The sequence below is a fragment of the Hylobates moloch genome, unplaced genomic scaffold, assembly GCF_009828535.3.
Source record: "Hylobates moloch isolate HMO894 unplaced genomic scaffold, HMol_V3 SCAFFOLD_1, whole genome shotgun sequence".
Classification (NCBI taxonomy): domain Eukaryota; kingdom Metazoa; phylum Chordata; class Mammalia; order Primates; family Hylobatidae; genus Hylobates; species Hylobates moloch.
The window spans coordinates 204064570-204193287 of record NW_026652276.1 but is presented as its reverse complement, the minus strand read 5'-3'; the positions used below and the strand labels follow the sequence as shown (position 1 = coordinate 204193287).

Sequence of the window (128718 nt, the reverse complement as noted above, 5' to 3'; positions counted from 1 at the left end):
GAGAGTTTATTATTAACTCACATAATCACAAGATAACACAACAGGCCGTGTGCAGGCTGAGGAGCAACGAGAGCCAGTCTGAGTTCCAAAACTGAAGAACTTGGAGTCCAATGTTCCAGGGCAGGAAACATCAAGCATAGGAGAAAGATGTAGGCTGGGAGGCTAGGCCAGTCTCTCTTTTCACATTTTTCTGCCTGCTTTTTATTCTAGCCATGCTGGCAGCTGATTAGATTGTGCTCACTCAGATTAAGTGTGAGTCTGCCTTTCCCAGCTCATTGACTCAAATGTTAATCTCTTTTGGTGACACCCTCACAGACACACCCAGGATCAATACTTTGTGTCCTTCAATCCAGTCAAGTGGACACTCAGTACTATCCATCACACCACTGTAGTAGTCTGGATATCTGATTGAATGCTTAATTAAATAAAATCAATCAATTACATTCTTACCTTATCTTATTCCTAAAAATATCTAAGAGCATTCAAAGGGTACACACAATGCAGAATAAAATAAATAAAAACAAGTTGGGAGAATGAAGGTAAAGGGCAAAAAGGGTAGAAAGACAAAGTCAGAAGTGAAATCAGCACTCAGATGCAGCCCACAGGACCCTTCAAATGAACAGAGATGGACAAAATCTCTTAGCTCTCAGTTCCAGGCAGCCAGTTTGAGAAGAGAATTCACCCATGTCGTGATTCACAAGGTACCCAGCAAAACCCCTAGTAGCCATATAGGGAACCTTATCTCTGTGGATCTTCAGAGAGGGGACTTTGTAACAGAGTGAATGGTCTCCTCAACAACACCCACATAGCAAACCCAGAGCCTTGTTCCGTACAGCTGTTTTGAAAGTCACCATTGCAAAAACTTTATGTGTATTTTCCCACTCAGATTCAAACAACCTGTGAACTAGGTCAATTTTTATCTCCATTTGAAGGGAAGAAAATCTGGACACAGTGTATTAGTCCGTTTTCACACTGCTATAAAGGTACTACCCGAGATAGGGTAATTTATAAACAAAAGAGGTTTAACTGACTCACAGTTCTGCATAGTTCGGAGGCCTCAGGAAACTTACAATCATGGCAGAAGGGGAAGCAGGCACCTTCTTCACAAAGTGGCTGGAGAGAGAAGAGTGAATAGGGAAGAGCCCCTTGTAAAACCAACAGCTCTTTCGAGAACTCACTATCACGAAAATAGCAAGGGAGAAAACCACTCCCATGATCTAATTACCTCCCACTGAGTTTCTCCCTCAACACGTGGGGATTATGGGGATTACAATTCAAATAAGATCTAGGTGGGGACGCAGATACAAACCATACCAGAGAGGTTAGATGACTGGCACCAGCTACCACATTCAGTAAATGATGAAGGTGGAATTCAAACACAGGCATTCCAGTTTCAGAGCTTATCCTTCAAAGTGAGTCAAATTATTCAGGAAAAACTATTTCATAAGACAGTCATGCAAGACTGTCCATGGAAGTAGCTCTGTAGTGCTGTGGCTTAATTCCTGAATATAACAGAGATTCTCAAACGTCAACACACACAGGAATCTCTTTCATAGTTAACAAAGCTGCACAGGGGATGTTAATTATGGTAGACCATTTGAAAACCTCAACTAGAGCAGTGATTTTTCTAACATTAGAATGAATTGGAGTCACCTGGAAGGCTTGTTAAATCAGCGATTCCTGCCCTCCTGACCCTCCTCGAAGTTTCTGATTCAATACACCTCGTGGGGCCTGAGATTTACATTTCTGACAGATCCCCAGGTGATGTTCATGCTGTTGATGTTCATGTTGGTAGGACCACAGCCTTCGGGCAATCATCATTAGTGATATTCTAAACAGGGTTAAGTATTGGTTGATAAACAGTGAATATAAAATTTTAAATTAAATTAAAATTTTATTTTCTGAGAAACATATGGTTCCATCTTTTGTTATTGGGACAAATGCTAAAAAACAGACTCAGTCCTGATGCACACTATGTGGCTTGTAGACATACGTAGGTATTTTGCTTTTATAAGATTGGTGCAAAAGTAATTGCATTTTTGCCATTACTTTTAATGGCAAAGACTGCAATTACTTTTGCACCAACCTAATATAAGCTAAAAATAAAATCCTAAGCCCTGCAGCCAACTGAATGGACACCTCTCTTGGCCAAGGGGACTCCAGAGAAACCTTAAATACTGAGTTTCTGGCCATGCCTGGACAGGAGGTCAGGCACACCTCATTATACCCACTCCCTTTTGCAATTTAGACACAAAACTGACCAGCATTAACATTAAAATAAAGATCATAAGACTAGAAGAATAGATTCTTTGTGGCAATAAGATACCGAATCATAAACACGACCTAAAGCCATGCCATGCAAGAGTTAAGTCATACACCCCTGCACTTAAAGAATAAACTGTGTTCTAACTGCTACATGGTTTTTCTTTTGCTTTATCAGTGCTAAACAAGCACTGACCTTGAGATAAGCAATATTGAAAGAATTGCAGCTCACTGCCAGATGATGACTAACCGACCCCCTGTTCCACAACTCATAACAACAGCTTTGATCGAACAAGGTACTGATTCCTGCAACTTTCCCGTGATAAGAGACAGCAAACCAAGGACTGGTTCTGGCCAGTTTACACACTTGAGTGTCTTCATGTCTCTACTTCATCTTTTGACCTATAGGGCCTACTTTTAATACATTTAAATGTTAAGTCTCCTAATGGGTCCTACGTAACATGCATGTTTATTCAATACATATGCATTAGGACCACCTTCATGAATATTCATAGCTCCTCCTGTAACCTGTTGAATATGTATACTTGGCCAAGATATTTAACATAAATCCCTGTTCCACCCTTCCTTCCCTTGAAGTGCCTGCTAATGGCTTTGACTGGAGGTTGTGCTTCTTAGCCTATAAGAGTGTCCAACTTGCAGGCTGTAACCCTTTATAAGAAATAAAGTCTCCTTTCCAAATTTATAAATTGTATGATTTTTAAGTGAACACTTTCAAGATATTGGATTATACTATCTGACATAAAGTCTTATTCAACTGTTACACAGCATGGCCTTTTGGAAGTCACTTCCCACTCCAGGCAGTTTATCAACATATTCTTTTCAGCCACAGAGAAGACTCTCCCTAAAGACATTTTCATTAGTATTTATTTCTACACATTGCAAAATATTTTGAATGGTGAATAGGAATTTTATACATGAACAAAGCTTGGAAGAATGTCTCAGGCAGAAGGCAGAGGCTTGGAAGTATGAGAACACATGTTTTGTTTAGGATTGGTTTGGTTTTTTTGGGTAGGGTCTGCTTTATGGACAAGCATGAAGTGTGATGCAGGCTGGTGTAGGGAAAAGAGGCTGATGATATAGGCTGGCATTAGAGTCTGTAGGGTCTTTTAAATTATGTAGAAAGATTGGACTCTCTCCTTTCCCAAGTGGAGAGCTCTTGATATGTCTGAACAGGAGTGACACATTCTGTTTCATCTGAGAAGAGCCCTCTGGTGGCATTGTCGAGCATTCAGCATTGTGCAAGTTGTCAGGAATGGATACAGAGACCAGTTAGGAGACTCGCGAAATAGTGAGAGATGGTGAGAGCCTGAACAAAAACAGTGGTCATGGGGATGAAGGAGATGACAGACATTCAAAGGCAAGTAAAGTCGAGAGCGCTTAGGGATGGAAGGAGGGAGGGGTGTGAGCGAGAGGAAAGAACCAATGTAATGTTCACATCTCTGGTTGATGGCGGCTGGGTACCTTCTTGGTGCTATGACCAGGTGATCATATATTCCAGTTTGCCTAGGACTTTCCTAATTTTAACACTGAAAGTCCGGTGTCCCAGAAAACTCACAGTCCTGGGTAAATTAGCACAGTCTGCCACGCTAGTGATGAAACTGATATCCTGGTCCTTCCATGGCCACTAAACTGCCCTCTACGCCCTTCTCTGCCAAGTTTTCTAAATTAATGCATTTGTACCCTAGACTCAGTTCCTGATCCAAGAACAGTTCACCCACTGGTCAGGACAGCTGCTTGACTCTAGTACAATCATCTAGGGTGCAGTATCTCTACATAGCTCCCTCCTCTCAGTGTCTGCGCCCTCTCTCTCACATTCTGGCCAGAAATATCCAACAAGACAAGCTTCTCAGAAGTATCTCTAGCCCCTCTGACTTTAAATATCCTCTGGAGTCTTGTGCTCTGTGTCCTCCTCATTAGTTGGCAACAAATTATGGTGCATATATGAAGCCAGAATTAGTAGAGTTAGAGGAAGAAGAACACTGGCTTTGGAGTCAAACAGATCTGAATCTGGACTTCGAGTGAGTGAACTCAAGCAAGGTACTTAACCTCTTGAAGCCTCGTCTATAAACATGAGATTGTTGTTGGAAATCAATAATATGACGGATACAGAATGCTAGCCATTCATCATTTGATTTTTTCTTTCTTAGGTCTTTATAATTTTAGATGTTGCCTTTTTCCCCTCAGGAAAGAGTCTGAGATTAATTCATTGTCTCAGTCTTAGTCCTTCCAAATCCACACTCCTTCTTTTCTCAGCAGCTTCTACTGAGACTCCTGGATGGCTGTTGCTGCATCTGCCCAGGACATAACATTCCTGTAGGAGAAAGAAGAGTGATTGGGAGGAAATATATTAGTAGTTTCCAATACTACTATGGTCACACTAACTCCATATATGTTTTGCTGAGTGTCTAATTATGGAATCATACATGCATTCACCCGTATTTTGTTCTGATGCCATTTCCTTTCTGGAAAATATAGTTCTAATTTTTGAATAAATTATTGAAGGATAATTCTTCTTTCTTTGGAGAAATCAATGATACAGTAACTATAATTGCTAATTCTTCTTACTCAGACAAATTCATATTTCAAAGTAGAGAGGAAGAATTGGTTGGTGAAGCTGAAAGTAACTTATGCCTTAAAAAACTGTTTATGTCCTTTTTAGTATTTATGCTAGTCAAGGAGTAGAAGGCTTCATATAATCAGCTGAATAACCTAAACTTCTGGAAGGTAGACCTTAAATATTTTATTGGAAATGTGGTTTTGTGTTCCAAGACAGGAGATGGGTAAATAGCATCTTGGCAGTCAACACCATAAGTGTTGGTACTATTAACTCTGTATCAGTGAGTTAGATGTCAATCTTGGGGCAGATTCTAGAATGGACTACTGAAAGGAGACAATTCTGTAGACCCAAGTGTGAAAGGAAAATACCTTGGGTCCCCAAAATCATTAAGCAGAACTGAAGCTGGAAATTGCTTAGGGAAAACCTGCCTCCCATTCTATTCCAAGTTATCCCTCTGCTTCCTGAGATAGATGCATATCTGATTGCCTCCTTTGGAAAGCGTAGTCAGAAACTCAAAAGAATGTGATAGTTTGTGTCTCACCTACCCGTGACCTGGAAGCTCTCTCCCTGTTTAGCATCTTCCTGCCTTTGCTTCAAGTTGTCCAGCCTTTCCAGACTGAACCAATGTCCTTCTTATATATGTTGATTGATGTCCCATGTTTCCCTAAAATGCATAAAACCAAGCTGTGTGTTGACCACCTCGGGTACATGACATCAGGACTTCCTGAGGCTGTGTCATGGGCACAACCTCAACCTTGGCAAAATAAACTTTCTAAATTAACTGAGACCTGTCACAGACTTTTTTGGGTTCACACAAGTTAATAGTAGTACCCAAAAGCTTTCTAGTAAAAGAATTTCAACTTGAAAGAACATACTTGAAGAAGGGAACCTGTTGAGTATAATATCAATGATTTTAGATTAAAATGTAGAGGACACTATTACTAAATATGTGCATAGCATACATGTGATAAATAAGTCATGGCAATTCAAAGCATATGTACAAATCTCACGAGATGAAAACAAGAAAAATATGCCACATTTATCATTATGACAATGTAGAAATTACTTAGCTTTAATACATAAAACATATTTTTGAATGTTTATTGAATAATAAGCTCAATATGTTTCTGCAATGTAAAAATGCTCATGCAATTTTGCCTGCATTGTTATAAGAATCATGTCCAGAACCAAGGAGGTGTCAGTCTACTCCTGCTTTTTGCTGCCAAACAGAATCTGAAATAGAACATTCAACTCAGGAAATCAGCCAGAGTCAGAGATATGAGTGCCCAGGATAGTGAAGAGACTTAAAATTTGAGACATGAGGAATAGTTGAAGCAAATGAAAATAGGAAGACTTCAAGTATATAAAGGCTGTCACATGGAAGAGAAGTTGAAGTTCTCCCTCTCATGGTCCCAAGAAGCAGAATTAGAACAGTAGATGAAGCTACAAGAAGATAAATTTTATCTCAATGGCAGAGGGAAAGTAAGTCTAACAGAGAGGAAAGGAGGTATTTAAATATGAAATGAGGAGAAATAAGTCATCCATCAGCAGAGGTATTGAGAAAGAATGGGCTCTTTGGCATGGATATTACATGGAGGTCTAGATCAATTTTCCAAACCAAAGTTACAGTGGTTCTCAGAAAGTCACCCCAGGCCAAGACTCTTGCCGTGAGAACTTGAAATTATTTTAGGGACTATGAAAATGGAGATTGTTATGCAAAATAACAGAGCATTCACAATTAATTGCCTCCCATTGAATTTGTCTTATGCTCTACTAAGTCGCTTGGAGTTCTTTGCTGTGAACAGGCTCTCTTCCCCTTGTCGAGGCACAGTATTTTATTCATATCAATTCATTCACTAGAAAAATCTGTATTGGGGTCCATTTTAGTAACCTCATTTCTTTTAAAACCTCCCGGAGATCAAACTACTCACTATCATTTGTTTATCTGGGACAAAAGTATAAATCAAGCTGTGTCCTCATGGCCTATCTGCCAATTAATGTGGTTTAATTGTACAATGATATAAGTTGAGAAGAAAATATTGTTCTGAAAAGTGTATCTTTTAGAATCAATGATAAGGAAAATGGATAAAAATGTAAGTATAAATGTCAGAGTAAATGTTGGTGTGTTTCTTCATGAGGTTGTAGGCACATATTTTCTTTAAATACTGAATTTTCTTCATAAGCAACCAGTTTGAACCAAAAGTCACCAACCTCATATAATAAAAGAAGCCAAGTGGTGAAGAACAGTGAATGCTGTAGCTGTGCCAAAGAAAATTACTGTGAGAGGGCAGCCTGGCTAACTTCCTATATTCATGTTAATAACATATTGTCAGCTAGTCTATGTTTAGGTAAAAAAAAATTCCAAAGATGGGTCAGCCTGACAGGAAGCTGGATTGTGTCAATGTCATTTACTACACTTAAAATAAATTCACCATTAGAATTATGTTAACGCTTTATCTTTTCATTGTTATCAGGGATGGGAGATGCTCCAAAGAGACAATATTTTTGGTGGTAAAAATGGTAGGAGAAATATCAGGGTTTTTTTTTCTGAAAGAGAAAAATTAACACATTTGGACATGAGCAACAGTGAATTTGTAGCAGAACTGAGATGACTGGGGAAAACGTTTCCCTCATTAATTTCTTTAAACTTGTTTTTTTCTAGCTATACTGAAAAGCAGTTTCTGATTAGCTAGTCTGAGTTCCATGGAAGCCTTCTGACTTGACAGGAGTGGACACTTGGATCAGCTGGGATTATAAGGTATTTCTCCATGATCCATTTCTATGGATTTCCATTTCTAAGAGTCCTAGAATCACAGCAGTCACCACCCAAGTGCTGACTTAATAAACGCCATATCCAGGGGTCCTGGATTCACCTCTGAATACACTAAACATTTTCACAAGGATTACAATACAGTTGCCTGTGTCAAGACATGACTGTGACACCAGGTGGCTGTGCAGGGGAGGGGGACAGAAGTAGGAAGAGGAGTGGAGCAACAGTGTTCTAGATATCTGAGAGTACTTTTACTCAACTTCCCTTTTCTAATAGTATGGTAAGTGTCCTGGAGTGTCCTTTCTCTTCCCTTCTCTACATTCCCAGCTCCCTGAATTTTCCTCTTTCACCTCCCAGAGAACCCAAGATTAAAATGTGATAAGGCTCAGCAAAGAGAAAATTATTCCTCCCCACCCTGATGGAGGTTGTGGCCAGTGGTGTCTTGGCTTCAGAGCTGACATATTCTGGCAGGTGCTGTTATTGCTAGAGGGAGGTCTCCCTGTTTAGGAATTTGCTTTCCTTCTCAGTTCATGAGCATTCAGGTCTTCACCTTGTAGGACACAGTTCAATCTTCATCTATTCAGTTAGTCATTTACTTCATTACACTGGAAGAATAATTATTGAAATTGTGGTTAATAATAAATGATGTTACTATAAGTTTTTAGAGACTTGTGTATAAATCTACAGTCTCTAGGGTAGATTATTCTACCCTAGCTAATTATTTTATCCTTTATCTTAGGAAATGAAAGTAAAAATTGATATAGTTAACTGACATCAGCCTGGGAATTTTACTATATACACAATCTACATGCTTTTCTTTCATCAAGAAGACTCAACATCTTAAGGAATAGAGAGGTGAGCAGAAAAAGAAATAAAAATCTAAAAAGTGCTAATGTAAATGACTACAGAATACTACTCAGGAAAAAAGATCATCTTAGTTTTAACAGTATCTAAAATGTTTGGGGATTCAGATCACATATGGCACTCAAAGAGTATACCCTTCACAGCGCAGTGCTTGTAAGTTATGCAATTTATGAAGGTAACCAGAGTATATAATTAAGGGTACACTATGAGTGAGTTTTTGAATTAAGGGCTAGTCAAAGCTTAAGAACAAATTAATGTTGGGAGAAAATCTGGCTTACATTTTTTGACCAATAATCTCAACAATAGCAATTGAATAAACCTGGCATGCACTTTGAACTCTAAAAACCCTAAGAGTGAAAATAGAAACACATAATTGAAGCAAATGCACTGTCTTTTTATATAGAAATGCACCTGGCTGTTTTCACCAGCACAGTAAAAGTGTATACTGAGTATATGCACTTTTTCATCTAAGTGTATATATGTATGAGAACATTTGCAATGGGGCAAATATTTTCCGTTGAAAAGCCATATCTCATTGCAAACCTATATATTCTATTGACAAACTGCTTGAGTAAACCATACTATATAAACAAGGAAGCTAATTAGTTTCCATTTATCGATACTCATAGGTAAGTTTACAGAAAGTATTCTTTGAGTATTTACTTGTACCCAACACTTTACTAGGGACATAAGTGATGCAAAGGAAGTAGTCTGTACTTCCTTATACTCAAAGAATTAACAATCTTACAGAAGATGTAAGATTTACATGCATTATTAAAACAGTAAATAAGTTCAGTCTACTCATAGGCCACAATGTGTCTTACAGATATTATCTATGATTTTCAAACTTTACTGTGCATTAAAAATTACGCAGGGTGCCGACAAAACATGAAGGTTTCAAAGTCACATTTAGATCCAAAAGGGCAGGGAATCTGCATTTTTGTCAAGCACCCGATATTATTTGAATACAGTTGGCTCAAGGACCACCGTGGGTGTGTGCATGGAAAATCAAGGATTGGGGATTTGGGCAAGGACTGGGATTGTTAGGATGGTTTTGAGATGAATCTACAAGGTCAAACTTCAACAATGGGTAGCATTTAAAACAGAGATGGAAACCACATTCTTGGAAGAAGGAAAGGCTTGAAGAACACAAATTTGGGAGTTAACATTATAAACATAAGCATAAGAAACAGACAACCAGAAGGTAGGCCTGAGAGAAGCATGTGAGACAACTGGATAAAAACTAGTTGCCACTCCTCTCAGTTGGTTAGACAACTCAAGCATCTTGGACAATCTAACTTCTTTACTACCAATAAGAAACCCTTCATTTCCTTTGTGCTTGAACCTGAGTTTCATATAATTTATGACCATCCAGAAGTCTCAATGGCAAACCCCAGAACTACAGTCCCTAAACTAACCAAACCAGGTATCTCCATACAAATTCTAGACTTGAAGATTTAGTGCTTAGTGCCAAATGAATATTCATGATGGTAGACCTCAAACATAGCACAAGGAGCATTGCCTTAGGTGCCAGAAAGAACTGGATTCAGATGGGTTGTTTTGCCACTTAGTACCTGGGATATTTTACTTCACCTCTTTGAATCTTAGTTTTCAAATCTACAAAATATAAATAATAATAACAATACATACATATAACTTGTATGAAGTTTTGAAGATTAAATGAGGTGCTAAATGTAAACTCTCTGGGACACAGGATATAACTATAACAATGAATGAATGGACAATATTTGTGATTTTTTTGGTAAACATGTTTTTTAATTAAGGGCTAGGCAAAGCTTAAGAACAAATGAATGAACATAATCATGAACTGATTCATGATTATGTAATGGTGGGATTCAGTTTAGATAAAACATAACACAATTATGATGTAGTGAGATTTATGATTTTCTGTACAAAGAAGAGGTGAAATTTGACAACTGTGACTAATTTGTCCTAGGCATGGAACTAGTTAAAGCATGATGTGATTTGAAGGGTACCTTGAGATATGTATCCAAGGGGCCCCGAAGTCTCCCTTAGAGTTTCGTTCCCCAGTGACTCTTGCAGAGACATTCAGCTCACATCAATCATTCATGTTTAGTGCAAATTATTTTATTAGATTTTTTCTCTCTATGACAGTGAAGAGAAAACCACCGAGGAATAAGAGGTTGGCTGAAGGTAAGGAGAAGGTGAGGCTGTTTTGTAATAATAAACACCCACAGCAGATTCAGCTACCTAGAGCCCAGGCCATAAGAATAGGGTCCTGGAGCCGTCCTCTGGTGAGAAATGAGGACCCAAAGAGAGAAAATAGGGCACAGAAAGGAGGGACTGACAAATGTCAAGTCTTTTCCCTTAGCCTCTGTCTGGTTCCAGTTCCCTACACATAGGCTCTCATTTCCTTTAAATGTCACACAAATGCCTTTTCATTTTTTGGTGTCATCTCACAAAGTAGAATCCTCTAAGATGAAAAAGTGAGGCTCAAATCATCTCACCAGGTAGCTGAAGGAAATCTGAGAGCAAAAATGGTTTCTTCAAAAAGTAGTAGTTTAAAAAAAAAGCATGCAATGAACTATAGAACTGTACAGGGTGTTAATGGAAAAAAATAAGTACTACAACTGGTTTGAGTAAATCAGTTCATAAATTAATTTTAACACTATATACTATTGTTACCTATTTATTATCACTTACTATTTTATTACTAATATCATTTGTAATTATCCTTTCATCTAAGAAATTCAAGATATAATAAGACTTTCTGGTTTGGAAACTTTTTTTTCTGTTTACCATTCTGATTTTCCTGAATAACTGTCCATAATAAATGTTTAGGAATTTAAATTTTTTACAGGAAAAAAATGCTTTCTCATTTACATTAATATGGTGAGTACTGGTGAGAGAATTGTTTTTCTTGATAGAAAGAGAATGCAGAGTTATATTAGTATGAAATTAGAAACAAGACCTAAATGCTAACTATAGATTACATAAGAGTAAGGCTATCTATGTCAAGAGAAATTGACTATAAATTCTACTAGGGCTGGGAATGTGTTTCATTTATATCTAAAGCTAAGTAGTAGTTGCTAACTTGAGGTTTACTGGATCATCAATTTACAACACAACGTGAAACAAACCAGGTCCTTATCCCTGAAGATTGTCAAAATACATCTTCCATATCACTGTTGGAACAGTCTCCGTCTTCCCACGTGCTCGTGTGCACACACCATACACACACACACACACCACACACCACTTGAATGTCCCTAATCACTCATCTCTATGCAGATTCCCTGATAATTATGTAGTCTACATCAGCACAACAATATCAAGTCAAGCCTTCAAAGGTCTTAAAATAGAGGGTTTATATAACACTTTATGGTTATTTTGGTTTCCTATCAAAAGAGACAATAGGGTCCAAGAAATACACAATATTTTGCTTTTAAACAACAGGGACATTTGCTATAAATTTTGTAGAATGCCCTTGCAATACATTGTCCAAGAAGTCCCTTAAAAATCCATCTCTAAACAAAAAAGTTTCCCTTTCACTGTCATACACTGAAATTCCAACTATTAGTTGCTGTTTCAATTTACACACTAAAAACATACTTTCTTAGAAAGGGCTATGGAGGCTGCCTGTGGAGACTCACTCATGGCACCATGACAATGTGGTAACTATTCCAGTTAGGGAGTCTGGAAGTCAGAGGACATCAAAAGGGTTGGAGGTGCCTCATTGTGAACAAACGACCAGCTTCATGGTTTTGCCTTCTCCTAGGCTTGTCCAGTCTGCATTTCAGTGAATATGATCAAAAAAAGCAGGGAAAGAACAGTTTTTCCGTGAAAAACCAGAGGAGCAAATGGTCTTTGATTTCTCATGAAAACTCTTGGGCTTATCTCTTCATGTTAATTGTGATAGTAAAACAATAAAAAATGAGATTTAATTTTAACTTGTGTTGGTCAGTCTAGGGCAGTGAGTGAAGGTGACGGGCTGGAAAAATATTAATCCAAGTTGGTTATTTAACATCTGCTTTATTTGGAGGAGGACACTATTGAAGCCACCTGCTCAGGACAATGAAATTCTTCAGTTACATTCTGGTTTATCGCCGATTTCTCCTCGTGGTTTTCACTGTGTTGGTTTTACTGCCTCTGCCAATCGTCCTCCGCACCAAGGTGAGTGAACCTGGAGAACAGACTGGTAGATTTCCTGACTTATTTAATTGTCCTTTACTAAAACTGTTTGCTGTTTAACTGCCTGGCTCAGAGCTGAATGAACGTTGACACTTCATGCCTAAAGTCAGGATGGTTGTACCTGATGTTTTGTCCATTTTCTCCCTTTTTAATAATTAACATTGGTTCTTAGTATGATTAAAGATAATTAAATAGAATATTCAATCAGAATTGTTCTCTGCCTATCAACTAGATGAGAGGAAGAACAAAAGAAGCACAACCTTTGAGATTTTGCAGTTCAAGTTGTCATTCTCCAGGGAGCATGCACGGCTAGTGCAATCCCTTCCCCTGAGAATAGGCAGCAAAGCAATTGCTGGGGACAGAGGTGGAAGAACAAGGGAAATCCTAGGTCCAGCACAGACTGATTTACGTCTCAGCTCTGTGGCTTGGTCACAGAACTTCCTGGAAATTTAGTTTCCTTGTGGGAAAAGAAGACATTGAAAGCATAGAGTAATTTCCCTTGGTCAATCAGAAAATCTAACAAAGCGTTGTCCCGTGTTCTGATAATTCCAGGTTTTATTTCATTGTGGTGTACTTGTAAGCATTTTTCTGTTTGCTTTTTAAGAGTAGTCAGAGCATTAAGTCCAGAACAATAAGCTCAAGAATGTTTAATTTCTTGGTAAAATGATTTGAATCAGCAAACATTTAATGAGCACCTTCTCTGTGCCAGGCACAAACATCACTTGGTAGTAAGAGGACAGGCTTTGGAGCCAGATTCTCTGCTTCAGGTCCCAGATTTACCACTTACAAACTGTGTCACCTGGGCACGCTACTTAATGTCTTTGTGCTTCTGTTTTCTCATATGAAAGATGTGTATAGTAGCAGGCTTGTAGTGAGAATGAAATGAAGAAACACTCATCAAACACTTATTTGGAGCAGTGCCTGGCACACAGTAAGTGTGCAGTGCCAGTCTCCCTGGGTGTGTTGACTCCACAGGTGGGGCAATTCCCAGCACTCCATTATGCACATTCCCTCCTCTTAGTGGGCAAGAACTCTGCTGATGCTCTCCTCTAACAAGTACTAATCGGGGTTACACCAGTCTGGGTTATAATAGAATCATATTAACTATAATATGGTGGTCCCTCCAGCCTCTGCCAGAAGTCTTTGCCAGTGATCTTGGGACCTCTGAAGGGAATTCATGTGAGCTAATAAAGTCCTTTTGGACACTGTCAAGGCCTCTTCTACCTGCAAAGCTGAAGAAGGGACTGGCCCCTGCTGTGGCATCTGTGGGTTGTCTCCCACCAGGTGCAATCTTCCAGCTGCAGCATTCTTGGCTGGGTCTCTCCTCATGCTGAGGTCTCACAGAGCTACATGGAGGGAAGGGAAAAACTCCCCACCCCTTTTGGTCCAAATTTCTTCTAAGCCCTCAAATTCTTACAGAATTTGTAAATAATAATAATAACTAAAAGACCTAGTCAGCTGTTTTGGGCTTTGTTGGTTTTGTTTTTCAAATTCTGTGTGACTAACCCTTTCCCTCCCACCCTGCCACTCCCACCCTGGCTCCTTGTGAGGTCTCCTATATGAATCTCCGGCAGCCCCATCAGATGACAAATTCCAGCACAGAAATAGTGCTCTATTCTGAATTCTCACCCCATCTCCTTGCCAAGAACTTCATCTAAGACACATTATGATCTTCACTTCGCAACTCTCCTGGTCCCATGAGTCCTCTAGATTTGGCTGAATCCTATCATGACCATATCCTGGTTCATACCTGGAGCCCTGCTATATTTTAATATTTTTGAGTTAGTCTCAGCATAGGTTCTTACTTATGGCAGAGAAAGTAGGAAATTGAACTAGTCAAGACAAATTTAGGTCATGACTACATATCATCTGTGCTGCTCTTTTGACATATAAATGCATGACAATTTGATTATCCTCCATAATTTTCTGAGAAATGAATATAAACTCTTTGAAAAACAAAATGAGTAAATAAGTCAAAAGCAATCATTTCAGTACATGATTCATTAACTGGGAAGTGTATTATTTTTAAGAAATGCAGCCACTGATTATTTTTTCCAAGGTGCTATGACAAAAGAACATTAGGTCCATGCAGGAACCAGGTGTCTGGCACCAAGTTGCATCTGGTGCGCTGGGTTCCTCTTTCCTTTCCTCCTAATCAACTCATTTGTTAAAACTCAATTAATGTTAATGGAGGATTTATTCCTAGTACAATAACATGATTTTATTTTTTGGCCACTTTAAACATATATTTAATCATTCAATAAACTGCTAATTAAACTGAAAGACTATTATTTTAACTGTTGCTTACAATGAAAGCAAATTTTTTTTTAAAGAATGTAGGCCTTTGGAGGGCATAAAATTTAAGGAGAAGTTTACTTTAACATAAATGCAAGTCAATTTACTGTTAACTTTTAGGTTACCAAACTGGAGAAGTCTATGCTTCTAAAGACACAATAGTAGATTAATTAAAACATTCAATGGAAACAAAAATCCAAGTTTCTCTTTCAAAACCACAATTATAAAAAATAATTCCATGTGGGACTATAATCTACAGGATGTACAGCCAACAGACAATGAATTATTGACTGATTTCTTTCCTTCGTTTTCCTACTGGTTATTGAGTTGTTCAATAGACTGGCCTTAACTTATGTCTTAATTCCATCTAAAGTGAAAAAAGTGTCATGAATGAAGAAAGACCCTAACTGGTTTTTCAACGTACTATTAACAGGGAAGGAGAATAGACTGATTTGCAGAGTACTCTTCTGTTTCAGGCATTCTGCCAACTGCTTTCCCCAAATTATCTTATTTAACCTCCATCACAAACCAGTAAACAAGTACAAATGTGCTTCTCGTTTTACATTTGAGGGAACTGATGCGTAGAGACGTGTAACTCACCAAAGGCCACCTACATGCTCTAGAAAGTAAATTTGAGCTTGGGTCCTGTCAGAACTCAGAATTCATGCTTTAAAAGTGATTTCATTTTAGTCTTTTGTATGTTTTTGAAGACTTACTGTCTCATGGCTTGTTAATCATTTATCAACAACACAGGCATTTCTGTTCATGAAAATGCTTTAGGCAGGCCAAATGGAAGAGTTCTGTTTCAACCATTTCCTCAATTGACCTCATGGTACGCAATGTCATTAAGGTAGAAAGTTGCAGTGATTCTAACCACTGAAGATAGGCTTATGAGAACTGAAGCTATAAGGATGTCATTTGCTGAGTGTCCCAGAGCTCCAGTTTTTTAAGCTGATCAGTCAGCTTGTCAGGATATGGTGCCCCTTTTCTCCATTCTTGGGTCCGAATTAGAAATAGAGACAAAAGCAGGTGAGCAGCTTGCAAAAATCTGGCTACATAGATTTTTCCAACCAACTTCTGTCTGACTCTAGAGCCAATTATGTTAATCACAACTGAGTATCTGTGTCTTTATAGCTTCCATGGTTATAATAAATATATTCCTAATACATTGGTGTGAATCTCACTTTGCTAATGAAATTCCATTTTGTTATTGATTTACACTGAGCATCAGAAATTCTTTTTGTCTCTTAAACATAATGGTAATCTCAGTCCTTACCCAATTAGTAGTTAATGATCAGTAAACAAGTCTGGAGTGTAATTGCTTTTTATTTGAATGAAATAATCACACTGAGTTTTTCTCATTTTGGAGAGAAATTTCTTTAAATATTTCCAGTTAAAATCTTGGTAAAACTGGCCTAGTATATACTGACATAGTTTCAGTAATAGTCAATGTGCAACTTTGTTCTTTTTTGACTATTTTGTTAATGTTTACTCTTTTCAGCAGTCAATACTATTTCCTTACTTATTTTTCCAGTTATTGGATTTTCTTTGTAGTTTTATTCATGAAACAAAAAGAAGGCCAGATTTGTTAGAAAAGGGGAAAATCGAACAACAATATATTATATTTGTAGAGTGCAGTTCTTCCAGGTATAGCTATTCTATCTAGCTTACTCATTAATCAGGACCCCTTTTTAAGATGAGGAGACAAGGAAACAACCACACACGTACTGAGCAGCATTTCTTAGCTGATGGGTTGTAAAACCGATACCAAATTTTAATTCTTTCTTCAGAAAATATTTTGGATTTCTCTAGAAAATATTTTATATTCTAACTTTAAAACTCACGATATATTCACTTGAAGCATCATGACTTTCAAAGTGAGAATAGAAATAATAAATAAACAAAATGATACATAATGAGAGACTTATGGTGCTAGATATAAAAATAAAATAAACAGATGGGAGAAATATAATGATTGTAAGGAAATATAAACTTTAAAAAGTGAAGTATCCCCTAGAAGGAGGAAGTGGTAGGTTGAGAAGTTGGTCAAAGAAAATGAAAACGAATGGGAGATAATTTAAAAAGACTATAAGTGAAAGAAGAGGGAGGAGAGAAATTCCAAGAAAACAAATAAGTTTTAAAGAGCCAAATAAAATAATTAAATATATTAACGGAAATAATTGATACTGTTTTAAATGTTGGCATAAAAATATTGTAGGGATTTAAGATAAAGAAGAAAATGCTATAAAGTCCAAGGAAGTGAATATTTTGGACACCAAAGAGTGCAGAAATGATGAAGAACAAGGAAAAAAATAGAAATAATGCTAATAGCAATGTGGTAGTTCGACAAAACCAGAAAATCCAATTTTGATGATATGTTTTTATTTCACAAATATTTTACAAGGACTTTCCCAGCCCAAAGTGTTGTGCCAGGTGAACTGTGTGATCTAAGCAGAAGTTTAAATTGATGTTTCTGTCTTTATGTAGCTTACAGAATTGCTGGAAAGTCATTATATAGTATGACAACCATTAATGGCAAAAGAAGGCTGTACGTAAACACATGCCAAATAATTTAAAGAAATCATTTGTCCTATGAAGGCGTAATTAAAAAGTGGATAAACCAGTAAGGATTCATCATCCTCCAGCCCCTCTGTTCCCCTAACCACATGCAGTCCCACTTGCCCACAACCTGCTGCTCCTTCTGTTTTCTTTATGTCAGAGAATGCCACTACCCTTCACTCCATTCACAGGCTTGAAAGCTGTGTGTCATCTCAGACGAGCCCCCATCACTAATATGGTGTTGCATCTCCTTAATCTAAATCCTCCTAAATCTCCCCTCTCAACCTCATCTTCTCCTCTCTTTCCTTTCCTGCTGGCACTGCTTTCCTCGAAGCTGTCTTTCTCTTTCTTTCATAGGCCGTTTGTTTTTTACACACTTTCCCCTACAGTCTCTGGCCAGAGTACTGTTTTTTAAATGCCAACTCAGTCCTGTTGTGAAAAATCAAAATTCTTCAATGGTTCCCTTTTGCCTATAATGGAAAAATATCTAAATAAAAGATGGTTATGCTGATGGATATTTATGACTTTTCATTTATTTGTCCTAAAAGCCTCCACCACACAGCCCCCAATATCTATCTCCCACATTTGCATTTTCCTCTTTAACAATACTTCACTATTTGCAATTTCTAGAATGCCTGTGATTATTCTTGTCTGTCTGCCTTCACACATGCTATATCCCCCTCCTAGAATGCCCTCTCCTCTTGCCCCACCCTTCTTGGGAAGGAAGGCTCAGGCTGTGATGTAAACAGAGGATCATCCTCGATGCTCTCATTGCATCATGGATACATTGGCCTCCATTACAGTATGTCTTCCATTCTGCTTTATCTTTGTCTCTCCCTCCAGACTGTAAATATCTCAAGAACATGGAGCATAGTGTTTAAATTTCTGTCTCCTCCAGCACCAAACCCAGTGCCTGTCACATAGTAGATAGTTAATAACTGCGTTGAGTGAAAGATGATCTTGCATAGCAGAAGGATGTAAGGCTTTGGACCTGGTAGGAAGGAGAGAATGCAGGAGAAAGAGGTTGATGAAAGGAAGGAACTTCAATAGAGTGAAAATAATGATGAAAGGACAGAACAAGAAGAATGTAGGTGTAACCAGAGGCTGTCCCTTCCACAAAGCTCTTTCTTCCTCCCATAATATGTTTTATACCTTGTTTGGCAACAATAATAATGTGAATGCCCACTGTGAGCCTCATAGCGACAACTAGAAATAGTCTATATCATCCCAATTTTACAGAAGAACAGGAACTCAGAGAGGTCAAGAAATGTGCTCAAAGTCACACAGTCCACAAAGGGAGCAAGAGGATTTAAATACAAATCTGTCTGACTTCCAAGCCCATGATGTCATTGCTTATTTAATGATATTTATATCAGATCTTTAAAAGCTGTGCTCAGATTGCCTTACGTCATTGTTCCTGCATTTGCAGTCACGAAAGCACATGTTGAGGTGATGCCTCTCTCAGCCTGGATCACGTAGTAACCTCTACCCATGATGGACAAATAGTATGAGTAAGAAAAAATTGGTTGTTTTAGACTGCTGAGATTTTGGAACTTTTGCCACAGCATAGCTTATCCTGTCCTGATTAACATAGCATATTCTGAAACATTCCCCAAGTGACTCAGACATGCTACCCTTGGCTGATTTTTTTTATTTATAAAATGAGCAAGGCTCTTTTTAAAAAGTTCCAAATGTTGTCCATGGATAAGCTTCCCCAGATTCACCTGAGATACTTGTGTAAAATCATAAACTCTTAATGTGAAGTGTAGGATGCTGCACATTGAACAAACTCCTCAGGTGATTCTGGAGCAGGTAGTTCATGGATTGCATTTTGATCATATCCAAATGTATAGTCAGGTTGGAGTACTGATTATTTCTGTACCTGTTTCCAGTTCCACTGTGTACAGCGTATGAAAACAATGCATCTCAGGTGCTGGTTAGGTGTGGAGGTTGAGTGGAAAGGAGTAACTAAAAATTTCCCAATAACTGGTGTAGTGGGCCATCAATTGCTTTTCTCTACTATTCATTTTAGCTAAAAACTAACAAAAAAAAAGAAAAGAAAAAACAGCTAGTTATTTCTCCTTGACTTTGTAGTTGAGCTTATTTTTACTCTCTATCTTCCAAAATGAGGATATTTTAAAGCACTTTAAATTTTGCAATTAATATAAATTGAGTCTTAAGAAATCACTGCTGCAGTAGGGGTAGGAATACCAAGAACCATACAAAGCCCTTCAGAGGCTCTGTCAAATAATAATGGTGTTTTTCTTGTAGCACAGAGATTTAGAATGCATGACTTTTCTTCTTTTTTAATTGCTTTGTGTTCTCTTTAGAAAATCAATTGTAGTGATTGAGGTCTGTGATTGGCTCTGCTTTTCTCACGCTGTGCTGAGAAGAGATCGTACCCACATACGTACTAATTCATCAGCCAAATTACTCCCTAATATCAGTAAGTATGCCATTTAAAAAAGGAGAAGAGATGAAAAAACTATATTTTAAAGCCAAACATATTCTAATTCCATGTGGGCCTATAATTTAGAAGAGAACCAAGGTGATTTTTAAATATAATCAGCCACATTTCCTAAGATAACTTGACAGTCAGAACTTTGTGAGGAGGAAAAAGTCATTATCCAAATTGCCTAGTCATAGCTTTCTTTGCCTTTTTCACCCCTTCAGCAAGTGCTCTAGCTGTGCACTTGAGGTGGTTAAGACAAGATATGACTATGATATTGTTAATTGGGGGCTGGGTAAGTGGGAATGTCTGTGATGGAGGAATTCACCTATGCAGGTGGACATTTTAGTTCCAATGCTGTTTGTTGGCAAGAGAGATGAGGGCTGCAGGAAAATTGTAAACGCATTCGCCCACTGGGGCAGGAGTCAAAATATCCAGTTCCAGGCAAGGAGGAGAGAACAGAGAAAAAGGAACAAGGCAAAGAGAAAGACGTTTCTATGCTAAGGAAACTTATGCCTAAGATAAAGATTCAGTGTTTTATAAGATATACAAATACAAACAATATTAGAAAGAACAGAAAGAAGAACCTTACTCACTCAAATATATTACTAACCGTATACTGTATGCCAAGTACTGCTTTAAATGTTGGGAACAGGGTAGTAAATTTTAAAAATATATACTATGATAGAGTTTATACGTGGACAAATCTCAACTCTACTACATGCTAGCAATGTGATCGTTGAAACTTAGTTCAGCATCGAATTACAATATCTGCCCCAAAGAATCTTGGTGAGGGTTAAATAAAATGTCATGTGGAGTGCCAAGTGTTGTATCTGGCACATGATAAGCATTCATGAGTATTACTTGCCCATCCTATAGTCATAAGTCAGAAAACAGATTTATCTGTCTACTTGGCAAATATTTTCACATCTTAAATAAGTTTTTCTATACATAAAGTCTATGATCAACAGTCTAGATGAGGTTTTAGACAATTAGGATCCTCCTTTCCCAAGCTCATTCTCCACTGGAGACACAAAGCAAATAAAGATCTCTGTAGATCAGAATGAGACAGAAAAGCAAACAAGTGGCATGAAGGTGGAAACCTGTGGTTGAAAGCACTCCCATGCCATTCAGGGGCCAGAGTCAGGTTAAATGCCAGAAACTAAGGGCTGGAAAATGGTTTTCTCAAACCTATGAAAGACAGAAAGAGCTGGATTGATCGCTGGCTGTGGTGGCTCAAGGAAGCAAACACTGCCTAGCTTCCCAGCCGAGACCTCACCCATACTATCCAACTCAGCTAGATGACTGGATCCATGTTACGCTGGCAAGAAAAGAACTCTAGGGTGTCAAGATAAGACCCATCTGAACCAGGAACTAGGAACTGGCTGGAAGCAACTGTAAAAGTGCTAGATCAGAAACAAGGAGTGCAGAAAAAGAAAACACAAGAATAAAGCTACCATTCAGAATAAATTGAAAATAAAATTTCAAAATACAATAAGACACTAGAGAAAGACTAACAAAATCCGCTCAGAAGAAATGAAAATAATCGGGGAAATCAACAAGTTAGGAAAGGAAAAACCCAAAAAAAGAGAAACAAATTATTTTTCAAAATATAAAGCAAGAGCAGGAGAGTATAAAATAAAACTAGTTAGATATCCTGGAATCTTGTCACTGAGATTAAAAAAACAAACAAAACCCTCAATAGATGTGTCATGTTTGAGGCTCCTGGGTGGTCCTAGTTAACCAGCTTCCCCAGGGACAACTTCTCCTTTTTCATTTGATTCGTGTCAAAGATGAGTCTTAGACACTCTAATGCTCAACAGCTTATTCTCAACAGCTTCTCCTTTTTCATTTGGTTAATGTCAAATATGAGTCTTAGACAGCTTATTCTAATGCTCAACAACTTATTCTGACTTTTCCAAGGCGAAGATGAAGAGCAGGCCAGTGGCATGGGCCAGATGCAGTCAGATGACTGACTGACCAGGAGGGCCTCTGTCCGGTGACCAATCTCAGAATTTAAAGGACCCTTCCCCCTTACTTATGCTTGTACTCAGCCCAGGTGAGTTACCAGGCATTTCTCTCATAAAGGGAGTTTAAACAATTCTTGAAAGAGTAAGCCTTTTTTGTTTATGAAAGTTGCATCCGAGGTAGCCTTGTCTCCTGGAAATCCCCAGGTCAAGGTTGGAAATCCCCAAGCCAGTTTGCATCACATTGCTAAGTGACACTTAGTGTCAACCCTACTATGTGACATACTGCTAAGTGACATGTAGTATCAGCAAGATGCCTGAATAAGCCTTATGGCTATCATTAATCTTCTAACCAGGGTATGTCTCTTATAGTATACTACAAGATGAAATAAACTTTAAACTGAGTATCCTTGAAGATATATTCAGTGAAATGAGAAAGAATACTAGGAATTTACCTAAAATATCAGATAGAATATAAAAGGATATTTTTAAGTGAGAGAATCATTTGGAGAATGAATTCAGAGCCCCAACATATGTATAAAAGACATTACTGAAAATGAAAGACTAGAAAAGAAGTCATATTCAAAGCAATAATTACTGAATTCTCCAGAAATTTTTTAAAAAGATGAGCTCTCAAATGCATTTGTAAGCACAAACAACTTAATTAGATATTAGTCCATATTTAGGCACATCATGAACGAGACTTCAGATAAAAATAAGGTGAATTTTTTAAAGCTTCCAAATAGAGAAGAAAAAAATCTCCAAAAGGACTATAAGTAGATAAATTTTTCATTTCAACAATAATGAAAACATCTAATAAATATATAATAGACCTTTCTGGAGAAATCCACAAAATATAGAAGAAATTTAATAGACACCTAAAACAATAGAGAAGTTCATAGATAAAAATACTTAAAGCTGTATCTTACTTCATAGATTCTGTGTAATTTGAATGAAAATCTGAACAAAATTTTTACAGCTTGAGATAGTAATTTTAAAATTCAAGAGAAAGGGCCGGGCGCGGTGGCTCACGCTTGTAATCCCAGCACTTTGGGAGGCCGAGGCGGGCGGATCACAAGGTCATGAGATCGAGACCACAGTGAAACCCCGTCTCTACTAAAAATACAAAAAAATTAGCCGGGCGTGGTGGCGGGTGCCTGTAGTCCTAGCTACTTGGAGAGGCTGAGGCAGGAGAATGGCGTGAACCCGGGAGGCAGAGCTTGCAGCGAGCCGAGATCGCGCCACTGCACTCCAGCCTGGGTGAGAGAGCAAGACTCCGTCTCAAAAAAAAAAAATCCAGAAGAAAGAATGAAAATCTAACACTATTAAGGCAATTTGAAAAACATATAAGATGAAGGAGTTGTCATACAGATTGCAAACCTTGTTGAAAAGTTAGAAATGTTAAAAGAGCATAATTCTGTAAGAACTTATTTTTAGAAGGCAGCAGTGGGAGAGGGAGAGGACAAAATAAAGAGACCAGGAGCTTATGTGTCTGCATTTGAGAACTTCAGCACAGAAAATATGTAGCAACATGAATTACTAGGCAAAAATGAGCTCATTCAATTTAAAAAGCATGGCACTTTGGCTATTCATTTTGAGAAAAAAAAATGTGTTAGATTCCTATACAAAAATATTAAAGCTCTACACTTGAAAAAATTTTAATCTTAGAAAAAATATGGAAATATATAACGTAGAAAGATTTTCTTATAAAATATGGTAAAAACATTAAACAACAGAAAAGAGTTTAAAATCACTGCATTAAAATTAAAATCCTTCTGTCAATTAAAAATACAATAAAGCTAATTTCATAGACAAGCCAGAGAGTAAGAAAAATGTTTACAAATACATAGTTTATAGAGAAATAATATTAAGAATCTAAAAATAACTCCACAAATCCATGAGATAAAAGAAAAAATAACCCAACAGAAAAATGAAAAAGAACTATAAATATATAATTTACAGAAGAGAAACAATTATGTTCAATAACTGTGAAAATACTTCACTGGTATTCAAGAACATGGAAATTAAATAAGAAGAATTTTTCTTACCATCAGATTGTCAAATGAATAAATTAATTCAATATACCAAGGATGGTGAAATGGAACTTCTGAACATTGTAGGTGTTAATATAAACTAGTATGACCATCTCGGATAGCTTCTTAGTCAATTTTCATACTGCTATAAAGAACTGCTTGAGACTGGGTAATTTATAAAGGAATGAGGTTTAATTGACTCAGCATGACTGGGAGGCCTCAGAAAACTTACAATAATGGTGGAAGGGAAAGTGAGGCAACTTCTTCACAAGGCAGCAGGAAGGAGAAGTGCCAAATTAAGGGGGAAGAGCCCCTTATAAAACCATCAGATCTCATGAGAACTCACTATTATGAGGACAGCATGGGGGAAACTGCACCCATGATTCAATTACCTCCACCTGGTTTCTCCCTTGACACCTGGGTATCATGGAGATTACAATTCAAGATGAGATTCGGGTGGGGACAAAAAGCCTAAACCATGTCAGATAGCAAATGGGCAATATCTAGTAAAGTTCAAATGGACTCCTTCCCGTTTGAAGTTCTGATGCTAGTTTTCTCCACTAGCCAAGAAAATCTATTTTCCATAGACATGCATGTGGAAATAGGTACAAAGATGTCCACAGCCTTATAATAGTAAAAAATTGGGGAAAAAATCCAAAGAAACATCAGTAGAAAAACAGACAAATAAATGGTAAAATATTCATAAAAACGAATACTATATCCATTAAAATGAAGTAACAATAAAACTACATGTATCAACATGAATGTATCTGAAGTTCATAAAATATTGAGTGAAAAAAGCAAGTTGCAAAATGACATATAGAGTAAACCTTATTTAATTTTAAAACCACGTGTTATTAATGTATTAATGTCTGCATGTAGTATAATCACAAAAACATGAATGGAAAGGATACAAACCACATTCTAGACAGTAGTTAACTTTGGGAATGGTGGAGAAGAAGGAAATGAGGGAGTGGTCTTTAACTTTAACATCAGTCTTTAACTGAATATGGAATGTTTTATTTGTTTAAAAATAATTTAAGCAAATGTGGCAAAGTGTCAACATTTGTTAAATATGATAAGGTGTACAAATACATTTGTTGTATATTTTTACTATGTTCTAAATATTTTATAAGTTTGAAAATGCTTTTAAAGAATACACTGCTAAAAAGCTTCTAATACATATATTTTTTAATGTGAGGGACCAGGAACTGCCCTTACTATAATAACTTCATGTCTCTGGTAGTGTGAGGAAATCTTATAATAGGAAAGACAGAGCTGCTATGAATGAGCCAAAGAGGTGCAGTGTATACACACAGAGCAGGTATCCAGGGTTAAGTGACATGACATTTCACATGATCTAATGGAATTCCACCTGGTTTCTACACAACTGCCTCTGTCAGGCTAGGTGTGACTTGTTTGCTGTACTTCTTGATGTAACTTTTGGGAGTGATAAGAAGTACAGAGATTTTTAAGTAGAAAAGTAGTATTTTTGAGGAAGTCTTCTGGACTTTTTTTTTCCCCTCTTTTCTCTTTCTTTATTTTGAGAAGGAATCGTGACTTTTTAAAAAAAATATTGTAACGTCAGTGGTAGTCATAACTGTAAATCATTACAGTATGTCCTTCATGATAAATAAATAAGATAAAAGTACACATTATTTTTGTTGCTATCATTCAGCTTAAGAATTCATAATACTAAAATACTTCAGAACAAAATGTGATTAAAACGTTTACTTGTTATGGTTGCAGAGTAAGTTTTAATAAAGATATCAGATGTCTCAGCAACTTCCAGCAGACTTGGGGGGTAGGTTGTGGGGGAGGAAGGATTCACTCATACTCTTAATTGACAACTGGTCTTCTTTTATTGCTGTTTTACCATTGTTCTCTTGAGGAGATAGTAGTAGTAGTGATTGTGTGTGATGGTGGTAAACAATTTGTGGTGGTTTTGTTTCTTAGGAGTAGGAAGACTGTTAAGAAGGTGAAGAAAAAGAGGAAAGAGACAAATTTGGAAGAAATTTACAGGAGACAAAGATAATATAGCTTGAAACAATTGGTCACTCTATGAATTTCTAGTGACAAAATGAAGCTACTTTATGTTCTACTTCAAAGCCAGTCCGAAAATCAAATATGTAGGATCTCTTTTTAGTTGCAACACAGTTCCACAACTTCTGAGTAGTTTTTTTCTTCATCAGAAGAACTTGTCCACCAAAAATTACTCACCCTCGTATTCTTTGTGTGTGTGTGTGAATAGATGTGAATAACACAAAAGAAGAAAATGGTTGTTTTGTTTTTCTATCTCTTGTACTTTTCTTCTTCTTACCAAGATTATTCACAGATCTTTGATTTTAAAGTAAACAAATAACCCTATATACTTTAATAGGATGGTTTTAAAAGAAAATACTTGGTGTTGTGTTTGAATTAACCTTCTGCTATTTAATGCCTAAGGACTTCGAAGGGAAATAATGCTTTCCTGCATTCTTTCACAACCCCAAGCATGACCAAGAAAAATCACACAATAGAGAAAATGAATTAGAGGAAGGAAGCATTCCTGGGATGAACCCATCAATAGGATGCTTGTTTAATTTATCAGCCAAAGAGGGACACTTTTGAAAATGAAAGGAAATACTAACGAGAAAGGAAACTTTACAATAACACTGTCCTGAGAAAATTGGGGCAGATGGCTATCCTACCCATTAAAGAGTACTCAAAAAATCCTAAAATTTGTATTGAAACAAAAGACCCCAAATAGTTAAATCAATCTTGGACAAAAATAACAAAGCTGGGGGGGCATCACACTACCTGATTTCAAAATAAACTACAAAGCTATAGGAACCAAAACAGCATGGCAGTGGCATAAAAACAGACATGTGGACCAATTAAACCATAGAGAAGCCAGAAATAAATCTGTACATTTACAGCCAACTGATTTTCAGCAAAGGTGCCAAGAACACATAATGGGAAAAGGAGAATCTCTTCAATAAATGGTGTCAGTGAAACTAAATATCCACATGCAGAAGAATGAAATCAGACCCATATCTCTCACTATATGCAAAAATCAACTCAAAATGAATTAAATAATTAAATGTAAGACCAAAAACTATGAAACTACTGGAATACAAAACAGGGGAATAGCTCCATGACATTGGCCTAGACAATGATTTTTTTGGATATGACCTCAAAAGCACAGGGAACAAAAGCAAAAATAGACAAATGGGATTATATTACACTAATAAAACTTCTTCACTGCAAACAAAATCAAGAGTGAAAAGACAACCTATAGAATAGGATAAAATACTTGCAAACTATTCATCTGATAAGAGATTAATATCAAAAATATATAAGGAATTCAAACAACTCAATAGCAAGAAAACAAATAACCCAATTGAAAAATGAGCAAAAAATTTTGAATAGACTTTTCAAAAGAAGGCATACATATGGCCAACAGGTACATGAAAAAACGCTTGACATCACTTTTCTGGAAAATACAAACTAAAACCACAGTGAGATATTATCTCACCCTTGTTAGAATGGCTATTACAACAAGTGTTGGTCAGGATGTGAACACTGTTTGCAGAAATATAACTTAGTACAGCCATTATGAAAAACAACACAGCATTCCCTCAAAAAATTAAAAATAGAACTACTGTATGATCCAGCAATGTCATTACTGGATACATATCCAAAGGAAATGAAATCAGTATGTTGAGGAGGTATCTGCACTCCCATGTTTATTGCTGCACTAGTCACAATAGCCAAGATATAGAATCAACCCAAGTGTTCATCAACAGATGAATGGATAAAGAAAATATGATATGTATACACACACACACACATGCACATGCACACAAACACACACATGGAGAGAGAGAGAGAGAGAGAGAGAGAATGAAATACTATTCAGCCATAAAATGAAGAAAATCCTGTCCTTTGTTGCGACATGTATGAACCTGAAGGATATATGTTAAATGAAATAAGCCAGGGACAGGAAGACAAATAGCACGTGATCTCACTCATGTGGAATCTAAAAAAGTTGATCTCATAGAAGTGGTGAGTGAACTTGTGGTTTCCAGGGTCTGGGGAGATCAGGTGTCGGGGTTAAGGAGATGTTAGTCAAAAGATAGAAGGAATAAGCTTGGGAGCTTTATTGTACAACATGGTGACTGTAGTTAATAACGTTCTGTACTCTTGAAAAATGCTAGAAAGAGTGGATATAAAGTGTTCTCAGCACAAAGATAATAATGATGTGAGGTAATGCACATATTAATTAGCTAGACTTAGTCATTCCACTATGCATAGATACTTCAAAACATCATGTTGTACATGATAAATACAGTACAAACAATTTTACATGTCAATTAAAAAATAAGGATTTAAAAAAAGAGCACTCAGAGGGGAATAACTCTGTCTTCCCCCTTTTCCAGATCTTTGGTTTTCTTCAGATGTGAAAAAAGGGGGCAATTTCCACAAATTCTGGGAAGGCAGCTATCAAAGACAGTGCAGATATGGTGCTTTAGCTAGCTGCAATTATAATCCACTGGGACTCCTATGAAAAAATACAAAATGCACATATGTGTTCAGGGTAAACTCCATGATGAGACATAAATTTGACTGCAAATCAAAAGGTAGACAAGTTTTCCAAATGGGTTATAAATCCAGAGATTCAGCTTAGGCAAAAGGAAACTACTTGGAAGCAAGTTTCTGGAACCAGATTCAAAGATGAAAGAGGTCTGGAAAAGGGTGTAGCCCTGTGCTTCTCAAACTTTAACCTAGATAAGAATCACCTTGTGAGCTTGAAAATGCTGATTGATTCAGTGTGTCTGGGGAAGGGCTTGATGTCCTACATTTCTCACAAGTGGCCAGATTATGCTGACGCTGCTGGCTCATGGACCAGGCAGAGGGGCAGAGAGGGGAGAAGTCCAAATGCACAATCTAAGTGTTGATTCTTGAATGACAAAGCAATATTTGAAAGGCAGAGCAAATAGGCAACCTTTTTCCTACCAGATATTTTACTAAAATGCTGATAAAAGCTGACGAGGTAAGAGAATGAGTGAAATAATGTAGTAGTACTGTATAGAACTGAAGAGATACAAGTCAATCTCTAAAGGTGACCCTGGAGAACTGTTGCCATGGAAGAATATGATCCCAATGTTACCAAATATCTCAGTTTGTAAAGAGAAGGCAGGAATTCAGACTTTATTTTTTAACATTAAATCTGCTGATTTGTAAATCCTGACTCAAATTAAGCACATAGACTTATAACACTGTGAATCAAATATATAGAATTGCCGTGCTAGACTTGGCCATCAGCTTGCGACTGCTTCATCCAAATGATCAAACACGGTCAAAGGGTCTAGAATGTGAGCACAGACAGGTAGAAACTAGCACATAAAGGATCTGGGGGCTTGTTGGTATACCAACTCACTGAATACTATGAATTAGAGTTCAGAGAAAGGGATGCATTATGAGGAGAAAGGATCAGAACTCAAATATCAAGGAAGTGTGTAAAGAAGATTCTTTGGGTATAGAAAATTGATGTCAGGAGGTGTTGCGATAAGACATTATAGTCAAAGTCAAGGTGGGTTTGAATGCAAAATGAGGATTCTTCAATTGTTTTCAATAAACAACTAAAAGTCACTGACTTTTGGTTGATTTCAGTCAGGGCTGAGCCACTTAAAATATGGAAGTAGTCTGGGCCAGGTAATAATGTGATTCTTGAAATTTTGCTCTTTATTCTGTCACCAAAGTTGTGCCATCTTAGTGGACTATGACTCTCCACCCAAAGGCCCATGTTGACATGGATGTCGACACTTAAGGCAGGGGGTGTAAATGGTGAACAGAACCAGCTAGCACCATGTATTCTATTTATTTTTTGATGTTTTAGCAGACCCTTATAGATTGGTGCTCCAGATAGTTGTCAGGGTGGCTAGACCTGTAATCTGGCTTTATGCAAGGGAATGCCAAATGAAAACTGGATTCTTGGAAAGTGACCTGATATTGGAATAGTCTTGCCTGCAGTGGAGGAAGTGGGTGGAGGGGCAGATTTGAGAGATATAATGACCGGGGAATAAGTAGGATCAAGATAGTGGCTAGTTGTAACAAGAGAGCAAGATTAAAAGTGATCCATTTTATCTCTGCAACCTGGGTTCTTACAAGCATGATGGAAAACATAAAGTCATAAGAGGAACTTTCAGGCTATCCATGTGTTCTCATTAAGAGAAAATGCACAACCTTTCTTCCATGCTGGCATTTTAATTTAAGCTAGTATTCACAATTCTCTCTAGAGCTGTTTAGGAAGATCCATTCAAGGCTCAGCTTTGTTTTGTTGTTTTATTGTTTATCAAGATGGTAGAAGCAGACTCTGTATGAAACTGTCAACATCAAAACACTTTCATTCTTTCTCCTTTAAATAGATAACACAATAAAGGTATTGCCTGATCGTGGCTTATTAAGGATATCTTAGAAACACACTGGAAGTGTAGGGATGCTGGTCAAGTAAATTCCAAGCCCCAAGGACTCACCCTGAGGCAGGTCAATCAGACAGCAGTAGTGCTAGACAAAAATAAAAGCTTAAATAAATAACTTCATTCAACCTAAACATCAGTTTTTGTAAATTTTTCAAACGCAACTCAGAATTTGCAGAGAGTAAGCACTGTGAGATCGAAACAGCACCATTTGATAGCTGCTAACCTTTACTAAAGACTTAGAACATTCCAGGTGATTTCATACCAAAGTTATCTACATAAGTTAAATATAATGATAAATTTTGACCATCTCTTAACAATGCCCTAAAACATGAACCTGTAGTTTTATACTAAGCAAAGCAACAGATTCTATTAAGAGTAGCATTCAGGCTCTTCCATGCCACACAACTTGTCATATCTTTTGTCTGAGACTCAGTATGGCAAAGGTTTCTCCTAGGTTGGTTTTCCCCTTTTAGTTAGAAGGAGAGGAAGGCAGGAGTGCTTGGATCCCACTCAACCAGGCACCAAGGAATGAGTTAAAAGGCAGGTGTCCTGCCCCCAGGGGAAAGGCCGTAACTTGGCTATTTCTGTACTCTGGAAGTATGGGGGAGTGCATTTTATAGGCCAAAGGAAGGTGAGTACAAACAGCTATACACATTAATATGAGTAAGAAAATGGACTAGATGATGTTATCTATTTTGAGGGAAATGTGAAATAAATGTAATGAAGGGGATTTTTTTCTGTCTTTCGTTTTTTATGTTTATTAAATTTCGCTTCTTAGAACTTCTAAGAAATGAGTATTTGAGGGCAACTCAAAGATGCAGAGGTCTTCGGATCTTCTTACGTTCTCTGTGACATGGCTCTATTAAGCAAACATGTTTGTGTTTGAATGTTGACTTCTCCAGCCTCATGATATCACCTTTTGCTTTGCATTTGTTCTTACCAGGAAGCAGAATGTGCCTACACACTCTTTGTGGTCGCCACATTTTGGCTCACAGAAGCATTGCCTCTGTCGGTAACAGCTTTGCTGCCTAGTTTAATGTTACCCATGTTTGGGATCATGCCTTCTAAGAAGGTAAGTCCTCTTGCCAATGTCATAAGTTGATTTCCTGTTTTGTACTGAGATTTCCATTGAGAAAAGTTATTTCTAAAGGGAGCAATCATCCCGTTGGTAAGGTTCCACATAAGTCCCCCAAACTTCCAACTATTTCTCCTCTCTGGCATTCTGCATGTGTGTCCACCTTCAAAGAACAAACACAAGCTGCAACTTCTTGAGTCATGCATGTCAGTGGGAGAAATGTATGTCCCCTCTTCTCTCACTCACATCTATGCCTAGTGCCTCCCTCTCAAAAACAGGGAAATTTGTTGACATCCTCCATAAGCTTTTTATATTCAGTAGAATTCAGCCTCATGGTGTTGGAAAAACAATTTTGTTTTTAATGAAGAAAGTTTGCCTGTTTTCATGTCCAGAAACCTGCCATTTCAAAAGATAAAGCCAAACTAATGTTCATGTATAGCTCCATTTTGTTCTTGCCGAGAGGAGTTTATTCATGCTAAGAGGTGTTTATTGGTTCTATACGATCTAAGCGTACCCATCTGAAGAAAGTGGATTTGGTTTCCCAAATGCATTGAAACCAGTTTCCAGCCACCCAGCGAACAACTATTTAAACCGCAGCTGAAACAATCTCAAGAAAGATGTTAAGTTCGAGATGCCAGTCAGTGCAATTTATCACCTTTGGACTTCTATCTTCTGCCTGGGTCTAACATTGCTCTCTTGAGGCCCACCTGTCTTTCATTTTCTTTTTAACTAACCTTTGATTACATTTCTTCCTGTGAAAGGAACGGTTCCCTTCTTTATTTTCATGTCCTTCTTCCTGATTTTGGAGCCCCCGTCGGATCTTTTTGCACTTTTTATCCTCTTTGATCCTCTTTTCTTATTGGGTTTTCCCCTCCCACCTAACCTGGAGTCTTTTCTTTCTAATGGCCATTGATTTGGAAGAGTGGCCAGGGGTGTACTTCAGTTCCTCTCACCTCCAGGCTGACATTCTGCTGCCCCATGGAATCTCAGAGCTATAATCTATTAAGCTTCTTAAATGCTTAAACATGCTATATGACTTTCAATATCAGGAATAAAAAAGGAAGGGGTTGATGAGTTGTTAAAAATAAGGTGTCAAATTTTTAGCCCCTGTCCTATGGGCTTGGTTGGTTCTGTGTCCAGAGATAGGTATGTTTAACAGTTATACCTTTGTCTCTTATGGTTTAATAACAATAAAACTGACTAAATTGACTGTTAAAAAGCAGCTGAAGTAGAAGTGAGATTCACTGGACTGATGGGGCATTTCTGTAACAAGCTGTTATTGGAAGGGACATACAAACATTAGAGGGAAGCAGGAGGGAAGGGTGCCTGGGAAGGGCTGGCTTTGTAGGAGCTGCCAAGGATATACAGGTCTGCCTCCTTGTGGTGTCTAAGGGCCTGACTAAAGGCAGCAAAACTGTAGGTGCCAATGGCAGTTTTGCCTCACTCTGACTGCAGACACCTGCCCAACAGTCCTTTATCCCCAGACTAATTTAACAGTCATAGAATCTCAGACTTGAAAGGGAATTCTTCTTGGTCACTTCTAACCCAGAACAGGGATCCCATCCAATATCTCTTACAGGTGAAATCATTCAGAAGGTGTTTAAAGGCTTTCTGGATTATGAGCCTTTAATATACCTCAAGGAGATACATACTATTTTTGAATAATTTTAACTCATAAGTAACTCAGCTTTATTGAGCCCACATCTGAAACTCAGTCACTGACTCATTAAACTTATTTCTAACATGTAGAATTTCATAAATAAACCTCACTTTTTTGCATGACAGTGTTGCTTGAATTTGAAAACTAATTTCATTTCCTCCTTATTTCTTCCCACCTTGAGCCTTAGTGGATTCCAGACCTCAACTCCCATCCTCAAATCTGCCATTTCCAACTCCATCACCACTACCATCTTCTTTTTCTTCCTGAAACTAACTCTAGTTTGTCAATGAGACTTAAGAATGAAATGAGTAAATACATGTAAATTTCATTACATAGTAAGTACTCCATATATGTTAGCCAATGGTATTATTTATACATTCACAAAAGTGAATAGATCATTCTAGAAACATTCTGAGTGTTGCAAAGGTAAATGAGCCTATCGTCTTCCCTATGGCATTTCAGCCTAAGTTTGTTTTAAACTTTATGTGATTCTCTTCACCTTGTAAGTTTAACTGGAACTTGCAGCAAATCATAGTCCTTAGAACTTTTAGTGGAGAAAACCGTTCTCAGACTTGTGATCCCTTTTGCCGACAGGGTAACTTACCTTTTACTAATAAGTTAGCTGACCAAAGCTACAGTCTATTATGAATGAGCTAGAGATTTAGTCATAAGGCCTGAGCTTAAAATTTGATATTTATCACTGATTACTTTATGATCATGTCCTTTAATAACTCTTATCATCTGTAAGTGGGATATGATAATGCTACACAACCCATTGTTGTCACGATAAAATTAAATGATGTATGTTAAACAGTGATACAAACTAAGTATCAAGCATTCTTATTAGGTTTAATATTCCTAGTTAAAATGTGTTTTGAGAGTTTTAAACTATAGTTCCTGCCCACTGCAGCATCTTTGAATCTCAGATCTGTCACTGAGTAGGATACCATGTCATTAATGCCCTCATCTAAGTTTAGAGCCCTAAACACCTCTCTCTTTGGCCATCACAGTTATAACTTTACCTATTTATTAAGCCAATCCTAAATACTGGTATTTTGCTGAGCCCATTACTGTATTTGAAGAATATCAACAAATATTAAAGTTTCCTCATATTTGTTGAACTAAACCTGAAATGCTAAAGTATTTAGAGTATGTTCAATTTGATATTTCAAAACAAGCATTAATATTATTATCATTGAAAATATTTATATATAAATTTTACATATATGAATGTGAAAATACACATGTATGGATATATATATATATATATATATATAGAGAGAGAGAGAGAGAGAGAGAGAGAGGTGTTATGTTATGTATTTACTCAGTTATTCAATAGATATTCATATGGTAGTACCCTGCCAGGGATTTGGGAACATATCAATGAATAAAAACAGGCAAAATATTTCCTGTCTTTCTAGAGGAAAGGAGGCAATGAACACTATATCTGATAAATAGAAATATTATATAGTATAGTGAGCTAGAAAGGTAATTTTGTGCTATGGCAAAAATGCAACAGGATAATGGGGATCAGAGAGAATGGTAGTTTTAAATAAGGTGGTCAGGTTAGACCTCCTTGAGATAGTGATACCTGAACAAAGACTTACAGGAAATGAAGGAGTTAGCCATTTGAATATTTGGAGAATGACTATTGCAGAGGAGGTAACACCCAGTGCAAAGACCTAATTGCAGGTATATCTGCAGTGTAATTGGAAGAGAGTAACTAAAGAGGAGAATGACAGATTAGGTCAGGTACGTAATGTAATGAGGCAATGGACCAGGCAGGGTCAAAGTAGGCCATTGCAAGATTTTAACATTGAGTAAAATGGAATCTTGTGCTCAAAAGAGTTTTGAGCACAAAAGTTACATGATCAACCTAACTTTGATTTTAAAAAGGATAATTTGGGCTGCTGTGTTGAGAAACAAGACAGAAAGAAAGAGACAGATAGTAGGTTACTGCAGTAGGTGAGAGACCATGGTAATTCAGACCAAGGGCAGTAGTAGAGATATCGAATGTATTGTTGATAAAATTTGAAGGTAAAATCAGCAAACTTTCCTGATTGATTAGATATGGCATATGGTTGGAAGAAAAGTGTCAAAGATGTCTCACAGCTTATCTGCCAATTGGGAAAATGGAGTTGCTATCAATTGAAATGGGAGGAAGATGGGAAGTGCAGGCTTACTCTAGGAAAGGGGCTGACACTTAGAGTTCAGTGCTGGACAGATAAGTTTGAAATACCTATTAGACATCTAAGTGAGGATGTTGAGTAGGTAGTTGAATACAAAAGAGTCCAGAGTTCATGAGAGAGAGCGAATCTGCAGATATAAATCTGAGATTCATCAAAATATAGATGGCATTTAAAGCCCTAAGACTTGATGAGATCACTCAGGGAGTGAATGAAGATAGAAAAGCAAAGAGGACAAAGAACTGACCTCAGAATAGCTACAACAGTAAGGGGTAAATGAGAAGAGAAAGCACTAGCCAAAGAGACTAAGAAGAAAAGGTTATTGAGGTAGGAGGAAAACCAGGAGGGTGTGGGATCCTGGAATCCAAGTGAAGCAAATGTTTTGAAGATGAGGCAATGATTATGTGTGTCAAATCTGCTGATAAGTCAGTTAATGTGAAAACTAGATATTGACTATTGGATTTAGCAAAACAACCTAATAACTAACAAAGCACCTTTTTAAAAATATTATCTCATTTAATTCACAGGTTGGTGTGAGGTAATATTTAATTTTTACAACTATTTATTGATTTGTAGAAAGGTTGCTGAACTGGTAAATTACATAACTAAGAGAGAACTCAGGTGCTCTGATTGCAAAAGCCCATGTTTTTTGATGAAATCCTATTTTGAGACAGAAATATAACTATGTTGATCTTGCAAATAGATATAAAATTTTATTAGAAATTTTATTTGACATATCAATTTTGCCTTGAGAATAGTCATATTTATCAGCATACTTTACAAACCAACAGCACCTTCTTCTATTACTTCCTGGACAAGTAGGCCATAAACAAACACATCTGCCTGTAGCTAATGTTTCTTCTCAAATATTCTGACTGATGAAAACCATAGAATAGGTACTACGGTGAAAACAGAGAATGTGAAGTTTTTTTCTTAAGTTTAACAACTAATTTTATTTGGACTGCAGGCTATAGTTTGTTTGCATGGTCTATTGAGAAAACTGGCAAACTGTGGGCCTGAAAGCCAAATCAGCCTGCTGCATAATTTTTAAAATAAACTTTTTATAGGGCAAATCCATAGTCATTCATTGACATATTGCCTTTGGCTATTTTGTGCCATGACAGAGTTGAATAATTACACTGAAGACCATATGGCCAAAAAAGTCTAGAATATTTACTGCTTGGCCCTTTACAATATGCTAACTCCTCATATAACCCAAATCAGTAACAGCAAGAATGCCTCACAGTCCTGGACTTCTGTCTGTGTCTAATCACTTACTAATAATGGCTTGCTTCTAAGTGTTTATTTGTATTTTTAAGTTATTCTGCATTTATTCTTTCATTTAATTCTCAGAGTATTAGTAAAATAGGGTATCTTAGCCCATTCAGATTGCTACAACAAAATACATTAACCTGGGTAAATAAACAACAGATATTTATTGCTCACAGTTCTGGAGGCTGGGAAGTCCAAGATCAAGGCACTGGCAGATTGAGTGTATGGTAACGGCTTGCTCTCTGCTTCATAGATGGCATCTTGCTGCTGCATCCTCACATGACGGAAGGGGCAAGGGAGCTCTCTCAGGCCCCTTTTATAAAAGCGCTAATTCCATTCATGAGGTTAGAGTGAACATATTTGGTTTCTTTTAGGTTCCAACATATGAATTTGGGTGGGGGACACCAACGTTTAGACCACAGCAGTCAATAGGGCTTATTTCCATGAGCCAAACTGCAAAAGAGATAAGGGAAAATGAAAACTTAAATCTTTATTCATTTTTCAAGAATAAACTCAAGGATCAGCTTCTGTAAGAAGACTTTCCCAGTCCCTCTAGGAAAAAAATTATCACCCCACTTACTTTTAAAATCTCAATTATATTTTGGAGAGGTATCATACAAGCATCTATAATACTTTATTGCACTTTTTGTTAACTTGTTTTTTCTTGTCTAACAGCTTGTAAGCTCCTTAAGTCTAGGGACTTATTAAATTTAACATCCATTGAGTGCCAATTTGTGCCAGGCATGTGCTAAGTCCATAAATACAATGATCAATAAGACACATCTTGCCTTCAAGATAAATCTAGTGTAATAAAGGGGATAAATAAGTGAAGAAATGATCAATATATAAATTAAGATGTACTATAAAAAGGGAGATATTATCTAATCCAGTTTAGGGTCCTAGGGAAGATATCTTAGAAGAACTGACGTCTTCCATGAAGGAAGATTAGAAGTATCCAAGACAAGGGGAGAGGGTCATTGCAGGTTAAATTGCAAGCAAGTGTTAAAACACTTCTGTGTTTGGGGAACTAAATACATAGGAAGAGGAAGGGTGGAGTGGCAAAAACCTAAATTGGAGAGGTGAAATGGGACCAGATGATGAGGGTCTTTTATGACATGTTGAAAATATTGGATTTGGTCTTTAAAACTATGGGAAATTCTTAAAAACTATACTGAAGAAGTATAAGAAGGACAATTATGTGATCAGATTTACACTTTAGAAAAGGGGCTATGACAATGGTATGGAGTGGATCAGAAAAAGATCGATCATACAGTAGCCAAGTGAGAAATAGTGAGGAGCTTAATCAAGGTAGTCATGTGTAAACAGAGAAAAAGGGACAAATTTTAAAGATATGAAGGACCTAGGAATAATAGGGCTTATATTGGAAGTGAAAAAGGAATCATGGCTGACCTTTAGGTCTCTGTCTTGGGCAACTGAGTAGATAGATGTTTACATTGACCACAAAGGCAGGATGTGTATGAAGGATGGGGAGTGAGAAGATGAGAAGTGTCATTGTGGATATGTTGAATTGTAGGTGTTTGTGGGAAATTCAAATGGAAATGAACAGTTGGATGTATCAGTCTGAAACTCAGAAGACTTATCTGTGTGGAAATAAAGATCTTGGTGTAGTCAACATTCATTTAACAAATGTTCATTGAGTGCCCCTATGTTTGTGCCAGGCATTATTTTAGTCCCATAAAGTTGAATCCTTCAAATTCAGTAATTGGATGGATAAAACAAGAAGACTATAAAGACTATGGACAGAACCCTGTGGAATACCAGCATTTTGGAGGACCGAGATAACTGGATTTTCAAAGTCAGAAAAAAAAAAAAATTCAGAGGCAGGTATAGAACCAGGGAGAAAAAAAAGAAAAAAAAAAAAGCTTCCTGACTCTGGAAGCACTAGTAAATTAATATATTGAAATACTTATACCTAGAGTAAGAGTTGAAAGAGTTAGGAGACTAGGAAGTAGAGGACAGAGTGTAGAAAATTGGGATATAAGAGCTCAGAGACTATAGCTTATTCACTGTCCCTCCCTCCCTCATTCTTTCAATGCTATTTACCAAGCTCTCCTACTGTGTACTAGCACTACGCTAGGTGCAAAATATGTGATGGTTAGCAAAACAGAGTCCTGGTTTGGCTAGCAAAACAGATTCCTGGTCCTCATCAGAATGTATGGTATAATACAGAAAACAATAAGCACGTAAACAAACAGTATTTATGTAATGTACATACTATGATAAAACCAAACGGGGCTCTATGATACAGAAAAATAATAGGACCTATTTAGAAAGGCCTGATATTTGAGAATTGAAGAAGTGCAAAGAGGGAAAAATATATCAAGCATTTATTAATGTATTCTCTGCTCCTATAATATTTTGGTGCATACAGATAATTTTTCAATGAGTAATTAGTAAATGAAATAGTAAGGAAATTGATATAATTATTTTCTATTATCCAATCACTACAAAATGTAAAGAGATTGATATAAACTTTGAAAGACATCATAAATGAACATTTTATAAAATATAAAAGTTGTCCACTTGCCTACTTTTAATTTCAAGGGTAATTATTAATTTTTGGTTTTTATTGAAATGAAGCCAAGCTTAGCGAGTTATGTTAAAAATGCAGATATAATATAGCAAAATTATCACAAGAATTGATTTTCCTTTTTGTGGTTTTGTAACATTAGAATGGTTTTATTCCAACCTTTCCTTCTATTAGCTATGGTTTGATTTTTTTTAGAGGGGTATTTACTCTTATAATCCTCTTTTCAGCACAGCCTTGTGATTCAGTTTAGCCAAGTGTTTCTTAAAGTAAGTTCTCTTGAATACTAGTCCCATGAAATTCTCCACCTAAAAATTAAATAAAAATAAGTTTTTAATAATTAAATAAATCTGAAAAATATGCAGTATATGATATCCCCCTCTTTAAAAATGACATTATACACTATTGTTTAAAGGTTTTTGCAAAGGCATATAAGAGAGAAAATTCTAGTATTTCAAAATTCTGTTTTCTCAACTTAATCGATTACACAACCCTTTAAAAAAAAAGATTATGTACCTAACGTATTTCAAAGTATTCTTTAAGAAATACTGCTACAAATGGTTGCTTAAAGTTCTAGGTCCTTTACTAATCTCTGAATGGTGTTGACTGAAAATGGCTTAAAATGTTAAGTCTCATTTGAGGGTATTTGTTTTATAATTTTTTTTTTTTTTTTTTGAGATGAAGTCTCACTCTGTCACCCAGGCTAGAGCGCAATGGCACGATCTTGGCTCACTGCACCTCCGCCTCCTGGATTCAAGCAATTCTTCTGTCTCAGCCTCCAGAGTAGCTGGGATTGCAGTCATGCACCATCACGCCTGGCTAGTATTTTGTATTTTTAGTAGAGATAGGGTGTCACCATGTTGGCCAGGCTGGCCTCGAACTCCTGACCTCAAGTGATCCACCTGCTTTGGCCTCCCAAAATGCTGGGATTACAGGTGTCAGCCACCATGCCTGGCCTTATAAAAAGTAATTTTGAAAGCAAAATCATTCCATATATAAAAGTGTGACTGCAGTTACAGCATAATGGGTCATGATAAGACAGTAGCAAGTTGGAGCTTGATTGAAAACTTTCCCAAATCACAGTCATTGCCATTCCACTATAGATGCATAAACAAATTAGCCCCAATAGAAAAGCACTTACCTGATGTTACTCAGCTATTTAATAACCCTGAGTACTCTTTTATTTTCTGTATACTTTTCCTTAACACCATTTTTGAGTAAGAATATAGAACATGTCAAAATTTGTATTCAAACACATCTACATTTTTCTCAACAAAATGGAAAGATTATGTGGTTGAAGGTCAAAATTAAGAGCAGCATAATAATGTCTTTCTTGTGCAATGTTATTTTTCCCCACCCAAAGTAAATAATCACGGGTTTAATTGTTATTTCAGGTGGCATCTGCTTATTTCAAGGATTTTCACTTACTGCTAATTGGAGTTATCTGTTTAGCAACATCCATAGAAAAATGGAATTTGCACAAGAGAATTGCTCTGAAAATGGTGATGATGGTTGGTGTAAATCCTGCATGGTAAGTACTGCATTTACTGCTTCCGGTTTACCTGCTGAACAGACCATTTTTGTGCAGAGCAAATAATCAAATAAGTAATTCACGCCCAGGAAATTCTTTGTATCACAGTCTGAATTATGACGTTTTTTCCTCTGCAAATATGAAAGTGATATAAAATGTACTTGAATTATAGGAGGAAAAAAAAACCACTTTCACTGCAGGTCTAATTACAGGGCGGTTGGAATACGTGCACACAACTTTCTCACCTTTTATGCGTCACAGAAGTCAAAGCTGAGAGAAGCTTTGAACCTCAACAGACAAGATTGATAGACTTCAGAGTAGATTTTCCTCCTATCTTGTTTATTTGGCTGATTACATATTCAGAACTTGTTCAAGAGCATCCTTTATCATCAGGGAGGATGTTACAAACCAAAGACAAAGACATTACTGACAAAATACAAATGTGTGCAGAAAAATTCCAAGGTGAATATTTTTCTTTTTAAACCAACTGTTGCAAAGTGAAACAATCAAGACATTTCATCTATAGAATATGAAATCACTCATTTGACTGATAAGATTAATTGGCTATTTCGGTTTTATTTCACCTCTTGCTAAGAACATGAATGAAAGCTAAAGAAAATTTCCAGTGTCATAATCATTTGCATAGTGGCATTTTGTGTTAAAGCCTTAAGTGTTTCTTCCCTTCTCATCTTTCTTGGAAAATTAGAATGTTGTATTGACTTATATTGCATAATTCATTCTAGGGCATAGCCACATCTGTGTTTTTCATTTATAGTGCAAATTATTTTGCTAAATACAAAAAAAATGATGCAAATGAGACAAATTTTCAATTTTTTTGACTTAAAAATTGTATAACACATATGCATTTAAGACATTATCTTGGCCAGTCGCGGTGGCTCATCCCTGTAATCCCAGCACTTTGGGAGGCTGAGGTGGGCAGATCGCCTGAGGTGGGGAGTTCAAGTTTAGCCTGGCCAGCATGGTGAAACCTCGTCTCTACTAAAAATACAAAAATTGGGCGGTATGGTGACAGGCACCTGTAATCCCAGCTACTCGGGAAGCTGAGGCAGGACAATTGCTTGAATCTGGGAGGCAGAGGTTGCAGTGAGCCAAGATCGCGCCATTGCACTCTAGCCTGGGCAACAGAGTGACACTCTGTCTCAAACAAAACAAACACAAAAACCCGACATCATCTGACTCTTAAAATGAAGTGGCGCTCCATGCCTTTTAGGGTGCTACAGAAATGTATCTCTTTTTCCTGACCCTCTGCTCACTATTCCAGAGGATGATGTAATGTACTTCACAGTGGGGCAGAAGTTCTGTCCATTATGCCACTAAGTGGCTCTTCAATTTAAGGCATTTTCACCATCCAGAAGCTTTATCTGATGCCAGCATTTTTTATACAAAGATTTCTTGTCTTGACAATGCCTTAAGAAGTTAAAAGTTCTTAATTTTCTTTTTTTTTAGAAGAACCGTTTATTGTGTAAGCAGATTCCTAATACATTTCCTTTTATTTTGTTGTATACATTGAAAATATTCACCTTATCTGAGTCTGAAACTTACATTGTGGTATTGTTCTTGTACATCTGTTTTAAGAGGGTGTCAGATTATTTCATAAATTGCTCTATATAGAAAGGTGTGCTTCTGAATGATTTTCCAGGCCCGTCTACTCAAAAGAGATCATTTTTTTTCCCAAGTGTGACTTTGAAAGTTTATAGATATGGCTTAAAATTTTGTACTCTTAGGCATATTATTTTTAAGAATATTTATAAAAGAAGACAATGAATGTAGTGTGTCCAGATCTTGACAATAGGAAAGGATATCAGATTCAGGAGAGCATAAATCATAGAATATTCAGAAAATTCAGAAACCTCGTTTTAGCAAATGACCTTAACTATTTTCTCCACCCACCTTATACTGAACCAGTATAGTGAACAAGTAAAAAGAGGCTTTATAAATATTAATCTTTCTTTGTCCTTGTACCTCCCTGACACCCCCTATGAACAAACAGAGTTATGGCTAAAAGATAAAAGAAAAAATAAGGGACCCTAAATTCAAAAGTTGATTGCATTTTCATCTTACTAGCATTTGAAGATAAGTGGTCAGCTGTGAAGAGCATTCAGATATTGGTAAAATATTATAAGCTGTTATGTCATATAACCAACTTGCAGTTCATTTAGTTTTAATCATTTTTATGTTTCTGAAGAGAAAATTTGCATGTTTCCCTGGGAGACAAATCTCTTAAGAACTCCACTTTCACATGTGCGGCTTTGATTTCTACCTGGCTGTCACCGTATTCCAAGTTCATCATCTGGGCAGAATCTTAACCTTCCATGTTTTGAAAGACTTAAATTCCCAACTCACAAACCACATCTTAAACATCTTCCAGTTAAATAATATGGTGCTAGTTAAGCTAAGAGCACAGCTCCACACTAACGGCTCTCTGGTTTCAGGCTGACGCTGGGGTTCATGAGCAGCACTGCCTTTTTGTCTATGTGGCTCAGCAACACCTCGACGGCTGCCATGGTCATGCCCATTGCGGAGGCTGTAGCGCAGCAGATCATCAATGCAGAAGCAGAGGTCGAGTCCACTCAGATGACTTACTTCAACGGATCAACCAACCACGGACTAGAAGTTGATGGTATCACATGTTGATATGGCCAATCTGGGGTCTAGTCATTAGAGCAATAGACATAAACTCAAGAATTCTAAGTTGTATTTTGAATTAACCGTCCATATATGCATAATGTGAATGTAACTTTCTTCCCTCTATAGTTCTCAGTATCTACAAAAATAGTTTTCTACAAATATTTTACCTAAATTGTTACATTTCTATTCACTTGCAAAAGGAATGCCTTTTCTATCCCTCAGCCAGACTGATGGAACACTCTCTCATGTCTTTATCAGTAGACCTCCCGGTTACTCTTTCCTGTACTGAAATGGCTTTCCTACATAATACTGGGAATCTTTAATTCCTACATTCTATTTGGATACAGCATCAAATTTCACTGTTATTATTTCTGGCTCTGACTAACTGCTCTGACGCAGTGAAAAAGTGTTGGGGGGATATTTGTATTTATAAAATACTTTAAGATGAATGTTATGTTAGCACACGGTGAATTTTTTATTTTCAATTTCTACTAATGCTTCCATCTTTGCATCCACACACAGGCAAACCCAATGATAACCCCTTATTTAAATTGCTTTTCTTTTATTTAATGTTTTGCAGAAAGTGTTAATGGACATGAAATAAATGAGAGGAAAGAGAAAACAAACCCAGTTCCAGGGTAAGGAATACTGACATTTTGATTAGGATTTTTCCAAATTATAATTTAATAAAATTATAACTGGATCAATTTATTTTTCAGATACAATAATGATACAGGGAAAATTTCAAGCAAGGTGGAGTTGGAAAAGGTACATAAATTCGATTCTAAATAATTATATACAAAATTATATTAGAGCTGTAGTTGGATACATATGCATTTTAAAACCTGCCACTTGCTGCCTTTTCTATAAATTATTTTGCTTGATTAAGTAGTAGCATGGTGTAATGGTTTGATAAGCTTTCATGAACAGATGGAAATCAACATCTGGATAGGAAACATTTTAGGCTCTGAAAATTAGTATTATTATTTTACCAGAATCAGGATAATGGCAGTTAGCCAAGGTAGTTTAAAGAAATATAATTCCAGTCTCAGAATATTGCTTCATTTTCTTTCTTTTAACTTTTATTTTAGCTTCAGGGGTACATGTGCAGGTTTGTAGTACGGGTGAATTGCGTGTTTTGGGGGTTTGATATATAGATTATTTCCTTACCCAGGTAATAAGCATAGTACCTGATAGGTAGGTTTTTTTTATCCTTTTCTCATTAAAATCTTGCTGGCCTAATAGCCTGATTTTCATTAGGAGCATTGTCGTCATTTCTTCCAGGTTATGAACTTGGAGCAACTCCTATTCATGTAATTACAAGTCGTTATCTTTAGTGCTTCCATTGCCACTAAAAAAATCAGTGCAGAATTCATGAGTTGCTTCTGTCAAATACAGGTGGAGGAGTTGTAGCCATTCTAGATATTAAAAGAGGCAAGGAGATCTCTGTAAACTATCCCATAGAATTCATTTCCCCAGAATAAATCAATATAAAAATACTATACTAGATTGCACTGGGAGCAATATATCTCAAGAACTGAGAAATAAATCCCGCATAGAAATAGTCCTATAGTAACTATGGCATTAGGAATAGGAAAGTGGGACATATATTTCTTCATCTGGCCATGGAATGCATTAACATGCAGTTCAATAGGAAAAAGAAAACCCTCTTGTTAATTACAGAAATCTTCTAGGAAAGAGCAATTTCTATGTAAAGAGAAAATGAATACAAAGATAAGTTTTAAGCCATTAGCTACAGAATATATTAAGGATTTTTTAAGATGGGAATTGCATATATATTTATGAAGATATTATCTTTAGAGATAGAAGTAATTCCTTTAAAACATGAAAAATTAACAGTATGCCAGGTATGTTATAAAATAATACATTAGAAATGGGCTTTATGTGCCTGATTTATAATCCTTTGGGTATATACCCAGTAATGGGATGGCTAGGTGAAATGGTATTTCTAGTTCTAGATCCTTGAGGAATCGCCACACTGACTTCCACAATGGTTGAACTAGTTTACAGTCCCACCAACAGTGTAAAAGTGTTCCTATTTCTCCACATCCCCTCCAGCACCTGTTGTTTCCTGACTTTTTAATGATCGCCATTCTAACTGGTGTGAGATGGTATCTCATTGTGGTTTTGATTTGCATTTCTCTGATGGCCAGTGATGATGAGCATTTTTTCATGTGTCTGTTGGCTGCATAAATGTCTTCTTTTGAGAAGTGTCTGTTCTTATCCTTCGCCCACTTTTTGATGGGGATGCACACGTATGTTTATTGCGGCACTATTCACAATAGCAAAGACTTGGAACCAAGCCAAATGTCCAACAATGATAGATTGGATTAAGAAAATGTGGCACATATACACCATGGAATACTATGCAGCCATAAAAGGTGATGAGTTCATGTCCTTTGTAGGGACATGGATGAAGCTGGAAACCATCATTCTCAGCAAACTATCGCAAGGACAAAGAACCAAACACTGCATGTTCTCACTCATAGATGGGAATTGAACAATGAGAACACATGGACACATGAAGGGGAACATCACACACCAGGGCCTGTTGTGGGGTGGGAGGAGTGGGGAGGGATAGCATTAGGAGATATACCTAATGTTAAATGACGAGTTACTGGGTTCAGCACACCAACATGGCACATGTATACATATGTAACTAACCTGCACGTTGTGCACATGTGCCCTAAAACTTAAAGTATAATAAAAAAAGAAATGGGCTTTAAAAACTGTTGTGAAAATTGGCACACCTAAACAGAAAGAATATACATGCACTCAGTAACTTTCTTGTGGTCATCTTTGGAAACCTAGTTTTCTGTCATAAGGCCTAAAGTTTCAGTCAAAACCATTCAAATTGATTTGATATCCAAATACTGTCCCAGGCATTGTAGGCAGGTCATTTGATGAAAAGACCTGCTCCTTATTGTAAGCAGCTCAGAGTCTAGTGGACAAGATGGACTTATAAAAATAAGTGTGACTTAAGTACCACAACAAAGGCATGCACAGATGCCAACCCTTCTAGAAGCAGGAGCAACTAGTTCGATCTGGGAGTATTGCAGGGAGGAAGTATAATGTAAAGACATTTGAGTCTGGAAAGATGAGAGCGTGTGCAAGCAGAAGAGTGCAAACTCATGAATGCAAGAACGTGTCTACCTTGTCAGCACTTTAAACTCTGGCACGTTCCCATTGTCTGACACAAAGGAGGTATTCGATAAGTAGTTATCTTTATCAATTAATGAATGAGTGAAAGCAAAAGAGTAAAAAGAGGAAGATGCTTTCTAATCAGAGAGTACAACTAATTCAAAGACCTAGCTAAGTAAAGAATGGGTTTTTTTCAGGAAACCTGTACAGTGCAGATGCTAGAGATGAGCTGTTGTGGGGAATAAAATTATTGTATGGGTTTGTCCAGGTTAATTTGCATTGGATAAATATCTCTTCATCCAATGCAAAGGAGTTTAGAGTTGATTTTATTGAAAACGCAAAGCCTTAAAGCTGTGGGGCAATATGATAAGTTCCGCCTTTGGGACAACCTGAAAGTCAGTGGTGAGCTTTTTGATTAACTGAGCAACTGAGCTTTTTTATTAATTAGACATTGGGGATGAGGGAGAAAAATGTAGGAGATGCCTCCACTGCTCTAAACTAGGGAGCGGTAGATTGTGATGCCATTGATGAGAATGCAGAACTCAGAGGTAGGAATAACCTTTCAATAGAGAAAAGATAACGGAGATGCATTTTTGGCAATAAAGATTAATATCTGAGTTTAGGAAAGAAAAGTGAGGCTTTTGAATGTTGATTCTATGGTCTTTCTAGAATGCAATGCACAAAAATTTAGCTTTATATAAAAACGGGAATAGTTTTTTGCTGCACTAAAGTATTCTTTATAAGATATGCATGAAAGCATTATTTTATATATTATATATTTATGATATGTTTTGATTTTTAACAATTATAGGTATATTTTAAGGAATAAATGTATATATAGTTTGTGTTACAACTAAAATAAACTGCAGCTGTTCTTTGATAGATTTACCCTATATAATTTAACACTGATTATATGGAAGAATGTATATCTACTTCATCTAGCTATAAAATGGAAAAATATTTATATTCATAATCTTTTGATCTTATGCTTTCTTCTTGAAGTAAGTGGGATATTCTATTGAATTAAAATAAATCCTGTGGGGTTTGACTTTGAATTTGACCTACAAGTCAAAAAAAATACAAATATTACTCGTTTTTGGGGGAGAGTGGTATAAATTAAATTTCAGAGAAGATAAATTTCCTTCAGTTCAGCTCTGATTTTGATTATTTCTTGTCTTTTGCTGGCTTTGGGATTGTTCTTGCTTCTCTAATTTTTTTCAGTTGTGATGTTAGGTTGTTAATTTGAGGTCTTTCTAACTTTTTGATATGGGCATTTAGTGTTATGAATTTCCCTCAACACTGCCTAACACTCATGACATGAGTTTACCTATATAACAAACTTGCACATGTGCCCCCCAAACCTAAAACAAAAATGAAAAAAAGGAAGAGAAATAAAATAAAAGGCTTAGGTTTTTTTTGGTAATCTGCATAATTTTGCTGTGTTCCTGCAATAAAATAAATAAGTTTTATTTCTAATGAGGTTATTACAATTTTATTCATTTGAAGCACCATTTATTTAGTACAAAACTAAAGATTTTAAAAATTTAATTAAAATCTCTTTACTAATACAATTAAATTAATCTAAGCTGATCAATAAGCTTACTTCAATTTTTAGAACTATAATATTTCTCCCCAAAGGCAATAACATACACTGATCCATACAAAGTTTAGTATGTAGTAAGTAGAAAATTCTCAACAGGTAGAAAAAAATAATAACGGCCCCCAAATAAATTCTGTATTTAGCAATGACAGTAATATTAGTTAAGAAATATACATTTAACATTTGCTCAATGTCACCTTTTCAACAAGACCTACCTTAATCTCCCTATTTCACTGCAGCCACCATATCCCATATCCTTCCTCCTAATCCTCCTGACTCTACCCTACTTTATCCAAAAGCATGTATCACCTTCTTACAGACTATATAATTTACTTAATTTGTATTTATTTTGTTCATTGTCTTCTTTCTCCACTAAAATGCAAGGTTCATGGGGCAGAGATTTTTGTCCATCTAGTACATATCACAAATATCTTGAATAGTGACTGCTGTAAATAGTAAATATTTGCTTATTGAATAAATAAATTCAGTAATATTTTTATCAAATGATTACAATTAGATTAAAATAACTCATGTTGTATATAAACTACACTAAGTTTCCAGTGTCCAGTTAACCATCAGGGAAAATTCAGAGAAGTCACTATAAACAACAGAACCATTAAATTAAATACTATTAATTTTGGCTGCTTTAAAAAAATGAACTACACCAAGCAAAGAATCAAACTGATAAACATTTAAAGTCAACACTATGGATCAGATTGGTTTCATTTTGGGTAGAAAGACAAAAAAATGGTTTGTAACTAAAATTTATCAGCTCTAAAATTCTTGTTAATAGAACTGCAAAGTTCTCATACAGATAATAACGATGATCATTTTGCTGGTGGTGATAAAGACTAGATATTAGTGTTGAAGATGATGGATATTTAGTAGTACAGGACCTTATTTTAAAGTATTCATATCAAAGAATCACATTCCTATGCTGCATATCTAAAAAAGAGATTTGTCTCATGACTTAACTTTTATGAAGTTCTCTTCTCACTATAGGCCATGGCCCAAATACTAAGTGAGCTCTCTACTTGTCCAAAATAAAGTGGTGAATAGTTGCCAAGCCCATAAATCCCACATTACCCCCTAAAAGTAGCTGAAATATTTGTAGACAAGAAAAGATACTGGGAGAAGAAAGGAATATCCTAAAATTACACTGACAGTACCTGAGGAAATGTATTTGTCAGGTTCCATTGGGGTACTGGTAAACCAACCGCCATGCATACAATTTCCATGGGAAATGAGTTCTAGGTATCCAAAAGTCCATTTGTAGATACCAAAGGAGGAATAAAGTTGCTAGTTCTTTCCCTCCCCTGCAAGCATTAATGTCATTCAAAGAGACAGCCCAGAGTTTTACATCAGCTCAATTTCTAAACCTCCAGGCATCTACAAATGAAAGAGATTAGAAAATCAGTAAACTTTTAATGAAAAATCTGAGATAATTGTTTTTCATTAGTTTAATATAAGTTGTAATTCCTCAAAGCGAAAAGTTCAAAGAAAAAATAGCCTTGAATAAATTACATCTTGCTTTTAATTAGGTATTGTTTAGTTTAGGGGTGAAAATCCTTATGGTTGGAATCCAATTGTACAAGACAACACTTTTTAATGTTCTCCAAAAATTCAAAGGAGTCTTGTAAGTACAGTAATAAACATGGTTCATGATATTAGAAACTAGGGGTATTAGTTCTGCCAAATAAGGAGATATTAATTCTGGAATATCTGGCTCCTAGGTCAGATATGAAAAAGGTATTTTAGCTTAGATCACATAACAAACAAAAGCTGGCTCTCCTTCATTATTCTTCCATTTTCCTAAACTGGGAGAAGTTGGATGGCAAAGGCAGTAATTAGCACTGCTCAACCCTTACATGACCCAACCTAGGGTTTCCTTTTATTCATGCAGTGGTTTATAGAGAATGTTTATAGAAGAGGTAAGCAAGGAGAGAGAGGACGACTACCACACACCCTTTAGGAATCACAGCAACAATCTGTGAACGTGACCTCACTCCAGATTTCAACCTTTATTAGAGTCAAAGTGCTATCTCCATTGATGGCCATTCTTAGTTGTGGTCTCACACAACATTTTTCTATTAAAGAAACTGTTGACTTTTGACAATATCATTTCTCCCATATATCTTTATTTTATGAAATACAAAAATCTAGTTCTTCACATTTTATGTTATTGAAATATTATCTAGCAAATATCATAAGCTCAGCCATATTGGAAATATCTGTACTTTAACTGTACAATAAGCCCCCCACACTACATAGCTTATTTGAATACTATATTTTGTTTCTTGAAATACTCAACAGTGTTCCCCTATGCATCTTCTAGTGGTATTTTCTAAAAAAAAGAAATATGTTTATTTTGTCTCCAAATTGATTTTTCTGTATTTTGATTATGAAATATTTCATGCATATATGCATTTATAAAACGTGACTAAATATTTTAAAGAATAACAAAATAAGATGATGTATACCACATCCCAGTTTAATAACTGGAACATAATGATTTCTAAAATCTACACAAGCCTATCTCTTTTCCTTACACAATCACCCCCACCCCCTTGCTGAGTTAGCTATAGTCCAAATTTTGTGTTAATCATTCTCTTGTTTTCTTTTGTTTTATCACTTGCACTAGTTAAGGTATGGATTGGTCACCACAACAAAGACCAAAAATAGCAACAATTTCAACAAGATAGAAATAGGCTGGTATAGTGGCACCTTCATTACCATGCCCCTGACTCTATCTCTTCTCTGCCATTTCCAGCACTGGAACCTTGTAGTTCAAGACGGCTCCCCCATCTCCCTCCGTCCATTCTGTATCCCAGCTAGCTGCTCAAGGAAAGGAGAAAGTGGAAGGCATATGTACTTAAAAGTTATTCTATTACTTTCCTGGATTTAAGAGTATTCAGATTTTCTATTTCAACATCAAACAATTGCACTTTTAAAAAGAAATTTGTGTTCCATGTCAAATTTAGTAGTGTGTGGTTGTTTATAATATTTTCTTATATCTATTTAATTTCTATAGTATTTATAGTTATATGTCTTTATTTCTAACACTTTCCTTGTGCTTTTAAAACATTTTTCAAATAAGCTTTCCAAACTATGTCTATTTTATTAGTCTTAAAAGTCTTGTCAAAGAACCAACTTCTGACTCTTTTCACCTTTTCTATTTAATGTATATTTCACATTATTTTTAATAGTTTTCTTTCTTTATTACTTTGCTCTGTCTACTTAATTTGTGTATTTATGCTCTTGCTCTTTTGCTAATTTTAAAAATCTGACCTTTACCTTAGTAGTTTTGAGTTTTTCCTCTCTTCCAAAGTAAGGATTTAAGGATGTGAATTTGCTTCTATTACTTTAGCTATTTTCCATATTTTTCAGTTTTGTGTTTTCTGATTTCCATTATACTTACTAGATTTTTTTTTTTACTCAAAAGATGCTTAGAAATGTGTTTTGAAATTTAAAATAGATTTTTAGCTACTTTTAAATTTTTTCTAACAATTTTCTGTGGTCAGAAACTGTGGTCTATATAACAGTTCTCTAAAACTTGTTAAAGCAGCTTTTTGGACTAGCACATGGTCAGCTTTAATAAATATTTTTCATTGTGCTTAAAACAAATTGTACATTTTTAACTAATTAGGTTCGATATTTCCCAAAACTCTGTAAGATCAAGTTGCTAGTTGTGCTTCTCAAATCTTTGTGCTCTGACCAAGTTTTGTCTCTTTTTATTCAGCAATTGATGAGACTGTTTTGTTAAACTCCCCCTCTAGCATGTGGGTATTCTATTTCTTCTGATACTTCTGTCAATTTTGGTTCCTCTGCATTGTTAAATTATGTATTTTGAACTCATTTAGAATGTTTCTGTGTGTGTGATTGATTAACCTTTTATCATTTTGCTGTGCATCTCTTCATCTATCTTAATTTTTTTGGTCTTTGAGTTTATTTGTCTGCTGATAACACAGGACGACCAGCTTTTTTTTTTTTTTTTTTTTTGAGACTGAGTCTCACTCTGCCGCCTAGGCTAGAGTGCAGTGACATGATCTCAGCTCACTGCAACCTCTGCCTCCTGGGTTCAAGCCTACTGAGTAGCTGGGATTACAGGCGCCCAGCTAATTTTTTGTATTTTTAGTAAAGACGGGATTTCACTATGTTGGCCAGGCTGGTCTCGAACTCCTGACCTCATAATTTGCCCACCTCGGCCCCCCAAAGTGCTGGGATTACAGGCATGACACTACCAGCTTTTATAAGGCTAGTATTTACCTGGCATTTCCTCTATCCTTTCACTTTCAGTATTTCTGTGTCCTTATGTTTTGGGTGTATCTCTTCTATTATGTTTGAAAATTTTTACCTCTACCTGACATGTTCTATCCATTTAAATTATTTGTGACATTATATATTTAGAATAATTTCTACTGCCAGCTTTTTATTTTTTCCAAATATTCTTTCCATCTTTCCTTCCTGCGTTCCTATGCAGTTATTTTCTTTTATTTCATGCTACACACACACTTGTATGGGTGGTCTATTCTACACTTTGTGCCTATTTTAGTTGTCCTAATCATTTTACTATATTATTAGGCAGCAAGGGTTGCCATAACAAAATACTACAGAACTGTGTCTTAAACAATACAAATCTGTTATATTTTCTTCCAGTTTTAGAGGCTAGCCAAGTACAAGATCAAGGTGTTATCTCGGTCGGTTTCTAGTGAGACCTCTCTTTCTGGCTTGTACAAGGCCACCTTCTCATTGTATCCTCACGTGATGTTTTCCCTGTGCACGTGCAGTAGAAAGAGAGACTTCTGGTCCCTTTTGCTCTTTTTATAAGGACATCAGCCCTATCAGATTAGGCACTCTTCTGTGTTTAAACTTAATTACCTCTGTAAAGGCCTTTTTCCACACAGAGTCACTTTGAGTGTCAGAGCTTCAACGTAAGAATATTGAGAGACATAATTCAGTCAATATCATGTCTACTTAATAAATAAAAATTTAAAGATAATCCATTTGTTTTTTTTCTCCTGAACAGTGTGAAGAGCCTAGGATATTTTAACTTAGACCATCGCTTTCTATTTACATGCTATTTTCCAATTTTTTAGTTCTAGTCTATTATTCCTCCATAAATTACATAATTGTATTATTTTTAAAATCAGTGCTCTGTAGAGTTATGTGCATATTTATTAATATCTTGGTTCACCACTGTATTTTGCTTCTCAGACCCCCTATCTGGGGTCATGTTCCTTCTTCCTGAATATACCTTTTGAATGTACTTCAGAGAGTGATTTTGGTGTTAAATTCACAGTTTTTGTTTGATAGAAAGATTTCTATAATTCTTGAAACGTTTTTATAGTTATAGTGTGCTACATAAGTTATTATTTTTTATTTTGCACATTGAAATATATTTATATATTTCTACTTCCTTTTGGCTTTCTTTTTTTCTATTTAAAAGTCAGCTAGCTATCAGTCAAACTATTATTCCTTCGTAGGCAATCTTTTCTCTTTGGTTGCTTTAATGATGTGTGTGTGTATATGTGTGTGTGTGTGACAGAATTTTACTTTGCTATACCTAAGTACATATTTCTCCTGAATCTGTGTATTGATCTTTTCCAACAATTCTTTCAAATTATCAGGTGTTATTTCTCAATATTCAATTGCCTCATCCTAGTTCTCTGTATTCTCTCCCTGTGAGTCTCCAATTAAATATTCTGCACTTTCTCACTGTGGTTTCTAAGCTACTTAACATCTGTTTTTATGAATAGTAACTTCTGATTTATATTCCAGCTAATTAATTTTCTCTTTAGCTATGTCTATTTTGATGTATTTACTGAGCTTTTAAATTGTTACTTAAATTTAATTTATGTAAACTCTATTTGTCTTAAGATTTGCCTGTAACTTTTATAATCTTTTTCATATTTTCAATTCCTTCTCTAATTTTATTAATCATATGTAAATGTAATTATATTTTGTGTCTGTGTCCAACACCTCTGAAGTCCTTGTGGGTCTCTTTCTTTGACTTAGTTTTTATTTATTTATCGCTTGTTCTCATTTTGTTGAATTATTTTCTTGCATGTTCAGTACTTTTAAACATTGAAATTTTTTTTTTAGTTACTATGGAAATTCTATAAGTCATATGTTGCAGCTGCTTTAAGAGTTTTCAATTATATTCCTATTTCTCTTTAGCACACACATAACATAAATTAATGCTTTAAGAAAAAATGCTCATGGTTAGGAATTTTTAGGGGATATTGTTTTCCCTTAAGTCAGCATGATATTTTCTTTCTACTTCTGCAAAGGATACCAGCTTCATGTGTATTTTCTTATATGATTCCCCACACACATTTGGCCTGGAGCAATATCTTTTATACCAAGCTCTCCTTGCAACATGATAAACTGAAATCTAAAATCCTATTTTAAATCCAGCTTTAAAAGTATTGTTGCATTTTAAAAGATTGTTTTTAATATTTTCAATAGCATCTCGTTTAGCAGGGAATCTGATTTGTCATGCTGCTGGATAGACAAATATGCTATGTTACTATATTTTGTTTCAGTCATTTTTACAACTAGAAAGAGCAAGGTTTTTCTCAGTGGCACACACAAACAAAAACACACACACATATGCTTTTTCCTAAGAAAGTGCAAGGGAAGCTTCTAAATAGTTAACATTTAGGGCAATAAAATTTTTTAAGTAAATACTGGATTTAATCATGACCTTTAACATTTCTGAAAAATAGAGTTTATTTGTAAAGAGGCCTCATGTCCTTAATGCTACATTTTAAACATCTCTTTATTCATCACACACACAAATAAAATAAATGTTTATTACTTTATAAACATATCCAAATTCACAATATGTAATAGTTCTTTATTAACTATGGTGGATATAAATTCTATTTCAAAGAGTCTTATCTATGACTTCAATTTTACTACCAACTCCTCTGAATTCATCAGGTTATTACTGACTATATTTTCACTAGATCTTCATGAATAGTTCATACCAGCTGTAAGGGGAAGATCCTCTCCCACAATTTCTTGCTATTCACTTGTCTAGTACTTTCATTCAATCATTTCTTTACAGAAGGACGTGGGGAGAGTTTAGGTATCCCTTGTAAGAAAGCAGAAACACAGGAAAGCATTGCAGAGTGATACTGAGGCCCAGCTGAGGTCAGAGGTTGTGGATTTCTCATAGCACCAGCGAGCTTGGCCAAGGGATTTTCTCCAGTGGCATCCAAGAGAGCATAGAAGTTGATTTTTGTATTAAGCTGAAGTTCAGGGTCTCTAAAGATGGGAACAGCAAAATGATAAGCCTGCTGGGATGTTGAAGGCATAGCAGGAGAGTTGTCAGTGATTCATCTGAAGGGATAGGTTTGCCCTGGTAAAGAATGAGGCCTTGAGAAGGGCTAGAAGGACTTGAGCTCCTGATAGGGCCAAAGAGAAGGCATGGAGAAGAAAAAGGATGGGAAAACCAAAGGGATCACCTATTGTGGTCAGAGCTTCGTCTAATAAAGAATCCATTATTATAAAAAAATAATAATTTCTCTACAGAAATAATCTTCTTATAGACATTTTAAACCATTAGAACACTGTAGGAAGGCTGGTTTAATTAAATAACATAATCTGTTATTAACTTAACTGAAGACCTTTAAACTCAATATGCAGACCAAAAGGACAGGTTCCCACTGTCTCAATTCCTCTGTGCACTATGGAACTTCCACTTTCCTGTTCCCTTTTTAGTTACATCATCTACCAACATATGGACCACGAAAGCACCAAGGTCAAAAGTGGGCATTAATTATTAGTAAATATTTATTTCTTTAATTTTGAAATGTAAAAAGATAAATATTGTATTTTCCATTAAGATGGCAGGTTAAATAGGCCCATTTGTTACCACTGTTCTAAGTCTTCATTAAACAAGAACAAATAGACTTTCAAATATAATCCAAATTATATAAACGTCAAGAGAAGACATGACAGCAAAATCATTTTGGAAGCTGGAAAGTAAAAGTGGAAAATAACTCCATTATCCCCAGTAATCCCATGGAAGCTGAATCCTAAATTGGTAATGAGAAAAGCCAATAAACAATTCAATTTCCATAGCAGCAGGCTTCAACGTTTTTAAAATGTTGAAAAGCAGGAGAAAGAAAAAATTGCTTCTGAAGCAGTTAAATCTTCTACTTTCTTCCCCAAATCCACATGGATGCAACAGCTTCTAATCCACCAAACAGAAATATGATCTTCAGACAAGGTAAAACGGGATAAGGAGAATCAGATCCAGTTCTGGGCTGGGGGAGGAAGGAAAACAGGGAAAACAGGGGTACTGAGTGATAGCTTATAAGTTGAAAATGGAGAACCCGGCCTTCTACCTACACTGGTCCAGGAGCCAGGTCGATGCCTTTCAGGTGTCAGCAGGCGGAAGGCCAGATGATGCTTCCTTGGAGAACACAATCGGCGTTAAGAGAGATGAAAACATTGACCTTAGAATTTTCTCAAAAAAAGGCCAAGTCAGATGACATTACAGTGAAGCTTACAGGCAACAACAAATCCCAAAATATGAGAGCAGAGCTTCTACACAAATATTCACTGCCTGAAATGTGAGCAGACAACCAAAAATTCCTGGATATCTGATGAAAGCCTCAATTATGAAAGAGAGAGTGCCAAATAAATAAGAAAAAACAGCAATTTGCGAGAAACAGAGACTATGCAAGAAGAAGAAACTATAAAAAAGAAAATATCATTAATATAATCAGATAAACAAATAAATTACTTGTATTTATGAAATACAAATAGTATTCTATAAAACAGAACCAAGAAGGCAAAAATATAAAATATGTAAATACAAAATAAAGTATAAATGTAAAATATAGAGATATAAAAGCATAAATGGAAAATTCAGTAGACAAAATAGAAACAGAATAAACAGGAAATAAGAGGAGTTTCCAAAAAAGAATAGGAAAAAAAGAGAAGAGTATATTAAAAATTCAAGAAAGTTTCTACAATGGAAGAGTACAAGTTTTATGATTAAAGGATTCACTAAATGTCATCAAAATAAGTGAAGCAGACCCCCACAGGGCAGGTCTGTTTTAAAATCTTTGAGATTTCAGAATACTGTAAGATGACCCTAAAAGCTCTCAAAAAGGAAGAAACACTAATTCCTTATAAAGGATCAAAAATATGAATGACTGAATACTTCTCCCCAGCAGCACTACTCAGAGACAGCAGAAAAACTGCCTTCAAAATTTTAAGTAACATTTATTTCCATCCTAGAGTCAATATCCAGTCAGACTTGTGATGAAATAAGAGGGTAGACTTAAGTCTAGATAGCTCTTTGCAGTTCTAGAGAAAAAAATGACTAGGGTTAGGACAGGAAAGGAGGTCCTGAAAGAGATGTCATCAAGACAATAAAATTGGTAGAATATTGATGTGAATTAGGTATCCTATCACTTGATTGTTCTGAGAGAATGTTTAAGCAACCAGGGAATATTTGGGACTGATTCAGTAGTATGTACTTAAAAAAATAAGCAAGTGAAGGAGGGAAAAGACATATTCTAACTTAGAGAAGCGGCAGGAAAAGTAATGTATATCATATTTCTATATGTTAATAGAGCTCTAGGCAACATATTGAAAATTTGAATTCTGTACTATAAGCAACATTATGACAGAGCCATAATGGGAGGATGATACAAAGCATACGTATTCAGTGAAGGAAGCTGTGAAAGAAATCTGCAATCGCTGCCACCAGGTGGCAATAGTGAGTCACATCTGGACCTGCAGGATTTCTGTTGTGACAGGTCCATTGTGATGATGTCATTGGATTCTGCATTTGGTCATGTCCTCGTAGAAAATTTTTCAGTTACTTGGAAGAAGATGTGGAAGGCATACTCCACATGTATGGTAGACAGAAGGGATTGAATAAAAACACAATAGGTTACCATTGTGGTAAAAGCAGTATGAAATGGAACTCAAATGTAGTTTTAAAAATTCGTATAAGTATTCTGGAAGGCAAGTTGGTACAGGGGAAATTCGCTGAGAGAGAACTCACAGACATGGATTTTGCTTTCAAGTCTGCAGTAATCAGCTGGGTCACACTTGAGACTCATTTTGGTCTTCTGAAATATTAGGTCTTTATACCAGATAATCTCTAACTACCTGTCTGCCTTAATAGACTATCATTGCTTTATATGTTTACAAAAACTTATTTCTGGCTATAAAAGTTACAGAAAGTATCAAGAAGGTGGAAGATACCCATAATCTCATGGTTAAGAAATAACAATTAAGAAATTATTAATATTTTGATATATTTCATTTCAGCCACATATATATGTTTCATTTCAGGCACATGTGTGTATGTAGAAATATTTTTTGTTTTAAAGTTTTACATCATTTTGTACTTTTCATTTCACATAAATCTCCTTATATAACACAGGTACTTTTCCATTCATAATATACCTGTGACAATGTCCTGTGGCCACAGGCTGAAACTACTATCTGGGCAGAAGACTAAAGATTAATCTGCCATGATACCTGCCCCCTCTGTATAATTTCTTTACCACTAGTTGGTTCCATTAGTGGCTCATTTCAGGCTTTCCTAAGAGACCTATTTTTCAGCTCATTGCCCTCTACTACTTATTCCAACTCCCTCTTGGGCTCAGGTTAAACCCTTGGTCTCAGGCTGAAACTACTATCTGGGCAGAAGACTAAAGATTAATCTGCTGTGATACCTGCCCCCTTTGTATAATTTCTGTACCACTAGTTGGCTCATTTAGTAGCTCATTTCAGGCTTGCTTAAGAGCCGTGTTTTTCAGCTCAGTGCCCTCTACTACTGTCCCTCTGGTCCTCATGCTTTACCCTTTACTTCAGTATCATCTCATCTGTGTTCAGCCCAGTGAACACAAGCACTCGGTAAAAATAACAGTAAATCTGAATGCATGGAGCTCATGTTTACTGGCTAGATTAAAAAAATGGTGCATTCACCATTCCACTTCAGAAACTCCTCCTCTTAACCTTTAATTTGCATTATGATATATTAGTGTTAGCATTTACTGTAGAATTTTTACCCTGAATTTTAATGCCTTTATAAATTGTCAATGATATTTGCATAAACATCAGCTCATGTGCAGTAGCAATAATGTATATTTTAAAGGTCCTTATTAATAAAAAATGTGTGGTTAATTCATAAGGCATAAAGCATGGCAAACATATTAACCTGTTTCTGTTTTGATTTTTTTGTTTTATATCTTCCAATATCTTTTAACAATTCTATATATATGCGTATATTTACAGTTAAGCTTTTATATGAAATCCAATTTTTTCTTCATTTATATTTTTGAAAGTTTTAAAGTGGCAAAGATAAATCATATAAACACTGCATATTTTAAGTTTCCATTCTTATTATCAATTTAATAATATTCAAATTATGCATCACTTTCTGGTTTGTGTTTGAAGTCTTTCCTATAGTAAAATACTTAATGTTAAGCTTCAAATTTCAATTGTCACTTTGTATGACTCATAAGAATTTTTAAGCTTATTTCCCTATCTTATTTACAATTTTGTGTCAAATTTCAATGGAATGCTTTATCATATAGAAAATACAAATGATTTCTATGTATAAAATATAACGGAAAGGGAGACGTTTGTAAATTAGTTTATTTTGGGTGAAGCATAGAGTCCTTTGTGGGCTGACCTTAAAGTTAATTAGAAAGTAAAAGGTAAATTACAATCCAGTGCACCTGACCCTGCTATGCTAAATGCCATTTTCATATCTATGATGACTTTTAGTGAGTAGTAATTTTTTCCTTATCACAACTTTTCAAAAAGATATTTTAATAATGTCTCAAATAGCATGTTTATCTGTACGGAAGATGGCATTTCTTCTGTTTATCCTGGAGAAGGGAGAACCCTTGTACACTGTTAGTAGCAATGTAAATTGGTACAACCATTATGGAAAACAATATAGAGATTCCTTTAAAAATTAGAAAAAAAAATAGAAGTACCATGTGATCCAGCAGTCTCACTTCTGGATATATGTACCCACAAAACGAAATCAGTATGTCAAAGATATATCTGCTTCCCCATATTAATTGCAGCATTATTCACAATAGCCAAGATATGGGAACAGCTTAAGTGTCCCTTGATAGATGATGAATGGATAAAGAAAATGTGGTCTGAGTTACTATAACAATCCTTTTATGGTTGTCCTTGCATTAATTCTTGCCTATTTCAGACCTTTCCTATACACAGTAGCCTAAAAAAAATGTACAAGTGTATTTAAGAAATACACAAACACAAGAAGACAAAAGATAATAAGTGTTTGTATATTCCTTAACTACATTTAGATTTTTGTTTAAAGGCCGTAGTCTGTAGAATGAATCTGTAACAGGCAAGAATTGATGCAAGAAGATCCATAAACCCACTATTTCATTAACCTAGGCCAGAGATAATGTTGACTGAGACCAGGGTGATAACAGTGGAGATGGAGAAAATTGAACAGAGTCCAGGCATATTTCAGTAGATACAACTGACAGAATTTGATGGGATGAGGAAGATAATGTTTTCGAGGAGGACAAGCAATATATAACAGCAAAGTGGCTGAGAGTTTGAGCTCTAAAGCAAGACTGCGTGGTTTCAAAACCCAAGTCTGTCATTTTCAGGCTCTGGGACCTCGAACAATTCACTTAACTTCTCTATGTCTTTTACTTATAAAATGACATTATAATTGTACCCACCTCATTGTATTGTAAGACTTAAATGAATTAAAACATTTAATTGATTTTAACTTGGATCAGTGCTTATTACATGCTAAGGACACTATAAGAGTTTATTATAGTGATGGTGATGCCATCAGCTTATATAAGTGATTCTGATGAACTAGGTTTGACAAAAGAAGTAATAGCCTTGGTCCTGAACATTTTCAGATTGGAGTTTTATTGAAGACATTCTATACATATATATGTATATATATACACACACACGCACACACATACACATACATACACACACATATATATTCAAATATATATATAGTTTTGTTTTGTTTTGAGACGGTTCTTGCTCTATTGCTCAGGCTGGAGTGTGGAGTGCAGTGGTGCGATCTCAACTCACTGCAACCTCCGCTTCCCAGATTCAAGAAATTCTCCTTCCTCAGCCTCCGAAGTAGCAGGGATTACAGGTGCCTGCAACCACGCATGGCTAATTTTTGTATTTTTAGTAGAGACAGGGTTTCACCATGTTGACCAGGCTGGTCTAGAATCCTGACCTCAAGTGATCCACCTGCCTCAGCTTCCCAAAGTGCTGAGATTCCAGGCATGAGCCACTGTGCCTGGCCCTCAAATTATGTTGAACAGGCAATTGGATACATGGGTCTAGAGGGAGGAGTCTGGCTGAAGACAGAAGTTTGGTGATCTGGCATAAAAATAGTCATTAAATCAATAAAAATAAGAAATTTTTAAAGGAGAAACATTAGAGTGAGGAGAGGCAAGGGCCTGTGACAGTTTAAAGAAATTCCTGTTTTAAGGAAGGATGTAAGGCAAAAAACTGGCAAGGGAGACAGAAAAACAGGCAGAGATAGAAAAACCCAAAGAGTGAGATATCACAGAAACTCAAAGCAGAGTTTTTTCTGTAAAAAGAAGAGATAAACTCTTTTAGATGCTTGCTTAGGGGACTACAAAGTTGAAATTGAAAGGTTCCTATTGAACTTAGCACTGAGGAGATTACTGATAATCACAGGAAGTGCATTGTGGGTGGAATGAGGAGACAAGCAAGATGGAAGCATTAAGAAAATGGAGTCCATGAATGTAAACAACTCTTTCGAGTAGTTCGGCTGTGAAAATGGAGATGAGTTAGGGCAATAGTTTACTTGAAAGGAGGGTTAACAAGTCTTTCTTGTTTTTCTTCTGTAAAGATGGCTCAAAAATAATTAAATGTTGATTAAAATTCCAATAGTCTGTAGTGGAAGGTTTCTGAGAAAACCTCAGAGACTGTGGTCCAGAAACAAGAAGTTGGAGGAGAAACATTGACTCTATTAATTATGTAGAGAACAAGAAGATGGGGCAAATGCAAGTAGGTTTCCACATTTCACAGTGATACCATTGTCTGCTGGCTTCTATTTTCTCTGTGAAGTAGGAGGCAAAGCTACTTGCAAAGACTGAGAAGGAGCATTAAGAGGCACATATAGAGATAATAAAGAAGGTTTTATATTTCCTTGTGGAAACAGGTAGAGCAATTTGGTTATGCAAACACAGTAGGGTAGAGGAGCAACATCATTACAGCATTGGATGTTTGTGATCATGAATGATCCCATCTGCTCTACTGTACATGTAATTTTTAACAACAGTAGCTGGCTACTCAGAAGCAGACATGACATGGAGAGAGAGAATAGTTGGGTTTATAATCAGTTGGAATTTTCATAAAGAACTACCATTCAAGAAAAGACAAGAAAGAGAGTTTGGAGTTTTGTTAAGAAAACTTATTGAAATGGTGTACCATGGAATCTAAACTGAATAAGGATGGAAGTAAAGAAAGGAGAGGACCATAACTGGGCATAACTACATACTTCATTGACTTAGATTTGCCAGTGCAGTTTGAAGAACTGTAGAGATAGAATTAATTCAACAACGAAGTTGGAAGAAGAAACTGTGATAACTGTGCCAATTTCTTGATAACTGGGATAGTAAAATGATACTCTTTCTACCCCTGAGTAACTATAACATCAAGCACACACTTAGGTATTTTTGCATTTCATTTCCACAGTACGTGCAAATGAGGTGACCAAAAAACAGTTTTAGACTCTTAAACTTAGTGTTTAAAATGAGAAGGCTGAGAGATAGTCTGCTTATGGAGAAAGTTGGAGTATTTCTCCAGTGCCCCAACCCCCTGCCACTTGTACCATCATAGTCAAAAGAAGGGAAGAGTCTCCTACTTAACAAGGTGAGATAGATGTTAAGAAACTACTACTTGGAGAACTTGCTACTTACCAACCTAGACTTAGAAAAGGTCAATGGATTAGTGTTTGACACATTCTTGAAAAATTAGAAAGTCAAAACTCGTGGCTGAATTTCCTTACCTAATCAAGTTTCAGCTGCACTGTCACTGACAACAGGACAGAGGTGACTGTTTCCCTTGGACCAGATGTAGGAAACATGTGGGAGGAGTGTCATGTGGGATCATTTGAAAGGCAACTTCCTCCAGAAGGGATTTTTGACAGCATAAGTGGATATCAACATAAAGAGACCAGGTAGACTATCACAGGCAGACACCATGAGTGTGTCATACGCCACCAGGCAGAAGATGTATATTACCTACATAGAAAGAACAACAATCTGATGTTCTTATTTGGATAATAAGAGTCTCATAAAATCCCATAAAATTGCCCACCAGATGGAGTCATTTCAAACATTCACCATGCCTGGAAAGTACTAATGCCATTTTAAAATTAATGCACAGTCAAATAAGACCTCTCCTAATCCTTACCACTCCTCTCCTGATCCTGTTCTTCTCCTGACATTCCAAATTTTGAAGGTTTAGAAACTGAGTGTAGCAAGTGGTGAGAAGAATTGGAACTAGGAGAGAAGGAGAAAGTCAAACTCACAAACCTCCTTCCAGCTATGGGCTTTCAAGCAAGCCTGATCTAGGGGATAAGAGAATGCTTAAGTTTAAAATTTGGGATTTTTCTTATTAAATAAGGCACTGTTTATTTTAACTACTGAAATGAAGCTATTCTTCTGACTAAAGATAACTGAAAAACTATTCATTAAATGAAATGACCGGAAAAGTTATGGGTTCTTCTTTGAATTTCACCACAGGAACAGGAAGAATCAAACCAACAAAGGGTGTTTACAGGGTCATGGGTGAGAAAAAGAATGAAGTTGCTTTTGGCTTATACCCTAGGAAGTCATCTCTTAAATAAAACACTTACATTTGGACTAGTGATTCCCCAAGTGAAACCATTTCAGGATGTGCCATTGTCCAAGGTGTAACTATGGGGGTGGGGTGACTGAGGTGGAGAACTGAAAATCGTTGGAAATGAGATAAAAACTCTGTGAGGCCAGGATATTTGAAGGGCTATTCATGAACATAGTGTAGTCATTCAGTCACTGACAAGATTTGGACTAAGGAAGATGATTATGTGCTAAGTGCAAATGTTATCTTAAATGACAGTGGGTGACCAGGAGATCAAAATATAATGGTCAAAGGAATGGGGAGAGAGAGAGAGATCCAAGTTATGTGATCCTTAAAAAAAAAAGGATGTACTTTTTGTGTGGGCAGAGGATTAATGTTCTGGAAAAGACAGTGGGAGCAAAGAGGACACTGACTTATCTCTCAATGCTGAGGTATATGGTGTTGAAAACATTCCATTTCAGGAGTAATATCCTCTGGGAACCATCCATTAAGGTGTGTAGGTGGGGAAACCCTTCTTAAAGAAGTTCAGGGACTTATTGAGTATTGAGTACCACCAGTATCAACAGAAAAATAATGAAAAGCTTTGGGAGCAGTGGTGAGAAGGAAAGACATGGGGGAAGAGTTGGGTAAGAGACAAGAAAGAAAGATGAAGAAATGAATGAAATTGGGTTTTTAAAATATTTCAGTGGCTTCAGCTTAAATACTTTTATTGCTACATCTCTATTGACGGAAAGACAAATGCTGTATTAGTCAGCTCATATCACCATAACAAAACACCACAGACTAAGTGGCTTAAACAATAAAAATTTATTTCTCACAGTTCTGAAGACTGGATCAGGGTCTGGCAGGGTCAGTGTCTGGTGAGGGCTCTCTCCTGGCATTGCAGAGAGATGCCTTCTTGTGGCTTTCTCCATAGCAGAGAGAGAGAGAGAGAGAGAGAGAGGAATCAAGCTCTCTAATGTGTCCTCTTATAAGGACATAATCCTATCAGACGAGGGCCACATCCACAAAGGAAGGCCCAGTATCTTCCAAATGCCCCATTGCCAAATACAATCACATCAGGAGTTAGGGTTTCAACATATGGATTGGTGGGGGTGGTGGGATACAAACATTCAGTCCATAACAAATATAGAGCAGTTCTCATGGTACTTTTTTGTTGTTGTTGAACAGAACTCAGGCGTGGGAACCAAATATCGAACAAAGAAGGGCCACATGACATGTAAACTTATGTGTTTGTGCATTGCCTACTCTTCTACCATTGGTGGACTAACAACAATCACTGGTACCTCCACCAACTTGATCTTTGCAGAGTATTTCAATACGTAAGTAACCTTATTGGATTGGTGATTTAACATATGGGCAGCACACAAATTATAAAAATTATTGTTACCTGATTCAGAGAATCCAAGTACAGAGATGTTATGTTAACTCTCCCTTGTTTCCCTTCAGGACATCTATAGACCTACAGACCTTCCTTTGTACTGAGAGTTAAATATTCAGGGAATACTGAATTAACTTGTGCCAACAGATTTCCCAGGTCAGCTCAGAGGAGATAACTCTTGGCTGACCACTCTAAACAAACAGGAAAAACATTTTTCATTGAAAATAATACCACAAATGATAGTTAACTAAAGTGAAAAGGAATTATTTTCTTGGGACAATTTATGTAGGGTTTGGGGACCAACATGTGAACGTAAATAATGAGTGGTGAACAGAGGTATTAATTATGGAAGGGTTGGCTTTGGAATTCAAAAAAGATTTGAAAGATTGAACAATTACAGTAAGTGTCAGTAATAAAGTGTTCTACAAACAGATATATGACTCTTAATATGTTTGGAACTGTGATGACAATCCATTGCAGAAATGGGAATCTGTGGATTCAACAGGTAGAACACTTGGGTTAAAAAATCCTCAACTTGCAGGTACTTAGGTTGTGAATTATTTTACTTACTTATTTGTTTTTTTGAGACAGGGTCTCACTCTGTTGCCCAGGCTGGAGGACAGTGGTGCGATCTCAGCTCACTGCACCTTTTGCCAAGTGATTGTCATGCTTCAGCCTCCCGAGTAGCTGGGATTACAGGCGTGCACCATAACACCCAGCTAATTTTTGTCCTTTTAGTAGACATGGGGTTTTGCCCTGTTGGCCAGGCTGGTCTCAAACTCCTGATCTCAAGTGATCCACCTGCCTTGGCCTCCCAAAGTGCTGGGATTATAGGCATGAGCCACTGCATCCGGCCACATTATGAATTTAACAACAACAAAAAGTTCTGTGATTCTCCCAAGACTTAATTTTTTCATATGTAAAATAGTCACAGTTCATAGGGGTATTGTGAGAATTCAATGAAGTAAACTATGTAAAAATATTTTGTGCTATGTAAGTATCATTGAAACAAGAGTATGTAAGTCCATGGTGTCATATGAGCACTCTGACTGGTTCTACTAAAAGAACAGATAATAATCAGAATTTCAAGAAGATAGACAGGATTGAGAAAGCCTAGGAACAGGATTTGGGTTCACAGAAAAATTAGAGTTTAGAGGCAGGAAAACTACTCTCTGTGAAGTAGATTCATAGACTCTATGAATTTTCTGAAATTATTTGCAAAATGTTGTGCACGCATGGATTCTCTAAGAAATCCAAGACTCAAAGAATGTCAATCTCCATTCTAGAAAGAATGGGCGTTTGTGTTCAAAGAACACTGGTATAGGAGTTTAGGATCAATATTACACAGACCTTCAAGAGTATTGTTTCTATGAATATACATCCCTTATGTACACTCCAATTACTGACTTAGAAAACTTTAAAAGGTTTTTGGTTTATAAATGAGAGGCTTCAGAAAGTCATAGTACCAGTGAGGATTTATCCAACGTATCCCCTAATTCAAGACAAGAAATGCACCTGACATCTTTTTGAAAATGACTTGTATCCTTTCTCATGAATTCTCCAAGGGAAGAGATTCCACATCTTAGTTCCTGTCTGTGAACTTCTAATATCCAGACCAAATTCTTATGCTTTATCTTTGTTGATATTAGAGAACTGCTGGTTTCCATCATTCCCATGAAATTAGTTGATACAGTCAAAGTAATTCATATTGAGGTTGTTTTGGTCTTTGTGATCTTGCAGAGTGTATCAACCAAATTTTGTTTAACTTTTCCCTTGATTTATTGAGTGCACTAATCTATTTGTAATGACAGATTAAGAGCATGATAGCACTTTAATCAAAAGGTTTTAGTAACTATTTTCACTAGTTATCTAATCTTCTACTTCTCCTAATCATGGGGATTTGGCCAAAAAGTCCTTTAAATTTAAAGAATGCTTAAAATATAGGCCGGGCGCGGTGGCTCACGCTTGTAATCCCAGCACTTTGGGAGGCCGAGGCGGGCGGATCACGAGGTCAGGAGATCGAGACCACGGTGAAACCCCGTCTCTACTAAAAATACAAAAAATTAGCCGGGCGTGGTGGCGGGCGCCTGTAGTCCCAGCTACTCGGAGAGGCTGAGGCAGGAGAATGGCATGAACCCGGGAGGTGGAGCTTGCAGTGAGCCGAGACTGCGCCACTGCACTCCAGTCTGGGCGACAGAGCGAGACTCCGTCTCAAAAAAAAAAAAAAAAAAAAAGAATGCTTAAAATATATTTTGAAACATAATGATGTTTTTCTCCAAAAGGTTGTCTTTATATTAGGAATTATATGCAAACTGGAAAAAATTCAAAGAATCCTTTTATGATACAAAATACGGGAATAGAAGGGAAAATAACCTTATGTGAAAAAATATAATTGATAGTATTAAACAAGCAAGATATTTATTAAAATTTTGCTTAAATGTTGGCCCTACAAAATGCGGTAGCATCTCAAAGCAATAATAAAATGGAATGTATTAAATTTCAATGGAAAATATTATAGAAGCATAATATATGTGTGTGTGTGTGTGTGTGTGTGTGTGTGTGTGTGTGTATGCATACTTTTTCAGTGTTTGGAGCTGAAGAGAAATAGCTCTTTATCTACATATCCACTACAATAATGCCACCTTTTCCTCTTGGTACTACTTGTAAACTTTTAGAGTAATACCAATGATCCTTTTGAACAATTTCATTTTGGATCCTTCCCAGCTCCAAAGGATGCACGAAACCTCAGAGTTAATGGCTTCATACCATTGACGTTTAGAGAAAGGTGCCATCTTACAAATAAACTATTGGAGGAAGAAATTATATAACGTATTTTGAAGCCTTATATTTCTATTCTTTTGATATACATATAATGTTTTATATACAATCTCTTTATATATAATGTATATATAATAATATTTAAAATGTATTTTGTGTTCCTTTTTACATAAAGCAAACAAAAAAATGAATTCTGAGAAAGCTAAAAGTTATTCAATACAAATAGAAACAGACCTTCATTCATTCATTCAATTAATAAGCATTTCTTGAGAATTGGCAATGTGCAATGCACAGTTTTGAATTATTTTGTACAATGCAAGAAATAAAACCTGTCAGGAAGAATATTTCATCTAATTGTCTAGACAAAACATAAATATGAGAAAAACATTAAAATGTAAAAACATAGAAATATTTATTTTTTGACCTATAGGTGAGAAGGTAGAGAGATGTATTGAGTCCTTGCCAGATAATTTACACATATTATACTGTACCTATATCCTGGATATCCTTGCTTAATTAAAAGCATACGCTTGGGAGTTAAAACATCTGTGTTCAAATCCCAGCTCTTTCATTCACCAGCTAGGTGACTTTGGACAATTATTAAGCTCTCAAAGCCTGTTGCCTTTCCAAGCAAATGAGGAAAATAATATGATCTCTCTCTTAGAGGATTGTTTTGAGTTTTGCATAAAATAAGTAGCACTTTGTGCCTAGGACAAAGCATGGGCTGAATAAACATTGGTTGGCCAGGTGCAGTGGCTCACACCTGTAACCCCAGCACTTTGGGAGGCCAAGGTGGGTAGATGGCTTGAGTTCAGGAGTTCAAGATGAGCCTGGGCAACATAGCAAAACCCTACATTTACAAAAAATATATAAAAATTAGCCGGTATGGTGGTGCACACCTGTAGTCCTAGCTACTCAGGAGGCTTAGGTGAGGGGATGGCTTGAGCCCAGGAGGCGAAGGATGCAATAAGCTGAGATTGCACCACTGCACTACAGCCCAGGTGACAGAGGGAGACCCTGCTTCAAAATAAATAAATAAATAAAATAAATAAATGTTGGTTATTGTTACTACTAGAGTTGAGAAAGTTGAGGTTCAGTTTAGCAAACTGAAGACCAAAACCAAAGCCAGCCAGACCCTTAAGGCTGCCTCCTTAAAAGTTACCTTCCTAGAAACATCACAGAAGGTGTTTCCTAAAAGAGGGCTGTAGCTGTGTCCCACATACCTTGGTTGCTACAGAAAATGTGTCCATATGACTTGGAATAATCTTAAAAGAGGCAAGCACCACATTTATGGAGAAAATGAATGAAAATAACTCATTAAATCAAAGTACCAAAAAGTCTGTAACTGTTTTTTTTTAGGGAGGAGTGAAATAGTCTGTGCATGTTTTGCATAGTTTAGAATAGCCGTATGAAGATTGGCACTATAGGAGTCTGGAGACAGGAAACCAATTAGGAGTCTGTGATCAAAGTGCCAACAAATGATGAAAGGCAGAACTAGGCTAGTTGTAAAGTGATAGGAGGATTTGGACTCAAGACACTGCAAAGTCAGAAGGTTATAAGTAATTAGATATGAGGATTTAAGGGTAAGGAGGGGTTAGGGCAACTCTGGGGACTTTTGTCCATAAGGTCAGATAGATAGTGATGCCATGAACTTCTTGAGAAGACATGGGAAAGTGCAGGTTCACTGGAGAAATTAATAAATTTGAATTTGGATACATTTAAATACCTACTGAGAACATATCCACAAAGTGATTTTCAGCAATCATTTGCAAATGCATCATTTCAGTTAGTTATAAATTTGAGTGTCTCTCTATATAGGCAAATAGTAATTTTTCGAGCATGAAAATGGTCACATAGGGAAAAAAAGTAAAAAGAATTGAGACATGGATAGACTCTTAGGAAATATTGACAAGGAAGAGGATGAGCAAAGTTAACTGAGGTAGGAGAAGAATCAGAAGCATATGATATTTTGAAAGCCAGAAGACCATTTTCAAAATGGAGGATGAGTCAGGGCTTGTACAGTGGTGTAAGAGAGGCATGCAGGATGATGGCTGATATTTATAAAGTATGAAATATTTCTGACATTCTGATTCTTAGAATCTAGTAGTAGCTGGGGCACCTAAATTCTTAAATTCCTACACTCCCCTATGATTAATTCACCATTAGCTTTAATAAATCCTTGCAACAGGGTATTCTGGAAATAGTCTTTGTTCCACCACCTCTTGTTGTAATTACACAAATTCATTAGGTTTTCATTGGCTCTTCCATAAAGAAAATCCTGTTTGCTTAATGCTCTCTACCTGATTCTTATCCCCTTTTGCTCCACTGATACACTCTTCCAGTCATCAACTAACATTTTCTAACACTACTGTTAATAAATACTATCTTGTAATTAAGCTATTACTTCCTATTCTGGTTCTTGAAAAATCAGCCATTTTGTTCCATTGAAGCCTTTGCTGGAGTTGCCTAAAAAGCCACAGCTAGGGAACTTCCACAAGGGAATGCCCAGACAGTCCTGAGATGGGGCAAATTGAGATTCCAAAGAAAGAAGAACGAAATACCAGGGTGATTGGTACAAAGCGTATATTAGGGGAACTTACAGAGTGCAATCCTCTAGAGGAACAATGAGAGAAAAGGAATGTTCTACATAGGTGCGTCCACTGTAAGGGGGTCAGAGCATAGAGTTTATGGAACTTGGCTTGGGGCTAGGGCCAGTTTCTTTCTAGTAAACCTAGATACTTTTATCAGTGCCTGGGAATGTTCAAGTCCCCAGTTTGAATTCAAGCCTGCAGGGAAAAAAACCTGCAGATGGCTGGGTCACACAGAGGAACTCTAATTTTCAGTCAGGACTCAGAAAGGAAGCAGAGGGAACCGGGGGACCCCACACCAGCAAACTCTGTCAACATGTTTCTGTACTTTTGTGGATTCAATACCATTTAGCACTCTGTTCTGTTATTTTTTAACCACCATTTTCATCTCTTTTAAAAATCATAACCCATGTTTACTCTTCCATAAGCTTGTCTTATCCACACATGCACATTGAGGATTACACCATCACCCTTGAAAATTACAAGCTTGTAATGGCTGAACGAATCATTGTCCTATTCTTCTTTTAGCCCATAAAGGATACAAGTAGGTGATTTTGTTAGACTGTTTTGTGCTACTATGAAGGAACACCTGAGACTGCGTAATTTATAAAGAAAAGAGGTGTATTTTGGCTAATGCTTCTTCAGGCTGTACAAGCATGACACCAGCATCTGCTCAGTTTCTGGGGAGGACCTCAGGAAGCTTCTAGTCATAGCAAAGACAAAGGGGAATCACATGGCAAGAAAGTAAGAGACACAGGGGAGAGGTCCCAGACTCTTTTTAACAAGCAGATCTCCTGTGAACTCTACCACAGGGAGGGCACCAAGGGATCCGCCCCCATGACCCAAATACCTCTCACTAGGTCCCACTTTCAACATTAATGATCATAAATTTAACATGAGATTTGAAGCGAACAAACATCCAAACCATATCAGTGATCAATAAACATCAGTAGAGATGAACTGTATTAAGACATAATGAAGTACTAATTACTCTTGGGAATCATCTAAATAGCTGAATAATCTTTTACTATCAAAACAAACCTATGAAAGGAAATATTATTAGGGACAATTACTACTTTCATGATAGAGTGGTTTTGATGCATCAATCTCATCAAACAAGTACAACAGCTATTGGTTAAACATACACACAAAAGATCTACTGGATAAAGAAAGGAAGATTATCACAAATAAAATTTCACACCTTGCTGATTACCAAATTATATTTTTTAGTTTATAGGTATCAGCTGTGAAATCTATGGGTAGAGAAAGCAGGTTGGAAGAAAGCTGTATTATCAATGATTAACACAGTCACTGTTGCTGTGTTTTACATCACTAATTAAAGAGTAAGAAGATAAACCAATTATGGTTGACCCTTAAACAACACAGGTTTGAACTGCATGGATTTGCTCATATGAAGATTTGTTTCAAAAAATGCTGTTGGTCCTCCATATTCACAGGTTCCACATCTGCAACCAAACGCAGATCAAAAATACAGTATTTGAGGGCTGTAGAATCCACGGACACAGAGGGCCAACTTTTCATATATACACAAGAGGATTATACTGACTTCAGGAGTTGAGTATTTCTGGATTGTGGTAACTGCGGGGCTTGCTAGAACCACTGCCCCTCACATATGAGGAATAACTACCTAGCAATAACCACTTTCAAAGACTACTGTGATTTTTCCCTGCAGAAATGAGCAATATATACTTCTCAGTAATAATTCCTCTGGTAAATACTATGGAAGAAATTTTGGCATGGCAGAGTTTGGGCTTAGACCTCAATTCAGATTTCAAGCCCACCATATATTAGCTTAACTTCTGTGACTATCAGTTTCCTTTTCTGTAAAATGGGGATGATACTAGAACTTACAACGTTATTGAAATAATTAAATGCCATAATGCACATGTGGCTCTAGCAGAGGGTCTGGCACATAGTAACTTGTCAATAATGTTAGCTGTTGTTATTGCCACTGCTCTACTTTTGCCATTGCTGTTAAAAATCTCAGCCTGGATCATGAATGATAAATAGTTAATATTTTGAGGAAAATCCTCTGGAAGTACACACATACAAAATGGAAAAGTAGCTTTATCTCAGAGATAATCAAAACTGTCATCAGTCAAAAGGTCTATAATTGGTGTGCAATTATAGTATCTATAGTAGCATACTATGACACTTAATGCCTAAAATTTGTTCCAAGGTTATAAATTTCTGAGACTACATTCATTCTTTTGAAGCTATGTTCTGAGTATTTCAAGGGTATTAAAGTTATTTGTTTTGCAGTGGGGCATAAGTTGCATATAACATATAAGTTACATACAGTGACAATGACTCTTCCTAAGAGTCAGCCTTGATGCATAAATGTGCTTTAGGTCAAAGCACATCTCTGTGTTATGGGGCATCATTTCTACAGTTGTTTTAAAATGCCAAGAAAACATAAAGTTTGTACTCCAGCCTATGGATGTTTTGTAATATATATGGCATTTTCTCTTTTTATCTGGGAGCTAAAATTGAGGATATAATGGTTTAATGAACAGAAGTTGTGTTTTAAACTCCTCCTGGCTTAAAAATCCAGTTTGACTACACAATCTGACTTTGAGCAATCCACTTAGCCCCCTAAGACTCAGTTTCTTCCTGTGTAAAATAAAAATTTAATGCTTTCTTCACAGGATTTTTGATAAAATTAAAAGTGCTTAGCTCATCTGCTCAATTCTACCTAACCTCTAAAACTTACAGTGCCCCAAGAGAAGCACTTCCAGTTTCTCTTCTAAATCTCCATTACTCCTTAAATTATCAGACTCATTTCTATGTTTGTAATACCACCTATGTGCTGATAACTACCAATTTTATATCTCTATTCCTGCCCTCTCCTCTGAATTTCAGACTTATTTATCCAGCTGCATTCCAACATGACCACTTCAAAAACTGAGGGACATCTCAAATCATCACATCCCAAAACAGCATGCCTGATCTGCCACCTCTCCCCTGCCCTTCTGTCAATCCGACCTCCCCTCAGACTTCGCCATTTCAACATATGACATCTTTTCTCCATTTCCTAGGTTTTATTCCAAATATATCTAAAATCTATTGCCTTCTGTTTATCTTCACATGTAAACTAAAATCTACTCCACTCTACCCTACTTCTGAGGTACTTTATCTTCTAATAGGTTTCCCTGTGCATTCCTCTTCTAGTGCTACCTTACAAATGGCAATCAACTTAGTGGCTTAAAACAGCACACATTTATTATCTCATTATTTTTGTGGGTCAACAGTTAGGAAGAAAGGGGCAGAGCAAGATGGTGGAATAGAGGGCTCCATGGATAGTACCCCACGCAAGGACACCAATTTAACATCTATCTACATACAGAAAAGCACCTTGATAAGGACCAAAAGTCAGGTAAGCACTCACAGTAGCTCCTTCTAATTTCATATCATTGAAAGAGGCACTGAAGAGGTAGAGAAAACAGTGTAAAATCACAGATGCTGCCCCTCCCTCATTCCCTGGCAGTGGCAGCATGTTGCAGAGAGCATTCTTGTGCTGTGGGGTAAGGAGGAGCCCAGCAATTGTGAGGCATTGAAATCAATGCTGCCCTGTCATAGCAGAAAGAAAAACAGGACCAAACTCAGCAGACACCCACATACCAAGGGAGTGTCAAGAATGTACACTGGGGAAAAGGCAGTCTTTTCCATAAATGGTGCTGGGAACTCTGGATATCCATATGCAGAAGAATAAAACTAGGCCCTTATTTCTTGCCATAAACAAAAATGAAATCAAAATAAATTAAACACTTAAGCCTAAGACTTCAAACTATGAAACTGCTACAAGAAAACATTAGTTAAACTCTCCACTACATAGGTCTGGGCAAAAATTTCTTGAATAATACCCCACAAGCCCAGGCAACCAAAGCAAAAATGGACAAATAACATCACATCAAGTTAATAAGCTTCTGCACAGCAAAGGAAACAATCAACAACATGAATAGATAATCCATGGAATGAGAGAAAATATTTGCAAGTTTTCCATCTAACAAAGTATTAATAACCAAAATATATAAGGAGCTCAAACAACTCTATATGGAAAAATCTAATAATACAATTAAAAATGGACAAAATATTTGGATATTTCTCAAAAGAAGACATACAAATGGCAAACAGGCATATGAAAAGGCATTCAACATCATTGATCATCAGAGAAATGTAAATCAAAACTACAAAGAGATATCATCTCACCCCAGGTAAAATGACTTTTATCCAAAAGACAGGTAATAACAAATGCTGGCGGGGATGCAGAGAAAAGGAAACCCTCATACACTGTTGGTAGGAATGTAAATTATTAGTACAACCACTATGGAGAACATTTTGGAAGTTCCTCAAAAACTAAAATAAAGCTACCATGTGATTCAGCAATCCCACTGCAGGGTATATACCCAAAAGAAAGAAAATCAGTATTTGGAAGGTATATCTGCACTCCCATGTTTGTTGCAATATTGTGTGTATTAATAATAGCCACGATTTGGATGCAACCGAAGTGCCCGTCAACGGATGGATGAAGAATATGTGGTACACATACACAATCGAATACTGTTTAGCCATAAAAAAGAATGAGATCCTATCATTTGCAACAACATAAATGGAAGTGGAAGTCAGTATGTTAAGTGAAATAAACCAGGCACAGAAAGACATTACATGTTCTCACTGATTTGTGGGATCTAAAATCAAAACAAATGAACTAATGGTGATAGACAGTAGAAGAATGGTGACCAAAGACTGGGAAGGATAATAGGGTGTGGGCTGAAAAGTGGGGATGGTTAATGGGTACAAAATTGGCAGAAAGAATGAATAAGACCTAGTATTTGATAGGACAACAGGGTGACTATAGTTAATAATAATTTAATTGTACATTTAAAAATAACTAAAAGAGTATAATTGTATTGTTTGTAACATAAAGGATAAATGCTTGAGGGGATGGATAACCCCATTTCTATGATATGATTATTACACATTGAATGCCTGTTATCAAAACATCTCATGTACCCCAAACATATATATACCAACTAAGTACCCACAAAAATTAAAAATTTCAAGAATTTTTTTAAAAAAGACTCCCGGCAAAGGTTAGCTGGGTTCCTGCTCAGGATCTTACCAGGCTGACAGCAGGGTGGCAACTGGGCCTGTAGCCTAGATAGGGGCTCAGGGTATTCCTCCAAGCTCATTGACGTTGTCAGTAGAATTTGGTTCCCTGCAGTTTAATTACTGAGGTGTCCGTTTTCTTGCTGGCTGTTGGCATGGGGTCACTCTCAGCTTCTAAAGGCTGCCTTCAGGCCCTTGCTGCAGGGCCCCTTCCTCTGACAACAGGATGTTTGCTTCTTCAGGCCAGCAGGAAGCTCTCTTTTAAGGGCTCACCTGATTAAGTTAGGCCTACCCAGGATAGTTCGTGCTTTTGATTAACTCAGTTTCAATTGATAGGGACTTTGATTACCTAAGCAAAGTCCCTTCACTTTTTTCACTATGCAACCTAATCACAGGAGTGATATCTCATCATATTCACAGATTCTATCCACACAGAAGAGGAGATCGTACAAGGCATGTACACCAGGAGGCAGGAATTTGGGGCATATCTTGGAACCCTGTCTACCACATCCTGAACATCACACGCTGTTTCCACTCTTGTTGCCTTCAATCCTGAGAATACATCCAGGAGCCAATCTGTTTTATGTCAATTACTAATTAGATCATGTCACGTTACTAACTTACTACGTTCCAATTAGTCCTTATTGCCTTTGTAATAAAATCTGCATTCTTTCGGACTGGCTACAAGGTTATATATGATCTGATCTCTATTGACTACTTCTGTCGTGTCACACTCACCTTCACTCACTACCCACAGCCACAGTGGCTTCCCGTCTCTCCACAAGTGTGACAAACTCATTGCTAACTCAAGGACTTTGTAATTGCTATTTCACCTGTCTGGAATGCTGTTTCCCAGTTATTCACATGACTGGCTCCTTCTTGCTATTTAGGTCTCATCTAAAATGTTACCTTCTCCGATGACATGATGTAAAATTTCCCCCTTCCCCAATCACTTTTTATTACATTATTCTGTTTTATTTCCTATTTTGTTATATGTTTACCTGTTTATTGCCTGTGTGCCCCACTTCAACATAAACTTCGTGAGAGCCCGGACCAGGTCAATCTCATTCACCACTATGTCCCCAGTAGCTTGGAGAGCACCTGGCACTTGGTAGATACCAAACAGTGTTAGGTAAAAGAAAAGGATTTCATCAGAATTAAATCTCTTAGTATAGTTCATGATAGAAGAAATCTGTATTTGCTTCAGATGCATGTTTGAAGTCTCTTCACTTGCAGGACATAAGAAAGAGTGGGAAAAGGAACATCACAGCAAAAGAAAATCCTTAGAGTATGCCATATATTTCTTCATTTGTTCAAAATATTCACTCTAGGTATAAGGGTAAAGGTTATGATTATAGAGGCATAGTCCCATGTGGTTGTTTATATACTTCCATACTATTAAACTAAACAAAACAAAACAACGAAGTTTAACTTTTTCGGGCTTTCATTTTTCTAAAGAAACTATTCCTCCAGGCAAAAAGTCTGAAAAGCCCATCTTCAGTCAAATACATTTTGCAGGATTCTCTCCAGTGGGTAGAGAGAGCTCTGCATACTGATTTCAAGATATGAGCCACAGATGGTGAAAAGTGAAATTAGGCTTGAGGACATGGGTCTAAACCTAATCCAAGCAGCATTTCTGAGTGTCATTAGGTTGTACAGAATAACATAGGTCATCCTGTAATCCAACTCTAATGCTAATGGGATCAGCTTTTCCCCCGTTACTTTATTTTCCAATTGGAGACAACAAACATTTTCCAAAAATGAACAGTTTTCAATAGAGCCTCATGGAGATGTGATAAAGCATTTTTCCATTCATCACACTGCAAATTTTCTAACATCTTTAATTATCATTTGTCACTTTCTAATTGCATAAATATGTAAGCTAATCTTTGGATCCCTTCAAGGTAGATAAAAATTATCCTCCAACTGCTAAAGATAATTCTAGGGCCTAGGGAGATTAGTAACTTTTCATAAGCTCAAAGAAAATCATAGAAAACCTTAGAAATCTAGAGTTTTGAGGGCCCATTATTATTAGGAACCATCTTAAAGTAGAAAAAGAAACACTCTAAAGTGTATAAATTTGCTACATAGATATAACATGAAATATTTCATTACTTATATGATTTTTAAATGACGAAGTACAAAGTATGATTAAAATAGGAAAAAATTGCAAATCTATATTTCTATAAAGTTCTACATATTTTATGACTTCAAACATATTAAAATATGTTAACGATGTTTTTATTACTTCTGTATATCTTTGTTTTTCAGATTTTCAAATTTATCTTTGTGTTACTGCTTTTAGAAAAAAAGTAAAGACAACTGTTTCTCAAATTTCCTATTGTTTCTCCATAGTTATAAAATAAATGACTATATAAGAATTTATTTGGTATTGGATATTTTAGAACAATGAATGTGAGGTTACCAAAGAAACTGTGCTAGTGTCTGATCTTATGTTGTTGTTGTTGAGTTATTATGTGAGTTTAAAAGTTGAAAATAACTAGGTAAGATAAAAAAGAAAAGTTGTTGATTTCTTCAGAACTTTTAATTATTTTTATCTGGATCAGTGATTCCATTTGACTGTGCTCCAAAGCACCACCTGGTTCTAGGAAGAAAGAGCTACAATATACCTGGTTCGATAGTTGCTGTGCTTTGGGGTAGAAGAAACAGAGGGGAAAACAGCCATGGGAGATGACCTGGGCTGTATCAGAGTCCTTTCATAGGGCCAAGAATTCCAGCCACCAAGGTGAAATGGGAACAGACATTCAGTCCCATTAATTTTCACCTGTTCCCAATTCTGCTTATGTGTCTCTCCTTGTTCGTATACTGATGATTTGAGTAGTGACAACAAAATGCACACACCTCATGAACACCCATTTCTTGTGTATTTAATGAGTACCAAGCACTGCACTGGTTTTTTTCCACAAGCACTTCCTTAAAGATTAAATATAGAGGACAAAAATCAAAACATATCCACTCTTGCTTATATGGGATGCAGCGATAATTATGCAGTTCCAGAATCAAGACAGGAGACAAGGGGTAAAAGTACTCTACTTAATGATGAGTATATTCCAGGACTTCCTTCTTGGACAGCAACACAGGAAAGAGGTGGAGTACTGCTTCCCTGTGACAATCAGAAAGGATTCCACCTTTCTCTCCTTCCCTGAACACATCTCCATGTTTTCACACAGACGCTATCCTGACTGTCATTGCCTCAACTTTGGAACATGGTTTACGTTTTCCTTCCCGGCTGCTCTTATCATTCTACTCTTATCCTGGATCTGGCTTCAGTGGCTTTTCCTAGGATTCAAGTAAGTAAATATTTCATGTTAATAGGCTAAATAAAGGTGTCTAGATTCCCAGTTGTTAGCTTCTTATATGATGCTCTTTCCCCTATGCCATGCAGGCTACCTTTCTGCATTTTTGTTGCTCACAAAATTAATACACACAAATACATATTTTAAGGATAAGCTTGAATCTCATTTAAATAATATTAGCTGTGGAACAGTTAATTAAAGATTAGAAAGGGGCCAGATGCGGTGGCTCATGCCTATAATCCCAGCACTTTGAAAGGCCAAGGTGGGAGGATTGCTTGGACAATCCTCTCTGAGTTCAAGACCAGCCTGGACAACATGGCGAAACCCTGTCTCTACCAAAAACAAATAAACAAAAAACCAAAAAACAAACAAACAAACAAACAAAACTCCCCCCTAAAAGGACCATCCAGGCGTGGTGGTGTGCACCTCTGCTCCCAGCTACTAAAGAGGCTGAGGTGGAAGGATTGCTTGAGCTTGTGGGTTGGAGGTTGCAGTGAGCTGAGATCACACCACTGCACTACAGCCTGGGTGACAGAGAACTGTCTCAAAAAGTAAAATAAATAAAAATAAAGATTAGGGCCAGACACAGTAGCTCACACCTGTAATCCCAGCACTTTGGGAGACCAAGGCGGTTGGATCACGTGGTCAGGATATCGACACCAGCCTGGTCAACATGGTGAAACCCCATCTCTACTAAAAAAAAATACAAAAAATAGCCAGGTGTGGTGGGTAGTCCCAGCTACTCAGGAGGCTGAGGCAGGAGAATCGCTTGAACCCGGGAGGCAGAGGTTGCAGCGAGCCGAGATCTCGCCATTGCACTCCAGCCTGGATGATAGCACGAGACTCTGTCTCAAATAAATACATAAATAAATAATAAAGATTAGAAAACAAATCATCTAAGTGTCGCTTGAGTCCTAAGGTGATAAGATATTGAAGGGCATAAATAACTCAATCTGATGTCCAACTTGTTAAAGGGGAATTTTAAGGTTTGCCCCTCCACTTGGTTTAATGTGGAGATTTCCTTGGGTTATCAAGCAACTTACACTGTGACATATGGGGCTTCCTGCATCATGCTAGCACCAAAATTGACATCCTTTTCAATATACCAAGTACAATAAAGATCTGAGGATATTCTCTGTGGAAAGAATATTGCTTTAGGAATTACTAAACCAGGAATAAAATTGTGGCTTCTCAGAGGCCAGATAAGGGATCATTGCAAGTCCAGACCCATTCTCAGTCTCAGTGTCTTCAATTGTAAGATGATAGAATTTACCCAGAAAATCAGTAAGATCCCTTCCAAGGCTGTAATTCTAACACATCTGGGCCTAAGTTGAACACATAGAAGTCAAAGTAAAAAAAAATGTTGACCAATAAAGACCGACTGATGCCACTAAAATGTCAAAAAATGCATTCAAAGACACTTCAACATATTATCTTGGCTGGGATCAAAGCTGGTAGTTCATAAGTACCAATGAGTTACATGACTTAGATGACAACCAGCATTTAAAATTATGAAGGGCTCCAGAGCAAAATCTAAAATGCAGCCTGTAATTTCTACTCATTTAACAATACTCCTAAAAGAAAGGTGAAGTCGCTGTATATCAAATCTTGAGTATTTTTTTCCTGAAAAAACAAAACAGCTCAAATTTATTTTTGTGGAGTTTTATTTTAAAAATTTCAAGGACCTATGAATAAAACAGCATGTTATTCACCAAACCAGAGAGACTGAAGCCAGCTATGTGTACTTCCTTTGAAAAGCGAAATGCTTTGGGAGGCCAGGGGAATGGATCTCCTGAGGTCAGCAGTTACAGACCAGCCTGGCCAACATGGTGAAACCCCCTTCTCTACCAAAAATACAAAAATTAGCTGGGCGTGGTGGCAGGTGCCTGTAATCCCAGCTACTCAGGAGGCTGAGGCAGGAGAATCGCTTGAACCTGGGAGGCAGAGGTTGCAGTGAGCCGAGATCGCACCATTGCACTCCAGCCTGTATGACAAGAGCAAAAGTCTGTCTCAAAAGAAAAGTAAAACGCTGAAATCAGATGTGGTTCCATGCCTGTGGCCATGGTTTCCATGCCTAGTAATATGAGGACTGACATTCTCCCCTCTTGATTGCTCTTTCTGCTTTTTCTCCAGAACTGCCATGGTTTTGTTAGTAGTGAGAAGATGGTACTGATGATTAAAAAAATAATTATATTCAGATTGTGGGAGCAGCATGTGGCAGTCCTCCTGCTGAAGCAAATGTGTAAAATGTCACTGACTTCAGCAGGTGGGCGTCAATGGGGAGAGGCCAGCTGCATACTAAGTGCCCCTTTCAGGAAATCCAAGCCTTTGGGGACTACTCAATTGTGCAGGTAGTAATGCAGGATACAGGAGATGGCAATCCCAAGTCAAAAGAGTCACAGGTTCTTCATTGCTACATTTAGACTTTATAAAATATATATCCAACCACTGTCATTATTTTAAAATGGCATACCATTTAAAAAGGAGAAATTAAGAAGATAAAAGGCAAATATATTGAAATGTGCTCTCGATGAGGAAAAAAAAAAATCCCATGAAGTGCATACACTAGGCAAAGTCTGTAACTCATGATCAGTGGTATGTTTAAACAGTTCCCTTGGTGTTCACTATCTGTTAGACACTGCACAGATTCATGCTCCAGCTAATTTTTCAGTGTCCTTTTCTGTCTGCCAAGGTGTTTACCTCCAGAGATTTTAGACTGACAGATGGAAATTATCAGCCACTCCCCTGGCAAACTAGCATACATTCTGATTAGTATGTTGGCTATTAACACAGTTAACTCACCCATTATAAATGACCCCAACATACCTGAGAAGAGGAGCTCGTCTGTCAGTGCCATTGAATTTATTTAAATGGAGAGTTTGATGCATTGTCATAGGCTTTGTCAGTTCCTTTGTGAAGGCATTAACCTTCATTTGTAGCAATGCCAATTTGGCTTTCGACTTAACTATTTATTGTCTGCAACCAAAATGATAAACTACATATGCAATGTACTGGGTGGAAAATTGTTTCTAAGGAGACTTATCTCCTTCTTTACTATGATTTTCTCTTCTACAGATTGCTCTCTAGGTGGCGCATTCAGTAGTTTCTTAGTAGTATTTATGTCATGACAAGGGGTAAAAGTTTGAGACTGGCACTAGTCAGTAATTTAACTGAGATTGTAAAAAGCAATTATTTCCTGATTGATCATAAATGTAGCACTGTCCATTCACTCATATTCAGGCATTGAGGTGTATGCATGAGGGTGATTATGAATGTATAGGCTTGCCCCAACGGATATTTTACAGAAGAAAATGTCCTTTCTGTCTATACTGACACAAAATGTAAACTAACTGAGCTACTCATAAACATTCCAAGAGATAATCCATAAGAATCTAGCCATTTTCTCATTTAGTGCTTCCTCTGGAGGAATTTTCTTAAAAGTCTACATCTAGAACAGTATTTCACAAAAACTGTTCAGTTTTGAAGACACTGGACTTCAAGACAGAAAATTAGTGAGGAAGGAGGTCACTAAAACCAGCAGCTGAAAACAATAAAAAGTGGCAGTTACTATTGGAAATAAACAGGAAGATTATGTTGTGGGTGCCATTAGGACATATGAGTAAAGAAACTTAAAGAAAAAAATGTAATAGAGTTTTACTTCTTTTTTAAATTTTATCTTAACTTCCATGATACATGTGTAGGATGTGCAGGTTTGTTACATAGGCAAACGTGTGCCATGATAGTTTGTTGCACTTGTCAGCCCATCACCTAGGTATTAAGCCCCACATGCATTACCTATTTATCTTGATGCTCTCCCTCCCTCCACACCCCTGACAGGCCCCAGTGTGTGTTGTTCTTCTCCCATGTGTTCTCCTTGTTCAGCTCCCACTTATGAGTGAGAACATTTGGTGTTTGGCTTTCTGTTACTGTGTTAGTTTGCTGAGGATAATGACTTCCAGCTCCATCCATGTACCTGCAAAGGACATGATCTTATTTCTTGTTTTGGCTGCATGGTATTCCATAGTGTATATGTACCACATTTTCTTTATGCAGTCTATCACTGATGGGAATTTGGGTTGATTCCGTGTCTTTGCTATTGTGAATATTGCTGCAGTGAACATACACATGCATGTATCATTATAACAGAATGATTTATATTCCTTTGGGTATATACCAAGTAATGGGATTGCTGGGTCAAATGGTATTTATGGTGAGTTTATTTTACTTCTAAGACTAGGCTTAGTCTAGTCTCTGACCATGATCAGTCCCTGCACCAGTGTAAAACTCAAGTTTAGCATACTTTGTGAAAATTGATGGATCTGACCCCAACTGTCTCATACATTTGCCAAAGGTACTATTGGATTGATGGGTCAAGTATTAACTGTGTATATTCAGAGGTAGCAGTGTTCAGAGATAGCAGGCCAAAGAAAACATCTATGACCACCTCACTGTCCCTGCCCTCAAATAATTTAACTAGTGGGCTGAAACTTACACGCGTGGAACAATTAACAACCAAGATACACAATAAATACATTTTAAATATATAAGATCCAGTACGTAATAAAATATTAGTTAGAGATAAGTGGCACATGGCAAAATTCCAATGGTAGAAAATAACTTGGAAAAAGGAAGAGATTGGTAAAGAATGTCATGGAAAATATGCAATGAAAATTGAACATGAAAAAAGTGAGCAAACCACGCAAAAACAGAAAAGACAGAAGACATTCAAAAAAGGAGGTGAAGGTAGAGGTGAAAAGCACAGATGTCTGTTATTGACAGGGAGATTCATATTGCATGAAGGGAGATTCCTATTGCATGAAGATGATGACGTTTTGCAAAAATATATTCCTTACAGGGAGGTGGTAGTAAAAGAATTTCTTGCTTAAACAGGCTTAATTATTCTTTGCAGTTTTAAGGAGATGTTCAAATGTGGCAAAACCAAAACAGTCCAACAAAAAGCTTGTGCTGAGGTGATTAAGCAAGAATACCAAAAGCTTGGGCCAATAAGGTAAGACACACACACACACACACACACACACACACACGGAGACAGAGAGAGAGAAGAGTGCGAGAAACGCTGTTTACACTGCAAGTAGCTGTTGAAAAGCAAACAAGCACATACTTGCTTGCAAGATACTTACAACACTTGATTAGGGCCCCAAATTTGCTAAACTATGGAGATTATAGACTATAACTCAACATGATAAAACACATACCCTGTCTAACTAAAATTTGCCAGGTAAAATGAAAAGAAGCTGAGAGACCCCAAAGAGGAGTAAGGGCTTTTTCAAACTGCACTGATGCTCTCAAATTATTGACACATCTAGTTCTTACAGTGTTTAATGTTCTTTTGAGATCATTCCTGACAATAGCTCAAGGAGTTTCTACAAATGTCCCGACTGAGAAAATAAGAAGTGATGCCGTTGGAATTTTTCCACAGGTATCAAGAAATTGTGACCTTGGTCCTCTTCATTATAATGGCTTTGCTATGGTTTAGTCGAGATCCTGGATTTGTTCCTGGTTGGTCTGCACTTTTTTCAGAGTAAGTTTTGCACGTTATGTTTGTCAGCCCTTCCTGTTTTATACTCTGCTTCTCTCCTATGTGGTTCCTGTAATTCTGAAAGATTGGATGAGATATTTTTCTTTCTTTCCCTTGAAAAGATATTTTAAATTCTAATCTTTTCAGGAAAAAAATTATAAGGAATGAAATCTAGGATAAGAGCACAGAAAGAATAACCATACTACTTACTCTGTTACTAAAAGGCAAAGTCCATTAGACAAAATTATTCCCATCCCTACAAAATTAGAAATATAATAGCAGAAAGGCTATGTTCTATGGTGGTTGGGAGCATAGATTTCAGAGCCACACTGCTTGGGTTCCATTCCTGACTCATCCACTTACTTTGGACAAGTCACTTAATTATCAGGGTCTTCATCTGTAAGATGGAGATAATTATAGCATTTAGAATAGTGCTGGCCTTCTCCCTATAGGAAGTGCTGTACTAATGTTATTATGTGAAATAAATACCACTCAATGCCTCTTAATAATCTGATGTAAATTCATGTTATGTGATTTTTACCACTTTGTTTTTTAATTCTATGGAGGACTATTTGTTTGGTTTAGTATCTTGTCTTTTCTCTTCACTTATTTACATTGTTGCACTAGTTCTCTACAAGTTCAGCCCAGCCTCCATTTCATAGATAAGGAATTTCTGAAGAAATAATAAGACTGATTTTAAAAGCTGATGCTAGAAGCTGGGTCAGAGTTAATTTTATATCTCAGTGTCTTATATACCAGTAGTCAATTGCTGAGTTGTGTGAAGTGAGGGGGAAGAGTATAGCATAATTTTCTAAATTAAGGACCATCCTACATGTCAATATAAATAATTCGGTTGTGAGATTTGTGTTCCCAATCTATCTTTCACTGAACTACTCTAATTTCTAAATTCAGCACATGTCTTACTTGGACTTCCTGTCTCACATCCTCCAGCAAAAAAAAAAAAAATATATATATATATATTTTTTTTTTTTTTTGTATTTTGGGGTAGAAACCAAAATTGTTCAGGTCATATGTATTTTGCCCACATAGAATAAAGAAATTCTTCCCCCCCTGAATCAGAACCTTCTGGTTTTATAGGCATTGTCAATGTTTCTAAAGGGTAAGAAGTCTGAATCCAAATTCCTAATGACCACGCAAGTCAAGCAGTGCAATATGGTAGTATGTTTTAAAGGATCAGCTTCATTTTTATAAACTTTTTGATTCCCTTAGAAATAAAGCTTTTCATTTTAAGAGGTTTAGAATCCAATTATTTAAATCAAGTTATTATGTAATATTTAATTAGTATTTTGTGGTTTTGTGGTAGGATCTAGATCAACATAAAAAATAATGCTTCCCCCTTTTAAAATCCAACTTTTGTCATCCTAGACAGGGAGAGTCTTTATCTAAACACCAGTGTGTAAGAATTAAATGAAATCAGAGACAGTTAATAAAGCCCAGGCAGAAATCCCAGTAGGAAATTCAATATAATCAGCTTCTAATTTCTGTTTCTTATGGGAGGAAACAGGAGATGTTTTGTTTGTAGCAGGAAAGCAGTGTATTGGCTATGAGCAGGCACTCGTGCCACCTATAATTCTGAGAGAAAACAATAGGAAAGGAACAAAGGTTTGAGAGAGGATGGGATTTTAAAATATAAATCTAATTGACAAACCTAAAACAAATAAAATTTGTATAAGCTTAATAGTTTCTAATACTGACACAACTTAACTGCATTCCTGAGAAACTAAAAATTAGTTATAATATGATAAGAATAGTTTTTAAAGTACTTTGAAAAGAAATTATTTCAGTATTTGTGCCCTAATTTAATCTATCTATTTTGTGGGACATATTTGTTATGTAGAGTTTCAGCCATTAAGAATTTCTAAAGCTAACGTGATATATCAAGATTTATAGCTACCACCTAATGTTTTCATTCCATCTGTTTGTACCTGGACTGAATTCAATGTGTCTTTTTATATCAAACAAAATCTGGTTACATGATGCCTGGCCCAATTTGCCAAAAATTCAACCAAAGATTATAACTGAAACAAAAGAAATAAGGTATAATAAAATTATAAATATCAGTTCAGTTTGTAAGACAAATTATGGTAAGGTAGATTTTTAACTAATAATGAAAGAAAATGTGTCTATACTTAAAGAAAGTAGACTGCTTTAAAAATTGCTAGATTGAGAAAGATGTGGCATTTCTTTGGCTTTTTAGATTTTTCAAGTAAATTATAGAAGTAGAGAAGCTTCTGTAGTGTGTACACATTACAGAGTTACAAGATAGTAAAAGAATCTTTAGCATGGTACATATTTCTTCTCAGGCTACAGAAACACACTAGTTAATATTGCTGACTTTTAAAACTAAATGCTAATTATCAATGCCTATTTCAGTTATATCTGGTCTCCAGGTTCTTTCCTGTTGAGGCTTCTGGAAACCTGTCTTATTTGTTACAATGGTCTGGTGATTCTAAGACCCCATCTGTTCCTGAATCAGTCTTAATTTATACGGTGATCATTTGTGAGCATTGGCTAAACCACTCCAACAGTTAATATTCTTGATTGAATTTCATGGGGTGCAAAGCATTAAGTAGGTTGCTTTCATTTGTATGATATGGTTAGAGCCTATAACCACAGAAGCAGGTATGATATCTCAGAAAACAGATCAATTCCTTTTCACAGTTTATAGAAGAGTTTTAGAGGACCACAGAAACATCACGCCTTGCCACAATTTAATAGAAGGATGTTATAAATCAATTATATGGGGCTTTCCCTGCTCTAGCAATGTTTCAGCTTCAAATCTCGATCAATATAATTAAATAATTCAAAGAAGAAATTGTTTAACAAATCTGTAAGCTTATCTAAAAGGGAAATTTGCCACTTTGGCCTAGTACATCAGCATGTGTATACGTGGTATTGAAAATAAGAAGAGATATATGGGAATAATAGGACTATGGTCTAAGATTATTGTTTTTAGTGTTATGTCATTTAATTGGGAATCTATATATTTTAGGGCAGATTATCGAGGATAAATAACCTACACCACGTACTACTGATAATAACCTACTACTGATATGTTATTAGCAAAATTGGTGTTTTAGCTCATTTAAGTTCTCGATGCTATTTTTAATACAAGTATTTGTCCCTTTTACAGGTACTCTGGTTTTGCTACAGATTCAACTGTTGCTTTACTTATAGGGCTGCTATTCTTTCTTATACCAGCTAAGAGATTGACTAAAACTACACCTACAGGAGAAATTGGTTGAGTATCATTTATAATTCTGCATAAAATTAACAGAAGAGCAAAAATTATAAAATTCCATTGGTTTCGCTTGGCACTTAGAGCAGAAAGAAAGTCTATGCTGGCACAATCCCTGGCCTAGCATGCCCTATTTGCAAACTGCAGTGCTGTCTTCAAGCCAGCACATCTTCCACCTGCAAGAGAGATGATCTTACTTTGCAGAAGTGAGAATACATTTCCTTTTGTATCATGGCTAGGGCTCTGCTACAAGCGATACTATTTGACCTACGGTAAACCCACTTCAAAATTAGTCTTACTATCGGCAAACATAGGAAAAAGAACTTGGAAGACGCTGCCTCATTATGATACCTTGGTAATAAATGCAGAGGATCTAAAAAGGTGATGAATTTCAAGAGAAAGAGTATTTACATTCTCAAAGTAGTTCTGGAACAAAAGCTAAATCAACCTCACATAGCCATATCCTAGGATCACAGCTGAAATAAAAGGGCCAGTTGTGGTGGCTCACACCTGCAATCACAGCACTTTGGGAGACTGAGGCAGGGGGATCACTTGAAATAAACGTTGGCAGCATGGTGAGACCCCAGCTCTATCAAAAAATTTAAAAAATTAGCCAGGTGTAGTGGCTACTCTGGAGGCCAATGCAGGAGGATCACTTGAGCCCAGGAGTTGGAGGCTGTAGTGAGCTATGATTGTGCCACTGCCCTGGGCAACAGAGGGAGACTCGGTCTCTAAAAATAATGACGGTAATAAAAATAAAGAAAAGGTATTCTGCGACAGCATTCATTGTATTTACAACACATGAAAAAAGAAGTGTACACATCTGCCTGAGCATACCATCCTCTCAACACACACACACACACACACACAGAGACACACACACTTTTTAAACACAAGATTCATCCATGTCTTTGCTTTACAACACAGCATGTTTTGAGTAGTCAGATTCCTATCTTGTCATTGTGGGACAACTAATTTGTAATTGTCTGGAAATAAACTAGTAGACTTGTGGTTTTGTTTGTTTGTTTGTTCTTATGGGGATGGAACTGGGATTTATGTAGTTGTGTTGGCCCACTTGACTCTTGTCAGAATTTATAAATGACTAATGTATCAGATTTCCAGGACACATGTAGCACAGCATAGAAACAAATGTATTTTGTTTTTCACTTGAGATTAGAATATCTCAATGTGTGTTAAGGAGGTGATGCAGTATGGAGCATTGATTCCTATGGGAACCCAAGGACTCTGATCATTGCAGTCAAAGCCCTGAGGTCTGGCAGTGGCAAGTACTGACGAATCCATGTTTAGCTTTAGCTTCCCTGGTGTCCACATCTGAATTCCCTCCCTTAGAAAGAGCCTTGCTCCTACCCACCTTTCTCTCTCCCCTCATTCTTCAAAATCTCTTCTCCCTGCTAAAGTCATTCATACAAGGCTTAAAAATGACAAATAATATATAATATGTTAAATTTTAATTAAGAAGTACATTTCAGAGATGTTTACATTTTAACAAGATATATGACCTTAAAGTAAGAAACCTGGTGACATAATTTCAGTTATCAGTGAGGATGGGTTTGGTTTGGATTTGGGGGAAGATGATAGGAAGGAAGCTTATTAGTAAACTTAAAATCTTACCATGTAGAAGGCTGCCTGTTATACACATGTTAAATGGGCAGAATATGTCTCCAAATGAACTTATTTATCAACAGAGCAATGGAGAGATCAGAAGCCAAATATAAAGAGAAATCTTTATGATAATCCTTTTATAAGCACTTTAAGGACCTCACAAATAATACTTTATTTAATCTGAATCTTGAATTATTTTTAAACTGAAGTCTTGGTGAATCTATCATGATCCTCCTTATGACTTAAAAACCAATAAAATGTTCAAATATTAATGGATAATAATTAAAATTCTACAAGATGCTCTTGGAACCAATGGAATATTATGGACATTTTGCATAGCAAAGAATATTATAGTCTAATGCACTGTGCTATTCACAGTTGGCAAAGATGTTACTGGAATGAATAAATGAATGAGTGAGTGAATGAATGAGTACGATTATAAGTGACGATGTTATAATTTAGTGAAATATATTCTATAATATTACCCAAAGGATTTTTTTAAGTTATAGAGTTTTCTCTTTTTTATAGTAGAATGTTCCACCTAGTGCAGGTGGAAATTACTCAAACTCCAGATTAATTCCCCTCTTTAAAAACAATATAGGAATATTACAAACTTCCTGTAAGATGGCTACTTAGGATGCTGAAGCAAATGTCATATTGTAATATTTTAAGCAATGTGTAACTGCAGGATTTTTGTTTTGCAGTTGCTTTTGATTACTCTCCACTGATTACTTGGAAAGAATTCCAGTCATTCATGCCCTGGGATATAGCCATTCTTGTTGGTGGAGGGTTTGCCCTGGCAGATGGTTGTGAGGTAATACTCTGTGTGTAAGATATTTAACAATTAACTAGACTGTTCAAAAGAAGAGCACAGAGACATTCAATCTTTGGGCATATTCAATTTCACTCTGTCATTTTAATGTTGCAAATTTTGCTAGCTATGCAGTGAATATACCACACAAATGAGGTGAGTTCAGAGTTCAAGAAATGTTACAGGCTGCAAGCATAAAACATAGTTTTTATGGTGCTCCAGAATGTCAAAAGAAATAATACAAAAAAGATTAAAATGTTTAATTCATGAAATAGTATTATGTAAAGTGACTCCTAGTGAAATATACTTTTTGTTTGCTTATGCCTTTACCTTATTTCATTATTAATTTGAGTAGCTCTTGGACTTCAGTATATCATGATGCTATTGCTGTTTAAAAAAAGAGAATGAGAAATAATATTAGCATTAAAGATAATTAGTAAATGTTTATTGAATAAAGTCTGGAGAAAAATTCACATAACCCTTTCTAACATTATATTATGTCTAATCTTAGGAAGAAATAAAAACACCACGAGGTGTTGGTTGACTTTATTTGACCTGTCTATCCAGTCGATATAAAGCAACAGTTTGGGGAGGCCCTCATCCCTTGTAATTGCCCTGGTCTTTGTAGAGTTGTTAGGAAGAAAATTGTCTTCTCCCAAAATTCCATGAAAACTAATTACTCCTAGATTAATTAAAAACCATTCATTCTGGTTTTCATAGACTTATTTGAAATATTCAAAGCTTATGGCTCCTCCATTTCCTTATTCAGTCATCAAATTGAACAGAATGGTGAGAGAGGTGTCATGTTTAGCCCTTTGGCTTCCAGGAGGTTAAATTTCTATACTTCTCAAGACAAATCACTGTCTCTTCTCTTCTTGATAACTTATTGGAAGATACTCCTTTGCTTCTAACTTTATTGACAATTTTTCTGCACAGAATTATGTGTCTGGATTGGATCCTAGACACTCAAAGTGATTTTGAAAGCATCAGCCAGACCCTAGCACACAAAATCTGAGGAAATGAAAAGGTGTGGACTTAGTCTGATGCACAAGGTTCTCTCAGTAGAAGAATTTAGGAACCCAGAGAGGGAGGTCTAGTTTGCTATAAAAATCTCAATACACAGAGCTAAATGTCTACAGCATACCCAGAATAACTCTATCTCTAAGTGGCCAGATTGAAGCCATGAACTTCAAGAGTATGGCTGTGGACAAATATGCCCCTAAAAACTGGACTGTAAAAAATTTGGAGGCAATTAATTTTCAACACTTTTCTTTCAAATTGTAGTCTGGCAAGTGTCCAGAACTAGATAACCTTTCTAGTTGGGAACAGAACAGTGAAACAGCAACTACTATGGAATTCACCTCATTGCAATTACTTTTCTCTTAAGTGCCCCTTGGTTTTTGTTTTGACATGATTTCTCTCTCATGAGCAGATAGACAGTTTCAAATTCTTATCAGTGAATATCTCCTCTTCAATTTTCATACATTCTTAAAATTTTCTCTCCTAGGTTAAACATGCAGGATTTATTTTTTATTTCAGATATCCATTAAAATTGCAGTAACAACAAAAACACGTCAATCCATAAAGACAAAGACTATATGACAGGGACAAGAAGAGGCAAGAAATGTTGATCACATTTAGAACATGGAAAGAGGATATTTGAGAGTAACTGACTTTGTACAAATAGAAAAATAGTAAAATATGAAACATATAGGCTGGTGAAATGAAGAGCCAACAAGAAACATGCTGGTTATCCGTAGCATCCTGGCAGACCTCAGGAATTGGAGGCAGCAGATAACTCTGAAAGCCACAGTAAAAGCCAGAGCTGAATATAGAGGATGGTTTAAAAAGTGTATAAGGATCTATGGGCTTCCCAGATGCTTTCCCCAGTCCTGCTGTTGTTCTCTGTCCTCCCTGATAGAAAATTGAGATTTACTTTGTAGCAAAATTGAGCCAATGAGACACTGGCTCACAAAGAGATAAGAACATTAGAACATCAATCCAAAATGTTCAACAGTCAACTAATAGGCATTTCAGAAAAAAGAGAAAAAAATAGAAAGGAAGAACATTTCCAGAAAATAACACATGAAATTTCTTAGAGCTAGAGACTTTGAGATTCTGGACTGAGAGAGCTACTGGGTGACCAATACCAAAGCACTTTATGTAGAATTTTGGAACCGTGGGGATGAAGATGCGATTTCGTCCCCACAGGGAAACAATATGTAGTATAATCATTTCCACATCTAATTAGACATAGATAAAACCTATTCTTAAAGTATACCCATTCTAGGATTAATTTGTGTCAATGTGACTAAAATGATGGATAATCTTTTTCTACCCAAAAGTCATAAGCAAAAACAAGCAGATAAACAAAAATACAAGCCAAAACCACACATGATATTTGGTACTCACATCTGGGAATTTCTGTGCCAGCTTTTGATCTGAGGGTATACTGCTTGTAATTAGAGTATTTCTCATACCACTTCTAGTTGTCATAAAGATTCATACATGCAATAGCTTGCTGAAATTCCACAAAAGGGGGATTTTCCCTTTTATGTGGGGGAGAAACACAGAACAACATCCTTGCTAATCTGAGTATAGCCAGTTTTTCTGCACTATGTATAATGAATCAAATAGCAGAATATGATCAGGCTTCTAAAGAATCCAACTGGAAACCACAGGAAATGGAGTAATGGCTTAGAAGTGTGGAGTTATAATTATTTTGAACCTAGAATTCTACAAATGAAAAACAATAAGAACAGTGGGAACAGAAAGGAAAAATGTTTTCAGGCATGCAAAGATTCTTATACCAATTCTCAGGAAGTTATAGAAGGAAGTGCTCCCCCAATGCAAAAGAGTAGATTAAAAAATGATTCCCACGAAGTGGGGAGGAGAAGGAACGTCATAATATTATAGTAAAGAGGGGTCCCAGGACAACAACAGTTGAATAGATTTAAAGGGAAACTAAGCCAAATGGAGCAGGAGGAGGAAATATTCCAGAATAGATATTGCTATCAGGGAACGTGAAAAGACAGCAATTACCTGATATGTTCATCTATTTGTGGGGAGTTTTTTAGTTTTAATTTCAGATGAATTAGTGATAGGTACTTGGAAAACTAAGCAAACAAAATAATGAGGTAGTTATTTCTTGTGGGGAAGGGAGAGTAAATGCACTGATAGTATGCTAAGTGGTGTAGCTATGAGCAATATTTATTTAATCATAGTGGTAAACATTAAATATTGATTTAACCGAAAATGTTAATACATGAGTATGGGGGAATGAAGAAACAAAAAATATATGTTTGGTAGATGGTGTAAGAGAGCTGAATTATCATGTAACATATTAGAAAGTCAGTAAATAATATCTAAATTTTAAAAGTAAGCAAAAATCATAATTAAAATACTATTTTAAAAGGTAACTATGAATACCTAGATATAGCTAGCTATAGGTGGCTAATAAGGGTTGAAAGTTGTTGCCTCTGCAGAATGTAACTTAGGAATAGAGAGAGGTGAGTCAGAAGGGCTGCTCTTCTCTTAAAGCCCTCTATATGGTCTATTAAAATATCCACATACATAAATTAGATAAAATTAAAATTTAATTGAAAAAAGTGGGAATACATTTCAAAATTTCTAAACCATGTTCCTAGTGTTAAAATAAGACTAAGCAATAGCTCCTTCCTACCAAAGCCACCCAGACCTACCAAACCACGGAAAAAAGATTAAAATTATGTTTTAGAAAGTGAGTTTTCAAAGGAAATAATGTTTTTTATGGATTTTATTGTGTCTGATTACAAAGAATTATTCATGAGTAACAAATATTGCAACTTTGTTTTTTAGGAGTCTGGATTATCTAAGTGGATAGGAAATAAATTATGTCCTCTGGGTTCATTACCAGTATGGCTAATAATTCTGATATCTTCTTTGATGGTCACATCTTTAACTGAGGTAGCCAGCAATCCAGCTACCATTACACTCTTTCTCCCAATATTATCTCCATTGGTGAGTATCTCATTTATCCCGTTTTTACTCTTCGTCAAGAGCAGTACTCTGCTTTGGAATGCTGGTTCTCATGTTGTGGTATGGAATCTTTTTTGGTCTAAATGGGCCTCCTGTAAGTAACTTACAGTGGTCTTTATTTGTATTACTGCTTTCAGGGGACCTTCACTCTAGGTAACTGTTTTTAAGTTTTCATGTTCAAGCAGCATGATCTTAAGTGAACAACTTACTTTTTCTCAGTCCAGCTTTTTCCTTTATAAATAAGAGAGAGGGTCAGACTAGACCCATTTCAGATATAAGACTTGGAATTCAGTGTTTGCTGGTAACTTTAGTATTATCTCTACCGCTGACACTTTTGCCTCTCGAACATTGTTCCTAAATTTCTGAGAAGTGGTTCACATAAGTGATTTGCAAATGAATGAAAAACTAGGCTCACACTTCAGGCTTCAGGCTTAAATATCTTAGACACAGTTTTCTACTGCCCAGGGAAGAATTTTTAAAAAGTAAGTGGGTTTGCTAAGAGAGAGAGGGAAAGAATGTCTTTTCTTCTTTTCTCCATCTAGGTAGCAATTACAAGAAACAGCTTTAAGTAAAATGTTTTTCTTATTGGGGTGGATGGGTTTGGTGAAAGGAAAGCACTTTAAATTAAGAAGGATTGTCTTTCTGGAATTATGCTGCTACAAGCTCAAAGGGCGTATGTTGGTGTTCCTAAGCTGCTGATTGAAAGTAGAAAAAATGTAGGCTGTGTACATTGGTACAATATCATTTTGTGTTGTTTTCTGCTGTTTTTTAAATTTCTCAACATAGAACAGTTAGAAAATTATGTGTTGATTTAAGAATAGTAGTAACTCTTCTTATGTGATGATCCCTAAGCAAATCTTAAATTGCATATATCACAGAGGCAGTAAAGTTATTAGTGTAATGAGAAGTGCTGGAGCCACAGGGACTTGAAAACCTACCTGAGCTCTGTTGCTCACCAGCTGCATGCTTGGACAAGTTACTTTAGCCTCTCTGGGCCTCCGTTTCTTTATGTTATTTGAGGTTATAGTAGCCATCTCATAAAATCATGGTAAAAATTCAATATATATATATGTGACATTTATTATATATTATAAACTATATTATGTGTAAATATATGAATATATACATATATGTAAATATTTAGCATAGCACCTAGCAATAGATAAGTAATAAATGGTTGCTGTTTTTATTTAGTTTCTGGAATAAATAATATTTTATTTTCAAAATGAACTGGACTGTAATGTTTAAGTGGGCATCCGTAACTGTATAAACAACAAGAGGATGAGACATTTTCTTAAAAATATTCTTCAAGTTGTAACTGTAATGATGTATATAATTTTATGTCATTAGGTTCCAACCTGCTTCTGGGAAGGCTTATTATAATACATTTGTCTTTTTTTATATTTGGTATCTACCCTCAAAATTTTACTTAGACTCCTTTTTATCTCTTACAACAGACTGAAGCCATTCATGTGAACCCTCTTTATATTCTGATACCTTCTACTCTGTGTACTTCGTTTGCATTCCTCCTACCAGTAGCAAATCCACCTAATGCTATTGTCTTTTCATATGGTCATCTGAAAGTCATTGACATGGTGAGTTAGCTGAAAAAATACTATCAGATCCAATACACATCTTGGTATGTGCCATGTTTTGAATTATCTTCCCTTTTATACACCAATCAACCACCAGGAAAAGCAGGGCCTGAATTCTGTTTATGAATGGGGTGTGCATGACTAATCATAGAATTGTTTTTAAGAGTGATAATCAGAAGTGAACATGCCATTAAAACTTATGGTCACAGAGAGATGTTGAATGCATCCTTAATGCTTTGGAAGAAGTAAAAGAGCACTGAACATGCTCCACATGACAGCGTAAACTTACAAGTCAACACTAGGATCCAAACTGATCTAGGCAAAAGGAAGAAATATGGTTAAAGAAATCAGCAATCAAAACAACACTGTGATTTTCTATCACAAACATTTATGCACCAACATTTCCTCTGAATGAGACACTGAGTCAGTGCCTGACTGATGAAAAAGTATCTTTCTTGTTGTGATTTCAATACCAGGACCTAATGTGAAAACACAAGCAAACAATAAGGAAGAATTTCACTGATAAAGCATGCACATTTTTGCCAAATACAAAAGTACTGGTAGAATATTCAGTACTTTTTAAGAACTGTCTTGAGAATATTCTAGTAGTTTCCAAATCTTCATCACCGATTTCCAAACCAACCCAAACAATAATACAGCCAAAGTAAATTCAGTGAGCTTCCTATGCAAATACAGTTTCAAGGTAAGTGCCAGCTCCCTTTCTTTCACACAGACTGCTGTTCCTAAGCCCCTGCAACATAAACATTCTAGAACTGCCTCTACGCAAAAATAATATGCATTTGGTAAGGAAAATATGCATAATACAATATAAGTAATGCCTGATGTTTGTGTATTAGAAAGGATAAAAACAGGATTCTGGGATAAATAAGTGGCTGGCTTGCATGGACAGGAAAGAGGGCATTTGTTATCACCCTCGCTAAGTATTCCTCTTTTGCTTCAGGGCTCCATGTTTTAATGCAGAGAATACAGGAGTAAGCAAACTTTCTCTGTTAAACGGCAAATGATATTTGAGGCCCTGTGGGGCCATATGTTCTCTGTCACAACTATTCAACTCTGCCATTGTATCATGAAAGCAAAGAAAATATGTAAACAAATAAGCATAGTTGTGGTCCAATAAAACTTTACTTACCAAAACAAATCAAGGGCAGTAGTTTGCCAATTTTTATTTTAAGAGATACAAAGCAACTCTGAGATTGTTTAATGGACTGTAGAAAAATGATATAAGAGCTAAAACCATGAAAATGCTAAGAAAGATAATAGACATGGCATAAAATCTCAATAAGAAAATATTGAAGGTTAAATTAACAATTGTGTTGAGTGAATATAAAAGATACAGTTGCTGTATGGTGTCGTGAATCTTATTCATTGAAATATAAAACCACAAAACTGAAATTCTGCTTTAACATGAAGTGGCAGATTTCTAAGGGATTTTCCTCTAATCAGAATTACTTAGGTATATTCCCAAGAGGAACTTCCCTGAGACTCTCCAACTCGATGTTTAGTTGGAGACAGATTTTTCTCTTGCTATGAATGGAGAAGAACCCCTGGATTTAAGAAATGATGAGTTAATGGGTGCAGCACACCAACACGGCACATGTATACATATGTAACAAACCTGCACGTTGTGCATATGTACCCTAGAACTTAAAGTATAATAAAAAAATGACAATTTATACTAATCATTTAGGATGCATATAAATCTGGCATATACTTCCTACAATAGGATTCTAATCTCCTGTAGGCTTTCTTCTGGGACATTGACGTTTATGCTCTTTCCTGTTCAAGGTTAAAGCTGGACTTGGTGTCAACATTGTTGGTGTTGCTGTGGTTATGCTTGGCATATGTACCTGGATTGTACCCATGTTTGACCTCTACACTTACCCTTCGTGGGCTCCTGCTATGAGTAATGAGACCATGCCATAATAAGCACAAAAGTTCTGACTATCTTGTGGTAATTTCTGGAAGGCATTAATAATTGACTGTAAAATGTGGCTCTAAATAACTAATGACACATTTAAATCAGTTATGGTGTAGCTGCTGCAATTCTCGTGAATACCCAAAACCTGCTGTTATAACCCAGAGTCCATATTTATTATTGCGGGGCAACTAAAGAGCATCTATGTGCCTTCATCAAGAAGCCCATGTTTGAGATTTTGCTCATGAACCATCTGCAACTTGCTTCATCATAAGAATAATTTATAACTTGACCTTCAAAGAGATTAGAGTATTTGTTTCATCTTACAGTTGGAGTTCAATGTAACATTTTAAATGCGATTTATTATTTCAGAAATTTCCCATGAAACTAAAAATAGAAAATAAGATAAACAAGTTAATTCGGTACTTGGATAAATCATTTCTGCAGTGTTGTTCCAGAGAATTTGCTAAGAAATCAAAGCCATGGTCATCTGGTGATGAAGAGAAAAGTTTAATCTAAATGATATGTGCATTTCCTCATTTAAAAAATCCAATTGGATTATTCTTAATATATACATGTAATATGAAAATTGTGATTGAAGCACTAATTCCAAAATTATGACTGAATATACTAAATAACAGATAATTTATAGATAAGAATTTATTTCTACTGAACTCTATAGTTAGAGTAATATAATTCATATTTTTATGATATTGGCACACTGAGAAATTCATTTTGTAGAGCTATGGATAAGGCTTGCTATGATTTGCACTCACTATCAGTACAGTATAGTTAGAAAGGAAAGCTGAATGCTATAAAACTATTAACATATTTTCGTATATGAGTAACAACTTTGCTTAAGTGTTTATCTTAGTTCAGAAATACATAATGTCATATGTTAAAAATAAAGAGATGTAGAAATCTAAATGAATTATCGTTGTGTATACAGACAGAAAAATCACATAACCCTAGTATGTAAACATTGCAATGAAAAAAGGAAAAAAAGAAGGAAAAAAGAATAAGAATGAAAACTGCTGACATATTACAAAAGAGAAAAATAAGTGATTTAAAATCAAATCAAAAAGAAAAAACTAAACATTTAAACAGAAGTAGGATAAGAATAGTCTTTTACAAGTGAGGATGTGAAAAAGAATGAGTTTCCAATTACCCTGATGTGACAATTACACATTGTATATGGGTAGCAAAATATCACATACACCCCCAAAATATGTACAAATATTATATATCAATAAATAAATTTTTAAAGAGAAAGTGCTATTGGCATTCCAAAATTCAGCTAAAGGAAAAATGATCAAAAACAAAGTAAGGTGCACAGTTAGCAAAAGATGCAGATGTTATATCATAGCAATTCTCATGCTAAAAATACAACAAAAGACAAAGCAAAAAATAAACCTTTGCTATTTTTAATCTTCGTTGGCACTTTCTAGATGTTACTGACCTTGTCATTTTTTATTCAAATAAGATTATTTACAAACTTATTCTTGAAACTAAATATAGTAAAGAGGGTTTTTAAAATAATATTTAACATGCAAATTAATTGGCCATGTTCATTATTTATCTATGTTTATTAATGGGCCAATGCAAAAAATTAAGCATTTTTTCAAAGAAAAATTTGTCCATGTAAAGCTTAAATTATAATATTGCTGCTTTGTATAACTCTTCTATGTTTTTTCTATTCACTTGTTCCTTTCCCTATAATATTTTACACATGTGTTTATAATCTGTAGTATTTATTACATTTCTGCTTTTTTCTAGTCATTCAATTTATCATTGCTGAATTGCGTCAGATCATGGATGCATTTTTATTATGAAAAAATAAAATGACTTTTCAAATTATAATGAGTAAGTTTTGGTCTCAATAAAATAATGTAAACATTTCAGCTTGGATAATTTTAATGAATTACTTCCAATAGCTGCTAGCTGAGTATGTGAAAAATAATACTTAGTGAAAATTTGTTTAATTGAGTGATATAGTTCTCTTACCACAGCTTTATGTTTGATATATCAAAAATGACTTAAATGACCCATTTCACATTTGTCCCATTTACATTAAAGTTCTCAAGTTATTTTAGTTTGAGAGTTGCATACTGTCTTTGAAAGTTTCCGGAAAGCAATTCTAAACAGATGATCAAAAATCCTTTGTCCTCCCACTCCATGGTAGATAGTGTTTTTGTCATTATGCTGATCATTACTTAGAGGTTAACTAGAAATCTTTGTCACTTTGAATTTCAGCATCTTACTTAGGATTGGATCTTGTCAAGATGATAGCAGCAATTCTACTAAGTGCCTACTTACCGTCTGTTCATGCAGGCACTTGGAAGGCTGCACTGGCATATGTATATCTTTCACTCACCTCAACTGCTGCTGTACATGTCAGCATCTCTACAATTCAGGCTTCTTTTCTCTCATATGTGTGCAATATTTTCACCATGGTGTCCAAACCTTTCTTTTTTCAGCCTGGGAGGTACATAATTTTAGACATAATTTTAGACAGTGGTACTAATGAACATTATTAGCAAAAATTGACAAAACGATGTCATGGTACGTTGATTGTATCTTGACATGTGTACCGTGTATTATTACGTGTCAAAGATTATTAGATATATTATTATATCTCTATCATGGCGAAATATAAGAGACCTTGTGATGACATTTCTGTTCTAAAATTTTATTGGTTTAGTTAATAAATTTTATTTTTGCTTGAGTATGTGGATTTTACCAATTGAAATGTTTTTTAAATATTTTAGTAGAGGAAGGATTGGATTAGGAATGCAAGAGTAAAACTGAACAAACTGTATCAGCTTATTATTCTAGCATAATCTAAAAAATGAAATAGTTAAAATTATCCTCCAGGGGCAGTATTAATCATGTTATTTCTAGATGAATCAAATTGTTCAGTAAAAACTTAACTAGGTAAGTTTTGGGAATGCAAATATCAAAATCCCAGGTCCCCATTATAGAGGCAAGACCATATTAATCTAGAAGTAAACAGTAAAAATAATGCTTATGCATTATTTATCCCCTTATGGGAGGCAGAAAGTAAACAGTAAAAATAATGCTTATGCATTATTATCCCCTTATGGGAGGCAGAAATTAAAAGGTTTTTCCACATATGGGAATCTGTCTGGAAAGAAAAAACAGGGGTTTAAAAAAAAAAAAAGGGAATTTCCTTACTGATAGTATAGTTGTACAGATACGGCGTGGGATCTTTTTGAAGCTAAATGATAAGAAATATTGGATAACATAACTGTGTCTACAAGAAAAAATGGAAGTCCTCAGAAGAGAAAGATGAAGCACAAGCAAGAATCCAAAGATTTAAACAAGAACTGAAGGTGGTAACTGCTGATCCCTAGAGATGTCTTAATGGGTTCATAGGAATTGGAGAGAAAGCTAGGGTCTAACCAAGTTAAGGGTGGATGGAAACCAATATAGGGTTAGGATCCCAAAGGACTATATTCTTAGTGAGAATGTGAGCTAGGGAAAAATCTCACCACATAGAGGAAAATATCAGGAGAACTTTCATATTTTGGTTTACACAACAGGTGGAGGAAGCCTAAAGTCTCAATACCAATGTGTGTGTCGGGGGCAGGGCAGAGAACAGAGCATGGGAAAGAGTTGGACTTAATCTGAAACCCTATTTTAAAATAATTTTGAGTTGGTAGTATTCTCAAGTACCTGAGAAAAGAAGGATGACCTTTTTCAATCAGGGCCTTAAAACATTACTAAGGCTAAACTTCATGTGCGATTTTAATCAAAACTTACAAATTATATCAGAACATATTGCACAATGTGCAGGAGCCAAGATAACCAAAAGAAAGAGATCCAAAGTACAAGGGCAACATATGTTAAAATTATCAAATACAGAATATAAAATGAGGATGTATAATGTTTGGAAACATACGTATGGTAAACAGAATTCTAAAAATTTCTGTTTCTTGGTTATTCAATCAAACACTAATGTAGGTACTGCTGCAAAGGGACTTTACAGATGTGATTAAGGTTAGTAATCAGCTAACATTAAAATAGGGAGAGTATCCTAAATTATACAGGTGTGCACAATGTGGCCAAATGAGCACTTAAATGCAAATGAGGATGACAGAAGAGTCAGATGGGCAAGATGAAACACAACAAGAAGTCAGAGAGATGTGATGCAAAAGAAGGCTCAAACCACCATTGCTGGCTTAGAAGATAAAAGGGACCGCAAGCCAGGGTGTGCAGGAAGCCTCTAGAAGTTGAGAATGACCCCTAGCTGAAACCCAGCAAGGAGACAGGGACCTCACTCCTACAGTTGCGTGTGACTGAATTCTGCCAACAACCTTCATGAGCCTGGGAGCAGATTCAACCTAAGAGTCTCCAATAAAAAATGAAGCCCTGAAGACACTGTAATTTTAGTTCTATGAAACTTGTTCTGAACTTCAAATCTACAGAACTCTAAGATAATAATGAGTTTTATTTTCAGCCTATAAATTTGTAGAATTTGTTAAAGCAACAATAAGAAACGAATACAAACAACCAACTGTGGAAAGTAACCAAAGAGAACTAAAAAGGTATCAGACAGAAATTTTAGCAGTGAAAAGTATACTAATTTAAATTAAAACCATAATAGGTTAAACAGCACATTATGCAAACCAGAAGAGAAAGTGTGTGAACTGGAAGACACATTCCAAAACATTAATGAGAATATAGCACAGAGAGAGACAAAAGGTGGAACTCTAACAGGGAGGTTAAGAAAAATGAGAATGGGAAATGTAACAAATATTTAATCAGAATTCCAGGAATATATGATAAAAAGAATAAAAGAGGCATAATAAAAAATACAGTGACTGAGAATGTTTTTAATATTAATAGGAGAGTCAGTTTTTCCAAGATTGTGGATTAGAGGCTTTCAGCATGCCTCAGCCACTTGGAAATAGCAAAATAGTACATAAAGATCAACTCTGTGAACTTTGATTCAGGAAGGAAAATGGGGATTCACTGGAATAGCAAAGGACACCCAAGACCCTGGGTAGGATAAAGTGGGCAAGCAGCCCTCATGATGACATTTGGCTGATAAAAATGAGTGAAGCCCCAGTACGTGAGAGGGGCTGTCAGTCTCCCTCTGTGACTCACCTTTTCACTAAGGATCTGTACAACCCAGGCCAAGGGAGAGCACCCTGTTTCTCCCAATTTCAGGAGCTAACTCGGGGAAAGGCTGAAGAGAGGGAAAGACATCAGGAAAAGCAGCAGGCAATCTCCAAGACCTGAGACTGAGAAAACGATGCCATTTTTAATCCAGGCTCATATAAAGACATCCATCATTTGGAGACCTGGCAGTGGCAGCCACTGCGGGCATTTTCATCTAGGGCCAGAGATTGGAGAACTTGCCCTGGAGTAGTGGAAGGGCTCCCATGTCCAGAACTAAGTGGCGAGTATGGAGAGTGCCCTAACAGTAGGCACTGAAATTAGGCTCTCTCCCCTCACAGGACTGGAGCAGGAGAATTGCTGAAGACAAGGTTTCTCCTGGTCAGTGAGGCTTGCAGTCAGACTCAGCTTTATGACCTGGAAATGGTCTCTGTGTGCCATCGCTGGATGCCCATCCTGTTCTCTTGGTCAGTTGGGGGACAGTGCCCCACCAGCTTTAAGGAGTGGGAAGAAGGAGTCCCCTCTCTCCTGGAGATCTAATCCTCAGTGCAGATTACCCTTAAGAAGGGGGTGGAGTGCAGCCCACCAAAGCACTGGGTCAGAGAACACATGAGCACACAGCTGCTGAAGTGGGCACCACCAAAGCCCAGGAATGAACTTGGAGAGGGGGTCATCCCTTGCTCCTTGCCCCTGCACCCCAGTGCACAGCAGCAGACATGACAGCAGCTCTTCAAATTGGAGCCAGGAGGAGTGTGGACTGAAAGAGGCTGCTTCTTGGGCTTCTCCAATGACTCCATCCATACTTAAATTAGAAAAAAAATATTTAAAATTAATATGGAACCAAAAAAGAGCCTAAATAGCCAAAGTATTCTCAAGCAAAAAGAACAAAGCTGAAGATATCACCTTACCCAACTTCAGACTGTATTATAAGGCTACAATAACCAAAACAGCATGATACTGGCACAAAAACAGACACATAGACCAATGGAACAGAATATAAATAATGCTGGACACCTACAACCATCTGATCTTTGGCAAAGTCGACAAAAATAAACAATGGGGAAAGAACTCCCCATTTAAGAAATGGTGCTGGGATAACTGATTAGCCATATGCAGAAGATTGAAACTGGACCTCTTCATTATACCATATGTAAAAATCAACTCAAGGTGGATTAAAGACTTAAATGTAGTTATGAAAACCATAAAACCCCTGGGAGACAACCTAGGCAATACCATTCTTGACATAGGACCTGGCAAAGATGATGAAGATGCCAAAAGCAATTGCAACAAAAATAAGAATTGACAATTGGTACCTAATTCAACTAAAGACCTTCTGCACAGCAAAAGAAACTACCAACACAATAAACAGACAACCCACAGAATGGGAGAAAATATTTGCAAACTATCCATCTGACAATGATCTAATATTCAGGATGTATAAGGAACTTAAATCAACAACAAAAAGTGAAAAACCCCATTAAAAAGTGGGCAAGGGACATGAACAGATACTTCTCAAAAGAAGACATACACACAGCCAACAAGAATATGAAAAAGTGCTCAATATCACTAATCATTAGAGAAATGCACATTAAAACCACAATGAGATACAATCTAACACCAGTCAGAATGGCTTTTATTAAAAAGTCAATAAATAACAGATGCTAGCTAGGTTGCAGAGAAAAAGGGAACATCTATATACTGCTGGTGGTAATATAAATGAGCTCAGCCATTGCGCGAAGCAGTTTGGCGATTTCTCAAAGAACTCAAAGCAGAATTACACTCAACACAGCAATCCCATTATTGAGCATACACCCAAAGAAATATACATCATTCTACCACAAAGAGACAGGCACAGATATGTTCATCACAGCATCATTCACAATAGCAAAGACATAGAATCAACCTAAATGCTCATCAACAGTAGACTGGATAAGAGAATGTGGTACATATACACCATAGAATACTATACAGCCATTAAAAAGAATGAAATAATGTCTCTTGCAGCAACATTGATGGAGCTAGAGGCCATTATTCTAAGCAAACTAATACGGGAAGTGAAAACCAAATACTCCATGTTCTCACTTATGAGTGGGAGCTAAACACTGAGTACATATGGACACAAAGAAGTGAACAACAAACATAGGGGCCTACTTGAGGTGAGAGGGAAATGGTGTGAGGATCAAAAATCTACCATTCAGGTACTATGCTTATTACCTGGGTGGCAAAATAATCTGTACACCAAACCCCTATGACATGCAATTTGCCTATATAAGAAACCTGCACATATACCCCTGAACCTAAAATGAAAGTTAAAAAACTAAAAAATAAAATAAATTCCTTAAGAAAAATACAGTGTCAGAAAAAGGCCCAGAATAGATATTAAACTTAATAGTGTTCAATATCTAGTTCAGCATCCAGTATCCAGTCTGAAATAAGATTAATAATTATAATTAGGGTTAAGGTTAAAACTTTCCTTTTTCATGAAGATTAAAACCAAAATGCCCAATAACACCACTTTTATTAAACATTTAACCAGAAACCCTAGATAATGGAGTAAAACAGAGAAATAGAAAGCAATAATAGACAATTCTTACTGAAATGGAAACAAGAAACTATAATTTTTATATGATGTAATTTTCTACAGAGATAATCAAAATTATTATTTTAATGATGTTTCTACATACAATATACAGAAATTAATTGCATTTCTATACAATGGAAACAAACTATTAGAAAATGCAATTTTTAAAAAATGTACTATTGTGCCTAGGAATAAATTTAACATAATGTGAACAAAAATTTTGGCCGGGCGCGGTGGCTCACACCTGTAATCCCAGCACTTTGGGAGGCTGAGGCAGGCGGATCATGAGGTCAGGAGATCGAGACCACGGTGAAACCCCGTCTCTACTAAAAATACAAAAAATTAGCCGGGCGTGGTGGCGGGCGCCTGTAGTCCCAGCTATTCAGGAGGCTGAGGCAGGATAAGGGCGTGAACCTGGGAGGCGGAGCTTACAGTGAGCCAAGATCGCGCCACTGCACTCCAGCCTGGGCAACAGAGGGAGACTCCATCTCAAAAATAAATAAATAAATAAATAAATAAAATTATGAAGAAAATTATAAAACTTTAGAAAGACACTAAAGATGGTCTAAGTAAATTGAGAGACCTATAATCTCTAAACTTTAGCTCATGTACCTCTTCCACATTCTCTTGGGAAGGGAAAATAAAAATAGGGTATTATATCTGTAGGCATGGTTACTTGTCAGTTTGTCTTTTAGGTCTTCCAAAATAAAAAAGCTTTAGACAATCTATACGTCATGACTAAGAAACATACACTCTTCAAGAAAATACACAAGGGACTAACTCATAAGCACATCAATTACTTTTTAAAAAATTTCTCCAAGGCCTGCTCAATAAGTGAATTATAAATGTCTTATAATCCTTACATTAGAGTTCTTAAAAAGGAACTGTAGCTGATTGATATATACAATAACCCCATGATAAAAACACACTGTCATCTGCTTTTCTGAAACATAGTTTTTGTTATTTCTTCGATGATGGTTCTGTTCAAATACTTATGCCAGCAGCTTCTATATATAGTACACAAAATTTCCTAAATTGTTTCCTTCGTTTTAGCCGGTAGGCAGGAAGACTTTCAGTTCACCTTCTTCTGGTCCATTCTTTTCTTCTTCTTTATTCTTACATTGCAGAAAGTAAAAAAAAAAAAATAGCTCAATAATAATTTTGAAGTCCTGTTTTCTTTAAAATTAGTTATAACTAGATTAGATACTATTTTCTCCTCCAATCATACTTAAAATTACTAAAGAAAAAAGGGAAATTGAATCAGGGTGGAATTGAAGTGAGCTTCTTTCTCAGTCTTAAGCAGCAATTGCTCCATAAACTGTGCATCTTCATTCACTGTATTTGCCATTGGAACCATGATGCTGATGAATTGTATCAACATGGACCCACAAATCCTTCCTTCAGCCTGTCCCAGATAAAACCAAACAGACTTGCTAGCTTCATCACTCAAAACATTGGCTTGAATTTGAAGATCTCCAAAGTAATGACCATGTAATGAAGACCTGGCTTACTTAATAGTCTGGGATTATGAGAAAATCTTACGGCTTTATAAACCCACTCTGCTTTTGGCTGTGTTAACATGTTGTTCATTTAGTAGTTCCTCTTTCACATTTAGAGCAGAAATTTCCCTTCTTTAGTTGTTTTGGTAGTAATCAACATTATATAAATGAAATCAACGTGGCTCCACTGAGAGAGTGCAGGCTTTGGACTCAGAAGACATTAACTCAAGTTTCAATTCCACCATTTATTGGCAGTGAAGCACTGAGTTAGTCAGATAACTGCTCCGAGCCTCATTTATCTAATTTGTGATATTGAATAATATGATTATTTTGCCCTACTCAATATTCTTCTCTATCTCTTCCCACCATAGAAAGGAAAGTCATTGTTAGGGCATCATATTCCTGTGCATTGAAACTTGAGTGTACACAGCAATTTTACAGCCTTGTATTTGAGTGTCCAAAACGAAACTGTCTTTTATTTCCATATCTTCATATAATTTCACTCTCAAGCTGCAATTTGGCTTGGTAGCAGAACACTTAATCTAATGAAATCGAAGTCAATTTAGTCATTTCAGTGTTTTAACTGTGATTTCAAACTGAACTTATTCAACTTAGTTTTTGTTTTTTAGGTCCCCTCTCTTGCTCTTTTCTCCTTGCAATGTTCATCCAAGTGCTGTAGACCTTACATATGAAGCTCCCAGTGAGTGAGATGCATCTGGTTTTGTGATTAGCAATTGTCCATGGTGGATTCCACTGAGATGTACAATTCCACTGAGATTATCTGAAATATATTATTCCCATGTTTTATCATCCACTTCTTATTCCAAGATCTACTCATGCTTTTTGGCTCACGAAACACGTAATCATCCTTGAGATCAACATGTCTTCATCACTACCACAAGCTCTATTGATCCACCACTTCAAGGGCCTCTGGGACTTTGGATGCTCTGCACCTCTTTGAGGACCCAGGTGTCTTGGGAGGAAAGTGCTTCCTGTTCTCATCTGTGCCTAGATGCTCCTTGCCACTAGCCTACTGTACTGCAGGGCTCCATGCCTAGTGAAAGGGAGAGGGAGCCTAAAGCTTGCATCTTAAACTCAGAGGAGTCAACATATTAATTAGTTCAAATATTAGAAGTGACCATATAGCCAGAGAACAGAGCAAATTAGCCTAGCTCAAATGGGGACCAAAATGATTGTCTGTCTATAGTGGTGCCTATAAGCACAGGATCTGGAGGCTGACTACCAGGACCAAATCCCTGCTTCACCACTTACCTCCTGTGTACCCTTAGATGTGTTATTTGGCCTCTATATGTTGCAGTTTTCCTCATTCTTAAAATAGGCTACTAATAGTATAAGAATATCTTCATAGTGTTGTGAGGATTAAATAAGTTAATAGACATAAAACGTGGAGCAGTGTTGCCTATAATAAAACTCAATATTAGATAGCAGTCTTACAACTGCTGTGATACTCTTATTTCTTAGCGAATCACACAGAAGTAATTGCCTATATATCCACTAGGCTTGCAAAAACTCTTTCTTCAGAAGGCTATTTAGCCAAAATCTCCTTAAAACTCCAGAAAAGTGAATTTTATTTAAGTTAGAAAGGTTACTCCTAGTTCATAACCCCTAAGCAGAGATTTCCAGAGGATCATTTAATTCTAATTCATTTCTCCTTGGTTGAGAGAGAACACTGGAAGTAAGAGTGAACATAGTATGTATTTAAAAAACAAATCTCCATTTACAAAATTCAGCATAAAAAGAAAAATAGAAAAATTTAAACTCTGTGTACAACACTAAACACAAGTTCAATATCTTATTAAAATAATGTGGCATGTCGGTTTAGACTGAGCCTCTCACTTCATTAACTCATTGTTGTCATTAGTTTTCACTTCAGGGATTTTTAGATAGTTCAAAATTCCCCATGTTTCCAGAGCTCCCTGGAGCATTTTCTGCAAGGTTGTTGATTTATCCCAGAAGCTGTAGTTCTTTACACCTGCTGAGCTGAACCTACCCTTTGACCCCCTCACAGCAGCAAGTCTATGGTGGAGCCACTGAGTTAGACTCCATGCCTTTGTGGTTATCTTTCTGTAAAAAAAAATTTGTATTGAAGATTACCAAAATGTTGGAAATGTCATGTAGCCTCTCCTTTATCCAAAGAAGATCAATTTGCTCTCATATTCATGCACAATAGCCATCATTTTCATTATTCCTTACTTATTCTAATTGCTTCATTCTGCCCTTTTTTAAAACTTAGCTCATATTTCTTTCATGACACATTCCCTCTCTTTTTTTAAGCTGTAAATGTTCTTGGACTCTTCAGAAGAGTCAGATGCTGTTTATCAGAGTCTCTAAGAATAGTGGCCTCTTATAATACTCCTACATAAAGAAATCACAAATAGACACCTTTCTACATCTCCATATTCTATGACCTATGAATAAATTTTCAAATGAAGCTTGAAAATGAAATAAAAACCTTACATTTCATGCAATGACTTTTAAACTCCAAGTCATCCTGAAAGAGAATGGGGAGAATTTTGGTGGAAGAAACTTATGATAAAGGGAAAGAGATGTTTTGAAAACAGCACTTCTGATCAACCCAGATATGGCTGCCATGAAATCTGCTTCTGATTTGAAGGAAGATCTCAGCTCTACAAAAAATTTTGTATGTATAAGATGTTGGGCTTTCAGACTAGCTTCCAGGGTCTTTTCTTACACTTCCTGGAAGAGTTTGTGGACTTTTAGCACCTTAGACAATCTAAAACAAACTGTATGCTAGAGTGAAAATTTTTGAGACTAGAACAGGAATCTAGTCTGTTCATGAACTCTGGTCATAATCAATAAATCAACTGGGATAGAAATGACATCTTAAGTATTTGAGTCTCCAGATCCATGAACACACTATAGCTCTCTATTTAGATGGTGTTTAATTTTGCTGAGCAGCATTATATAGTTTTCAGCATACGGTTTTGCTCATCTTTAAAAATATTTTATATTTTTGGTGCTATTGTATTTTACTTTTCATACTATTATAAATCACATTGGTTTTTAGCTTCAATTTCTGATTTTTGCTAGAATCTAGGAATACATTTTCATAAATTTATTTTGTATCCTGCACACTTGCTAAACTTTCTTATTAGGTCTAGTTGATTTCTTGTAAGTTCATAGGATTTTTCTACATAAACAATGATATTTCTTTGAATAAAGCCAGCGATACTTCCTCCCGTCCAACTTCAGTCTTTCATTTCTTACTCTTGCCTTAAGACATCCATGCCTTTTTCTTTATTTTAGTAGCAAAGCACTTTTTACCATTAATTATGAATGCTACCAGTAAAATTTTCATAAAGATTCTTTATAAAATTGAAGCAACTCTCTTCTGTTGCTAGCTAGCTGAGATTATTTTTTATCAGAAATGAATGTTAGTATTTGTCAAATGCTTTTTCTGCATCTTTTGAAATGATCTTATGGCTTTTTCAGTTTGTTACTGTACTGAATTATATTGAATTAAACTAACTTTGAGCATGATACCTTATGAATACAATTTATATAGTGTTAGGTTTTATTTACTAACATTTTGTGAAGAATTTTTACATTAATTTTCAGGAGGGACATTGGTCTATAGCTTTCTTTTCTTGTTTTTCTTTTTTTGACCAGGTTTTTGGTATTAAAGTTATGCTGGCCTCAGAGAATGAGTTAGGGAGCATTCTCTTCATTTATCTTGAAAGGTCTGTATAAAATTTAAATCCTTCGATTTTTATTGAAATTTGCTTATAAAATAATATGGTTTACCTTGGTAAATATTCTGCGTGTCACTGAAAATAACACATATTCTGCTGTTGGTGGTGAAATATTGTAAAATGTCAATTGGGTCAAAATAGTTGAGAGTGGTGTTCAACTATTCTATGTCCTTATTGATTTTCTATTTGTTCTGTCAATTATTGAGAAAGGTGTGTTGAAATCTTTGCCTACAGTTACAGATTTTTCTCTTCTCCTGGCATTTTTATCAAGTTTGACTTATGATTTTTGAAGCTGTTATTCAGTGTATAAACACTGAAGTTTGCTATGTACTTTTTATAAGTTTATGCCATTGTCATAATGAATTTCCCTTGTCATTGCTAATATTCTTCATTTAACATACTTCTCCTACATATACTGATATTAGTGTAACTATTTCAAGTTTTTAATTAGTTTTGGCATGAGTTTTCTTTTTTATCCTTTTATTTTTAACCTATCTGTGTGTGTGTGTTTTTAAGTGAGTTTCTTACAGGCAAATGTCTTGCTTTCTGCCAGGTTCTGCCTTTTAATTTGTGTGCTTAGGTCATCTACGTTTAATGTGATTATTGATATGATTGCATTTGAACCTACCATTATGCTATTTGTTTTATTTTAAATCTTGCACTGCCAATTCTTTTGGATTAATTGACCTTTTACATAATTTTATTTTATTTTGTTTATTGACTTACTTGTTGAAATTTTTTTGGTTGCTTGAGAGTTTATAGTCTGCAACTTTAACTTATTACAGTTTAATTTAAGTAATATATCACTTCATGTATGATATAGTTGGATATTTTTTCCCTCAAATCTCATGTTGAAGTGTGATCCTCAGTGTTGGAGGTGGACCCTAGTGGGAGGTGTTTGAGTAATGGTGGTGGATCCCTCATGAATGGCTTGGTGCCCTCCCTGCAGTAATGAGTGAGTTATTGCTCTATTAGTTCATGCAAGAGCTGGTTGCTACAAACAGGCTGGAACCTCCTCCCCATTCTCTCTTACTCCCTCTCTTACCATGTGATGTGCCTGCTCCCCCTTCAACTTCCATCATGATTGTAAGCTTCCTGAGGCCTCACCAGAAGCAGATGACAGCACTAAGTTTCTTGTACAGTCTGCAGAATCATGAGCCAAAATAAATCTCTTGTCATTATAAATTACCCCATTTCAGATATTCTTTTATAGCAATATAAAATAAACTAACACAATGTATAAGAGGCTTACAAGATTCCATTTTCTCCCTCACAATTTTACCCCATCATCACATACCATCTTTGTATCATAAACCTAAGGATACATTGCTATTGTGTTTTCTTTAAACACACAATTATCTTTTACAAAGATTTTAAAATACAAAAATACCAAAAATCATAATGTTTTGTCTATTTCCTCTCATTCTTTATTATCATTGGGTAGGCTTGTTCTTTCTATTTCCATCTTATCTAATTCACATTCTTTTAGCTTTTTTAAGTTTGAAAAAATTCTCCATTTTGCCTTCATTTTTGAAAGATATTTTCACTGGACATAAAATTCTAGATTGACAGTGTTTTTCCTTAGAGATTTAAAGATGTTGTCATAGTCTTCTGGTTTATATGCTTTCTGATAAGAAATGTGTTTTCATTCCTTCCTTTCTTTTTCTTTTTCTCCTCTAGATACTTTTAAGATTTTTCCTTTTATCACCGATTTTAAGCAATTTAATTGTTTGAGGTGTCTTGATGCAGTTTTATTTGTGTTTCTATGTATTCAGGGTTCCTTAAGCTTTAAGGTATTTATAGATTTTTAAAAATCAAATTTGGAAAATCCTTATTGCACTATTCCTAAAAATGTCCCCTCCCCACTTCCTTTCTTCAGGAACAACTACAATTATACATATATTTGCCATTTGAAATTGTTCCAGTGTACACTGAATCTCTGTTTGTGTGTTTTCTGGTCAGTTTTGTCTCTGTGTTTCATTCTGGATAGTTTCTACAGCTTTAGTCTCAATAGTTAATTCTTCTGCAATGTGTAATCTGCTATTAATTCCATTAAGCATTTTTCACCTCAAATATTTTCAAGTCAAGAAATTTGATTGGGGTTTTAATGTTTATTCCTTGTATTATTCTAAGGTCTCACATTACATATTGTAAATTATAATTAAAAAAACATGCAGACAAAGTTTGGGACAGAAAATGTCAAAGGGGTAGCGCTGCTGATAAATGGGCTCATAGAGGTACAGTACAACATTCCAGCTACACCTGAACTTTAATGAGCCAAGAAGAGAAATGCAACACTTTCTGCATGTGAAGGAGGGACATTGAACCTCATTTTCCTGTCCCTATTTTTATTCTTTACAATCCATCTGTTTTTAATTCCTGTTATCTAAATGGCTGATGGAGTACCTTTTTAAAACACTCGGAATGTCAGCATGTGAACTGAAAGATGCATCGTACCATAATCGCATTTTCTCTAGGAATTTTCACATTGTTCATTTTTATTCAAGCCTGATTAAGTGCCTCCAAAGAGACAAAGAGACATTATCTGAATTAACAAAGTAGTCTTTGCCAGCATTACTTCTAACTCGTTTCCATGAAGAAATGTCAGCTTGAGAGTTAGGAGACTTTACACAAATCACTTGTTGACATTTTCTAATCTTTCTTTATATTCTATTAGAAAAAAATATATATAACAAATGATGATTTAATAGTGCTTGTTCCCAATTATTACTCCAAATTTCTATGAATATGTATAGCATTCTCAGGACAGTTGGAAAATCAGCTATTTCCCCTCATTCAGAAGTTAGAATTAGTCATGGGCTGATTGAATCAACTGTGCAAAGCATTATTTAAAAGCAAGTCTCTGATGGGTTCTAGTTCTTTGTGAAAACGCACCATTGTAATAAATATTCTAGCCACTCTAAGGAAAAAGAAAAATGTGAAAATTTATTCCACATTTCCACTTTATGAGTGAAATAAAGATATTTGATTATGAAAAGCATATTAATCAGTTGATTCTAATGAAGTTGTGAACAAGTTGTTTTGAAGGTTTGAGTGGAATTGTGAAAGCCTGGGGGTGGGAGTGGAAAGGTAAGATGAAGAGAGATTTCTTAAAAGGGTAGAGTAGAAAGATTTTTATATAATATTTTCTGACATTATATTACATTTAGGTTATTTGCTAGAGTAGTATTGTCTGGTATAAGATTAGGAAAGTCAAAAGTAAATGCCAAGAGCCTTGCTCTGGAGTTAAAAATACCAGGGCTTGAATATTGTCATTTCCTAGTTGCATAACTTTGGCCCAATATTTAATTTAATTCTTAAAGCCCCAGTTGCACTGTCTGTAAGAGGTCATAATAATAGTGCCTACCTCATTAGAATTACAAGATATAATACATGTGTCCAGTTTTAGGACTCACTTTAAAATAGTACTCTCTCGTTATTGTTTATAAGATGTGTTTTTGCCTACATGGATCACTGATTTTATGTAAGAGAAGGATTAAGGATTCAACTCCTTTTTAAAATCCTGTCGATAATTTCTGTCTTTAATTTTTTATTTTTAATGTTTAATTGACAAATAAAGATTGTATATATTCAAGATGTACAATGTTATGGTTTTAAGTACACATGCATTGAGTAATTATTACCACCATCAAATTAATTAACACATCCATCACTGCCCATGCTGTACTCTAGATCACCAGAACTTGATCATTTTGCAACTATAAGTTTGTGCCCTTTGACAAACATCTCCTTATTTCCCTCACTCCCCCAGCTTCTGGTAACCACTGTTCTACTCACTGTAGTTATGAATTCAATACATTTTTAGATTCCACATATAAGTGAGATCATCCAGTCATTAGCTTTCTGTATCTGGCTTATTTTACTTAGCATAATATATTCCAGGTTCATTCATATGTTGCAAATGATATAATTGCCATTAGTTTTATGGCTGAATAGTATTCATCCATTAATAGAATTTAGGTTGTTTCCAACTTTGGGTATTGTAAATAATGCTGTAACAAACATGGGGATACAAATATCTCTGAGATACTGATTTCATTTCCTTTGGATGTAAACTTAGAAGGATTGCTGAATTAGGAGGTGGTTCTAGTTTTAATTTTTAAGGCACCTCCATACTGTTTTCCATAATGGCTACACCAATTTACATTCCAATCAACAGTATATGTGAGTTTCCTTTTCTCTATCCCCAACATTTATTATCTTTCTTTTTTTGATAATAGCCATCTTAACAGGTGTAAGGTAGTATCTCATTGTAGTTTGCTTTGCCTTCCTCTGATGACTAGTGATGTTGAGCTCATTTGTATATATCTGTTGGTCACTGTATGTCTTCTTTGAAAAAAGTGAATATTCAGGTATTTTTGCCCATTTTAATTGGGTTGTTTTTTTTGTGATTGAGTGAGCTCCTTATATATTTTGAATATTACCCCTTATCAGATATATGAATATATCACATTAATAGACTGGAGGATAAAAATAATATGATCATCCTAATAGATTCAGAAAAAGCATTTGAAAAAATTTCAATCTTTTCATAATAAAAGCTCTCAACAAAATAGGCATAGAAGAAATGTATCTCAACATAATAAAGGTCATTAATTACAAGTCCACAGATAACTTCATACTCAATGGTGAAAAGCTAAAAGTTTTTCCTCTAAGGTTAAGAACAAGACAAGGATGCCCACTTTTGCCAGTTCTGTTTAACATAGTGCTAGAAGTCCTAGCCAGAGCAATCAGGCAAGAGAAAGAAATAGAAGGCATCCATCCAAATAGAAAAAGAAGTTAAATTGTCCCTATTTACAGACAACATAATTTCATATATAGAAAACCCTAAAGATTTCACCAAAAAATGTTAGAACTAATAATCAAATTTAATAAAGTTACAGGATACAAAATCAATGTACAAATTGTTGTAGATTTATATACTAACAAACTATCTGAAAAAGAAAGAAAATGATCTCATTTATAATAGCATCATGATTAAAATATTTAGAAATAAATTTAAGAAGGTGAAGGATTTGTACAATAAAAACTAAAAGATACTGATGAAAGAAATTAAAGATATGAATACATTAAATTGAAAGATATTCCATGGTTATTTTATTCAACACTTCCTCAGAAGCTGATTAGGGCCAGGGATAAGTCCTGGTGCTCAGTAACCCCGTGCAGTGTTCCCAGCTACCTCCCTCTTCAGTCCTAGTGTCTGCATCATCTCTCCACTTACTTTCAGTGTTTCCTCTCAACAGATCTGTTGGAAATATGCCAGTTTACTCGATATTTTGGTCTCTCTCACTGGAAGAGGCTCTTCCTGGCTGTGTCTAGTTAGCCACCTTGTCTCTCTTACAAATTAATTTTAGACAATGTCTTCTGACCACAATGTGATGAAATTAGTGCTTAATGGCAAAAAGATCATTCAAAACAGCCCCCATATACTTTGAGACTGAAAAAAATTTCTAATAAGTTTTAACACAATGTGACTTGTATATTATAGTTTTTGTGTATGTTACATATGTTGTATATATTATTCATTAAAATCAACTGTGATCAAAGCATTTATTGCTACCAACTATTTGTGGTTATATTCAATATGTATTTTTCTTTTGTACTACATTTGTTCAAGTCTCATATTATGTCCTTTAATAAGATGCTGAAGTTTTATTTTTGTAGTTATCATGCTTATTTTATGTTACCAATGTTATCATTGGAAGAACAAATACTTTTGAACTGTGTGAGTTACTCTTTCTGTGGGATTCCATATAGAGTTCAACCAATTTGCTATACTTAGTACATGCCTCCTTTCACTTGTCTTAACATGACTAAGCCCTGTCATCCCATCTGTTCTTGTGGTGAGAAGCATGTGTCACTTATTTTTATTATTCATACTTCTGTTCCTATTCAGATTACTTATTCTTTTTCTGACTTTGAAAAGGGGTTACTTGAAGAACATTTACTAGACACATAGAATGACAATTGTGCGTCGTGCGTTGCTGTAACTGGTATTGGTATTTTAGAAAAATATATTCCTCTTATCATTGAACGAGATTTTTTCCCTGATGTTCCCAATCAGCAACATAAAGTCTTCTGGAATGAGAAGAATGTACTTATGCATTCTTCACTTGGTTAGTCACAAGATACTTATTAGATTTAAAGCAATATTGGAACATAGCCTTAATAAAAATAGCAGCTCATACTTATTGAGTGCTTATTGTGTAGCAGGTATGGCTGTAGGGGATTTATATAGATTTACTAACATAGTTTGGATGTGGATATTTTATTTCAAAATAATCATAAACAGCATTTTACACTTCTTCCTACAGTGAGATAAGCTTGCTGTTTGTCTCACAAATTTGTTTAACGTAGAAAAATTGGTTTAGTTCAGATTAAGTGTTAGGAGAGTTGGTGATAAACAAGTTTTCAGCATTTTCCTCTTGCCCTCATTATTACGATTAAGATTGCCACAACACATTAGAATAGCATAATTTCAGTTATTATTTGCATAGGCTATGGAAAAATATACAAAGTCAGCCAAATGTAATTTATTATTTGGCCTTTAATACACTTAAACTCTTGCCATTGACTATAAGAGATTATAAATGATTCTTCCATTTTTAAAAATCTCCCTTCTCTGTTCATTTGATGCTATTTATGAAAGCTATATTCACTGCCTTTGCATGCTTAGTTTTCACTATTGCTTAGATAAATGAGGGGAAATTTTATATACAGTTCTCACATACTCTGTGGAGACAGGATCTGGCCTTATTATGTTTTCATAAAAACTTAAGTCTCCTGTAGACAATTATTTCCAAATGTCAGTAACTATTCACTTATACTTCATTTTTTAGTTCCATAGTGTATCTATAGGTCACAGAATCAAGAAATTCAGATTTTAACTCTCTTTTGAGTCAAACTCTTTAGGCTTGCCTTTAATCTTCACCTATTCTGGGCAAAAACTCCATCTTTCTAATCACTAGATAGATAAGTGTTTGCCCTCAGGCAGGATTCTACCCCACTTCTATTCCTTTGAAGTTTAGTGAATAGAACAGGGGTACTCCTACCAACTCTTACTGAGGGAAAGAAGTAAATAAAATAAACAAAACATACAAGCTTTTAATATGCACTGAAATAGTTTATTTCAGGAAATTCTAATTTCTCTTATGTATTTGTTCGCTTTGAAGAACTAGCTTGCTAGTTAGTCTTTGAATGTTCATGTTTCATTTTTCCTCTCCCTTCAATATAAATCAAGGTTATTTGGCATTTTAGCATTATTGGCATTTTAGTCCAGATAAGTCTTTTTTTGTATGTGAGGAATCTATCCTAGGCATTGCAGGATATTTAACAGCAGCAGCCCTGGCCTCTACCCACTAGATGCCAATAGCAGCCTCCCTTCAGCTGTGACAACCAAACATAGCTATGGACCTTGCCAAATGTCCCATTAGAGGCAAAAGTGCCTGCAATTGAGGACTACCATTTTATGTTATATTTAATTGCAGATATTTAATTATAATCATAGATAATATTAATCTAATATTTAGAAATAAATAATTACAGAAAGCAAAGGTAGTTATTCTTACAAAATATTTTAGAAGTTTGTATTTAAAAGCAAGTGCAGTTTACCTTAGAACAACAGAGGTTTGAACTGCACAGGTCCACTTACACTTGGATGTTCTTCTGCCTCTGCTACCCCTGAGACAGCAAGACCAATCCCATCTCTTCCTCCTCTCCCTCAGCCTATGAAACATGAAGACAAAGAGGATGAAGACCTTTATCCTGATCTATTAACACATCCTCTTAATGAAAGCAAATTATACTTTTTCTTTCTTATGATTTTCTTAATAACATTTTCTTTTTTCTAGATTACTTTTACTGTAGACTACAGTATATAATTCATATACAAAATATGTGTTAATTAACTCTTTATGTTATTGGTAAGGTTTCTGGTCAACAGTCGGCTATTTGTGGTTAAGTTTCAGGGGAATCAAAAGTTGTATGTGGTTTGACTACCCAGACAGTTGGCACATCTATCCCACATGTTGTTTAAGGTTTAACTGTGGAATATTTTTTAAAACTTATCTGAGTGGCGAAAAAAGTTAAATAATTCAGAACGTTGGAATAATGTTACTATGTTCAAGAACATTGCATTATAGATACCAGGGCAGAGCAGCTAGCTGTTAGGCCTTTTGTGTGATAGTGACTGAGATGCACTACTCATTCTTTCATTCAGCAATTTTGAAATTATTACTCTGCCCTAGAAACTAAGCAAAGAACAAGAGATGCAGAAATGGAAAAACAGCATCATTGCCTTCAGGTAAAATGTTGTATGACAAATAATTTTTCAGAAGATATAATCTTCACAAACTTAAGAAATAGCATGAGGTAGACATTAAATAAAAGTTTAATTCTACATTTTATCAGTTTGTGCCAAACTAATCTATTGCATACTTTTGCAGGTTTCCACAAAAAGTAAAATTTTACTAATTTTAGTTAGTGAAAGATTGTTATATGTTATCCAAAATTATCTAATAAACCTTTTTTGCCTTTTCCATATTTAGTCAAACAATATTAATAAGAACTTTGCCAAATAAAAATTTTAGGTATCTATTATCATGACTACATAAAAATAATTTGAAACTGATTTGTCATTTGTTTATGTTCATACACTTGTTCCAACTTGTGTATTTCTCTTAACATTATATATTCAAGATACATCATGAAAAATACATGTATCTCATTCATATACAATAAATGTAGAAAATGTCTTTGTAAGAGAACGCTATGCAGTATTTGCACTTGCCCCACTGTCTTAGTCCATTTTGTGCTGCTATAACAGAATACCTGAAATTGGGTAATTTATAACTTAATTTTGTGCTGCTATAACAGGATACCTGAGATTGGTAACTTAGAAACTTCTTGGCTCATGGTTCAGAAGTCTGGGAAGTCCAAGACTGAGGGCCTGGCATCTAGTGAGGGTCTTCTTCCTGAGTCATCTCATAGCAGAAGACAGGAGGATGAGAGAGAGAACAAAAGGGGAGCCACACTCACCTTTTTATAAGAAACTCACTCTCACAAAACAGCAGTAAGCCATTCATGAGGGCAGAGCTGTCATGGCCCAACTACCTCTCATTAGACCCCACCACCCAACAGCATTGTGTAGGAGATTAAATTCCCAACACATGCTTTTTGGGGGATGCCTTCAAAACCTTAGCACTGACTAATAAACACTGCAATCATTTCCAGTGGTTCCTTATTGCAAATGATACTACCATGAAAAGTCTTGTCATTTCTTGTGCACCTGTGTGAGAATTTCTGTACAGCAGACATCTGGTGCTGTGTGCACAACTTTACTATATATTGCCAAGTAGCCCTCTAAAGTAGTTATGACAATTTCCACTTCCACAAAAATTTCTGATAATTTCTATATACCTTCATTCTTAGCAACAGTTGATATTCTTACCTTTCTTATAATCTGGGGCAACTTGATGGATGGATAATTATCACTTCATGGTTTAAGTTTGCATTTTCCTGATGATTAATAAGAATGAATGTTTTTTATTTCTTTTTCCATAAATTGCCTGTTCATATCTTTTTCCCGTTTATTTTTCTATTGAGTTGTTTGGCTTCTACTTACTACTTGAAGAATTTATGTGTTCTTGTTTGTAGTCCTTTGTCACTTGTCTGAGTTGCATATATTTCCTCCTGGTGAATTACTGTCTTTTCCATTTGTTTGTTTTTTATCAAATTGAAGTTTTTAGCTTTATTCCTTCATTAAATTAACTTTAAATTCTTATTAATTTCATCAAATTAACCCATTTCCTTAAGTTTTATTCTATATGTATCTTATTTAAGAATACCTTTCCCTACTCCACTATTGTAATTTTTCTCTGTGATCTCTTTTAAAATGTTTAATTTTTGCTTTTCACATTTGTTTTTAACCCATTTAAAATATATTTTTGTAGATACTGACAATAGGAATATATTTTTACTTTTTTAGTATGAATAAATCTATTCCCTCAGTAATATTATTTGAGAAATTTCGTATTTTCCCATTGGTTTGTAAAACTACATTTCTCACATGCCAAATTTCCTTATAAGAATAATCCTTGTGGGTGGACTACATCCTCTTTCTTGGACCTATTGGTCCTAGTTTTCTAAAGTAAAGTTTTAATAAAGTTGAAGTTTTTAAAATAAACTTTATTTTTTAGAACAGTTTTAGATTTTGCAAAAATCTAAATTGCAAACACAGTACAGATTCCAACATATTACTTTTCTTCTTCTTTTTGAGACAGAGTCTTACTCTGTCGCCCAGGATGGAATGCAGTGGCACAATCTCGGCTCACTGCAACCTCTGCCTCCTGGGTTCAAGCCATTCTCCTGCCTCAGCCTCCTGAGTAGCTGGGATTACAGGCATGCACCACCATATCTGGCTAATTTTTTTTGTATTTTTAGTAGAGACAGGGTTTTACCATGGTGGTCAGGCTGGTCTCAAATTCCTGACCTCAAATGTTCTGTCCATCTTGGCCTCCCAAATCTTGGGATTACAGGTGTGAACCACCATGCCCAGCCCAGAGTTCCCACACATTTTCCACATAATTTCCTCTATCGTTAATATATTAGTATGGTAATTTGTTACAGTTTATGAAATAAATTAGTACATTATTAACTCCAGTCCATTCTTTAGTCATATTTTCCTAGTTTTTACCTAATGTCTTCTGTCTGTCCCAAGATCTCATCCAGAAGACCACATTACATTTAGTTGTCCTATCTTCTTAGGCTCCTCTAGGTTGACAGCTTCTCAGACTTTCCTGGTTTCTGATGACTTTCACAATTTTTAGGAGTGTTTATCAGATATTTTGTAGAATGTCACTCCATTGGTTTTTGTCTGATGTTTTTCTCATGATTAGACTGGGGTTTTAGGTTTTTGGACCCACTTATTTTCCTGACATGCTCTCTTCAGAAACCTTTAATATGTGAATCATAAAACTACATACATTTTTGGTGCATGAGACTGACATCTGAACCAAGTTTTGGGAGGTGGGGGCAGTCAATCCTGTCTCAGTAGGGTAATGTCTTTGTCCATTTGAATTGCTATAAAGGGACACCTGAGACTAGGTAATTTACCAAGAAAAGAGGTTCATTTGGCTCACAGTTCTGCAGGCTGTACAGGAAGCATGGCACCAGCATCTCCTTCTGGTGAGGGCCTCAGGAAACTTTTAATCACGGCAGAAGGCAGAGGGGAGCTGGCATCACATGGCAAGAGAGAAGGAAAGAGAGAAGAGGAGGCACCAGGCTTTTGTCCAGCAGCCAGATCTCATGGCAACTAAGAGTGAGAAATTCACTGATGCTAGGATGACACTAAGCCATTCATGAAGGATTTGCTCCTATGACCCAAACACCTCTCACCAGACCCCATCATGAACACAGAAATCAAATTTCAACATGACATGTGGAGGGGACAAATATCCAAAGAATATCAGGTAGCTACAACAGTTACATATGTGGAGACAACAGTGACTCCATTTTGGATGCTCTCTGCCATGTAGATTTTTGATTAGCCCCACTCCCATGAATGCCTCCTGGTTCTTACTTTATTTGCTGTTCCTAGTGTAAGAACATGTCAACTTTGATGTTATTGCACAAGTTACAGGCTACATTCCACAAAGCATTCTTGCCTGTTCTGGAAGGTTGCCTTTAATTGTCTTTATACTACGTATATCCTTTCTCTATGGTATGTAAGCCCTGAGTCTGGGGAGTAACAATGCCAAAGTCTTCCTGTCTTGCTGTCACCCAAGACCATGCTTCTGTCTGCAAGTTCTCCCCAATAAAGTACCCTTTGCCAACAAACTGGATTTGTCTGCCTTGTTCTTTGGTTTCTCAGCTCTTTGGTATTTGGGGGCCATTTTGCAGACATGGCCCTTTCACAGAACACGTTGTTCATTGAAACAAATTTAAAACTCTTTGAATTAAGTTCTAAACTATATCCTAGTGAATGCAAAATAACAGATTATTCTTGTAAATTTCTCCACAGGATGTCAATTATGAATCTGTGGTGATAATCTTTGTGAGGTGTCTGATTTTCTCCTATTGTCTAACATGTTACTCTTCCTGAGATCAGTTATTGTCTTATATATTTTCAAAAAAGCTTTCAACTTTGCTTTTAATATTTTAATATTCAATATAGCTTGAATGTATTTTGTGCTGCTGTCAGTAAAAGGTATAATTTTATTTTTTCTTTATGGACAATCAATTATACCAATACTGTTTGTTGAATGCTCTGGTCTTCCCCCACTGATTTGAAAGACTCTGTCATAGAAAAGGCTCTTCATATATTTTGTACAATTCCACCCATAGCTTCCAGAAGAGGAACATCTGGCTTAGCATGCATACTTCAGAGGGTCTAATCAGCTCTTCCTCCTGCCATATCCCCTTGTATGGTGAAAAGAGACTGCGAGACTAGGGACATTTCCATTCAGAATCCATGTCTCAATTTTAAACCTACCTAATGATACCGTAGATGCTAGAATTTCCTACCCAAATAACGCTGAGCTTACTTATAAGACCTGCACAATCTGTTTTCCCCGAGGAGGAAAGACAATGCCACTAATAGGCATACTTCTAAGCATGAGGGCTGGCCAAGTGGAGGCTGTTTTGGAGAGAGAGCGAGTGAGAGTGTGTGTGTGTGTGTGTGTGTGTGTGTGTGTGTGTGTGTGTGTGTAAAGAGCTTAGCTATATAGGCTAGAGCTCTGGCGTCCACACATATGTGTGCACGAAACACATGGGAATAGGAAGATAACAAGGGTGGGTGAAGTCTCAGGATTGGTAGTCAGAGACCTGCTTTTCCTGCACCACCACATACTTTAGCACACTTACCCCAGACCTCACAAATTTTAGGGGTTTCTTCTATTTGGGTTTCTAGCTTCTCTATCATATTTCATTGTTCTATTTGTCTATTTCTATACCAGTATTATAGTGTTAATATAACAACTAATCAAAAGAGCAAAATTTCTGATTTTGCTCAAAATTATCTGTTATTCTTGTTTTTTTATTCTCTATTATAATTTTTTGAGTCAGCCTATCAAGTTCCAAAAAGAAGCGTCTCCCTTAAACTATCATTTTTTAAAAATTTATAAAAGAAAAAGCTTTAATTGACTCACAGTTCCACATGGCTGGGGAGGCCTCAGGAAACTTACAATCACAGCAAAAGGTGAAGGGGAAGCAAGGACCTTCTTCACATGGTGGCAGGAGAGAGAGGAGTGAAGAGAAAAGAGGGGAGAGCCCCTAATAAAAAAAAAGTTTAAATCTCATTAGATCTAATGAGACCTAATGAGAACTCACTCACTATCACAAGAACAGCATGGGGAAAACCACCCTCATGATCCAATCACCTTCCACCAGGTATCTCTCTAGACATGTGGGGATTATGGGGATTACAATTCAATGTAAGATTTGGGTAGGGACACAACAAAACCATATCAACTATTGTCAGTGTTGTTTTGAAATCCTTGGTTAGCATAGCTTGAGTACAGATCTCAAAAAAGGAAAAAGAAAACCCAATATCTATAGTTTTAAAATATGGTCTTTTAGCACTATAGGTATTACAAGCAAAGGAGAAGTTCACTAAATTATTGGTTTGGAAGGAATGCATTCATATGGACTCAGATGTGGTTCCCATATTTCATTTCTATACACATTAATATATGCACAGTGCTGTCTCCTGAGTCTGAAGGTGACTTGGGGGCTTCATAAAAATATTCTCCAAGTTTCAGACAAATGGAAAGAACAAAAGATGTGCCTCTTTTCTCATTTTCTTTTAAAGCTACCATTTTATTGGGTGCTTATTATGGACTGAATGACTTGCAAAGTGCTTTATATATATTACCTCTTTCACCTTTGCATGAAACACATGAACTAAAACTAATTGTCTTCACCTTGCCCATGAGAAATTGAGGCTCTGGGAGGTGAAAATCATTTGTCCAGGATGACACAGTTAATGAGCACAAACTAACCCTTTTAAAAATCATCATTTTTTTCTGTTTTCAGTTTAAAGGCTTTCTTTTAGCCTAATCAATTAATTTTCTTTTTTATATTTTTACTTCCTCATATTGATGCTTGCTGTCTTAGCCTCTAAATCAGTGGTTCTAGATAGGGATAACTTTTCTCTCTAGGGAATATTTGGCAATGTCTAAAGATATTTTTTATTGTCACAGCTGGAGGAAGGGTCGCCGCTAGCATCTAGTGGGTAGAGAACAAGGATGCTGCTAAACATCCTTCAGTTCACAGGACAATATCCACAACAAAGAATTGTCTAAACCAAAATGTCAATAGTGGTGATGTTGAGAAACTCATTTCCAGATAACACAGGGACATGTAAAACTCATTATAAAACATATGTACACATAAGTATATGTGTGTATATGTTTGCATGTGTGTGAGTATATTGTAATCACTATTTAGCTAACACTTTCTTACTTGATGCCCTTCATCTGAGATTCTCAAAGTAATTTACCAATATTACCTTGTTAATCTTGGTCCAATGCTCTAGAATAGGTGACAACATGATTACCCTTGTTTTATTAATTCAGAGACACAGATGGATTCTATACTTTGTAAAACTATTGAAAAACACATTTCATTGTCTTCTGTATCAAACATTATGTGATAATTGATAGTTTCTTCCTTTCTTCTGCTTATAAAAGGTGGGTGACTTTTTCCAGGTAACAATACATTTTCTACTTTTCAAGATGCTATTGAATTCTGTGTACTTAATTCTTAGCACAGAAAGGAATCTATTTTTTTTTTTTTTTTGCCCCAAACTGGAAAATACCCAACAGCCCATCAAAAGTAGAACAGATAATTAAATTCTGGTATATTTATACAATAGAATAGCAATAAGTGAATGAATTACAGTTACAGCAATACGAATTACACATACATAATGTTGAGCAAAAGAAGCAACAAACACACACATTTAAACTTTATGTGTGTGTGTGTGTATCAACAGTTTGTTTCTTTTTATTTTTTATTTTTCTAATTATACTTTAAGTTCTGGGATACATGTACAGAACATGCAGGTTTGTTACATAGGTATACATGTGCCATGGTGGTTTGCTGCACCCATCAATCCATCACCTATTTTAGGTATTTCTCCTAATGCTATTCCTCCCCTAGCCCCCCGACCCCCTGACACACCCCAGTGTGTGATGTTCCCCTCTCTGTCCACATGATGTCATTATTCAACTCCCACTTATAAGTGAGAACATGTAGTGTTTGGTTTTCTGTTCCTGTGTTAGTTTGCTGAGAATGATGGCTTCCAGCTTCATCCATGTCCCTGCAAAGAACATGAACTCATCCTTTTTATGGCTGCATAGTATTCTGTGGTGTATATGTGTCACATTTTCTTTATCCAGTCTATCGTTGATGGGCATTTGGGTTGGTTTCAAGTCTTTGCTATTGTGAACAGTGCCGCAATAAACATATGTCTGTATGTGCCTTTATAGTAGAATGATTTATAATCCTTTGGGTATATAACCAGTAATGGGATTGCTGGGTCAAATGGTATTTCTGGTTCTAGATCCTTGAGGAATCGCCACACTGTCTTCCACATTTTAAAACTTTATTTGGGTAGGTATAACTATTTTTCAACTTGAAGTAAAATCTAAGGAAAAGTTTTATAAAAGACTGAAATAGTTTAGGGATTTAGAATCCCCACAAAAACTAAATGAAGAAATTGACTAATCAGGGAAAAACACCACCATTAGGTCTTAGACTTAATATTTGAAAGCAAATCATTTTAGAGTCATTCTGAAAAGATTGTTACTAAAATCATTGATTTTTAATGAATCATAAATCTAGATGTGGCTGTGAAAGAATATTTCATGCTGGGGGCATCAGTTACAAGGGCAAGTCTCTCTTCCTTGTTCTCAGAACTAATGGAATTATTATATTTGAGTATGTAATGAAATGATTTATTAATTATGTATCAACAAGATAAAGAAAGATGGATTGATAGGCACAAATCTTTATCTAAGTGGGATTATATATAGAATTGAGTAGGCGGTTCCATTATTTTTTATCCAGATAATCGGCTTATACACTTTTGCATCTTCTGTACTCTCAGATCCCATACAGTGATACATGTATCACAAAAATGTGAGTAAAAATAACATGTCCTTTCCAGACAGAGGTTAAGAAAAACAGAAACAAAAACAAAAAACCCTGTGCAATTCTCCAGTCTCCTTTTTTTGATACTGCAGCAAACCCTGAACCTCATGTTGAGATGTCAGTTCCTCCCTTAACCAGGACCCTTGGCAACTGTGAAGCAGGGCCTGTTCTGTGCTTCTTTGACTACGTAATAAAGCTTTATTGTATTAAACCACTGAAATTCATGAATAATGTTTTACTACAGCATAACCTCCTTTATCCTGACTGGTGTATATGGAAACACTTCTTTGGTACATAAATACTACAATAAAAGCTGGTTGCAACTATATCTTTATGAAGCACTATTGTCTTTGCTGAAAGAATAAGTAGATACAGAATTAATGTAAGTTCTAATATTAGCACTACCACTATTGCCTGATGCTATGGCTGAATTTAAATCTAAGCCTGCTCATCTGTATAGATATTGTCCAAATCATTTAAATTTCCTGTGCCACTATTTTTTTAACTACAATAAAGTTATAAAAGTTAGGAAAAGGGGCCAGGGGCAGTGGCTCACACCTATAATCCCAGAACTAATCCTCATCCCAGGATGAGGCCAGTGGATCACCTGAGGTAACGAGTTTGAAACCAGCCTGGCCTACATGGTAAAACCCATCTCTACTAAAAATACAAAGATTAGTCAGGCATGGTAGCGAGCACCTGTAATCCAAGCTACTTGAAAGGCTGAGGTGGGAGAATCACTTGAACCTGGGAGGTGAAGGTTGCACTTGGCTGAGATTGCACCACTGCACTCCAGCTTGGGCAACAGAGTGAGACTACAGCTCCAAAAAATATTTTAAAAAGTTAGAGAGCTACAGCTCCCAGCATGAGAGACACAGAAGATGGTTGATTTCCACATTTCCAACTGAAGTACCGGGTTCATCTCACTGGGGCTTATCAAACAGTGTGTGCAGGACAGTGTGTGCAGCACACGGAGCATGAGCTGAAGCAGGGCAAGGCATCACCTCACCCGGGAAGTGCAAGGGGTCAGGGAATTCCCTTTCCTAGCCAAGCAAAGCTGTGACAGACGGCACCTGGAAAATTGGGTCACTCCCACAGTAATACGGTGCTTTTCCAATGGCCTTAGCAAACGGCACACCAGGAGATTATATCCTGTGCCTGGCTTGGAGGGTCCCATGCCCACAAAGCCTCCCTCATTGCTAGCACAGCAGCCTGAGATCAAACTGCAAGGCGTCAGTGAGGCTGGGGGAGGGGTGCCTGCAATTGCTGAGGCTTGAGTAGGTAAACAAAATGGCCAGGAAGCTCCAACTGGGTGGAGCCCACTGCAGCTCAAGGAGGCCTGCCTGCCTCTATAGATTCCACCTCTGGGGGCAGGGCATAGCCAAACAAAAGGCAGCAGGAACCTCTGCAGACTTAAATGTCCCAGTCTCACAGCTTTGAAGAGAGTAGTGGTTCTCCCAGCTTGGAGTTTGAGATCTGAGAACAGACAGACTGCCTCCTCAAGTGGGTCCCTGACCCCTGAGTAGCTTAACTGGGAGGCACCCCCCAGTAGGGGCAGACTGACACCTCACACGGCCGGGTACCCCACTGAGATGAAACTTACAGAGGAATGATCAGGCATTTGCTGTTC

At 36.1% G+C, this 128718-nt stretch overlaps 1 protein-coding gene across 1 annotated transcript; it reads left to right on the top strand.

Moving 5' to 3' along the window:
- The first annotated feature begins 12530 nt into the window (after positions 1-12530).
- SLC13A1 (solute carrier family 13 member 1) lies at positions 12531-97967 on the top strand. The gene is made up of 15 exons (XM_032753510.2): positions 12531-12629; positions 31358-31486; positions 40550-40686; positions 43140-43327; positions 43916-43973; positions 44055-44103; positions 65156-65307; positions 79054-79173; positions 84089-84187; positions 84620-84721; positions 87873-87979; positions 90305-90414; positions 94249-94410; positions 95886-96023; positions 97830-97967. Exons 1-15 carry the CDS (start codon positions 12531-12533, stop codon positions 97965-97967), a joined length of 1788 nt encoding a protein of 595 aa, XP_032609401.1.
- Positions 97968-128718: the final 30751 nt, after the last annotated feature.

What these genes read in the sequence shown, in the direction of transcription:
- SLC13A1 (XM_032753510.2), top strand. Translation starts at nt 12,531, where the DNA reads ATGAAATTCTTCAGTTACATTCTGGTTTATCGCCGATTTCTCCTCGTG. An exon ending in AAAACAAACCCAGTTCCAGG is followed by an intron (nt 43,974 to 44,054) that starts GTAAGGAATACT and finishes TTTATTTTTCAG; the next exon opens with ATACAATAATGATACAGGGA. An exon ending in TGGTCTGCACTTTTTTCAGA is followed by an intron (nt 84,722 to 87,872) that starts GTAAGTTTTGCA and finishes TCCCTTTTACAG; the next exon opens with GTACTCTGGTTTTGCTACAG.